This window comes from Bufo gargarizans, chromosome 2 (genome assembly GCF_014858855.1).
Source record: "Bufo gargarizans isolate SCDJY-AF-19 chromosome 2, ASM1485885v1, whole genome shotgun sequence".
Classification (NCBI taxonomy): Eukaryota; Metazoa; Chordata; class Amphibia; order Anura; family Bufonidae; genus Bufo; species Bufo gargarizans.
The window spans coordinates 527,240,066-527,384,244 of NC_058081.1; the positions used below are offsets into that span (position 1 = coordinate 527,240,066).

Below are 144,179 nucleotides of genomic sequence, written 5' to 3' on the forward strand. Positions count from 1 at the left end.
CATGTGCGCTGCACATAATGACTGCACTCAGTGCTAATGTGTCCCCAAGTGCCATGTGGCAGTTATAGCAGTTATATGCCGCTTGGGAACACGTCACCGTGCCATAGGCCAGGCATTGTCTGCAGCGGTGCATGTGACATCATATGTACAGGAAGTTGACAGACACGGACTGGAGGTCCTGTGAAGACAGCATGGGAGCAGGAACTGACCGTCAGGGACCAGGTGAGTATGGATTTCGCCACAGGCTGGGGGCCAGATTTAAAAAGAAAAAACCTGGACAACCCCTTTAATCAGGGGCGTAGCTAAAGGATCATGGGCCCTGGTGCAAGAGTTCAGCTTGGGTCCCGTCCCTCACTGCTTTATGGCCAGGGGCAGGGAAGCACATTGCCTTCGTGCTGCCTGAGGCAAACATTGAAACGCACCTCCCTGTGCAAATTCTTGACATTACCCCCTTCCCTCCAGCCAGAGGTATAACTTGACCAGGATGCACTTTCTATAATACCGGTGTCTTCCTATGTGGCACAAGGGTCTTTGGGTCCCCTCAGGCTCCTGGGCCCGGTAGCAACTGCTACCTCTGCACCCCCTACAGCTATGCCCCTGCCTTTAAAGGGGTTGTCCGGGTTCAGAGCTGAACCCGGACATACCCCTATTTTCACCCAGGCAGCCCTCCTGAGCCTGGCATCGGAGCATCTCATGCTCCGATGCGCTCCTGTGCCCTGCGCTAGATCGCGCAGGGCACAGGCTCTTGTGTTTACAATAACACACTGCCGGGCGGTAACTTCCGCCCAGCAGTGTGTTCGGTGACGTCACCGGCTCTGAGGGGCGGGCTTTAGCTCTGCCCTAGCCGTTTTACTGGCTAGGGCAGAGCCAAATCCCGCCCATCAGTGCCGGTGACGTCACCGGGGTTCCTGTCAGCCCCATAGAGAGCCCCGGTACGTCACCGGAACTCAGAAAAATGCCTTTGCCCTGCGCGATTTAGCGCAGGGCAAAGGAGAGCATCGGAGCATGAACTGCTCCGATGCTCATGTCAGGGGGGCTGCCGGGGGGGAAATGGAGGGCTGTCCAGGTTCAGCTCTGAACCTGGACAACCCCTTTAATGCATGATAAATGATAACTGGTTAACACCTTTTTGGAAATCATCATTAGTAATTATGGCTGTATAGATTTATTAGGTAAACTATGCTCTCATATGTAGAGATGCAAAGAGCCATAGGCTGCATGCACATGCAAACAGCGGATCTGCAAATTACGGACACCGGCCGCGTGTATCCGCATTAACCTAATAGAACTGCCTATTCTTGTTTGCCAAACGGACAAGAATAGCACATGAGCGGCTGCATGGGTGCGGACAGCACATGGACGACATCTGTGTGCGGTCCACATTATGTGCAGCCTCATGGAAATGAACGGGTCCGCTACAGACGCTATAGTTATACATGGACAGAGGCGAAAACTATTTTCCCAGGCACAATCTGAGGTAAAAGCACAAAGCTGGAAATGAGCATAATACCTGAATGATTACATTACTGTATTCCCACAGGACTCTTTACTCCTTATCACAACTCATCAGTGTCGGTTATGGGAACGTGTTGTGGCTCCGCAAGGATTTTCTAAAGGTTTATTCACTGTCACTGTCTATAATTTGCCTATGGGGAGTAAATAATAAGCATTTACCATGTGAATTACATATACTGAATTATTAATGATATACATGTTATTATATATTAGATTCACAGCGCTGTAATCCTCAGGAACAGATAGGTAGACACTCCTCAGCTGGACTGGAACTATAAGCCGCAGCATACCCTATTAGCAGCTACCACAGTGCGCACCGACTTTGTGTTGCTTGCCTTCTGGAGCACAAACATTGTGTTGCTTGCCTTCTGGAGCACAAACATTGTGTTGCTTGTCTTCTGGAGCACAAACATTGTGTTGCTTGCCTTCTGGAGCACAAACATTGTGTTGCTGTGCCTTTAAAAACTTTTTCCAAACAGTGAAGCATTGATCATTGGTCACAGTAGCACAGAGAAGGCACAAACAAGGAAAGCCAGTTTGCGCCTCCTGTATGATAATGACAGTGTGAGTTTCATTGTTAGCTGTCAGACTTTTAAAGACATATACCCAACTCTCTACTAGAAGGACTTGCTTGTCTTGCCCCCCAGGGGAATGAGCAGCGTGATTCCTGCATTCCTCCTGTGTCCAGCAGGTGGCCACAATGAGTCACTCTTATGACTTTTTGCAGCCATCTTTCCCTCTGCAAAGCAGAGCAAGCAGTGCAAGAGAAAGCAGGGGAGAGGGAGAGAGCTAGTGCTGGAGCTGCTTCGTCTGACTTGGAACTGTCTAAGTCTGGATGTCCCCCACTTTAAAGAGAACCCCACAAGACTCCAACCCTGCAGATTAGAAGCCCCAGCAGCTACCATGGATGAAGCTATCCACAGTTTGCAGGAGAGACAGTTACTGGAGCACAGAGATTTCCTGGGGTAAGGCTATTTCTTAGACTTGGAGCTCTTGGTGCCGACTGAGAAGTGAAAGTCTAACCCCAGCTCTTACTAACCTGACACTTCTTTGTAGAATGGACTACCCCTCCTTATACCTGTGCAAGCCCAAGAGGGGAATCAAGAGAGATGACAGCAAGGTAGGAAGTTTTATTTTATTTCTTATAACAGGGGAAGGGGGAGGGGGTCGTTGTGATCCCAGACAGTAGATCTGACTTGCACGGAATCCTAAGTGTCTGTCTCGCTGGATACAGTGTGACACTGGAATTTTATTCTCATGTACCTTTTTCTCCTTAGGAGACATATAAACTGCCTCACCGACTCATTGAGAAAAAGAGGAGAGACCGAATAAATGAATGTATCGCGCAGCTGAAAGACCTTCTGCCTGAACATCTCAAACTCACGGTAAGATCCCCACTTGGCGTCTTGTAGTCATATATAATTAATAGCCATGAATATTTTACAAAGTCAATTGATCTGCTGAGGGGGTCAATTGTGCGTGTGCCACGTTGAGCGGTGGGGATCCTTACCCTGCACATGTCTGTTGTCTTATCAGTGGTGTGAGTTCCTGGTATTCCTGGTCTGCTGGCTTGACTGTGGAAAGCTGGCGTTGGTACTGACATATTTTTTTTTCCTCTGATGTTTTTGTATTACAGACATTGGGGCACTTGGAGAAAGCAGTGGTGCTGGAGTTAACTTTGAAGCACTTGAAAGGTTTAACGTCCCTGACGGAGCAGCAGCATCAGAAGATCATCTCATTACAGAACGGTGAGTGCAGGTTACTCTTGCTCTGGGTTCTTGCTGGTTTGTTAGTCCTTTTTTGGAGGCATTACAGTTGCACTACTTCTTTAAGATATTCCAGACAATAAAGTCTGGCCAGTGCAGTGTTCATGTTTTGTAGGTGGTGGGGGAAGGGGGTGTCTTTATAAGCCATGTATGTAAATGTATTTAACAAATTGTGATAATTTTCAAAGGTTGTCCTAACAATCCTGAAAATAACTGGGATTGTCATAGGGAAAAAATAGTCACCTTGTCATCATGAGGGCTCACTGTAAAGTTATTGTGTCCACTGTAAAAGTTCTCAAGAAGTAGTTGACGGTGCTTTGATTCGAGTGGCGGGTCTGGAAAGAGAGAGCTTAGACAGTGGGTGACTTCTTTGTCTGGAAATCTTTTGTAATTGCCATACCTTGACACTGAGTCACTGATCCGAGACATTTGTACAAGAGGTGGTGTTACTGGGAAAGCTGAGAGCTGAGTCTTAAGGTGGAAGTTGGGTTTCTTCTTAATCTTAGGTAAATTCTGGGTTGGAGATTTCATGCAGGATGCTGATAAGCAGATGTTGGTTCTTGAGTTTACTCTTTGTCTGTGTTTGCCATGAACAGGAGAACATTCAATGAAAAATCCCATCCAGTCAGATCTGGACGCTTTCCATTCCGGTTTTCAGACTTGTGCCAAAGAAGTTCTGCAGTACCTCTACCGGTTTGAGAGCTGGTCAGCCCGGGACCAGAGGTGTACCCAGCTCATCAACCATCTCCATTCTGTGTCCAGCCAGATCCTGCCCAGCTCTCCGCTCCTGTTACAGCAGATTCCTGGTGGGAAAGCACCTTCGCCATCTCCGTCTCGAGGGGTTCAAAAAGTAGAGAACCAAGCTAACTGTGTTCCGGTCATTCAAAGGACACAAAACCTGGAATTGAGTGAAAATGACACTGATACCGACAGTGGGTATGGGGGTGAGGGGGAGAAGATGGAGACTAAAAATGAGGGACAAAGTGGTGGCAAGGGCCAAGAAGCCAACAGTGTGAATGTCAAACAGGAGCCACTGGATGAACCGTCACCTAAAAGGTTTAAGGCAGAATGCTCAGGATTGGGAGGGCCAGCCATTGGCTCTGACCCTATTCTCAGACCTGATGCCAATCTTCTCAACACTTTGATGGGATTTGGAAGTGGTTCCTTTGGTCAACAAGCACCTTTCTGTTTACCCTTTTACTTAATCTCGCCCTCGGCAGCAGCTGCAGCAGCGGCATATATGCCTTTTTTAGACAAAGGTGGTTTGGAAAAATACTTGTACCCAGCGGCTGCCCCAATCCCTTTCATCTATCCAGGAATCTCAGCCCAGGCAGGAAGCACTTTCCCATGCCTCTCCTCTGTTTTGTCCCCCGAAAAGATGCCAGGCTGTTTCTCAGCCCTATTGTCAGAGCTCCCGGCATCACCTTTCCAAGCTGGTGGTCCTACCTCACTGGCCACTGAGGACCTTCGGGAGCCTTTACAAGACCTCTTGCAGCCTCCTAAGGAGAACTGATTAGAAGACACTGGGAATTTAAGCAAAATCTATATACTTATAAATATGTATGTATAGGGAGCCTCTCATTTTTGTAGCAAGTATTGAAGTATCTTACTGGATCAACATTAGGGTTGTATATTGATGGGACGGATGATGGCTGCTTTAATTTAACTCACAAAGTGCTAGTTTAGTCAAGTGGAGGTTATAAGTGGAAGGCATGTAAGTCTGAATATACTTTTTGTTTAACGCCCAATCCCCCCTCCCAGCGCCTGGTTAAAAAAACATAAAGATGTAGGGCAAAATTAAGAAAATTACACAAAGTGTACAAAAAAAGCTGGTGACTTTTATCAGGTGAACTATTTTTTGTCAGGCAGGCATAAGCAGTCATCCTATATAGACTATATAATTTCAGGTTCTAAAGATGACTCCCTTTAAGCTAGACAAGTGGTCCGTCCAAACGTCTAAAAATAGCAGATTCTCAGCAGAATACAGAATGAAAAAAAAAAAAAAATTATATACATATATATATATATATATATATATATATATTATAATGTGTATGTAGATGGTCCACCAACTTTTCTAAAGTATAGGTGGAGAAATTGGAATAAAGAAATAAAAATTTTATTGCAATTGTCTAATAGTCACAAAAAAATTATAAAATTTTTATACGCTACATATTTTTCAGCTATCAAACTCTCGCATAAAGTTTTTAAAAAATCCCCAAATTTCGTGAAAAATCTTCACTTTTTTTGTTAATACAATTTATTGTAATAATCAACTTAAATCATGAGCTGAGATTTCATTTTCAAAAAGACAAAAATTCAAAGCAACAGTCCAAGCTAATAGAATTCTACAGTAGACAATCAGAGTAGATGTGGTGCTTGGGTCTTTCCTCTGCCATGTACAAAAGACACCTGCCAAGCAGCGTGAGAATAATGGGTAATTATTCCAGTAGATTTTATGCCGTAACCTGTTATATAAGAGAGGTGTAATTATACCTTGTTTGGCAGATAAAGAATATTGTGTTCTCAGCTCTTTCACCGAAATGGGCTCAGCCAATACATTATGTAATCAACCTCTTACGTAGATTATTTAATTGGGCAAAAGCATGCCTCGGCCCATGTGACTTGCTAGTATGTTTATAGACTGTAGGTTTGTTGTACTACGTCTCCGCCCTGTGACCACACAATATGATCCTGTGTCCCAGCCAGAGCCATCTCCATTTAGTGTTAATGTTGGTCTTGTATCCATGGGTTTGGGGGCAATGAAATTTTGCTTTTTTTTTTTTTCATTTGTTTTGCTGTAAAAACAAAGCCTGAATTGTGTTTAAAAAAAAAATCTAAATTCAGAATCCTTCCATTTAGAGGAGAAAAATTGAAGAAAATTTTTCACAACTTTTTTTTTTTTTTGCTGGAGCAAGTTAAAAAAAAAATTTTTTTTAAATCACAAAAATTCTTTGTGATATTTCAGTATTTTTTTTTTTTTTTCTATATGTTGGGCTTTGAAGTGGTTATAACTGTAGATTCTGAACTCTCGTTTCTAGTTGCACTTTAATTTTACCAGTTTCTTAAGTTCCACTTGATAAACTTGCACTTGACGTCTTGACGAGATTCTTCTTTCTTCTTGATACTTGAAAGTGGAGTTTAGTGAGAAAAAATATCCATGTAAATTGTCAAAAACAGCGGTAGCACTTTATCGGTTGACTGGCCGTGAATGGGGTGATGTTCGTCTGATGTCTCTTTGAATGGTAGTAAAAGTGTGAATCCCCAGTTCAAATTTTTTTATTATATAGTTGCTCAAAAGAAAAAAAAGTGCACTGAAATAAAAAAAATATATTTATTTGTAGCTTATAAAAGTTATTACTGAATTGATAAACTGGAAGATGGACTCCACCAGTTGTAGATGTTAGAACTACAAGTCCCAGCATACTTTGCAAACCAGCCAACTGGGGTTTGTGGCAATGTTGAGACTTCTTGTCTGTTAACCTCTTGTGCACTGGAGACAATTGTGTTTACTGTTCTGACAGCAGAAGGATAGAAACCATTCCACCAAGTAGTGATTTGTTTTATATGTTGCAGGGAAGGGTCTAATCCTGTTCAAATGAATGCCCTTTAAGGGGCACGTTGAATGTCTGTGTGGTGCTGAGCACCTGTTTACTGGACTTTGTCTCTTTAACAAAAGTTTTGGTTTTTATATTAAATGTATATACATATTTTTGATGTCTTGGGCTACAAGCCCATCACCCAGTATGTGGCTAAAACCATTGCAGCTGAGGTGACTTGGCGCCGTCCCTTGGTGTGAGTCCCTTGATGGTGAGGAGGTGTTTAACCAATCAGACCCTGACCTTGTCTCTCTACCTGTCAGTGTTACCATGTTTTGGACTAATTTATAATGACTCCTTTTATGCTTACTCTAGATGAATAGCATGATGGTCTCCAGCTGTTGTACTAATACTACAACCTACAACCTGCCATGCCAACCGCCGGAGACCAAAAGGTTACTTATCTCAGATCTAGATGAAAGGGCAGTTCCAGTCATGGTGGAAAATTATCCTACCTACCCAGTTCCACCATCTTGCTCATAGGGGGCAGTATGATAGTAGTTTTTGCACATAGGGACAGTATTATGGTAGTCATATACATGTCCAAAGAGGGCAGTATTACATTATAGTTTTGTTCATAGGAGCAAAAACTGCATTACTCAGCAGGGGGCGACAATGAGCACTGGAGAAAGCTCCTTCCAGTGTAGACTGTGAAATCTGTGCTATCTACTAAAACAATGGGATTGAATTTTTGAATTCAAAGAAAAAGGGTATCTAGCAAACCTTTTCAAGATGTCTTTGAGAATACTTACTTTTCCATGGATAGTAATATCAGCAGTGATTGGAATTGCTCTTTAGTCTTCAGGCCCTTGATATCCTTTTTGTGACCCACCACCCCTTTTACATGAAACCTCTTAATGTCTAACTTGGACTGTGCATTTCTTTAGATACTATATGGAGGTGCTAAGGTACTGATTGCCTTAAAAATTCTATCGCATGCCAAACTTTTTGTAATTTTGTCAGCCTGTAGCTCTTTTGGGACCAGAGATCCCAGCAGACTTTGTAGTTCAAGCTACAACTTAACCCCCACCCTCCACCACACACACATGAGCTGATAGATGGACTACTCCATAGACAGACCTTTCACCCTACTCCTTTTTAATGTTTTATTATTTTTTCAAAAACATTTTTCATTATTTTTAGGGACTTTAGAGAATCTGCTGTAATTCAGAATTTGACAAGTCTAAAGTTGTAAAATCTTGTCCTGGAGGCCACCAGACAGCGGAGATAATGATGGAGGAAGCTTCCTTCTTTTTTTAATAGGACTTAATAAGACCTTGTCTAGATATTTATAGGTTGTTGCTAAGGTAGCACTGTGAGATATCGCACTTCATTGTTATGTAAGAGGTGAGATGCGACAGAGAATGACTAAGGGTGAATAATCCCTGTTTTTTTTATTTTATTTTTTGTAATTTTTCGCTGCTGTTTGCCTCAAACGCTGTGTTTAAACAACGTTCTACAAACTTTACGAGCCAACGCTGTGGCCGGTTTTGTATATAGATGTGAAATACATCTGAAACGAATGATGTCTGATGAGCTATTTTTGTAAAGGGGGTCAATTTTTTTTGCGATTTAATATATGTTATTTGGAAGGATTTGCAGTAACAGAAGTTGTACTTTTGTTGCAATGCTTTTTGCTTGGTATATACTGTGTGCTACCATAAATTATTGAAATAAAATACAAAAAAGTGAGGAAAAAATGTGGGTTTGTGTATCCTTTCTTGATTTGTCTTTATTGTTACTGTAGGTAAAAGGAGCAATCTAGAATACTTTGGGAATTCTGGTGTTCTGTAATGATAATGCCCTCTTACAGGGATCCTTAAGTTATTGCTGTGATATGTCAGCAAAGCAGCGCAGGAACTACTACCGTAGTAGTGGTTACTATGGGATCTGCAGTGGGCCTGGGGCTGTTAGACCCAATTACTGTGTGCCCAGGCCAGAATTGATGACAGACACAGCAACCGGACTTAAGCCCTAATTTCTGCTGTGTCTGTCATTCATAACAGGCCTCATTCCCTGGCCTGTGCTGTCCCCAGCAGCCACCACAATGCAGTGATGTCATTCCACCTGCTGAGCTGAGTGGTACAGAGCACAAGCAGCGGAATCCTCCGGCTTGTGTGTTGTCCTGCTCAGCTCAGCAGACACATTGGCGCCACTGCAACTGCTGCTGGAGAGGGCATGATGTGCTCTATTCATCTGGGAACAGGGCTAGGTGAGTATTGCTTTTTTATTTCATTTATACTACAGAGGCTCAACCTCTGTAAGGGGGCACTAATCAGGCAGCACTACTGTAAGGGGGTGCTAAGGGGCCAGCACTACTGGAAAGGGGACATAACTACTGTGTGTGTGGGCATTCTTTGAAGGGGGCACTAAGGTGACATCACTACTGTGTGGGGCACTAAGGGAGATTTCTACTGTGGATGGGCATGAAAGGGGGAATACATAATTTGTGGGGCACTGAGAGAGCATACAGGGCAAAGACGCATACTATAAGCGCTTGAATCCTCCCGTTCAGCACTAGTAAGCATTTTATTTTCATATTTTTACCTGACTGAGTGGGTGGGGGTTGATATGGTGAGAATGCCCCGTCTTGACTTGCTGCAGGAAGGGGGGGTTTGCTCCAGGTCGGAGGCCCAGCTTTTCATTGTTACGCCCCTGAGCCAAGGACATCAGAGTTTATATGATTGCATGGGTATTCCAGTCTCTGATTCCATCTGCATGCCTGCAACTAGAAAAGCTGTGTTGCCCTAGTTTGTATCTTAATAGCCAAGGCAGAATTGATTTTGGCCATCTGAGGCACATACCCTGCCAGCCCCTGCCTACACCCTAATCTAAACAGAGCTTGTACTGTTAAAGGGGCTCTCCAGTTTTCTGTAAATGAAGCTTAAAAGGGAACCTGTTACCATCAAAATGTAGTGTTAGGCTACTTTCACACTTACGCTTTCCCTTTCCGCTATTGAGATCCATCATAAGATCTCAATAACGAGGGAAAACGCTTTCGTTTTGTCCCCATTCATTGTCAATGGGGACAAAAACTGAACTGAATGAAACGCAGTGCACTAGAATGCATTCCATTCCGTTTGGTTGCATCCCCATCACAGACAGAATAACGCTGCAAGCAGCATTTTGCTGTCCGCGATGTGGTGCGGAGCAAGACGAACTGTCCTAATACACAATGTAAGTCAATGGGGAAGGATCAGTTTTCTCTGACACAGTATCTTTCAATGGTGTTCATGACGGATCCGTCTTGGCTATTTTAAAGAGGACCTTTCACTAGAATAAAAAAATCTAAACTAACTATACAGACATGGAGAGCGGCACCCAGGGATCTCCCTGCACTTACTGTTATACCTGGGCGCCGCTCCGTTCTCCCGGTATAGGCTCCGGTATCTTCATAGTTAGGCTCCACCCAGTTGAACCTGCCGTCCTCTCCTTCTCCCATGCTGTAGCGCTGGCCAATCGCAGCGCTCAGCTCATAGCCTGAGAGGCTTTTTTTTCTCTCAGGCTATGAGCTGAGCGCTGTGATTGGCCAGCGCTACAGCATGGGAGAATGAGACACCGGCAGGTTCCCCTGGGTGGAGCCTAACATATGAAGATACCGGAGGCTATAACAGGAGAACGGAGCGGAGCCCAGGTATAACAGTAAGTGCAGGGAGATCCCTGGGTGCCGCTCTCCATGTCTGTATAGTTAGTTTAGATTTTTTATTCTAGTGAAAGGTCTTCTTTATAGATAATACAACCGGATCCGCTCATAACGAAAGCATTTTTGCTGATCCATGACAGATCCAGCAAAAACACTGGTGTGAAAGTAGCCTAATCTGCATGCAGCATGTTATAGAGCAGAAGGGGTTGAGGAGTTTCATATATACAGGCAGCTGTGCAGCATGGGACCACAGTTTGAGTAGTTGAGTGCATCCACCGCCATGTGCTTTTTACATATCCTGCTAATCTAGTGGACTGCCCTATTGTGGATATACTTCTTAGGATGGGTTCACAACACTGCTATTTTTTTCTGTCGTTCTCCTTTGTTAGAGGAACAGAACAACGGAAAAAATGGAAATGATAGGGCACATAACTGTCCCGAACTACAATTCAGTTTCCATTCAGTATACTGATTTTTTTCTTACCGGACAAAGAAGTCGTGCATGCAAGACTTTTTGTCCAGTCTTTTTAATGGAATCTAAGAGGGAGGCCCCAAATGGAGTCTCCAATGCAGATGTGAACTTGCACTTACTTGTAATTGCGGCAATAACCATCTAACCATGGGAATTTGAACATATGTGTTGAAAACCATAATTACTCTATTTAAATATATATACAGTACAGACCAAAAGTTTTGACACACCTTCTCAATCTCAAAGAGTTTTCTTTATTTTCATGACTAAGAAAATTGTAGATTCACACTGAAGGCATCAAAACTATGAATTAACACATGTGGAATTATATACATAACAAAAAAGTGCGAAACAACTGAAAATATGTCATATTCTAGGTTCTTCAAAGTAGCCACCTTTTGCTTTGATTACTGCTTTGCACACTCTTGGCATTCTCTTGATGAGCTTCAAGAGGTAGTCACCTGAAATGGTTTTCACTTCACAGGTGTGCCCGGTTTAATAAGTGGGATTTCTTGCCTTATAAATGGGGTTGGAACCATCAGTTGCGTTGTGAAGAAGTCAGGTGGATACACAGCTGATAGTTCTACTGAATAGACTGTTAGAATTTGTATTATGGCAAGAAAAAATCAGCTAAGTAAAGAAAAACGAGTGGCCATCATTACTTTAAAAAATGAAGGTCAGTCAGTCAGTCCGAAAAATTGGGGAAACTTTGAAATTGTCCCTAAGCAGGGGCGTAGCTATAGGGGGTGCAGAGGTAGCAGTCACTACAGGGCCCAGGAGCCTGAGGGGGCCCAAAGACCCTTGTGCTGCAAAAGAAGACACACAAAGCACTAAGGGAAGGGGGGCCCAAGCGCCTAACTCTTGCACTAGGGCCCATGACCCTTTAGCTACGCCCCTGTCCCCAAGTGCAGTCACAAAACCATCAAGCGCTACAAAGAAACTGGCTCACATGCAGACCCCCTCAGGAAAGGAAGACCAAGAGTCACCTCTGCTGCGGAGGATAAGTTCATCCGAGTCACCAGCCTCAGAAATCGCAGGTTAACAGCAGCTCAGATTAGAGACCAGGTCAATGCCACACAGAGTTCTAGCAGAAGACACTTCTCTAGAACAACTATTAAGAGGAGACTGTGTGAATCAGGCCTTCATGGTAGAATATCTGCTAGGAAACCACTGCTAAGGACAGGCAACAAGCAGAAGAGACTTGTTTGGGCTAAAGAACACAAGGAATGGACATTAGACCCGTGGAAATCTGTGCTTTGGTCTGATGAATCCATATTTGAGATCTTTGGTTCCAACCACTGTGTCTTTGTGCGACACAGAAAAGGTGAACGGATGGACTCTACATGCCTGGTTCCCACCGTGAAGCATGGAGGAGGAGGTGTGATGGTGTGGGGGTGCTTTGCTGGTGACACTGTTGGGGATTTATTCAAAATTGAAGGCATACTGAACCAGCATGGCTACGACAGCATCTTGCAGCGGCATGCTATTCCATCCGGTTTGCGTTTAGTTGGACCATCATTTATTTTTCAACAGGACAATGACCCCAAACACACCTCCAGGCTGTGTAAGGGCTATTTGACCATGAAGGAGAGTGATGGGGTGCTGCGCCAGATGACCTGGCCTCCACAGTCACCGGACCTGAACCCAATTGAGATGGTTTGGGGTGAGCTGGACCGCAGAATGAAGGCAAAAGGGCCAACAAGTGCTAAGCATCTCTGGGAACTCCTTCAAGCCTGTTGGAAGACCATTTCAGGTGACTACCTCTTGAAGCTCATCAAGAGAATGCCAAGAGTGTGCAAAGCAGTAATCAAAGCAAAAGGTGGCTACTTTGAAGAACCTTGAATATAACATATTTTCAGTTGTTTGACACTATTTGTTATGTATATAATTCAACGTGTTAATTCATAGTTTTGATGCCTTCAGTGTGAATCTGCAATTTTCATAGTCCTGAAAATAAAGAAAACTCTTTGAATGAGAAGTTGTGTCCAAACTTTTGGTCTGTACTGTATATAAAGTGGTTTAATTAAAGGCAGTGTGTAGCTGGTACCAAGGTACCACTTGGAACTGAAAGGAAATGTTTTTTTCTCGATCTGCTCAGCTCCTCCTGCTCTATAATATGGTTAAAAATGTTTAATGTGACAGGTTCCCTTTAATGACTCTGCAATGAAAAGTTCAGCCAGTGTCTCATATGATTCATGTTTCAATTCCTCGATATTTTCAAGATCTGTGTGTGCTGCCAGTAAATGGGAAGATTCTTGTTTATGTCCAGAATCTGAAGACCTGTACAAACCTAATAAACTGAGAGTTTATTACAAATGTTACAAGTGTGAAGAATCCACTGATATATTTACCTGTGCTCAGAGGAGTAGTTAAGGCTCATGGGTCCTGGTGCAAAATTTCAGCTTGGGCTGCCCTTTCCCCAGTCCTTTGTGCCAAGGGCCATGGGTGCACCTAGCCTGAGGCAAAAATTTAAATCCCCCCCCCCTCCTCCATGGCAAATTCTCACCCTAATCCCTTCCTTCCAGCCCTTCTGTTAAAGACATACTTGGAAAACATTACATACAGTGCTACAAAAGATACAGGGTAATACAGTGCCACATAACTATTGCATTCAGTCTCTAATGTAGATATTTTCTTTCCTCATCTTCTCCTTTCAGACCAGACCGCCATGATAATTTCTTACAGCCATTTCTTGTCTCTGCAGAGTTTGACAGACATTTTAGTTTACTACTTTTCCATCCTCCTCCACTCCTTCTCAACAGACCATCCTTCCATCCCCAATACTGTACCCACGGTGCTTCCTAATACTATTTTGCAGAAAAAGTCCCCCTGAAATTACTAGTACCACGCAGATAGATGCCCCCATAGTGCTCCCCCCATAGTGACCCAACAGCATGGTGCCAAATAAATATACTATAAACTCAAATACTTACCTCCATCTAGCCTGTTTCCTGAGATGTACGCTACCTTGATCAGGCAAGCACAATGATGAATACATCACCATGCGGCCTGTGATAGTTCAAACGTACTAGGCCTGAAGCCTACCAGAGAGAAAGTCGGAGCAGGGAGACACCGCTGCAGCATCTAAGTGTATCGTAGTCCTAAGGACAGTGATACATCATTGGCTGTGTGTCACAGGCTGTGGGCCCCCTGGCTTAGGAGCCTGGTCCGACCATTGTGATAATTTGTAATATACTTAAGACCATTTCTACACTATCCTCATAACTTTCCCAAAAAGGGGGTATTGTGAGCGCAAGGAGGAGCGGTGCCAGTGGGCTCAGTGAATTTATCTTGCCACATTATAATTTTCACCTTTCTGGAATGTAATAGAATTTTTTCTATGTTACGTTTTGCGGTATACATTTTTATTCGCTTTACGCTGAAAAAAGCGTTAGAAAAGTCTGTGACCTGTGACAAAGCGGAAGTCGTCTGCGGCTGGTAACCTCTGTGTTCTAATTGTGGACTTTAAATGTTTTTATTGTTACAAGGATATCCTTAATCACGTCCTCAGCTCCAAGACAGATCTGACTAAATACAGCTCCTTAACCAGGCAGCAGCTACAGCACAACACTGTAATATCTGCTGCCTGAACACCAACGCCATGTCAATCAGATCAGCAGGAGCTGCCATGTATATTTCCAAGAATACTACAATGCACATTATACTGTTATACCTTTATATAGAGGACAGTATTATGGTATTCATATTCTGGCACATAGGGAGCAGTATTATAGTAGTTATATTCATGTACATAGGGGGCAGTAGTATAGTAGTTATATTCATGTACATAGTTATATTCTTATACATAGGAGGCAGTATAACAGTATATTCTTGTACATAGGAGCAGTATTATAGTAGTTATATTCTTGTACCTAGGATGCAGCATTATAGTAGTTATATTCTATACATAAGAGGCAGTACTATAGTAGTTATATGTATGTATACAGGGGACAGTATTATAGTAGTTATATTCTATACATAAGAGGCAGTACTATAGTAGTTATATGTATGTATATAGGGGACAGTATTATAGTAGTTATATTCTATACATAAGAGGCAGTACTATAGTAGTTATATGTATGTATATAGGGGACAGTATTATAGTAGTTATATTCTATACATAAGAGGCAGTATTATAGTAGTTATATTTATTTATATAGGGGACAGTATTATAGTAGTTATATTCTATACATAGGAGGCAGTACTATAGTACATAGTTATATTCTTTTAGTAATACAGAAAGTGCATAGTGGTCAAGTTACACCTCTGCCTAGAGAGAAGGAGTTAGGTCAAGAATTTGGTATTGGGGAGGGGTGCCGTTTCATTTTTTTGCCTCAGGCAGCATGAAGGCAATGTGCTATACCTTCCCCTGGCCGTAAAACATTGAGGGAACAGGGGCCTAAGCTACACTTTTGCACCAGGGCCCATGAGCCTTTAGTTATGCCCGTGTTGCCATCACCATGATTCGCCGTAGGGATGGTTCTGGGCAGGTGATGAGCAATGCCTAGTTTCCTCCAGACATTACTTTTAAGATCCCTTTACATGGAACAAAAGAACAGCAGATTGTTAGGAAAGAAGCGTTCCTTCCCGACAATCTTCTGCTCGGTGGAGGAGACCACTGCTATTACATGTAGTCATCTCCTCCAGAGTATAGGGAGGAGTGGTCGCTTATGTCATCGCTCTTCCCCATACAGACTTGTTGTTTGCCGGCAGCAGAGACTGTTTACACAGAACAATCTGCTGCCGGCCAACCACGATTTTTATGTGATCGGATTACCCAATAAACAAGCGTTTCTGAAGACTTTCCAAATGCATTTTATAGTGACAGTAACTCGAAAAATTAGAGTATCGGGCAAAGTTCATTTATTTCAGTAATGCAACTTAAAAGGTGAAACTAACATATGAGATGGACTCATTACATGCAAAGCGAGATATTTCAAGCCTTTATTTCTTATAATATGGATGATTATGGCTTACAGTTTATGAAAACCCCACAATTTTGAGGTCCCCTTTGCTCAGGGGGTACGGATCAATTAGCTGACTAGAGTGTGACACTTTGAGCCTAGAATATTGAACCTTTTCACAAAACTCTCATTTTAAGCTGCATTAATGCAATTCCTTTTAATTTGCATTACTGAAATAAATGGACTTTTGCACGATATTCTAATTTTTCGAGTTTCACCTGTAGTAGATTAATGGTGATGAATGTTGGGAAATATGAACGATTCAAATCCTTTTCTAGATGAGCAAGAGCAAGCAAGACAAATGTACCATGAAAGATGCTGAACTGATCATTAGGTTGCAGACAGCAGGTCACACAATAATCTTGTGTAGGAGGTCAGTAATGTTTCTGTGGCGTTACTGCCCATGTGAATGCTTATCACGAGATCCTGGAATATACTCCTATCCAAAAATAATCACGTATAACATACTGCCTGCTCCCCACTCCCCAGAGTGAAGCAATTAACGCCGGATTTCACACAGATCCCCAGCAGATTAGACATGCTTTGATCTGACACTTTGCTGTACAAGAGTCATGTGCAAATTACTAGAGTCATGATGGCCCTGGAAATTATAGGGTCACACCATGAATAAGTGGGGGATGGTGGTACACAAGGGAATATATAGGACATAGAGATAAGGTAGACAGGCTCATGGGGTGACATGATGGACATCTTGCCAGACAGCGGGACAATTGACAGGTGAGTTCACCTCTCAGGACAGATAGATGTGACACATTTCAGGAGCAGATTGTTACAATGAATGTACAAGTAGACACGACCGTGATGTGAAACGCAGCAGGATGTGCCAGAGATGGATAATATAAAATAAGAAACGCTGAGATTAATCAGAGGTCCTGGTGCTGCAGGCAAGTCATTATAATATGTTATATATATATATATATATATCTTATCCAGACAGATATCTCTATAGATAAACATCCTGAGTCAGATGATCAGTGATTAATGTCTGAGTCCAGGACGAAATCGAAAGATGGTTGAGGCTTGTCCTCCACTTGGACATACGGCATTATGCGCCCCTAAGTAAGAGAAAATAACTGCTGTAATATTGCCTCCTATGTCCAAGAGTTTACCTGATATAAAACTGTCCTAATATACCATAATTAATGTTGAGAGAATCAAAGTTAACAAAGTGGAATTTGATCCGAATTTTAGAAAAAAATTATATTTGCCACAAATTCCTGGCTATTCCTGGTATCGAATCAATTTTTTTCTGAAATGGCTGCTGCACATGTTACATAGTGAAAGTAAGAAGCCCGGGAACGAGGGACTAGGGAGCACCCACAATGCGATGCAGACAGCCAGCCCTGTGATGTCACAGCCCTATAAAAAGCCTCATCCTGCCTGATCTCCGACATTTTCCAGTGAACTGGGGAAACAATTTAGTCACCAAAAATTACTATTTAGCAGTTCAGGTAAAGATCATTCAAAGTGTAAGGAAAGGATAGGAATGCATTATCCACACTATAAGGAGAGAGCAGGAACCAATAGGGGAGTGTAAAGCCTGGGTAATAGGAGCGATTCTATTACATCTTGCTGCACTAATTGGGGTTAAAAAGTTAATCCCTTACTCCTTCATTCTGTAATTGGGGTGAAATTACGGCCTGATACTACAGATTTTGGGGTGTTCATGTTCTTTTATACATAAGTAAATCCGTTAATCCTTCATCCTGTAATTAGGGTGAAATTGCGTTCTATTACTACTGCTATTTTACCCTTACAGTTACTGTTACAGTACAGTATGTCCGACAGACAGGTGCCGGGGCCATCCAAGGGAACGGGCAGTGGCAAAAATGTTTCTAGAGCTAACAGAAGTAGCAGCAGAAGAAGGGGGATTGGTAGCATCAATCGCGGTGACAGGCCAGAGCTTACAGTGTTATCCAAGAGCTCATGCACATAAACATATTTTTTTCCGTGTCCGTCCCCTTTTTTTTGCGGCCCCTATGTGGAACCATTCACTTTAATCTGTCCACTAAAAAACAGAAATGACTCCGTGTGCATTCCATTTCCGTATGTCCATTACGTGAAAAAAAACACACAGTTTTGCGGACAACGATAGGAATTGTTACAATGGATTTGCTAAATAAAAAGATGCAATACGGAAGTCACATGGACGTCATCCGTATTTTATTGCGGATCCGTGTTTTGCAGGCTGCAAAATACATATGGTCATGTGCATTAGCCCTAACTTACCAGGAAAGATTAAAGGACCTTAACATGTATAGCTTGGAAGAAAGACGAGACAGAGGGGATATGATAGAAACTTTTAAATACATAAAGGGAATCAACTAGGTAAAGGAGGAGAGAATATTTAAAAGAAGAAAAACTACCACAAGAGGACACGGTTTTAAATTAGAGGGGCAAAGGTTTAAAAGTAATATCTGGAAGTATTACTTTACTGAGAGAGTAGTGGATGCATGGAATAGCCTTCCTGCAGAAGTGGTAGCTGCAAATACAGCGGAGGAGTTTAAACCAGGAACCTGTCATCTGGATTTTGGGTATAGAGATGAGGACATGGGTTGCTAGATCGCCGCTAGCACATCTGTAATATCTAGTCCCCATAGCTCTGTGTGCTTTTATTGTGTAAAAAAAAACGATTTGATACATATGCAAATTACCTGAGATGAGTCAGAGCTTGAAAATATGACTCCTCTCTGGTCACACAAGTAAGATATGACTCTTTTATGTTAATTTGCATATGTATCAAATCGTTTTTTTTTACACAATAAAAGCACACACAGCTATGGGGACTGGATATTGCGGATGTGCTACCTGCCATCTAGCAGCCCATGTCCTCAGCTCTATACCTAAAATCCCGGTGACAGGTTCCCTTTAAGCATGCATGGGATAGGCATAAGGCCATCGTTCATATAAGATAGGGCCAAGGACTATTCATAGGATTTAGTATATTGGGCAGACTAGATGGGCCAAATGGTTCTTATCTGTTTCTATGTTCTGACGCACAGTAACTGTTTCATTATAACAGCGGACTAGCTATGCATGTTTCTGTAATGCACAGTGATGTTCATCGATATACACGCTCTCTGCAGCCGAGAAATAGCTGATTTTAATGCTCTTCATGATGAATTAATTCGGATCAAATCCTAAAAATAAAAAACGATGAATTGTCCAAATCAAATTTTTTCAACTTCGCTCACCTCTAACAATATTATGATTACTATCGTATAGACCCAGAGTTGTCTAGGGTACATCTGTCTATATAAATATGTTCTAATGCTTATCTAGAAATACTCACTTTTGCCTGTGGCCAAATTAGAGAGGTAAAGAAAACATCAATTTCTTAAATCATTTATGTTTTTTTTTTTAAGACCATCTGTCAGCATGATTAACCCTATTAAACAAGGCACACTTCATGGAATTGTTGATCATGCTGATTAAAATGTCAGCTTTCTGAGGTCTGTAGGATGCACTGTTCCCCCAAAAATCAAATTTTATGAATATGCTAATTAGCTGGTTGGAGCACCGAGGGGCTGGTCATAGCCTTGGAGCACCTGCAGCCTTAACCATTCCCCCATTCTCCCTTTCCCTGAGATATCCAGCTCTGTTAAATCAGGGGAGTGGCTAAGACTGCAGGGGTCTTCACAAACTGGTGCTCCAAGGGTTCTGCCTGGCCCCTCAGTGCTCCAACTAGCTAATTAGCATATTGTAAAAAATACAATTCTCTCTGGAGCTGTGTATCCTATTGACATAAACAATGTATCATTTTAAAGTAACAATAAACAATTCAGAGAAGCTCACCAGCAACCTACTGGAGCCCAGTCTTTCAGGCACCAACTGAAAACCAAATGAATTTAAAAAACAATCAGACTGGCTCACAGTATTTTTGCATTTATTACAATTAATACAATTACAGTTGTTAAAATAACATTTATAAGAATAAATTGCCCACTAAATATTATTAGACATATCCTGATTACATGTCAACTCATTAGCATAATTATATAGGTACTTTAAAGTACGAGTATAGTGCGAACTAGTGTGAACTGGACCCAGCTAGTGGTGCGCTATTCCTGTCTCTGCTCAAAAAAGACTTTTGCACATTTTCATTTGGAACCACTCTAAAAGAGTGAACACGGTACCGGCAGTGGTCTAATACCATCAAAGTGGACTGATTTAACCACCGTTCAGCATCTCTACTGAAGGAGAATTGAACCTTACACCGGCGTAGCTCTGCTACATCGACCTCCGCTACTCCGATCGGCACAGGTGGATGACATCACCGACCAGGAAACCATCTCCAGGTCAGGTCACGTGAGACGCCGAGAAGGAGAAGCCGAGAGACTACCTCGTGGCAGGAGGTAGGAAACCAACGCCGATTCAAAAAGCACAAAGTATTCTTTGGACGCCAAGACCATGTACCGGTGACCGCAAAGTGAACATTTTCCGAACGACTTGTATGCAGATTACCGGCAAGTTAATACATAAGTATCTGAGCATTTGAAAAGCTTAAACATAACACGCTACAGACAGACACTGTGTAGCAAAATTAAGTGGTCATATTTTGGAGTACTCCTGTCATTTAGGTATATGCGTGAGCTCCGCATTTAAAGTACCTATATAATTATGCTAATGAGTTGACATGTAATCAGGATATGTCTAATAATATTTAGTGGGCAATTTATTCTTATAATTGTTATTTTAACAACTGTAATTGTATTAATTGTAATAAATGCAAAAATACTGTGAGCCAGTCTGATTGTTTTTTAAATGTATAATTTTAATCAGCATGATAAACTATACTAGGCAGTTTCTCTGGTTTAATAGGGTTGATCTTGCTGACAGATGCTCTTAAGGTTTGGGCAACAGTTTGTGTATGTTGAGCTCCTGACTCTCCCTGAATGAAAGCTGAGCTACGATTGGTTGCTGTGTCTTTTAGACAGCACATGCAGGGGAGATGAGAGGCAGCGTGGGAAGCATTGTCTCAGTAGTTACAGTTACATTAGTGTATACATACTGCTGTATCAAAGACACATTACTTTATTAGAACTTTCCTAAACCCTCTCGGCTGAACTTCTTTAGCCCCCCAGTATTTTAATTTGGTTGAGTTTGGTTGAGATACATCAAGGCACGTAGGAACCTATGAAGAACAAACAAACTAACAAATATACAATAACTATTATAGGTGCATCTCAATAAATTAGAATATCATTGAAAAGTTAAAGGGGTTATCCGAGACAAAAAAATGCCCCCCATATGCCCGGGCACCTCACACTGAATATACTTACCTTTCTCCCCACTCTCTGCGCCACTCCTGGTCCCTGCACGGCTGCTGCTGTTTCTCCCCGTGCGTGGATGAAAACATCCGGTGTCGTGGGGGAGCAGCAAATGGCAGGGGGTGACAGGGACGAGCCTCCCTAGCGTCACCCGCGACCAGGAGCGGCGCAGGGAGTGGGTAGCCAGGTAAGTATATTCAGTGTGAGGGGCCCGGGCATATGCGGTACATTTTTTAGTCTGGGATAACCCCTTTAATTTATTTCAGTAATTCAAATCAAAAAGTGAAACTCATACATCCTATAGATTCATTACACACAGAGTGATCTATATCAAGGGTTTATTTATAAAGTTGATGATTATGGCTTACAGCTACTTTCACACTCGTGTTTGGTACGAATCCGTCATGGATCTGCAGAAACGCAGCCGTTCAGATAATACAACCGCATGCATCCGTTCAGAGCGGATCCGTTTGTATTATCTTTAACATAGCCAAAACAGATCCGTCTAGAACACCATTGAAAGTCAATGGGGTATGGATCCGTTTTCTATTATGCCAGATTGTGTCATAGAAAACGGATCTGTCCCCATTGACTTAGGGCTCATGCACACGACCGTGCCGTTTTTTGCAGTCCGCAAATTGCGGATCCGCAAAAAACAGATTCTGCCTGTGTGCCTTCCGCAATTTGCGGAAAGGAACAGGAGGCCCATTATAGAAATGCTTATTCTTGTCCGCAAAACGGACAAGAATAGGACATGCCTCATAATTTTTGTGGGGCCACGGATCGGAGCAACGGATCCGTACAGCACACCGAGTGCTGTCCGCATCTTTTGTGGACCCATTGAAATGAATTGTTTCGTATACGGACCGTATACGTAATCAAAATAAGGCCCGTGTGCATGAACGTTTGTGTGCATGAGCCCTTACATTGTGTGTCAGGACGGATCCGTTGCCTCGGTTTTGTCAGACGGACACCAAAACACTGCAAGCAGCGTTTTGGTGTCAACCTCCAAAGTGGAATGGAGACGGAACGGAGCCAAACTGATGCATTCTGAGCAGATCTTTATCCATTCAGAATGCATTAAGGGCAAAACTGATCCGTTTATGACCGCTTGTGAGAGCCCTGAACAGATCTCACAAACGGAAACCAAAACGCCAGTGTGAAAGTAGCCTAATGAAAACCGAAACGCTATTATCTCAGAAAATGAACTTTTTCACAAAATTCAAAATATTGTAGATTCATGGTGTCACGCGCTAAGCAGCTAATCAACAATTAACCTACAAAGGTTCCCTAAACTTTCAAATGGTTCCACAGTAGGCTACGCAATTGCAGTGTCCCACTCAAGTAACCGTGGGCCCCGCAAACGTGCTTTTACCATGTATTAATGTCATGTGATATGCCTGTATTTTGTATTTTATCTCCTGTCATATTCTCCATGTCACTATGGGATTTTACATGCAAGTATCCTTTATACAGGCCTAGTCAGGGTGCACTACACTCGATTCTCCACAGGATGGAGCAGTGTCAGTGTGTATAAATATCTTAGCTCAGACCTAAGTTAGGCTGTGCAGTGCAGCCATGTGTCCTGTGCAGTTGTGTGCTGTGCCGAGCAGTTCAGTTCCTGATGAGCTCAGGTAAATCCAAGTGGGAGTTCAGTTGAATGCAGTTCTCTCATGAGCCTTCAAGAAAGCAACAGCCATGTAGCTGAATATCTGGAGGGAGGCCCTTTCCTAGCCTCTCTAACTCTGTCCCTGTCGGTTCCATAACCCAGGGTTAAGGCCTGCAAGTATTCTTCCTAGAGGTGAGCAATCCACTACTATAGATCGCTCTTCCAGGGTCACCGATGTCTAAACTGTATGCAGCCGAGTACATAAGGAATTATCACGTTTATGCAAGTCAAAGGATTAGCAAGATAGTCATTACCTGAGGACATATTAAGCACCTTTGTATTTGGTGTAGGAGATAGCTTGAAGCATCTACATCTCCAGTTTAAATCCTGAGGACAGTCAGGCCAACTGTCAGAACAGCATTGGAATAGAAGTTTCAGGATTCAGAAAAGCACCTTTTTATTTAAGGATTAGAATCAGGCGGGAGTTGTTACCAGTGTAAGACTTTCATTATTACCAGCCTAGTCTGAGCAGTAGTTCTCTTATGTATTACAAGAGACATTGCCACTGGCACATTAATACAGACCACCAAGGGCACCTCAAACCCACATCTGGCCAGAGTCCCTTACACCAGAGTGTGCCCCAGAGAATCCTTGTGCCATTCTCCTTTTCAGTTATGCGAGCCTGCCCAGGGACGACATAACCGCGAGTAACCAGAACTGTATTTACCTCGGCCCACCTATTGCTCACACCGTGACCTCACACATAATTCCCCTGCAAGGTCTGGCATACCGCACAATCATGGGGAAGACTGCTGACTTGACAGTTGTCCAGAATACAGTAATTGACACTAGTGATGAGCGAACAGGGTTCGGCCTGCTTTGTCTGAACACTGTTTGTTCATGCACATATCATGTCATATTGCTAACGAACCCCCTTCCGTTCCTGCACATATCATATTGCTAACGAACCCCCTTCCGTTCCTGCACATATCATATTGCTAACGAACCCCCTTGCTTCATACTTGCTTATAATGCTTGGCTTCCGATGAGGCTTTTCCAAGATGGCACCAGATAATGCAAGAGTACAGTAGTCTCGTGCATGGGCCATTACTGTAAGTAGTGGTGCATGCATTAATATTTTACATTACAAATCTGAACCTGGGTTTGTGGGGTACGCCATGCACATTAACAAACCTGGTTCGCTCATCACTAGTGTCAATGAATTTAACTACTATAATACTGCTCTTATGTACAATAATATACTATTATACTGCCCTCTATGTACAAGAATATAATTACTATACTATTGCCTCTTATGAACAGGAATATGGCTACTATAATAATGCCCCGTGTACAAGAATATAACTACTATAATACTGCCCCTTGTGTACAAGAATATAACTACTATAATACTGTCTCCTATGTACAAGAATATAACTACTATAATACTGTCTCCTATGTACAAGAATATAACTACTATAATACTGTCTCCTATGTACAAGAATATAACTACTATAATACTGTCTCCTATGTACAAGAATATAACTACTATGATACTGTCTCCTATGTACAAGAATGTAACTACTATAATACTGTCTCCTATGTACAAGAATATAACTACTATAATACTGTCTCCCATGTACAAGAATATAACTACTATAATACTGTCCCCTATATACAAGAATATAACTACTATAATACTTTTGTACAACAATATACTGTAACACTTATGTAAAGGAATGTAAAGGAATAGCTGTTATACCTACCCCCCTTTAAAAAAAAAACATATAATAGGTTGCACTAGCAAGATAGGTCTCTTTCTCTTGGAGATACCTGTTTCAATATTATTTTTCAATTTTTGCCTCAGGCAGCATGAAGGCTATGTGCTTCCCTGCCCCTGGCCACAAAGCAATGAGGAAAGGGGGACACAAGCTGAACTCTTGCACCAGGGCCCATGAGCCTTTAGCTACGCCCCTGTGTATTGGCAATGCTCCCTTTCAGCGCAGCAAAGTCTCTATCACCCTTAAACAAGCACGATACCTTGCTGACTGACTCCACAGCAAGGCCTTGCAGATTTTGGACCTTCTAGTTCTTCCTCTTCTCTCTCTGGAGTGCTTTAATATAGCAATTAGTTTCTTACGATAAATGTCTTTGAGGGTGATGTTTCTATAGGGCTCAGGCCTAGTTCTCTGAGGAGTGAGCACTTGTAGCTCCGTTCTCTTCCGCAGCTAGCACTAGACTCTCACTAGAGGCAGACCTACTGGAAGTCTATCTCCTAGCCTCTTAAAAGGGCTTGGGTCAGGATTGTTAATTCTAACCTATCCATATAGAACTATCGGGTGTGTATACAGCATATACAGCAAATCAAATAATTACATTTAAAGGGAACCTGTCATCAACTTTATGCTGACCTCACTGAGGACAGGATAAAATAGTGACAGAAATGCTGATCTCAGTGGTGGTGTCACTCATGAGCTAAAAGTAAGTGGTTGCCGAGAACCAGCATCATAATCATTGCAGCACAGGCCTGGAAAAGAGTCCTGGTTATTATAATCTCCTGCTCTGCCCACTCACCTGCTGATGGTTGGCAGTTCTCTCCCAGAGAGAAAGGGAGAAAACTAGGTAGAGGACGGTCAGTCATCAGCAGGTGGGCAGGGAGAGCAGGAATTCATGACTAACCATGACTCTTCTCAGGTGGCCATGACTCTTCTCAGGTGGCCGGGACTCTTTTCCAGGCCCAGTCTGCAATGATTGGGATGTTGGTTCTCAATTGGATCAGATCATGTTCACCAAACGGGGGCCGGGTTACTGGAAACAAGCCACCCCGCACAAACCTACCCAGAAAGCATTTCAACGGCTAATCCGTTTTTGTGGAACACAGAAAAGTGTACCAGCACACCAGGCGGTGGGAACGATCCGAGCGCCAGGAAAGGCTACCTTCACCCTTCCCCCTGGTCGGGAGACCGTGCTGACGTTACCCGTGGGAACTTTCCGTAATCTTGAAGGCATGGAGGTGTTCGTTGAACCAACAGGCCTAGGAGAGCTGGGTCAGGACGTCCTGGTAGCCCGGACACTGGGAGTGGTCCAGAATGGACGAGTACCCATAAGAGCTGTGAATGTGGGATATCTAGAAGTTCCCTTGACGCCAGGGGTGGAACTGGCTCGTGTGTACCTACATCAGGGAGAAATCCTGAGTCAGAGAGAAGTGACTCTAGCTCCGGTAGGGGATGCTGGTTGGACCCTGGCAGTTACTGCCAGTGCAGAAGAGGCGCCGACCCCAGAATGGAATGGGGGAACCATCTTGGATCAAATGGAGATAGATGTTAAGGCTCTCAGTTTAGACCAACAGCGAGCAGTTGAAGCCATGCTGTGGGAGAATCAGGCTGCGTTTGCCCGCCACGCCGATGACTTTGGCTGCACGAATGCTATCACACATGATATACCGACGGGGGACACTCCACCAATTCGGGAGAGATATCGACAGATTCCGCCCAAGTTGTACCAGGAAGTGAAGACGCTATTGAAACAGATGATAGATTCCGGAGTGCTGCGGGGAAGCCAGAGCCCTTGGGCAGCCCCAGTGGTGCTTGTCAAGAAGAAGGACGGCACTATTCGATTTTGTGTGGATTACCGGCGGTTGAATGCTTGCACTGCGCGAGACTCATATCCTCTGCCACGCATCGAGGAGTCTCTGACGGCTCTAGGACGAGCCAAATACTTCTCCACCCTGGATCTAGCAAGTGGGTACTGGCAAGTACCAGTGGCTGAGCAGGACAAGGCAAAGACAGCATTCATACTCCCCATGGGGTTATTTGAATTCAACAGGATGCCATTCGGACTGACTAATGCCCCTGGAACCTTCCAGCGGCTGATGGAGAGATGCCTGGGAGACCTGAATTTTGAAGCCACTCTGATATACCTAGACGATATCATCGTATACTCTGCTACTTTTCAAGAACACTTGAATCGGCTAGGGCAGGTACTCGAGCGACTGCGATCCCATGGCCTGAAGGTAAAGCCAAAGAAGTGTCATCTCTTCAAGAGGGAGATCGAGTACCTGGGCCATAGGGTGTCCCAAGACGGAGTGCTACCGTCCCAAGACAAAGTGGCTGCAATACGACAATGGCTAGTGCCGAGAACACTGCGTGAGTTGAAGGCCTTCCTGGGACTGACTGGGTACTACCGGCGGTTCATCAAAGACTACGCAAAAATAGCGGGCCCTCTGAATGAGTTGTTGAGAGGAACGGCTGGGCAACCCAAGGGCCAAAGTATCCCCTGGGGACAGAAACAGGAAGAGGCCTTCCAGGCCCTGAAAGAAGCCCTGACATCGGCCCCCATCTTGGCTTATGCCGATTTTGATAAACCATTCATCTTAGCTACTGATGGCAGCCTCTACGGACTTGGGGCAGTCCTGTCGCAGGTACAAGATGGACATGAGAGAGTGATCGCTTATGCCAGTAGATCCTTGCGAGATACGGAGCGAAACCCCCATAACTACAGTTCCTTCCGGCTGGAACTCCTTGCCCTGGTGTGGGCTATGACAGAGAAATTTGCAGGATATCTGACATGAGCTAAGATCTTCGTACGGACGGATAACAATCCCCTGGCCCATCTGGGTACTGCCAAGTTGGGAGCCCTGGAGCAACGCTGGGCGGCTCGCCTCGCAAAGTATGACTTCTCAATTCGCTACCGCTCCGCTACAGAGAACACTAATGCTGATGGTCTCTCGAGGGTTACTTTTGAAACTCCAGTAGGGGATATGGATGAACAAAAGGAAGAAGATGAAACTCCTGACTTCCGCAAGTTCGCTCCCCCAACAGTCGCGGCCCAGACAAGTGGGGAGGCCCGTAAGCTACCCAAAGCATTGGGGAGAACTAATGAAGAATGGGGCAGATTGCAAGATGAAGACATTGGACTGCAGCAAATGAACAGCTGGGTAACCCAGTGCAGGAAACCCAACAAAGAAGAAAGGACTGATCTGGATGCCGAGATGAAGTCCGTTCTACATCAATGGGACAGACTGGAAGTGCATGGAGCTGTTTTGTTCCGCAAGTGGCAACAGCCTGCCGACCTAGAGGCGAGGTGGCAGGTAGTGATACCCAGAAGAATGGCACGGGAGATAGCCAAAGAGGCTCATGAGTTTGGAGCTCACTTCGGGCCAGTCAAGACATACCAGTGGCTGCAGCGTTATGTGTATTGTCCGCGACTGGAGGCCACAGTTGAAGAAGTTTGCCGACAGTGTCGAGTGTGTGAACTCACGAAGAGTACAGAACAGAGAGCACCCCTACAGTCCATCCAGTCCACAGAACCGCTGGAAGTGTTGATGATAGACTATCTTCTTGTGGGACAATCGTCAAGAGGTCCACAGTATTGCCTGGTCATGATCGACCACTTCTCCAAGTTTGCAGTAGTCACCCCAACTCGGGACCAGACGGCCGAGTCCGCGGCACGAGCCATTTGTCAAGACTTCATTCGGGTCTATGGGTGTCCAAAGCGGATCCATTCAGATCAAGGGGCGTGCTTTCAAGGAAAAGTGATGGAAGAGCTACATCGACTGTACGGCATTGAAAAATCCAGGACAACTCCTTATCATCCCCAAGGAAACGGAGCCTGTGAGCGCTTTAACCGCACATTGCTGCAAATGCTGAGGACGCTAGAGGAAGACAAGAGGGCACACTGGCCTGACTACCTGCCGGAATTAGTCTGGGCTTACAATAATCGTGTCCACACCACCACCGGTTACACCCCATACATGTTACTGTTCGGTAGGGCTGGTCGAGAGATTGTGGAATTAAACCTAGAACAGCCAGAAGACCTAATAGAGCGATCAACCACCTCATGGGTGAAAGAACACCGTCGGCGTCTCCAGACCATTCGCCGGTTGGCAGGTCAGCGGTTACAGGAGAGAGCTCATACAGACCGTCCTCCAGTTCAGGAGGTTCCATTGCAGCCTGGGGATCGGGTACTGGTACGAGAGAAACGTCCCAGAGGCAAGTTGAGTGAGCGTTGGGAAGTACAGCCGTATAAAGTGATCAAGAGAGTGTACCCTAATGGTCCGGTCTACGAAGTGCAGGTTGAGAATGAGGAATTTGCTTCACGGACTCTACATAGGAATATGTTACGGCCATGCCGGTCCAAAGATCCCGCACCTGTTCAGAGGACACCTCCTCCTGCCCCATACTCAGAACTTGTTATCTCTGATGGAGATTATGGTGAAGACTGGTGGACTGCTCCCAACACTGAAGGAGCCTCCCAGGTTACAGGTGATGAAGGCACTGTCACAGAACCATTGCCAGCCCGTAATGGAGAGGGGCCCTCGGACACACCCAAACCTCCTATTGTGGTGGATGAATCCAGACTGGCAGTTCCTAGTGGAGAGAGTCAGGTCGTAACAGATAGCCAGGACCTCCGGAGATCCAGTAGGCTTACTGCAGGGGTTCCACCAAACAGGTACGCTGCTGATGAGTTCATTTGGTCCACCTGTATGTATTGTGGACAATGTTGTACTGCTGTATAAAAGTTACATTAACCATTATTTCTATGGACTATATAGCAAGGCCGAGGACGGCCACCTTTAAGTGGGGAGGCATGTAAGAGGCAGCCCTGATCATCCAGCAACATTTCCAACACATATAAATATAGCAGACTGTCATGTTTCCCTCCAGCCACCAGAGGCCACTGTGGCTGAGTAGGACAGTGTGAGGAGTTGTTTCCAGAGGACAAGGAGTTAAGTGTTTTTCCTGGGCTGAGCAGAGAGCCTGGGCTGAAGGTGTCTGAGTACACAGGAAGAAGGACGCTGTGGACTGAGAGGGAGATCCACAGGGAAGATTAGAGTGATTTCTCCCTGCCTGCTGTGATATGGTATCTGGAACATTAGAGTGTGTTTGCTCTCTGACTGAGCTGATGTGTCCTGGTGTAGAAGAGAGACTGCTGCAGTGTGAGGCACTTACCAGAGGAACTGTGAGTGAATTCCAGGCCCTGCCTGATTACACGTCCAGAGCTGCTGATTATCTCTAACCAGAGTTACAGAGACTACAAAGAGAGGCCAGAGCTGAGCCACGCTGAAGCAAGCAAGCAAGCAAGCAAGCAACCAGATCGGGACCCAGACTGTACCTGCCTGCATGTGCCGGACACCGAACTGTGAGTGCACTGATGCTAACCGGAGCTAGGACATAGTGGAATAGGATTTAGTTTAGTGCACCGTAGAGGTGCACCCCGGGTAGCGGGGACAGATAGGACTACCTAGGAGAGAGTAGCCTGCTATTGTCTGTACTTGTGTTTGTGATTCATTTGTGTTCTTTATGCAAATTTCCATTATCTTTGTTGTGAATTCTCAAGCTGTTCATATTGTAAATCTGCTTCTCCGGCAGTTAGAGTTCTCTTTTAATAAAGCCGGTTTCTACTTCAGCCTCCTTGTCTGCTGCACTGTACTTGAGTCCTGCTCTACGGTCTCTTCCTCTGCTGACCGTTACATCGGCAACCACTTACTTTTAACTTATAAATGACAGAACTACTACATTGCTGCCCAATTAGTGTATGCCTCCTGGTAGATCAGGGCAGATGGCAATAATCCTGCAGTGGTATTAGAGGCGGCTCTTATGGGCTCTTATGAGGCATTGGCCAACTTGGCATATCGGGGAGGAGTGACTTCAGTCTTGCATTACACTGAAGCGATGGCTGCGGTGGTGATGGCCTGGAAGCAGTTTGTGGTTTCGCACATTGAGAATGAGGGGCGTGATACTTGGCCCCCGTATATACCATTGTGGCGCATCAAGCAGCTGCAAGAACTGCTTCACTTACCTGACTATGAATTTTGGCCTCAAAGGGGTGTGAAGTACCTTACTCAATTGTATGTGGATAGGGTCTTCTGTTCATTTGAGAGCCTTCGCAGGGAATACCAATTGCCCCATACATGTTTCTATCGGTACCTCCAGCTGAGGCACGCCTGTGAGGCCCAATTCTAATCCTTATCCTTGTGTTTGAAATGTGGCCCCATTGAATCTGTGGCTCGATTGAAACAACCATATAAACCTATTTCATCATTCTATGTAGAAATTACGAAAATGCAGGATTCGCCGCTCTGTCGTTCCTCTGAGAGTTGGAGGGCTGATATCCCGGATCTTGAGGTGTCTCACCTGGAGGAACTGAGCTCTGTGTCTGGAAGAACCCGGTAATAAGCGCCCGTGACCAGCTCATTCAACTTAAGTGGGTACACAGGGTTTATCTTGCTCCAGTGCGTCTGCATCATATGCGTAGGCTCCCAGACCCTTCTTGTATCAGGTGTGGAGAGCCTAGAGGTTCTTTATATCATATGGTCTGGTCTTGTCCTGTAATGCGGCAGTACTGGAGTGAGATTTGTGATTTTATCTCCTCAAAGCTGGGGCTCCTGGGGATACTCTCTCCGATAGTCTGTCTGTTGGGATTGGTGACAGAAATAGTTCCTACCAAATATGGTAGGAAGTTGCTCCCATTACTTATGTTCTATGGGAGGAAAACAATCCTTTTGCATTGGAAACCACCAAAGAACCCCACCCTTGGTTCCTGGATCCAACTGATAAACGCTGACTTGCAGATGTACAAACTCACTTTTGCAGCAAGGGGGACTCCTGATTGGTTCCATCAGATTTGGGGCCTGTACTATCTGATTTTATGTGCAGGGCTCTGGGACTCCAGGATGAATGAGTGTGTGTGTGTGTGTGAATGTCTAGTCCTGTACTCGTAAATATGCCGTGATGTAATATGGGACCGCTTATTTGTTTAGTAACATAATGCCATTGATTTATTCTGATGTAGCTCCCGATTAGGAATCCTTGTATGAGTACTGGATTACGGACTTGTTGTCCCGCTGTCTTTGTTTTCTGTATCCCTTTGGGATTTGGAGAAGTTTGCAAATTTAAAAGGCTTTCTATAAATAAACACTATTAAAAAAAAATTATGACAGAACACTGAAATCAACTCACCTGTCTCCACTTTATGCTGCCGTTAGTATGGGCAGCATAAAGTTGATGACAGGTTCCCTTTAACCAAATAATATAACAACACATCCTTATAGCAAGTACCTGGTTCTGGGAGTTAACGAATGCCCACCTTAATGGGACAAGGTTCCCCTGACTTATTAATGGGTTAATCCAGTTGTTAGAAGTTATCCCCATCCTCGGCATAGGGTATAACTAATAGATCGGTGGGGGTCCCAGCAGTAGGATCACGAGAACGGGGGCATTGTATCCCCTGTAGCCCCCTGAAATGAATGGAGCAGCCGGTCACACATGTGCGTGTCCACTTTATTCTTTTCAATGGGAGTTCTAGAGATAGCCGAGTACAGCGTTTGACTATCTCCGAATTCGCATTAAAATGAATGAAGAGGCGGCCGTACTCATGGCCGGGGGGCTGGTGTGGGTACCGGGCCCCTGTTCTTTTGATCAGTGGGGGAACTGTAGGTTTGGTGGACCAAGAAAGTCCAAGGAAAACGGACAGAGTAACAGGCGCAAATCCACAACCAATGGTAGAAAATAAATTGGTTTATTCAGGACAACGCGTTTCGGGGTGCATGAACCCTTTATCAAGTCTGGTGGATCGCAGTGGAGCCACTCGTATCCCAGCACGTGGGGTGTCTGGAGTAGTTGATTCAGACACCCCACGTGCTGGGATACGAGCGGCTCCACTGCGATCCACCAGACTTGATAAAGGGGTCATGCACCCCGAAACGCGTTGTCTTATTTTCTACCATTGGTTGTGGATTTTCGCCTGTTACTCTGTCCGTTTTCCTTGGACTTTCTTGGTCCACCAAACCTACAGTTCCTATACTCACCCATTCGGCGGTTCGGCACCGACCGAAGGGTGTTTGGACAAAGCCGGCGGCACCAACCAACCCTCAAGGGCACTCAGCTCTCATTGCAGTTGCACCCAATTGGTGCAACTCTAACAGGTGAGCATATTACCTTTCGTCTGAAAGGGGAAATAATCCTCTACATATTCACCCTATGAGCGCCTTCTCTTTCTTTTTGTCTACAACCGCTTTGATCAGTGGGGGTCACAGCAGTTGGACCCCCACTGATCTAATAGTTATCCCCGATCCTGTGGATGAGGGATAACTTCTAACAACTGGAATACCCCTTTAAGCATGTCATGCAGTCCACCCTCTTTCTGGCATGAAGAGGGTGGACTATCCAATTACTAGTGGTGATAGCCATAATCAGAGGCAGAATGGATAGTTTTAGACTCAATGGCTTTAAGCGACCGCAACTCTAAATACTTTTAAAATATAGTGTGCTCTTAGGTTTTACTTGTATCACAAAGATGTATGATGTCGGGGGGTTGTGTTTTAAGACGTGGCTTCATCACTATGTATGGCAGGTCAAGACAAAACAGCTGTTTGCACTTCCTTGCCACTGCTCATATTATCTATACGATTTTAAGTGAAAAACACGCAAGAATCTTTCGACACAGGTGAGTGCGCATTGCTTCTACTTGTGCAATTTTTTTGTACCTGAACTGCACAGAGCACCACCAATACAGATCCAAAGGTGCACTCTGAATTACGTGCAGAGACTAGTAATTGCAGTGCCAATACCATTTCTACCTTCTACATAGTACATGGAGGAAAAGCCTTCAATATCTAAACACTGGCATACCCCTTTAAGTATAGCAGGTGCCTTGACTAAGTTGCATCAGGATATACTGTACATACAGAGGTCTTCAAGTTACAATGGTCTGAGTGACGCCCCAGCGCTTAGCGCAGGCGTCTTAGACTGCAGAGACTCTGTGGTGAGGTCGGTGCTTTACATACGAAACCCATCCCCTTTCACCCTTTCTGGCCCGCCCTAGGTTCTTCTGATTACGTCCCCCTCTTAGTGAGAAATCCTGGCTCTGGATTTCTGACTAAGAGAAGGACGTAATCAGACAAACCTAGGGCGGGCCAGAGGGGTGAAAGCGGAGGGGTTTCGTATGAAAAGCACTGAGGGGCCTGGGCAACGGCCGCATGAACGCCGCCCCTGGGCACCTTCAGAAGCTAATTAACATATTGAATAAAAGTGATTTTCTGAGAAAATCTGCGATGGACAGCAATATGGAAGGTAGCATTCTAATATGGGGAATTAGTGTTAGTGTTCTATAATGGTGATTTTAGGTGGTTCAGCCCGCAGGGGTGTTTTCTATCCAGTTCATTGCTGTGCTTACATGGTCTGGTCCCTCCCCTGAAGCCACTTATGAAGTTTGCTTCTGCCTCTCCCTTAGAAGTAATAAATATGAGGGCTCATCCCCCCTTCTGCCTCTTTCACCAGCACCTTCACCAGGAAGCTTTCCCTGTAGGTATGGCGGACGAAAGTGCTGTCCTGGCGGCCATTACTGCCAGGATACAAGTTGAAGGACCGGGGTTCCTGTCCCGGCTGATGGCTGGTTTGCAGGGACATCTCCTGCTTCACCAGCATCTACTGAGTTTGGTGGCCGGCGGACGGCACGGCGTACCCACCCACCCTGCCTCCTAAGCCCTAGTCTATCCTCCTCCCTATCTCTGTTACCTTGGTCCAAGAAGTGGGGGGTGAGTGAGGGTATTCAGCACGCCTGCCAGGAGCTCTTCTGCCCTTACGGCTGTGCGTTCTTCAGATCCTCATGGTGGCGGTCACCTTCCTTCTGACTTCAGTTCCTGCAGCGCCAGCTCTGGCAGGTCTCCATCATGTCATAGGCTGGAGCCTACACACTCGGCCAGAAGGTCATCCCCCTGGGCCAGTCGGGTCAGCGCTGTCCAGGGGCCAGCGCTGTTCCAGTGAAGCTTCCAGCGTCTGGTGGTAAGTTTAATTTCACAGGGGCCTTGGGTTTGGGCACCATAGGTCAGCAGTTAGTCTCAGCCCTTAAAGCTTTGTTCTCTCAATTAGATCCGGGGATATATGGTCTTTAATTACCGTTGACCTGCACAAGGTCGACAAAGAAAGCAGGCCCAACTCTGATAGATTTATTGATTGGTTGCTCATACCATGGGTAATTGGCTTCAAGCCTTCTCAGTTTTAGGTTATGTCATGTGGCAGTGTTATCCTGACCGTTGCTCGGAATTATTTCTTTATTTGGACGCAATATACAGTGCCTACAAGACTCATGGGGGATCGGCCTGGTGGTGGTATGATGAAGAATTTTGCAGATGATTGGCGCTTAACCCGGACATTGGTTGCGGGGGTAAAGGCCACGGATCTTTGGCTTCGTCTGATGATGGCCCAAAGAACCCACCCCTTTCCTGCAGCGGCCACTGCCTCCTCATCCAGTGGACAGGGGCCAGTGGCCGTTCGCAGACCGGGAGTCTGCTGGCTCTATAAAGAGGGATAGTGCAAATCCTTTGCCCTCTGTAAGTACAAGCATGAGTACTCTATATGTGGACTTCATGCTGCCATCCGCTGTTCCTGAGCCCCCCTCGTGCCCCCAAAACCCACAGGGCCTGTTGGTGGGAAAGACTCTGGTGAGTGTAGTCGTTATGTCCCAGTGGCTCGTCGTTTACCTCAATAAGGTTGCCGCTGCACAGCTCCGCGTCGGTTTTTCGTTAGATTTTTTTTATCCCCTTTTATTTTTCAAGTTCCCTCATTTATGCCTATAACCTGTCCTCAGCAAAGCGCAATCCTGATGTTTTGAGGGAAAAAATTCTAAAAGAGGTGCAGTAGGGGAGAATAGTTGGCCCATTTACATCTCCCCCCTGGGTTGCATGGTGGATGGATATTATTACTACGACACCTGTCTTCCTATGGGTTGCTCCATTTCTTGTCATATGTTTGAGTTATTTAGTTCCTGGAATGAGTTATCCGTTAAGAGACAGGTTCCCGTTACGTTATTCATTACCTCAACGATTTTCTTTTTGCTTCCCAGGCGAGTCTTCCCAGTGCCAGTTTCTTTTAAACTCTATTTGTTTTTTCGTGTCCTGTTTCGGGGTACCCCTTTCTGCAGATAAGACCTTTGGCCCGTCTACCTCCATTACTTTTCTAGGTATTGAGATTTATAGAAGGTTTTTGCTCTGTAAAATCCGCCACCCTAAGGCAGCTCCAGTCCCTCCTGGGGCTCCTGGTCTTTGCGTGCAGGGTTATGCCCATGGGCAGGGTTTTTTCTAGGCCACACGAGGAGTCTCAAAATCTGAACACCATGTTCGTTTGGTCCTGAGTTTGAAGAGCGACCTCTGCGTTTTGCGTGATTTTCCTAACTCTTACAACGGTCACACCTGCTGGCAGCTGCTTGAATCCTCTAGCCCAGACCTCTCCCTCTCCACCGACACCACGGGTTCCACCGGTTTTGGGGCTATTTTGGGTAACGAATGGTGTGCTGCCTCCTGACCTCCTCAATGGCGGACAGCTGGCCTTTGCGCCAACATTACATTGTTATTACAATTATTTCCCCACATCGTCGCCATTGAATTGTTGGGTCCCCGACTGCAAAACAGGCGTGTCTGCTTTTGGATCGATAATATGGTGGCCGTTTACTGCATTAATAAATTGACCTCTTCCTCCGCCCCCGTCTTTATTACGTCACCTTGTCCTTCGATGTCTGGAATTAAACATTTGGTTTTGGGCTTCCCATGTCCCTGGCGTGGTCAATATCGCCGCTGATTCTCTCTCCCGTTTTCATTGGCAGGAATTCCGGCAGCTTGTGACGGACGCTGCACCAGAGGGGCTTCCCTGCCCTCCTCGGCTATGGGAGTTGCCGCTGAACGTCTGATGCCTCTTGTTCGAGCCTCAGTGACACCTGGGACCTGGTCTGGTTATGGTAAGGCATGGGCTGAATGGCTGGTGTTGGCTTCCTCCCTTCCAGTACACAACTCTATTGACACCCTGCCTGCTAGGTTTGCGTGCTGCGGGGGTTTCCGCCATCGTCGCAGGGATGGCCGGACGATTTTTTTATAGTTCGTCAAGCCCTTAGGGGCTGGCGAAAAGAGCATGTCCGGTGGGAGCGCAGGTGCCCTATTCCATACCAGCTTCTTACCCAATTGGTTCAGGCCCTACACCATGTTCATCACCTACAGAAGTTTTACTTTTCAGAGCTGCTTTTTGCCTCGCCTTTTTCAGTGACCTCAGAATCGTGAACTCCTCCCCCAATCCCGGTTTCGGCTCAGCGGCCTCGGGCCAGCTGACGTTGCGCTTTCTGAAGCGTCCGTACGCATTTGCATCCGCCGATCTCAAACTGATGTTTTTTCTGGGGGTCCTGGGTCCCATTGTATTGTATTGAGGCCCCAGTTTCTCCTTATCGAGCTGTGGATTTTTAGGCTTCTCATCCAGCCAGAGACTCTGGCTTGCCTCTCACACGTTTTCAGTTTTGCTCCGTCTTTCACTGCTGCCTTGCGAGCGTGGGCCTCCCTCCATCTGAATACGGCACCCATTCCTTTCGTATCAGGGCAGCCACTGAAGTCACCAGGGCGGGGCTACCCGATTCGGAAGTGCAGCTCATTGGCCGGTGGAAATCGGCATGCTTTGCCTCTTATATTCGCCCTGAGCTGTTATTTTCTTTCAGGTTCCCCTCGCCCTACGGTTTGTTTTCTGGGGCATTCCTATATCCTATGGGCCGGGCCGAGAGCTGAGTTTAGCCTGGGTTTCCGCCACGTGGAGGCCACTTGGCGGGGCATTCTTGGCCTTCGCTGGCCGCAAGTCCTGTTGTTCTTGTTATCCACGCTGGGGGGAATGACCTCTGCATGCTTAATATGGCGGCGCTCATTACCCTCATTAGAGCCAATTTGGAATGTATTCCTTTGTTTTTCCAAGAAGTCATTGTTGTGTGGTCAGAGATGCTCTCTAGGGTTACTTGGCAGGGTACCAGAGATGCGAGCGCAGTAGAAAGAGCCAGACGTACTGTTAGCGCCAGGATCTCTCGCTTTGTTTGCTCCCGTGGGGGAGTGGTGGTACATCATCGGTAACTCGAAGGGGATAACCAGTGCTTGATGCGGCCTGATGGGGTCTTGATATTTTCCTCTCTGGCCTTCAGGACGGGGTGGAACAGGCCTTTTTTCTGTTGGGTGGGGGTCAGAGCGCCGTGTAGAGGTACACAGGCTCCTCCATGGAGGTCAGTTTAAGATTGAATAATAAGAGCGGAGGAGAAGGCGGACTTGCCCACTGTGGGGGCAGTGGTTGGAATAGCGCTTCTTAATCTGCTGGAAACAGTTTTGGAGTTTTAATAAACGTTTGGTGAATTTTGTAAGAGCAATTAAAATAATAAAGCTGTGATCGATCCTCACTCCAACAAACATGTTGCCTTGTACTTTTTATTCAGGTATGCAGGAAGACATTGGGTTGGGTTTGCCGTTTAGTTCTCGGCAACCTCAGGTTACAATGTGTTCAAGATCTAATTGTCTTTTCGTGGGCCACATGCTATGCACATCCACATGCTATGCATTGATCTATTACTTCTCTGCACAATTCACATTACTTCTCAGAATAATTAAGTCTATTCATTGTCATAATCTATAAACTGTACTCAAGGCCATTTGTATATGTTTTAACCCCTTCCTGATCAGCAGCGTACTAGTACTGCACTGTCTGGGTCTTTAAAGATGGCGCCCACTCCGCTCTAGCACAGGGGGGCATTTTACTACAGGAGGACTATAAGGGGGGAGAGCATTATATATACTACCACTATAGGGGGCATTATACTAAAAGAAGATTACGGGGGAAGGGGAGCATTATAAATATATTACCACCACAGATGGGAATTATACTACAGGGGGAGAGCATTATATATAATACTACTACTACTACTACAGGTGGACTACAGTGGGGAGAGCATTATGCAGCCCCTCTATATAGTACTGTATAGTATACTAATAGTGCTTCTCTATAGTACTGTATAGTATACTCGTAGTGCTTTTCTATAGTACTACAGTCATGTGAAAAAATTAGGACACCCTTTGAAAGCATGTGGTTTTTTGTAACATTTTTAATAAAAGGTTATTTCATCTCCGTTTCAACAATACAGAGAGATTAAAGTAATCCAACTAAACAAAGAAAACTGAAGAAAAGTCTTTTCAAGATCTTCTGTAAATGTCATTCTACAAAAATGCCTATTCTAACTGAGGAAAAAGATAGGACACCCTTGCCCCTAATAGCGAGTGTTACCTCCTTTGGCTGAAATAACTGCAGTGAGACGGTTCTTGTAGCCATCTACCAGTCTTCGACATCGGTCTGAGGAAATTTTACCCCACTCCTCAATGCAGAACTTTTTCAGCTGTGAGATGTTTGAGGGGTTTCTTGCACGTACAGCCCTTTTCAAGTCACCCCACAGCATCTCAATGGGATTCAAATCTGGACTTTGACTTGGCCATTCCAGGACTCTCCATTTCTTCTTTTTCAGCCAATCTTTGGTTGATTTACTAGTATGTTTTGGGTCATTGTCATGTTGCATGGTCCAGTTCCGCTTCAGCTTTAATTTTCTAACTGATGGTCTCACATGTTCTTCAAGCACCTTCTGATACACAGTAGAATTCATCGTGGATTCTATGATGGTGAGCTGACCAGGTCCTGCTGCAGCAAAGCAGCCCCAAACCATGACACTTCCACCTCCATGCTTCACAGTTGGTATGAGGTTCTTTTCTTGGAATGTTGTGTTTGGTTTACGCCAAACATGTCCTCTGCTGTTGTGTCCAAATAATTCAATTTTGGACTCATCTGTCCAAAGAACATTATTCCAGAGGTCCTGGTCTTTGTCAACTTTATCTCTGGCAAATGTCAGTCTGGCCTCGATGTTTCTCTTGGAAAGCAAAGGTTTCCTCCTTGCACACCTCCCATGCAAGTTAAACTTGTACAGTCTCTTTCTGATTGTAGAGGCATGTACTTCTACATCAACAGTAGCCAGAGCCTGCTGTAGTTCTCGAGATGACACTTTAGGGTTTTTGGAGACCTCTTTTAGCATCTTGCGGTCTGCTCTTGGGGTGAACTTGCTGGGGCGACCAGTCCTGGGCATGTTGGCAGTTGTTTTGAAAGCCCTCCACTTGTAGACTATCTTCCGGACAGTGGAATGGCTGATTTCAAAATCTTTTGAGATCTTTTTAAATCCCTTCCCAGACTCATAGGCTGCTACAATCTTTTTTCTGAAGTCCTCTGACAGCTCTTTTGCTCTCACCATGGTGCTCACTCTCACTTCAACAGTCAGGAGCACACCAAACTAAATGTCTGAGGTTTAAATAGGGCAAGCCTCATTCAACATGCAGAGTAACGATCTACTAATTATGTGCACCTGGTGTGATATACCTGTGTGAGATCTGAGCCAATTTAAGAGGGAATACATGTGAGGGTGTCCTATCTTTTTCCTCAGTTAGAATAGGCATTTTTGTAGAATGACATTTACAGAAGATCTTGAAAAGACTTTTCTTGAGTTTTCTTTGTTTAGTTGGATTACTTTAATCTCTCTGTATTGTTGAAACGGAGATGAAATAACCTTTTATTAAAAATGTTACAAAAAACCACATGCTTTCAAAGGGTGTCCTAATTTTTTCACATGACTGTATATAATATACTAGTAGTGCTTCTCTATAGTACTGTATAGTATACTCGTAGTGCTTTTCTATATTACTATATAATATACTAGTAGTGCTTCTCTATAGTACTGTATAGTATACTAATAGTGCTTCTCCATAGCACTGTATACTATACCATTAGCGCTTCTCTACCATTGACTACTCCCCCCGACATCAGATGTTTTCACCCGTGGACGGGGAGAAGCAGCAGCAGCAGTGCAGGGACTAGGAGTGGCATGGGGAGCCATGTAAGTATATTCAGTGTGAGGGGCCCGGCATATGGGGGACATTTTTATAGTGTTCGATAACCCCTTTAATGCAGTTATCTGCTCATTTGATTATGAATTACCGTAAAAGTTTTTTTCCCCCCCAGAATGAAGTATCAAATCACTAAGTGAAATGTAGAAACTCCCTTTAAAGGGGTTGTACAATAGCTTTATATTAATGGCCTATCCTTATAGCAAATGCATAACAACTATAATACTGCTCCCTATGTACAAGAATAGAACTACTATATTACTGCTCCTCATGCACAAGACTATAACTACCATAATACTGTCTCCTATGTGCAAGAACATAGAGCAGAATGTGAAGAATAGTTTTCATATGTGTACGGGTACGAATGTTGGATGGATTTCTGTAGTATCGTACAGTACTGTATATTACAGTAGATTACACACCCTGTATAGCCAGTATGGATCAGACATTGTTCAGGTTTTCTCTGACATCTGCAATGGAGATGAAAGGGTTAAAAGAATTCTAGAGGCTGATGCAGATGCTTGCACTGATCTGGTTATTTTTGGGAGGGTGAAATCAGGTTGCACACACCAGAGCCGTGACCCAGTCTGATTTTACGTGTCTCCTAAATGTCACCTCACATGGTGGAAAGACTGCGCGGACATAAATCAAGCATACCTTTCATTGCACCTAAACATAGACTATCCTGGCCGCACATGATGATGTGGGGAAGGGGGGGGGGGGGGGGGTAGGCATATACTCAATATTAGGATGTTTTCAGACTCACAATGTACATAGTTTATAATAGTAATGTGCATCATTATATGAAGGGCACCAGGAAGATACAAAGGGTAAACCTAGGAAAAAATCTAAGAGTGCCCACCATATTGCTGCTCGGCCGCCAGTAGTGCACAGCTTTCCCAGTCTAGCACTATAGGTGGTCACAGATATGACAGATATCTGATTCACAGTGCTGCTCCTCTGCAACTTCCTGTTATAACGGCTATATAGCGGGCACCCTTAGATTAACTCTTTATGGGTATGTTATGTCATATTATTTCTTTATTTCAGATATCTCTAAATTCAGCACTGGTTTTAAGGGGTTGTGACAAGAAACATATTCTACATTTTTCAAACTAGCACCTGGATCTGAATACTTTTGTATGTATTTGCATGTAATTCAAAATTTTATATAGTCTATGAGCTATTTAATAAAATGTATCTGTATAGCGCCACCTGCTGTATGTTATTTTCCTTATATTTTTGTCCGTGTCACTGAGCTGGTTGAACATGTCAGTTTAAATCTTCAAGCCATATATTCTGCTAGAAGCTGGGTCAATTGGACAGGGAGAGAGAACTGCAGCAGAAAGGGCACGCCCCCCGAGCTACCAGGCTGAAGATAATCTAGTGGTCCAGGGCTGGATCTAGCTTTGCTAGAAAGGTATTATGTACTATATGATGTCTGATTTTCATTTTTTACATCAATCATGATATAACATCTTTAAGGGATGGGAAAGTTGGGCTTTGTTTCACAGGAGACCCCAGCACAAACCTGACTTTACAATTTAGGCCACTTTCACACTTGCGTTCGGAGCGGATCCGTCTGGTGTCTGCACAGACGGATCCGCTCCTATAATGCAGATGATGGGATACGTTCAGAACGGATCCGTCTGCATTATATTTCAGAAAAAATTCTAAGTCTGAAAGTTAGTCAGACGGATTCGTCTAGACTTTACATTGAAAGTCAATGGGGGACGGATCCGTTTGAAATTGAGCCATATTGTGTCAATGTCAAATGGATCCGTCCCCATTGACTTACATTGTAAGTCTGGACGGATCCGTTTGCCTCCGCACGGCCAGGCGGACACCCGAACGCTGCAAGCTGCATTTGGGTGTCCGCCTGCTGAGCGGAACGGAGGCCAAACGGCGCCAGACTGATGCCTTCTGAGCGGATCCGCATCCACTCAGAATGCATTGGGGCCGTACGGATCCGTTCGGGGCCGCTTGTGAGAGCCTTCAAATGGAACTCACAAGCGGAACCCCGAACGCAAGTGTGAAAGTAGCCTTACTCCTTCACTGCTCTAGACTACCAGGGAATATAAAATGTACTCCTTTACTGCCACAGACCACAGGACATCTACAATTAACCCTTTCACTACCCTGCACTCTCTAAAAAGAGAGAACTTGGGACCCCAATTTGTTTGTTGGCCAGAGCCTCATTTTCTACAAAACTGGCCAGGTTTATTTCTTGGACCAGTATTTTAGGCTCCCTATATGCATCAATGAAATAAAAGTATATTAAAAATGTTGAACCAGAACCCCATCAGTAACTCATGTGATGGTCATGTATCATCCAACGTAATCTTATGTCTAACGTTCACATGTCCGTGGAGTGATTTACATGACTATTAGAGATGAGCGAATTTCATGTTATGAAATTCATTCACGCTTCATTTGGGGTTAAAAGCAGAATTGTGTTATGGATGCCTTTAGAGGCCTTCCTTTATTTGTTCCATCATAATAGAAGTCTATAGGCTGCAAAACGGATCCGTCCCGTTTCCGTTATGCAGGAGAGGACTCCCCTGGATAATGGAAACAGGACGGATCCATTTTGCAGCCCATAGACATCTATTATGTCTCTAAAGGAATTCCGTTAGGCATTCAGTCATAGAATTGCGTTATGGTCCGTAGTAACGGAATCCATAACGCAATTCTCCTTTTACCACCAAACGAAGCGTGAACGAATTTCAAAATATGAAATTCACTCATCTCTAATGACTATAGTGAAAAGTTGTGAGAATATTAAAAAAGTCGCATGTAATCTCAACCCAAAGACATGAACACAGCTATATAATCACCAAGGAGGAGATCGGTGCCAAAGTTTTCCCGTCAGTCCCTGGACAGCATTTATGATCACCCATCACCAAGACATGAATTTCCCTCAGAATAATACAATCTGCGTGGTTCTTGTGCCCCCTGTTGTTTTACTGGTGATATAACACTGTTTTATCAAGTTATAGTCGCCACCTTCAGGCAGTACAGTAAACTGCAGGACACTGCAATAATTGTGTTTAGCTTTTCTAACGTTCTATTAAAGCTAATTTATAACAATATATGAATATATTATATTATTAAGTTAGAGTAACATTTGATCCTTGAATCTTTCAAATAACTAAAAATTTTACATTTGTCAGTTATTTCCAGGTTACAATCAATATGGCTTGCCACAGGTGTTTTCCTAGTTTGTTCAATGGAAAATATGCCTACTTATACCCTGACACAACTCTTACTCCACTAGTATTGCATAGAAAAATTTGCCATTTAGAACTGTTATTAGACCCCTTGTATGTCGGCCATACTGGTTGCCACCTAGGTATCTCACAGAACTATCTAATGGCTGCATACTTAAAGGGGTTGGCCATAAGTGGAGCATCGGAGCATTCTGGCAAGGGATTTTTCTTGACTACCGGTGACGTACCTGGCTTCACATTATTATGCTAGGAGGAGACTTTCGCCTAGCAGTGAACCTGTGACGTCACCGGCACAAACGGGCAGTCTTTAGCCCAGGCTGTTTTACAGGCTGGGGCAGCGCTAAAGACCACCCATTAGTGCCGGTGACATCACCAGGCTCACTGCTAGGGGGAAGTCTCCTCCTAGCATACCAATGTGAAGCCTGGTACGTCACCGGCAGTAAACAAACAGCCCTTTTCCTGCGCTATGCAACGCAAGGCAAGGGGAGTATGAAGCAATAAATGCTCTGATGCTCCACTCAGACATGGTAAATGAGTGAAGGGGAGCTTATGTCCTGGTTCAGCTGTGAATCCGGACAACCCTTTTAAAGAGATTGCCTCATAAAGATAAATGGAGAAGCAGCTAAGTATGTACTTTGTTAAATATGACAATACTGGGGTCCCATTTGCAGGATTCCCCCTTCCTCTGATTTAAGGCTAAACTCTTTAAAGTGGAGTGCCCCTTTAAATGGATATTACCACTTAAAATCTCTGCATACTGTCCATGAATTTCAGCTGTCTGGAACCATTAGAATCTGAGTAGTCATCTAATGATTGTGTAATCCTCTAATGGCCTCATGATTTAGTCTTCATCTCCAGACAAGCGGTACAGTACAATGGGGGGTATTATGTAATAGTTGTTTTTTTTTTTTTTTTTGTATGTGGTCCAAATGCACTCCCATAGCTTTAAAGAAGAGTGATGATGACAACTAGGGATGAGCAAATTTCATATTTTGAATTTCGAGTTCGTGCTCTGGTTTAATCTGAATTGCGTTATGGATTCAGTTACCACGGACCATAATGCAATTCCATGACAGAATGCCTGTAGAGGCATTCCGTTATTCATTAAATCATAATAGAAGTCTATGGCCTGCATAACGGATCCGTTATGCAGGCAATATTAGGTATCGCCTCGTCCATATCGACCGGCTCACATGACCTTACCCCTCAGGTGAACACCGTCAAAAAAATGAAAATAAAACTGTGCTAAATAATCCATTTTTTTGTCACCTTACATCACTAAAAGTGCAACACCAAGCGATCAAAAAGGCGTATACCCCCTAATATAGTACCAATCTAACCGTCACCTCATCCCACAAAAAATGAGCCCCTACCTAAGACAATCTCCTAAAAAATAAAAAATAAACTCTTTCAGACTATGGAGACACTAAAACATGATTTTTTTTTTGTTTTAAAAATGCTGTTATTGTGTAAAAGTTAAATAAATTTAAAAAAGTATTGCCGCGTCTGTAAGAACCTGCTGTATATAATTATCACATGACCACCGTAAAAAAATTAAAATAAATAGCAAGCAATCAAAAAGTCATATGCATCCCAAAATAGTGCCAATCAAACGGTCACCCCCTCTCGCAACAATGATACCCTACCTAAGACAATCGCCCCGAAAATTAAAAGAACAATGGCTCTCAGACTATGGAGACACTAAAACATGATTTTTTTGTCGCCTTACATCATATTAGGTCTCGCCGAGTCCGTAACAACCTGCTGTATAAAAACACCACATGACCTAACCCCTCAGGTGAACACCGTAAAAACAATAAAAAAAGGTGTCAAGGTTGTCACCTTACATCACAAAAAGTGTAATACCAAGTGATCAAAAAGTCATATGCACCCTAAAATAGTACCAATCAAACCGTCATCTCATCCTTAAAAAAATTAGCCGCTACATAAGACAGTCACCCAAAATTTTTAAAAAAAACTATGGCTTTCAGAATATGGAAACACTAAAAATTTTTTTTTTCAAAAATCCTTTATGTAAAACACTGTAAATAACAGATAAAAATAGTGCCAAAAGAGCTTTGTTTTGTTACTTTCCCTCACAAAAAGTGTAGATGTAAATGTAGAGCAACCAAAAATATGTACCCTAAAATGGTACCAAACAAAACTGCCACCTTATAGTTTCCAAAATGGGGTAATTTTTTGGGGGAGTTTCTACTCTAGGGGCGCATCATGGGGTCTTCTAATGTGACATGGCAGCTTAAAATTACCCCAGTGAAATCTGCCTTTCAAAAACCATATGGCGTTCCTTTCATTCTGCGCCCTGCTGCGTGCCCGCACCGTAGTTTATGACCACATATGGGGTGTATCTGTAAACTGCAGAATCAGGGCAATAAATATTGAGTTTTGTTTGGCTGTTAACCCTTGCTTTGTTAGTGGAAAAAAATGGATTAAAATTGAAAATCTGCCATTAATTCTTGTGGAACATCTAAAGGGTTAACAAAGTTTATAAAATCAGTTTTGAATGCCTTGAGGGGTGTAGTTTTTGTGTGGTTTCTATTATTAAAGTCTCACAAAGTGACTTCAGACCTGAACTGGTCCTGAAAAGGTGGGTTTTGGACATTTTCAGAAAAATTTCAAGATTTGCTTCGAAACTTATAAGCCTTCTAACATCCCCAAAAAATAAAATGGCATTCACAAAATGATCCAAACATGAAGTAGTCATATGGGGAATGTAAAGTAATAACTATTTTTGGAGTTATTACTATCTATTATAAAAGATAAAAGTAGAGAAATTGAAATTTGGATATTTTTCATATTTTTTAAATAAATAAAAATGAAATTTTTTGACTCAATTTTACCACTGTCATGAAGTACAATATGTGACTAAAAACAATCTCAGAATGGCCTGGATAAGTAAAAGCGTTTTAAAGTTATCACCACATAAAGTGACACGTCAGATTAGCAAAAAATGGCCTGGGCAGGAAGTTCAAGTACGCGTGCGCGTTCAGGACATTGCGCGGCCCGGCTGGGAGAGAATCTTCAGTCTTCTGCGCAAGCGCAGCCCGGCGGGATTCGACAGGAGAGGTGGCCATAACCAGTGGAGACCAAAGACAACATCAGGTAAGAGGGGACTTATTTTAAAAAAAAAAGGGTGGGAATTGGGTAATAAAATGTATTTAGAAAAATTATCATTAACAGATTTAACAGTGATCATTAAGATAAGAATACCCCTTTAACTAGGCAATGACTGGTACGATTGAGCAACGAATAGGTCGTTTCTTGGTGTAGTGAATGTTTGAAAAATGACCCTTTTGACTTTTGATTATCGTTGACAAAAATCTTAATTTCGATCGCATATTTGTAGTGTCCCGCTAGGTAAAGGTGGGCACTGAACAGGTTAATGTGTTTCATTGCATTGAATGTCATGTGCATGTTTTTCCCTGTATTAGCTGGGTGTCAGGCCTGTCAGGGTGTAATTTAGCCTCCCAGACGTTAGAGGGAGCTAGAGAGCCCTGGATACATATAGGAAGGCCCAAACAGGAGAGAGTTAGTTCATTCCAGGGGACTAGAGGAGTTACTTCGTCCACCTGAAGCTCCTGAGGCTAGGATTAGCTCAGTAGAGACACCCCAGTTGCAGGACCCAACCTCCTGGGAGAAACCCACAGTCAATCAACAGTCAAGTGAGGAAACTCCAGGGTAAGCTAAGTAACCCCGATGGGCAGATGCAAATAGAAAGGAGAGCAAGAATCTAATACCTGAGGAAGATAGTAACCAAGGATTTAAGCCACCCTTTAGGCATCCGGGCCTTGGGAGATAAAGCCAGAGCAGGAGTTCTAGAAAGGACAGTGTACATTGAATCTGAGGAAAGGTACAACCTGCTGCTGAGTGCTTGTGAAGTTACCCTCTGCGTATCTTGCATAAATATTGCCTGCCATTTTGTGAATAAGCCTACTTGTGGAACTGTGATTGAAAGACTGTGTGACCACCTGCTGTACAAAGTTGAACTGTTCAGTAAAAGTAACGTTTGGTTCACTATTCTACTTGTGTACCTACATCATTCAACTACCAACCGGCGTGCCACCGTCCAAAGGCACTGGCGTCACGAATCCAACAGGGACCTTGCCCCAGGCACTCAAAATACCCGTAACATCCAGGGCACCTCATCCACCATCAGGCCTGGTCCCTATATACAGAGTGTGCCCCAGAGTAACCGTGTCTACCTCTCCTTCACTGCCACATGCCTGCCCAGGGTTCTCCAATACAGTGAGTAACCCTCGATTGCCCATAACCGTGACCTCACTTTGCTATACCCTGCAGGTCTGGCGTGTTGCATATTCCATAGTCAGAAGAAAGCGAAAATGAGTGGCATGCATGTAACGCTTTCCGTTTACACGTATGAAATCGTTAGCGTCCAACCATGATTTTTGTGCCCACACAAACTATCGAACCAACGAGAAATCTACTGATTGACGGTCGTCGCTCAATCATACGTACATTGCTTTTACACTGCTCAATAATCGTGCAGTTTCACTCGATTTAATGATAATTTACACGATAATCGGCTCGTGTAAAAGGTATCTTTAGCCAAAACCAGGTGTGGATCAAAAACACAGAACAAGTGCAAATCTTTCCATTATACCTTATCTCTGTGTAGGATCCATTCCTGGTTCAGGCTCACAATCTCTGATGAAAATCACTGATTAAACAATGACTTTGTGAAAGCAGCCTGCAGTGCCCCAGTGGATCACTGCTAAGAGCTAATTTGTCGCTAAGAGTTAACATTGGTATGTGATCCCTAGAGCTGTATTTGTTACTTAGTTACTGTGCCCTACTCAGTAGAAGAGAAGATGGACCGGGTTTCCGCCGGACAAATGCTGTTGTAATGTTTTTTTTTCCGTCTGACAGCCAGCCGGGTCTGGCAGCTGGATCTCCTTAAGGCCTCTTGCACACATGTGCGCCCCGTTGCCATATTGCGCATCCGCAATACACGGGTGCCGTTCCGTGGGCATTACACATCACGGATGCGGACCTATTCACTTCAAATCCGCAGATGCGGAACGGAAGCACGGAACGGAACCCTACGTAAGCACTACGGAGTGCTTCCGTGGGGTTTCGTCCCTATCTTTTTGCAGAATGGCCGGATCGCGGACCCATTAAACTGAATGGATCCGCGATCCGCTGCGACTGCCCCACGCATTTTGCGGGCTGCAGCACGACCATGGGGTGCACACGTTCATGTGCAAGAGGCCTAACAGAGATGTGAACATAGCCTTACTGCCAGGTTGTCCCACAGATTACGCATTTCAAAAATCACGGCACCCGAGATTTCAATAAAATGATGTTTATTCCATCATTAAGATGCACATATAGAAATCACAGCCAACTGTTTTGCTATATAATTTTTCTAAGCTTTCACTAACTAACCTACATAATTCAGGGGCTTACACCTTTACTATTATGTAATATATTCCCGCCAGGTCTGATCTCTTATTTTATTCTATAACTCTATATGTTTGGTTAGTGGTTTACTAATTCTTCTCATTTAGGCCTCATGCACACGACCGTTGTTGTGTCCGTTCCGTTTTCCGTGATTTTCTGCGGACCCACTGACTTTCAATGGGTCCGTGGAAAACTCAGCTAATGCACCGTTTGTCATCCACGTCCGTGATCCGTGTTTCCAGTCCGTGAAAAAAAATATGACCTGTCCTATTTTTTTCACGGACAACGGTTCGCGGACCCATTCAAGTCAATGGGTCCGTGAAAAAACACGGAGGCACACAAGATTGTCGTTCCACGTTATTTTTTACTTTCCTTCATGTGTGGTGATCCTCCAAAAATAAAAGAAGACACACGGAAACAAAAACAGACACTGATCACGGAACAACTGAACCCCTTTTTGCGGACCGCAAAAAAATACTGTCGTGTGCATGAGGCCTTACCCGTATTTTTCACTTTATAAGATGATAAGATTTAAGGTTTAAGAGGAGGAAAATAAGAAAAAAATATTTTTTATCAGACCTCATAAGAGGTCCTTAGATAAGACGCCCATAAATATCAGGACATCAGATCAGGCCACCATAAATATCAGGACATCACATCAGCCCACATTGTCAGACCCCCATCAGACCTCAGATCAGATCAAAATAAAAAAAAAGTGTGTCTTATAAAGCGTGTCTTATAAAAAAAAGTGTGTCTTATAAAGCGAAAAATATGATATATTTCTATATCTTATGTTTTCTCCATTAGCAATGACACATACAGGCTTGGACCCTTGTAGCCTCATTACATTTCGGATTCCAAGCTAAACCCTTATTACACCGCGCAACAATGATTTTGCTACTGAGAGAAAAACATATGATTTATACTAAAATGAGCTCGCTGATTCCAAATATGAACTCGGAACACTTGCCTGACACGTCTAAATTTTAACCCCTTAAGGACCCTGGGATTTTCCATTTTTGCGTTTTCGTTTTTCACTCCCCGCCTTCCCATAGTCCTAACTTTTTAATTTTTCCATTCACATAGCCTTATCAGGGCTTCTTTTTTGCGGGACAAGTTGTACTTTCTAATGGCACCATTTACAGTTGCATACCATGTAGTAGGAAGCGGGAAAAAAAAATCCAAATGGGATAGAATTGGGAAAAAACGCAATTCTGATTTTTATTATTTTTTTACACTGTACACTATGCTGTAAAATTGAGCTGGTATTTTCATTCTCCAGGTCAGTACAGTTACCATGATCCCACACTTGTATAATTTTTAATACTGAAAATAAAATGTAAACCTTTGGGGATTTTTTTTTTTTTTTTTTTTTTTTTTTTTTATAACCATATTTTGACCCCTATAACTTTTTGGTAGTTATGTGTACTGGGCTGTGTGAGGGCTAATTCTTTGCGGGACGATCAGTTCTTTTAAGTGATACCAATTTAAAGTGTGTGCGACCTTTTGCAAAAAAATTATTAGGTAGTTGAAGTGACAAAAAATGGCAAATTGGCTGTTTTTTTTTTTTCCCCGTTACACCATTTGCCGTATGCCATTAATACTGTATTAAGGCTGATATCAGCCTGTATTTGTGGGCAGGGCGTAAGTTCCCTATATATACCTGCCACTCCTATCCACCGGTGGTACGCACACATGACCGCCGGGCCTCCACAGGCATGTTCAGCCGAGCGCCGAAGAAATGACCCTCCTGCACACGTCCACCGCTCGCTCTGCCTTCCGGAGCTCCTACGGTGGCAGGAAATGGGCAGTTGGGGGTAGCTATGTTCAGTTAGGGAAAGAGTACAAATTCTAGGTTCCCCTTGAAAGGAGGCCAGGGGCGCAGCACACTCATAAATACAAGCATGTCCAGACTTTCCCTATCATGATCTTGCGCAGGTTGGCAAAGGCGTCACAGGTGGAAGCAGGGTGTGCGCTGGTTGTAATTTTGTTATTTTTTTTGCTCCATATAGTCCTGCGTGACTTTCCCTTGTATGATTTACTATATATTTTTTTAATTTTTATATCCAGCCTGTGAACAAGGTCCGTGACGGACTGAAAACGCTGGCCGTGATTTCTATATGTGCATCTTAAGGCTGGAATAAACATTTTATTGAAATCTCAAGTGCCGTGATTCTTCAAATGCTGATTCTACTGGGTTTTTACCCCATCACTGAGCACAGGGTCTTAAAGTGGAGTGCCAACCACCCCTAAGTTGTAATCTGTGAGACAAAAGATTGATGGGGGTCATTCTGTCATCAGTTCACTGTCAAGGAACGCTTCTAATAAGTGGACAACAGGTATTGTCCAACCCCTTTAAAAGGGAACCTGTCACCAGGATTTTGGGTATAGAGCTGAGGACATGGGTTGCTAGATGGCCGCTAGCACATCCGCAATACCCAGTCCATATAGCTCTGTGTGCTTTTATTGTGTAAAAAAACAGATTTGAATATATATGCAAATTAACCTAAGATGAGCCAGAGCTTGGAAATATGACTCTTCTCTGGTCACACAAGATATGACATTTTTATGTTAATTTGCATATGTATCAAATCTGTTTTTTTACACAATAAAAGCACACAGAGCTATGGGGACTGGGTATTGCAGATGTGCTAGCGGCCATCTAGCAGCCCATGTCCTCAGCTCTATACCCAAAATCCTGGCGACAGGTTCCCTTTAACCTGCTCCGGACCGCCGTACGCAGGATTGCGTCCTGCTCTTCTGGGTGGACGCATATACGCGTCCTCCCGCGAGAGCCGAGAGGTAAGCGAGTGGATCTCCAGCCTGCCAGCGGCGATCGCTCGCTGGCAGGCTGGAGATGTTTTTTTTTTAACCCCTAACAGGTATATTAGACGCTGTTTTGATAACAGCGTCTAATATACCTGCTACCTGGTCCTCTGGTGGTCCCTTTTGTTTGGATCGACCACCAGAGGACACAGGTAGCTCAGTAAAGTAACACAAAACACTACACCACCCCCCCCCCCCCTTGTCACTTATTAACCCTTTATGAACCACTGATCACCCCATACAGACTCCCTGATCACCCCCCTGTCATTGATCACCCCCCCTGTCAGGCTCCGTTTAGACGTCCGTATGATTTTTACGGATCCACTGATACATGGATCAGATCCGCAAAACACATACGGACATCTGAATGGAGCCTTACAGGGGGGTGATCACCTCATATACACTCCCTGATCACCCCCTGACATTGATCACCCCCCTGTCATGTATCCGTGGATCTGTAAAAATCATACGGACGTCTGAATGGAGCCTTACAGGGGGGTGATCAATGACAGGGGGGTGATCAGGAAGTCTATATGGGTGATCACCCCCTTGTCATTGATCACCCACCTGTAAGGCTCCATTCAGACGTCCGTATGTGTTTTGCGGATCCGATCCGTGGATCCGTAAAAATCATATGGACGTCTGAATGGAGCCTGACGGAGGGGTGATCAGTGACAGGGGGGTGATCACCCCATATACACTCCCTGATCACCCCCCTGTCATTGATCACCCCCTGTAAGGCTCCATTCAGACATTTTTTTGGCCCAAGTTAGCGGAAATATATTTTTTTTGTTTGTTTTTTTTCTTATATTCCACTAACTTGTGTCCAAAAAAATAAAATCTCACATGAACTCACCATACTCCTCACGGAATCCAAATGCGTAAACATTTTTAGACATTTATATTCCAGACTTCTTCTCACACTTTAGGGCCCCTAAAAAGCCAGGGCAGTATAAATACCCCACATGTGACCCCATTTCGGAAAGAAGACACCCCAAGGTATTCCGTGAGGGGCATATTGAGTCCATGAAAGATTAAAATTTTTGTCCCAAGTTAGCGGAAAGTGAGACTTTGTGAGAAAAAAATAAATAAAAATCAATTTCCGCTAACTTATGCAACAAAAAAAAAAATTCTATGAACTCGCCATGCCCCTCATTGAATACCTTGGGGTGTCTTCTTTCCAAAGTGGGGTCACATGTGGGGTATTTATACTGCCCTGGCTTTTTAGGGGCCCTAAAGCGTGAGAAGAAGTCTGGGATCCAAATGTCTAAAAATGCCCTCCTAAAAGGAATTTGGGACGCTTTGCGCATCTAGGCTGCAAAAAAGTGTCACACATCTGGTATCGCCGTACTCAGGAGAAGTTGGGGAATGTGTTTTGGGGTGTCATTTTACATATACCCATGCTGGGTGAGAAAAATATCTTGGTCAAATGCCAACTTTGTATAAAAAAAATTGGAAAAGTTGTCTTTTGCCAAGATATTTCTCTCACCCAGCATGGTTATATGTAAAATGACACCCCAATACACATTCCCCAACTTCTCCTGAGTACGGCGATACCCGATGTGTGACACTTTTTTGCAGCCTAGGTGGGCAAAGGGACCCACATTCCAAAGTGCACCTTTTGGATTTCACCGGTCATTTTTTACAGATTTTGATTGCAAACTACTTCACACATATGGGCCCCTAAATTGCCAGGGCAGTATAACTACGCCACAAGTGACCCCATTTTGGAAAGAAGACACCCCAAGGTATTCTGTGAGGGGCATGGTGAGTTCCTAGAATTTTTTATTTTTTGTCGCAAGTTAGTGGAATATGAGACTTTGTAAGGAAAAAAAATTAAAAAAAAATTAAAATAATCATTTTCCGCTAACTTGTGACAAAAAAAAAAAAAGTTCTATGAACTCACTATGCCCATCAGCGAATACCTTAGGGTGTCTACTTTCCGAAATGGGGTCATTTGTGGGGCTTTTCTACTGTTTGAGCATTGTAGAACCTCAGTAAACATGACAGGTGCTCAGAAAGTCAGAGCTGCTTCAAAAAGCGGAAATTCACATTTTTGTACCATAGTGTAAACTTTTACCCAAACCATTTTTTTTTTTGCCAAAACATTTTTTTTTTTATCAAAGACATGTAGAACAATAAACTTGGCGAAAAATGTATATATGGATGTCGTTTTTTTTGCAAAATTTTACAGCTGAAAGTGAAAAATGTCATTTTTTTTGCAAAAAAATCGTTACATTTTGATTAATAATAAAAAAAAGTAAAAATGTCAGCAGCAATAAAATACCACCAAATGAAAGCTCTATTAATGAGAAGAAAAGGAGGTAAAATTCATTTGGGTGGTAAGTTGCATGACCGAGCGATAAACGGTGAAAGTAGTGTAGTGCAGAAGTGTAAAAAGTGGCCTGGTCATTAAGGGGGTTTTAGCTAGCGGGGCTGAAGTGGGTAAAAAGCAGAATATTGTTTATAGTACTCGGTGGGTGGTGGGGCCTGTGTTTTGCCATTGTGTCCTAGTTTTTTTTCTGTAGCACCTTATTTAGGGATGTGCCCCAAGACACACATTTATTGGACCGCAGGAGATGGCAATCCCATAGAAAATGAATAGACCGGCAGCGTGCACTGTCATTCCATTCATTTGGGGAGCTCAGTTCATCCATTCTTGTGACTGGTGGGACACCCTGGTAGATCAGATCTTGGGACAAATCCTTTAAAAAAAAGTGTTATTCCACAAAAATTATCATCTATCCACAGATCCCTCTCTGAATGGGGCGGCAGTTTTCAGGTCAGTCCACCACTTCCAGTCACTACTAGGAGGCTGACAGAGTGCTGTCTATGTCAGGCCCATAGGAGTAAATGGATTGGTGGGCCGACATGCACACTGCTGCTCCATTCAGAGAGGGGATCCCTCGTTCTCAGGATTGTGGGGGTCCCAGTGGCCAGAGCCCCCCACAAGCCCATAGATAGGTGATAATTTTAGTGGGATAACCCCTTTAAGCAAGGATTGGTGTAATCCTGATGAAGTACATTCCAGGGAGTTGTTAAAAAAAGACAGGAGACGGGCTTCTCAAAATGTGCAGGAATATATTGTATGCAACAAATCCATCTTTTTGCTGCATTTCTTAGCAAGTAACAATGTGTGGGTAAAAATCAGAAAATAGATATCGTAACAGAAAATAGATAATTACATATAATACAGGGCTTGCATTGAAGCAAAGCAGAGTTTAAGGGGAACCTGTCATCAACTTTATACTGCCCATACTAATGACAGAATAAAGTGGAGACAGGCGAGTTGATTTCAGCGATCTGTCATTTAAAAGTTAAAAGTAAGTGGTTTCCGAGAACCAATATCACATCCATTGCAGACTGGGCCTGGAAAAGAGTCATGGCTGCCTGAGAAGAGTCCTGGTTATTCATGAATTCCTGCTCTCCTGCCCACCTGCTGATGACTGACAGTCCTCTACCTAGTTTTCTCTAGGAGAGAACTGTCAGTCATCAGCAGATGGGCAGGAGATCAGGAGATTATGTATAACCAGGACTCTTCTCAGGTAGATTTGACTCTTTTCCAGGCCTGGGCTGCAATGATTATGATGCTGGTTCTCAGCAACCACTTACTTTTAGCTCATGAATGACACATCGCTGAAATCAGCATTTCTGTCACTACTTTATGCTGCCCTCAGTGAGATCAGCATAAAGTTGATGATAGGTCCCCTTTAAGTTTCTTCACAGTTTCTGAGCATGTCCATAGTTGCAGTCACCTAATTCTATGTATACTGCATATAGCGTCATCCAATTACAATGCACGAAAGTCCATTCACAATTCATATAACAAGTACATTTCCTTCCATAAGTGCAGACACTTACATAACTACAGGTAAAACTCGAAAAATTAGAATATCGTGCAAAAGTCCATTAATTTCAGTAATGCTAATTAAAAGGAATTGCATTAATGCATCTTAAAATTAGGATTTTGTGAAAAGGTTCAGTATTCTAGGCTCAAAGTGTCACCCTCTAGTCAGCTAATTACGGTAATCCATACCCCCCGAGCAAAGGGGACCTCAAAATAGTGACTTTGGGGTTTCATAAGCTGTAAGCCATAATCATCCAAATTATACCAAATAAAGGCTTGGAATATCTCACTTTACATGTAATGAGTCTATCTCATATGTTAGTTTCACCTTTAGGCTACATTCACACGTCAGTATTTTTCTATATCCCGAATTTCGGTCAGTTTTTTTGCGTATCAGTTGTTCCTGAAAATGTTTCCGTATGTCATCCGTTTTTTGCGGATCCGCAAAAAAAAGGAAACATGTATACATTTCACAAAGCAAATAAAGTTGTTTGGATTTCTTTGAAAAAAAAATAAAAATTTATAAGTGATTTCTGTGACAGGATTTAATTTCCAGGAACGGATTCCGCATAAAACGGATGACATACGTAATGACATACGAATGTCATCAGTTTTTTGCGGAACCATTGACTTTGTATTGTACCAGGATCCGATTTTTGCGGAAAAGAATAGGACAAGTTTTATATTTAATCGGACATGCGGAACGGAACAACGGAAACGGACAGCACACATTGTGTTGTCCGATTTTTTCCAGGACCCATTGAAAATGAATGGGTCCAGAACTGGTCCTGATCTGTTCCGCAAAAAAACGGAACAGATCAGGAAAGAAACAACGGACGTGTGAATGGACCCTTAGGTTGCATTATTTAAATAAATGAACTTTGCCCGATATTCGAATTTTTCGAGTTTCACCTGTACAGTAGCAAGAGCCATTTTGTTGACTGGCCTATTCATAGACTGGGGAGTAACTAGTAATGTCAACGATGCAGTGTCTCTTTAGGCTTTGTTCACATTTGTGCCATCCACTTTCCAACTGGGAATCCAGTATGTTTGATGGCAACTTTGTCCACAATTCTTGCCAAACTGCTGCCATACTGGGATCCTGTCAAGACCCCATTATAAGTCAATTAGAACCATCACATCTCAAAATGGCTGCCACCAATTTATCTATGTGCCACCTTTTAGACTGCATTCACTTATATTGTTTTTACCAGAGATTTTTTTTTCAATTAAACACAAAATTAAAAATCATTCTCTGTGAGTGCGGCCTGACACAGCTAACTATTATTATTGGCATAAGACTCGCACATACATTTACACTCAATGCATCGAGGAGATTTATCAAAACTGGTGTAAAGTAGAACTGGCTTAGCTGCCCATAGCAACCAATCAGATTCCACCTTTCATTTTCACAGCTACTTTGGATAATGAAAAGGATCAATCTGATTGGTTGCTAGGGGCAACTAAGCCGGTTTTCCTTAGCACTAGTTTTGGAAAACCTGTATGTAACTAGCATTGGTCACATCTTCTCAGACTGGCTTACACCGTTTCACGTGTTGAGGTGGGCTCACAAAGCTTGTTGTGGCTTATACTGGAACAGTTTTTTCAATGCAGGAAGTGGATCCAGCAGGACAAAGTAGAAGTCTTTCCTTTAGATTTTTCATTCCCTTCCAACCAACTTCATTCCTTTGCTCAGAAAACTGCCACAAAGTGAACCGACCCTTATGTCTCATTCACACGACCGTATGCATTTTGTGGTTCACAAAATCCGGATCCGCCAAAAATGTGTGATGTTCGCGCTGCAGCCGTTTTTATTGCGGACCCATTGTAACAATGTCTATTCATGTCAGCAAAACGGACAAGACTAGGACATGTTCTATCTTTTTTGTGGGACTGTGGAACGGACATACGGTTGCGGACAGCACACAGTGTACGCATTTGTCGTGTCCCCATAATGAACGGGTCCTCCTCTGATCCGTGCAAAAAATGCGGAGCAAATGAGGATCAGAAATATGGTCATGTGAATTGCTGTTATTGACACTTTCTCTGAAAATTGCAACATGTGGTCATATACCTTAAAACTATTCTCATCAGGAGTAGCGAGAATATTCTGCCCCGGCAGAGTTTCATTTTGATGTGTTCTCCGCTTTCACCTGCTTCACAGCCCCTCCCCCTCCCTTCCAAACAAAACACTGAGAGCAGAGGGGCGGGGCTGTGATAAGCTCAATACAAAGAGCACATCACAGTGAAGCTCTGCCCTGGGCAGAATATTCTCACTACTCCTGATGAGAGCTCCTAGGTGGTTCAAGGGGTGGGCCTTAAATGCCCCTATATTCCCCTTTTATATGTTGGCAAGTATGTGACATTAATATAAAGTCCTGGATAATCACTTTAAATGGGTTTTCCAGACTTATGGCCATTTTAAGTAGCCCCAGCAGAGAGTTCTGGTGCCTGGTCTGTAAACTTCTGGATGAGGTCTGGCTGGCTAACGCTGTAGCCAACAATTGGACTCAATAACCTGTTACTACACAGCATGTGAACCAGCAGTGAGGTGCCGCTTGGAGAAGTGTCACCACTGAAGCCACTCATTGGCTGCAGAGGCACAAGTGACCCTGTATGGAAGTTTACAGGCCAGGGATCAGAAGGTTGGGGAATGGAGCCACTGTGCCAGAAGGGCAGGAAGCTGGTAAGTATTTGTCACTAGGTACAATATGCTGCTGGGGCTACTTCAAAATGGCCATAAAGCTGGACAAGCCCTTTAAGTTTTCTCACTGGACTGGACCTTTTAATTGGGCTAGCAGGTAAAATAAATACAAGAAAAAGTGTGCATAACCATACATACAAGTAACCTGCAGGTCCCATATATTAGTCCTGCACTGTAACATACTATCCCCATATAGGAAGCCATTTTGAATTGATCAGCACAAAATGGATGCCTGGTAATATATAAACAAAAACCAGGTGCTAGCGCAAAGCTCTAGGAATGTAGAATACAATACACCCTTGATTTCATTAGAAATGTGAAAAACGTGGTAAAAATACATATACAAAACGTGTCCACATTCTGACCTTATAAAGCTATTGTGCCTTTCTAGTGGATCACACTGTGCGTGAATACTTCTTCCATGCACTCGGACTCCTCCCCGGATACGACCACCTAGTCATCATTAGCTACATGATATGCTTCAAACCTTTGCGGGGTGTCTCCGAGCTCCGGGAAGGAGCAAGCAGATTGTCCGCTGTTTGGCAACAATACATATGAATGTATAGAACTACATTCTAGAGTGGATAGAAATAATGAGCTGGAGTGTTCATTTCATCCCATAATCCAGCATTCGATTCTCCAGACATTCTGATAACTTGGAATCTTAAAAGATCCAAAGCAGACAGAAAGGGTTCCATGGCTTCACTTATGAAATACTAACATAAAAACTTACTTCTAATTTGGGTTGGTAATTCAGAATCATTTATGATCAGTGCCAAAGGAAAAGAATCATACTGTAAATTGTTAGCATTAATGGTTCTGTGTGGTATAACAATAAAAAAAATCCCTTGGGAATAAAGGCAGACAAATTTTGGGAAGGACTCTCATGGGCCTGTCTGGGTCACATTCCCCATTGGAAAATTGGGATATTTCCAGAACCAATAGCAAGATGCCTCAAGCCCTGCCTTGGTTCCCTTGGGCCACCACTTTTTTGATCAGCCACATCAGGGGCGGAGACACATTGCAAAGGGCTCCAAAATTTTGTATGCCTCTCCCTATCGCCATTACATTTCTGACAAATTTAAAGTTGTTTTTTTTTCCTTATAAAGTGGAGAAAAAAAAAAAAAAAAAAAAAAAATACTACTTACACCAGTCAACTGCCATAAATACAAGGATAAGTCTCCCCTATACAGCTCTATGTTTCCAGCTACCCTTCAGCACATGAATATCCTGGCTGCCTGCAGCCACCACTAGGGGGGGGCCTAGTGCATATGAATTTATACAGTTGCCACTGGAATTAATGGAAGCTTTAAAAAAATCACTGTACTGAGCTTCAGCTAGTGTTGGCTACTGGTCCGATAGCAGGTACATTACTCTTGCCCACCTTATTGAAGGGGCCAATAATTAAAAATGGTCCTTACAATATGGAACAGCTTGGAAGAGTTAGCTACCCTCATAATTCCAAATAAAGAAAAATCCACTTGGAGCCACATACACTAAAAGTCCAATAATCTGGCACCCAGATGTACAGTACCAGACGGGAGTCCTGAAAGTTGGGCAATTATACTGGGGCAGAGTTTTTATTACTTTCCAACATTTAGATAATATAAATCTAGATGAGGCAGGCAGAAACGGCTCAAAATTTATCAATATGGCACATTTTGCTAGGTAAGTTAGAAACTTTTCCTTACGCCACGCTTGTGACCAAATAATTGGGTGCACGTTATAAATCTGCTTAGCCATGCCCCTTTCCTACGCCAGCTTTTTGGGAGCAATTTGGGACAGAATTCTGTAGCAATTTTACTTAGTAAATTTTCCCAAGGGTCTTCATTTTTTGGACCAGAACGCTTGACAGCCCAAAAAATAAATAAAAAATATCTGACCAGCAAGTCCCCTAAGTACTAGACTGGAATACACTACCATCATTGTGCCCATCAGGATTTAATACTGTCATCCCTACTTTAAATGAAGCTTACACTGAACAAACGCATGAAAAAGTTTCTATGTGCTTCATAGTAACACTGTTCCGGTGGATGATTGCGCAGAAAATAAAAGTACAATGAAATACTGGACATAAGATATATAACAAATACAGTATTGTCTTATCATTGGTAGGAGATACCAAATTCATGAGCTGATGGAAAAAATATATTTATATATTTATATGACTTTTAACCCTTCTGTAGACGTTTCCAGTCAGTCTTTCATTCCATATCAAATAATACTTCAAAAATAGTATTCAAAAAGGAAATAGAATAAAAGCGTCAACCTCAGGTTAACACCTCAGCAATGTCATACTGCTCGATATCGGCTTCCATCTGTGGTTTCCTCACAAAGAGTCGCACAAATAATGGCTCCAGGAGCAGAGGGGGGCAGGACATGTTTCAACACTTCTAAAGCCTGAAGTGAATGATGATGGAGAGAACGCTCTACTCTTCAAGGTAGGCGTTATAGAAATGTAAGAAATGTCCACAGCCGGCCTTTTGTAAAGTCCATCTGAAAGCAACGTGTAGTTATACGTAGATGCCCTCTGGGTTGAAGCCTGATGACAAGGCGTTCTGGAGGATCCTTAGGTTACTTGGAAGTTGTCTTGATGTCACGGGCCGTTTTAGAGACCCTGACTGGAATGCTGGCTCTGAGGAAACAAATACATTTTTTAAAATAAAACAATTCTAATTTTGCAAAAAAATAATGACACCTACTGTCCACAAGAGGCACTGCATTCATTTTACACTACCGGAAATTGAAAAAAATAAGAAACACCTGAAAAACTTGATGCAATTGAACTGAGATCGACAAAGTATAAACTGCTAGTGGTGCTCTGCTGTAAACTCTGATAAGACACTAATACCATGGCAGAACCTCTTTTCAACACTGAACATTATAGTTTTTCATTGTTGGCCACATCAGAATTTCACAGAAGAGCTGAAAAACACCTACTACCACCATGCATAGTTCAAAGACACACAGAACCATCTCCAGGTGCCATGGTGTGAGGCGCTATTCGCTACCATGGCCGTTTCAATCTGATATTCGTGGAGGGAACATGCACCAGCCTTTAGTATGTCCAGGACATTGTGGAACCAGTCCTACTGCCTTTTGTCACTCAGGAGAAGTGGTGTTCCAAGAAGATAATGTCCGCCCACACACTGAGTGCTTTGCAGAATGTGCTCTTCAGAGTAACCAGAAGCTCCCGTGTCCAGCTCGATCACCAGATCTCTCACCCATCAGGAATGCCTGGGACTGGATGGGGTGATTGATCTCTCATGTACAGCGGCCAACAACCACCTTGGCTGAACTACAGGTCCAAGTTCAAAGAGCTTGGAGTGACACATGAGGATCTGCAGATCGCAAAATAAGTGGTGCACCTCCTTGGTTGTCTGCTAATTGACCATGCACCTCTAGCAGTTTATACTTTGTCACCCTTTGCACAGCCCCTGTAATGCGATTGAACTACGTTTTTAAGTTATCCCCTATCCAAATCGCTGTACTTTGCTAACACTGGCGCTCCCATAGAGAATGAATGGAGTGGTGGTGCACATGCAAGACCTGAAGCTCCATCAGAACTGGGGAATGGAACTACCGTTCTTGTGACTATTGGGGGTTCCAGCAGCTGGACTCCTCAGCGATCAGCTAGTTATCCCCTATTCTGTGGATAGGTGATAACTTAAAAACTTGGCACAACCCCCATTTATTAATGGGGCCGTACCCTAAAGCTCAGTTCAGTAGAACCACTGGGGATGGGACTGACAGCAAAATATGGCCATACTATGTATGCCTGAAAGCAGCCTTAGGTCTTATTCACACGTCTGTGTTGAAATCCATGATAAGATGGTCAACAATTGACTTAAATTTCAGAGCATCTCCTATAAAAACAGTCCATGAAATACAGAAGAAATACTGATGGCGTCTGTGTTTCTCACAGATCTATAGACTATAATGGGTGTGAAGGCAGTTGAGTGGTAGGACCCCATGCGTGCTGAGACACCGTGACGTGGTGCATGAGGGGCTCTGATATGTTCCTGACTGGAACATATTGGCAAAGTTCTCAGCTTTTAACATTGGCCTGAGAAATTAGCTAGTATTGTCAGCTGCGTATCATTTTGGTGCATTTTTTTTCCAGTGAATTGTATCTAAAAACGAACCCAAAAAAATAAAAAATAAATAGAGCATGCTTCTGTGTTAAAACCATAGGCCGTGCCAAAACATGGATTTGTGAAAACACATTAAAATGAATAAATACGTGTGCTGGAGAACATGGACAGCACACGTCCCTGAACCACTGACGTGTAAATAATGCCTTACGCTGTGTGATCTGGTCCCACGGTCTCCACTAAGACCTTGTGCTGCTCACACCAGGCGATATGTCTGCACTACACAAAGCTGAGAAGGATCAGGATGACCTGAAGCAGCCGTACCTTTTTCTGGCTGTGTAAATTCAGTTTCGCTGGGCTCAGCGGGCAGTACCGTAACCTTGGTTCCAGTCTGCTGGATAAACTGCTGGAGATTCACTTGTCGGAGTTCTTTGGTCAACTGTTCAAGTTCCTGCTCCCGCTCCTGCAGCAAGGCAGAAATGAGAAAAGTACAATTTATTAAACATAGATTTGAAGAGTGACAACCAAATGCCCAGCACTGAACACCATTTTCTTTATTAATAGCTCCAGAATTCTGTGCTGATTATTTTTTAATTTATCTTTATAGTGACCAGAGTTTAGTTTTTCATATACATAGCCCCAAATCACCCGTCCTGACACAGTTAAACAATAAAATGGCTGAAACCCCAGTAGGTGGCGTGTACTACATATGGTCCATACACTGAACTCCTCCATGTAGTGTTACTCCTGCCCCCCAACTTCCCAATTTCAAAGTACTGTGGAGGAATGGGAGTTACTGGGGAACTTTTATCAGCATCTTTGCTCCACTATTGTGGTGTAAAACAGTTGTAGATTTTGGTGCAGGCCAAAATTGCTAATTTTTTTGGGCCAGGTTTAACTGGTAGGGGACTGGGCCACCTGCAGTCCAACAGGTTTATTATAAATTACCTCAGAAACTGGAGCAAATATGGTAAATCCAGGCCGGTACTTATAGCAGGCATAGATTTCAATTTTTGACTTGAGGAAAAGCCAAATTTATTAAGACGCATGTGACTTTCAATGACTTTGGTGCATTAACTACAATAAACATCAATTTAATTCCTCATTGACACGTCAGGGATTTCCATCAGTGATTGAGGGCCAAAACCAGGTGCGGCTCAGGAGCAGATCTTTCCCTTATACCTGAGGTCTGTGGAGGCTCCAATCCTGGTTTTGGATCACAGTCACTGATGTAAATCACTGACCAAACACTGATGTGTCAATGAGGCATACGGCTGGGGGATGAAACCCCAAACTTAAGAAATCTGTCCTGTGGAGTAGGAGAATGCAATCAGACTACATTAGGGTTGGTTTGTAGTCTGTAACATGGAGACACACAGGTCTGCATAGGAGCTGTATACACAAGATCCTGTTCTTTCACCTGCGCTCATGTGTTTCTCTTATCTACTACCTGTAGGCTGGAGGCATATCACTCTGCATAGGAGCTGTAAAAAGAAAAATCATCAGTAGTTTTTTTGTTTTGTTCACCAAGGTGAAAATGGCCTGTAACAGACACCATTACCACCCAGCTTCCCTGGACTACTGACTCAATCTACATATCTACTTACCAACAACCTTTTTGCAGACTGTCCCAGCGACCGATCTACAGCCTTGGCGCCGTTGTCCAGCCGTATACTTTCCTGCCCCTGGATCTCCAGCTCCCCTCTGATCTTCTCAATCTTGCCCCTGACAATTTCTTCATTAATTTGGGCCTCTTGTACAACCATCTGCAACCGCTCGGCCTCAATCCCACTTTCGATATTCTGGATTTGGCTCCGGTAGTCCTTCAGCTGGTTCTCACATTGAAGCATGCGCTGGGTCATCTCCTGGAGTTGTTCCTTGAGTTGTTTTTCATTTTCCACCTCAATCTGGAACTCATTCTCCCAGAACTCCTCTTCCCCGATCTCCACATCGTTCCTTTTGATCTTTTGCTCCCACTTGTCGATTTCCTCCTCCAAACCGGACTTGTACTTCTGCTCCCAATATTGCACCTCAGCGTTGCTGGAGTCCAGTTGCTTTTCGAGGGTCAAGAGCTTTTCAGACTGTAAGTGGATGAGTTTCTTTAAGTCCTCGCCTGTCGTCTTATAGTTATTAAGCAGCTTTTGCTTAAATTCAGACTCTTTGCCTTTACCGAAAATGTCTATAAGTCCTTTGGCTCCACCGGTAAAAGTTAAAGATTTCCTCTTTGGTTCACGCCTCTTTATGGATTTATCATTTTGTGGCCTCAGTTTGGCCAGAGGGGGCAGACTTTGCCTATACAAGTTCCTTTCAGGCACATGGGCAATGCTGTCTGACGTAGGACGTTCACCAAGAGACGGCCCGGTACGCCTCAGAATAAGCTGCACATCACTTGCGTACTGTCCCCACTTATTTAGAGAGATCACTGGGTTCTCATGAGGAGCCAGGTGCCTCTCTGAGTCTCTCCATTTTTCTATCAAAGTGTATCTTCCTGTGCGACCTGCAAAATAAAAAGGGTTCATTGATGAACATAATAAATGTATTTGGATTAATACGTGACCAAGGGGCCTATAGGAAGGCTTGGAATGGAGCTCCTAGTCCACAACCGAGCTTCCCTCGGTGATCTCCATTAAAGGGGTTCTCCGGGAATTAAGAAAATGAAAATATGTAAATATTACTTTATTATAAATATATTCATAAATACCTTTCATTAGTTATAATGGATTGTTTTGTCTAGGGAGCAATCATTAAGAGAAACAAAATGGCCGCTGTCCTATTAGTACTCACAAAACCTGTCCTACTCAAACAGGAGGACAAGTTACTTCAGTACACTGAGGTAAAGAGCTGCCTCATCCTTCTCTCCTACTTGTCAGGGATTATGATCCTGAATACAGATAAGAAGCTCTTCAGCTGAACCTCTGTAGGAATGGAGTTGATGAGGAGACAAAGTACAGAGAGGACGGACAGGACAGACTGTGGTAATGTGGGGCTATAGTAATGGAGACTGCATACAAGACCTGCTGCTCATTACCACATCCCCCACCTCCTCTCTGTACATCTGCTCATAAACTCCATTCCCACATAGATTCGGTTCAATATCTTATCAGCTGTATTCCGGATCATAATCCCTGACAAGCAGAGCTCTTTACCACAGTGTTGTGTAGTAACTTGTCCTCCTGTGTGATTAGGACAGGTTTTGTGTGTACTAACAGGACGGCGGCCATTTTGTTTCTCCTAATGATTGCTCTCCAGTCATGTAAGGTACAACTAATGTAAGGTATTTGGGAATATATTTATAATGACGTAATATTTATGTATTTTCATTTTCTTAATTCTCGGAGAACCCCTTTAAATTCTCAGCTGTCCCCTTCTATCATCCACAGCCTTGAGCCATTCCCCACGCTCCGGATACACCCGAAACCTATTCAAACATTCTTTTGGTTGTCCTTGGAAACAGACAGCTGTAAAGCACCACCCTGTTGTCAGACATGGGACCAAACAGCTTGGTACTCATGGCATGTTGGGATTCAGTCAAGATTCTTGTTGCCTTTGACGCCCCAGGTACAATAGGAATCTTGACAAATCCCCAGTGGAGCCCAATATAAGTGAATGGTATTAGTCAGCCACTGTATGGACTAGTCTTACAACCATTTTGGACCAGTATCATGGCTCCTGTTATAAACTGCTTTGTAGATGTGAATAGAAACTAATTGTAACAGGCATCTGAGTACCCACCACACACCGCTCCCTGGTGATCTGAAATAAACACAATTCTGATTTTAGCACTGAATGTGAACGGCGATAGAAACATCATTTAACTCAAAATCAGTACAAGAGAAAGCAAAATTTATATGGCTGTAGCAAAACTACAACTTCCAGGGATCACTGTGTCCTAGTTCTTCCCATCTACTCCAGGCCTAGTGCGATAGAGAAAAATAAAAGCAAACACTGCCAGCAGGTGGCGCTGTTTGATCACTGGTTCACACCGTACAGTCTATTAACTGGGAGTCTATGCAAATCATGACGCTTTACAATTTTGTAGATCATATGACTGCTCTACCCTTTACAACATATTTTCCAAAGCAACTATGATATGGCACCAATATGGTATTGTAATGGCATAGCCAGGACATTACCGGAAACATTTTAATTTATTAGAAAGAAATTTGATGAAATAAGGCAGTTATACAACAGTCATTTCTCTCCAGCATAATGAAGGCACAGCTCCAATAACTGCCTTTCGTTAAAAACAAATACTCTTCGCAGCCAAAACACGAGGCTCCGGCATCACATAAATTTGTGAAAACATGGCAGGCGGATGTCAGATCTCACAGACGGAGCATACTGCACGTGGGAAGTATTGGCATCTCCTATAGAAGGGTGGAGAAAGACTGTCAGGATCTGTCCGTGTAATACTGTGGACCTAAAGGGGATGTTCTCCTCTGGCTGAATGCAATTATTTGTTTCCTGGCAGTCACTTGTCTCTCCCCCCCCCCCCCCCCCCCAAAATGCATTATATATATATATGACAGGATACAAATCAACCTTAAACCTCTGGATAAAGATATAATAAGGATTAAGGGAAGTATAGGGTACAATATAGTATAGGATACCTTGGAGTAACCTTTGATTAGGTTTTGTCCTTCAAACTGCACATCCAAACTCTTTCCACCTCCAACTCAAAAATCTCTCTTGGATTTGCACATTCCTCCCATCTATGACCCTCGCACCCCTCCAAACTATCAGCAACAATGTTACCCGACTAATCCACCTCCCCATTACTCCTTTGCCAATTTCTTCATTGGCTCCCTTTTGCCTAGTGAATTCAGTTTCAAATACTAACAAATACATACAAGGCTGTCCACAACCTGTCCCCTCCCTACATCTCTGAGCTACTTTCCCGATACATCCCCACAAGTAATCTCCAATCCGTACAAGACCTACTCTCCTCTTATCTCTTCCCACAATCGCCTCCAAGATTTCTCCCGTGCATCCCCCATGCTCTGGAACTCTCTACCCAACATATATCAGACTCACCTTCAGTGGAAACCTTCAAAAGAAACCTGAAACCCCACCTCTTCAGACAAGCCTACAACCTAGAGAGAGACCTGCTGCTGCTTTACCTCTATGACCAGATTCCCCCTCACCTACTGTGTCCTTCCTCCATACCTTGTAGATTGTAAGCCCTGGCGGGCTGGGCCCTCTCTCCTTCTGTACCAGTTTGCAACTTGTCCTGTTCATGCTTATTGCAATTGTTTTGTATTATGTATACCCCTCATATGTACAGCACAATGGAATGAATGGCGATTTAATAATAAATCATACTACTCTGGTTTTCATCCTGTATGTAGCACTTCCTGTTCCTGTATCCAACCAAACCCATGATGCACTTCTCCTTCCTCTGCCACAGCTCTAGCACCGCCCCCAACAACCCCCAGCTGGTTTATAGCTCCTCCCTCCCAACTAGTTACATAGACACTCTCCTATCACTGCCCATGGACATCACAGAAAATAAGAAGGAGCTGCATGGACATGGTCATGTGACCACAGCCCAGAACCTAAAATAGTAAAAAAACGTAAGGCAGCTCTCACCTGCAATAGTAGAATCACCAGAGGTGCACGGATGCCGCTCCTGGGTGCGGTATATACAATAAGAAAGAAGAAAATCCAGCTCTCTCCAGTGAAAAAATTAGAAACTTTAATCCAGCAAGTTTAAAATCCATACAGGTGTACAAAAAACAGTCAACGCGTTTCAGACCTCAGAGAAATATGGGTCCTTCCTCATGACAAACGTGTTTATGAAATGGGAGCTCCCTCTTAAGTAGCACAAACTAACCCCAGGCTGATAGGTATCACCTGGGAGGTGGAGACCCAAGGGGGCATTCCCATACACATGACACAGAAGAAAACCCTTTTTAATCAAGGGCAAATACCAGCAAAAAGGAAAAGAAACGTTACATACAGGTAAATTAAGTCACTAAAACAGTGATCATTATATTAAATAAAAATACAAATACAAAAGAGAGCAAAGATACTGATGGCAAAGCATATGTGTAATAGAAAAGACGACACGGTCCCAAATTAATACTGTAGAATGAGATCATGACGTCTATTCAACCCACAGGGCTGGCGAGAAAATAGGAGCAATAAAAAGGTAAAAAGAAATAAAAGGAAAGAAAACAAAATTACAGCTACCTTCATAAATGATTATTTTAAAGTATGTTGCTGCAAACTGGAAAACCCCTTTAAGGCCACCTACAGAATTTCATTCTAAAAAAATATTTGTTTTATCAGTACAACTTTTGTTTTTTGCAATTTACATGATTTCCAGGCCAGTTCTGGGAAGAGTCCCAAGAAACTGAAATGTCCGATTCTTTTTTTTTTAACTCCACAAGGATGTTTATAACATGGGTTGTAGAAATAAAGTGCATATATATTCTCAGCTTTCTAGAAAAGTAGTCATGGTATGGTGTCAGATTAAAGGGGTTATCCAATCCTATAAAAAGCCCCCCCACTGCTGCTGCTTTTTCCAGTGGCTGGCATATTTGAGGGCTTTTTATAGGACTGGATAACCCCTTTAAGACACAAGGCTCTATATGTAGCACCTATTGTCTTCTATAGAAAAGAACGGGGCTAGATGATTAGCTTCTCTGACTGACAAACTTGAGAGCGACTTTGGGGCTGTCCTTAGATAGTTTTTTGGGAAATGCCCCTTTAAGAGGAAAACAACTGCATACATCTTAGCATATGCACAATCCTGTCTGAAGACTTATTTCCCAGGTGTCATTTTACTCAAGCCTAAAAACCGGGATTATGATCAGGATTTGGGGGAGGGGGGCAAATTACCAGAAGGTCACAGGTAGCCTTTTTAAAAGTTCAGTTTGTGCCCCTTCCCCCCCAGACCAAGTAATTATTTTACAAAACCAATTTCAGTCCTCCACACGGCCCCCTGAGCCGCAAATAATCCTCTGAAGCCAGGACCGTTAAATTAAGGAAAACATGCATCACAGGGAGGGAGGGCAAAGGTCACCCTGCCCTGATTATAGCCGAAAATCTTCAAGCCCACTCCCAGTATTTTTGCACTGTGTTTGGGAGGAAAAGTTTCTGAAATTATTGGGGGGAGGGAGTTGGAGTTATAATTGGGAGTAACTCGTCCAGTCAATTGGAGCCTTTTCATGCAGCGGTCCCCCACCTGTGGTTCTTCAACTCTTGCAAAACTACAAATCCCAGTCTCCGGCTATCAAGGCATGCTGGGGGTTGTAGTTTTGCAACAACCACAGACTGAGGAATACACATGTAAAAGAGACAAACCAAAATGAGGACCCCTCCCTCTATGACATCCTTGAGAAAAATCATTTTAAGCTCAACTGTCTGGTAATGTATCTCTGTTTCTGGGAAAGCTGTGTGACAATCAATATGTCCACCTTGACAGCCACTCCATGGGTTGCCACTAAGCTTCCTCCGGCTTTTTCACCCAGCAGCTACCCTATGTGCCCAAGCGGCTGTATGGAGAGAAAGCCTCAGGGCCTCCATGTGGCACTGTGTCCATGATGTTCTCAGTAATGAAGGCACAGTAGAGTCCCCCGTCGTCCCCCCCCCCCCTCCCCCCTCCCCCCTCCCCCCTCCATGCTTTGCTTCACAGCTTGTGCAAGGGTCCAAGAAATTATCTCCCACCACAGGACTGTGGCGCCCAAACCGAGCTGCTCAGCACTGTAAACATCAGGCGCACAGTGACCAGAACATTGCTAGTTTACTGGAGAATCCATTGAAGTAGCATCTTGTATCTGGAAAAGGGCGATTCATCACTGAAGATGTCAGAGTCTTTATAGGAACAGAGTATAATAATTAATAGTCAGCCCTGCTTCTAAATGGAGGCAGCTGTGTGACAGGGGATGCACCGGGGCGCTTCTATTTAAAGGACGGCCATGCATTTTTATGATTAGTAACAGGAAATTGTGGTGAGGCCGTCCGGGATAATAAAGTCCTCTGTAGACGGACCCAAAAAAAGGAGGGAATTTCCTGCATTTAAAAAGGGATACAAACAAAAGCTAGGTGACTGATCATAGAATTATTCCCATTTAAAAATGTTCCTCTTCAAAGAACACTTCCAACAAAATGTTTTCATATTTTTTGTTGATAAAAAAAATGGGTGGCTGGTTTTCTGGATATAACTTAATGAAGTCATTCTGCATACACTAGGTAACGTCCAGAGTCTTAACTTTCTCTCGGTCTGGACTTTTAGCAGAGAGTCTCACTTAACACTTGCTGTCAGACCATCAGTGACGGGGCTGTGACTCAGAGCTCCCCACTTCCTCCAGACCTCCCTAGTAGTCACATTAAGGCCCTTTCCTCCACTTCCCCAGTAGTCACAACAGGCTTAACCAGTAATCATAGCATGTATCCTAAACCTTCAGTATTCAAAATGGGCTGCCTCCAAATCCTAGCCGTCAAAAAAGGCCCTACCATCCACTTCCCCAGAAGTCACAGCAGACACCTCTTCCAGCGGTCATAGCAAGAGACTGTCCAACCAACCACCCAAATGGTCACAGCAAGCCAAGTTGTCAGAGCAAGACCCCCCCCCTTCCTCCAGGTATTCCCTCAAGGTCTCATACAATCCGCAAACATCAAAAATACCCCTAGCAGGTAAGTATGTGTTCAGACTGCATTTGCAGTGTATGCCAGAGATGGGGTATCTTTTCTGTATGCTCATGTAATCATTAGTGCAACACTAGTCCACAAGGTTGACGTATACCAGTCTGATGGAGACCAAGACGCACTGTCATTTGTTCTACGGACTTTGCAAACGCAGTGTTAATACAAACTAAGGGTCCATTCACACGTCCGCAAAATGGATCCGCATCCGTTCCGCAATTTTGCGGAACGGGTGCAGACCCATTCATTTTCAATGGGGCCGGAATGTGCTGTCCGCATCTACATTTGCGGATCCGCACTTCCGCATCCATGTTTCCATTTCCGCAAAAAAATAGAACATGTCCTATTCTTGTCCGCAATTGCAGACAAGAACAGGCATATTCTATTAGTGCCGGCAATGTGCGGTCCGCAAAATGCGGAATGCACATTGCCGCTTTCCGTGTTTTGCGGATCCGTGGCTCCGTGTAGCCGCAAAACACGTTGCGGACATGTGAATGGAGCCTAAGAAATAGTCCTTTCTCCACTGAAGTTACTATAGTGACTGGAACTGCCCTTTAAGAGATCTGCTGGATGAGACAACACTAGAAATGAGAGGTTTTAGGCCTTTTTCATCACTTATGGACATGTTACCCTCCTGCTACCCACCATGGGAGGAAACTCATCTGTCCCTGCAGTTCTCTCCCTGACCAAACACCGCGCAGGAAGATCTGTGTATTTTTTTAAATTGTGGTTGTAAAGCGGACGCTGAAAAAGCCATCTGTGAAGCATTTGACTAAGAGATGTGACATATATCAGATGACGCAATCATGGCACATTCCCCCGCACCCTTCCTTGGGCTTGATGTCTACAGCATGCTGGTAAAATAAAATGCAACTAAAAATCATTATACACAGGAAAAAAAAAAAAAAAAAAAAAAAAAAAAAACTAACTGACTTTTAGAAGACATTTAAAGGGCTTCTGTCACCCCACTAAACTTTTTTTTTTTTTTTTTGCTTACTTATAATCCCTACACTGCGATTTATGGCTACATGATCAAATTAATCATTTTGGTCCTGTAGATTTAGTTTAAAACAAGCTTTTAAAATATGCTAATTACCTTGCTACCAGCAAGTAGGGCGGCTACTTGCTGGTAGCAGCCGCATCCTCCGATCGTAAAGACGCCCCCTCCACATTGTGATTGACAGGGCCAGGGAACGGGATCGTTCTCTGCTGGCCCTGCCTGTTTGCATTTAAAATCTTGCGCCTGCGCCACGGCCGTACCTGTCTTCAATTGGCGCAGGCGCACTGAGAGGCGACCGCTCCATCCTCAATGCGCCTGCGCCGGGTGTAGATGTGACGTCATCGACGCAGGCGCATTAAGGATAGAGCGGCCGCCTCAGTGCGCCCGCGCCAATTGAAGACAGGTACGGCCACGGCGCAGGCGCAAGATTTTAACTGCAAACAGGCAGGGCCAGCAGAGAACGATCCCGTTCCCTGGCCCTGTCAATCACAATGTGGAGGGGGCGTCTTTACGATCGAAGGATGCGGCTGCTAACAGCAAGTAGCCGCCCTACTTGCTGGTAGCAAGGTAATTAGCATATTTTAAAAGCTTGTTTTAAACTAAATCTACAGGACCAAAATGATTAATTTGATCATGTAGGCATAAATCGCAGTGTAGGGATTATAAGTAAGCAAAAAAAAAAAAAAAAAAAAGGTTTAGTGGGGTGACAGAAGCCCTTTAAAGGCACACTCCAAAACTAATATACACTCACCTAAAGAATTATTAGGAACACCATACTAATACGGTGTTGGACCCCCTTTTGCCTTCAGAACTGCCTTAATTCTACATGGCATTGATTCAACAAGGTGCTGATAGCATTCTTTAGAAATGTTGGCCCATATTGATAGGATAGCATCTTGCAGTTGATGGAGATTTGAGGGATGCACATCCAGGGCACGAAGCTCCCGTTCCACCACATCCCAAAGATGCTCTATTGGGTTGAGATCTGGTGACTGTGGGGGCCATTTTAGTACAGTGAACTCATTGTCATGTTCAAGAAACCAATTTGAAATGATTCGAGCTTTGTGACATGGTGCATTTTCCCTGCTGGAAGTAGCCATCAGAGGATGGGTACATGGTGGTCATGAAGGGATGGACATGGTCAGAAACAATGCTCAGGTAGCCCATGGCATTTAAACGATGGCCAATTAGCACTAAGGGGCCTAAAGTGTGCCCAGAAAACATCCCCCACACCATTACACCACCACCACCAGCCTGCACAGTGGTAACAAGGCATGATGGATACATGTTCTCATTCTGTTTACGCCAAATTCTGACTCTACTATTTGAATGTCTCAACAGACCAGGCAACATTTTTCCAGTCATCAACAGTCCAATTTTGGTGAGCTTGTGCAAATTGTAGCCTCTTTTTCCTATTTGTAGTGGAGATGAGTGGTACCCGGTGGGGTCTTCTGCTGTTGTAGCCCATCCGCCTCAAGGTTGTGCGTGTTGTGGCTTCACAAATGCTTTGCTGCATACCTCGGTTGTAACGAGTGGTTATTTCAGTCAACGTTGCTCTTCTATCAGCTTGAATCAGTCGGCCCTATTCTCCTCTGACCTCTAGCATCAACAAGGCATTTTCGCCCACAGGACTGCCGCATGCTGGATGTTTTTCCCTTTTCACACCATTCTTTGTAAACCCTAGAAATGGTTCTGTGTGAAAATCCCAGTAACTGAGCAGATTGTGAAATACTCAGACCTTCCCGTCTGGCACCAACAACCATGCCACGCTCAAAATTGCTTAAATCACCTCTCTTTCCCATTCTGACATTCAGTTTGGAGTTCAGGAGATTGTCTTGACCAGGACCACAACCCTACATGCATTGAAGCAACTGCCATGTGATTGGTTGACTAGATAATCGCATTAATGAGAAATAGAACAGGTGTTCCTAATAATTCTTTAGGTGAGTGTATATATAACGTATTACAGGGGGTGGAGCATAATACAGTCAGTCTCATGTTCCTGAATCTGTGTCATGCTCCGTCCCCTCCAACCTTGCATTAAGCATAACAGAGGGAATGAGGTATGACAGTATAACACTGCCTCAATTCTACCTGAAGAATTCCTTTAATCATAGTTGCCCACAGGGATGAAAATGGGTGGGGCTTGTGTAAGCCCTGCCCAGAAGTGGGCGTTTCTAGGTGGGTCTGGATGTTCCTGGGGTGGGGCATAAATGCCAAGTAGGTTTAACTGCTGTAGACTGATAGATGGGACTTTTAGTTCACCACTGTAGACCGCTGCCATGCCCAGTACTTTTCCAGATGTTAGGTGTGTTTGTATGTAAGCCTAGAGACAATATGGGTGCCGTTACAAAAGGATGTCATCCATCTCTTCAGGGGTCCTGAGCGGAATCTGGCTAGCTATGGGCAGTATTGTAGCAGGCGGGTCACTGTATAAATGGGTGAATAAGCCCTTTAAATAACCTGGGTGACACTGTCTGTAGAAGGTGCAGTGAAGGAATGGAGTTTGTATTCATTTCAGAGAGGACACTAGTTATGACCCAGCTCTCCACGACTCCTGAAGGGCAAATCTACTATGACAGACATTTACAACCTAATGTTCAAATTACAGCTCACTTCACCCATCAAATCGGCCCAGTTTGGCAGTGTAGCATTTTACGATTTCATAAATCCAGGGGATTTTTTTTTTTTTTTTAAATTTTATTTAAAAGGGGTGTGATGAGTGAGGTGGGGTGCTCATTATAAATGACTTGTCACCTCTCATGATATGTCTGTTTTAGTAACTACTTGCATTCCCCATGTTATAACTATTCCAGAGCATCTTTTCATATGAAATATTCTGTGCCGTTCCTCTGTTATTCCTACTAGAGATTTCTGAATGAATTGCCAGTAGTTGGGTGTGCCCCTGCACAGTCTGACGCTATCCAATCGGAACTCTTCGTGTCAGACTGTGCAGGGAACAGAGGATGTTCTACATTTTTTCCAGAAGGGTAAAAATACTCCTCATAGCTTTTTTGAGGAGTATTTCAGCCATGGAGGAGTACACAGTAAATTACTTTCTTATTATTGTGTCGATATAGCGGTATGAGGGCTTTTTTGTGGGGTGAATTGTATTTTTAGTGCCACCATTTTGGGCTACATATAGCTTATTAACTTTTGTAATCTTTTTGGGCCGTTAACCACCTTCCACCATGTGTTACTGTTATTCTGTGGATACCAAACGTATAGTTTATGTGTTTTTCACTACTTTTGCACAATGATGGCATGTCTCGTTAGGTCTCAGCATTTCAAAACCCAGAACTCATTCGTTTTTGCACTTTTGCAGCCATATGAGGGCTTGTTTTTTTGTGGGGCGAGATGTAGTTTTCATTGGTACCATTTTTTGGGGTACATATGAATTAACATTTATTACATTTTTAGGGCAGGGTAAATAGGATGCATTTTTTACGTTGTTCACGGGCCGTTTAAATAACATGGTATCTCTATTATATGGGTTTCGGCAAATGCGGTATGACACCATATACATGTGCAGTTTTTTTTTTTTACCAGTTAGAAAAATATGAAAAAAAATTTATGAAACAAAAAGTTGTATTTTTTTTATAAACTTGATTAGCCTTTATTTTATTTTTACTCATTAGGAAAGATGGCTTTTATAATGCATTGCTATACCCTGTCTACCAATGCATTACAGTGCTGCACAGTCTAATAGACATACAGTCATGGCCGGCCTGGGGGTCTTTGTCAGGCCTCTGGTAGCCATGGCTGATTCTGGCAGAAAAAGCCCTCTTCCTCTGACTGCCCATATACTACGTTCGCTATTGACTGCAGCATCTAGGGAGTAAAGCAGCCAGCATCAGAGCTCTCTCTGATGCTGGCCGTTACAGCTTCAGTTAGTGTCGTGCGCCCGCGGTGATCTGGAGCGCGGTGCAACCTGTGAGGTCTCTTCAGTGCCTGCTGTCTGTGCCAGGATTAATGGTGAGGGAAGAAGGGAATGAACAGACCTCAAAGGCTGCGCTCCTGCGCAAAGAAAGTCTCATAAAAACCATTTGGACCTTTATTGAAAGCTGCTAGTAATTCATTCATAATCTTTATGTGGGAATAACAGAGGAACGGCAACACAAAGTCATAAGAATAGATGCGACAGAATAGTTATTACATGGGGGATGCAATTAGTTACTAAAAAAGACAGGAGTGGTGTCGGGTCCTCTTCAATATACACAACACTGCTCTCCCAGTGTGACCCGGAGTCACAAGCTTATGGAGAAGTCTCTTTTGTTGAGGTCATTCGGAAAGCTCTGCAGGTAACGTGTCCTAAGAAGGCAAAGAAACGTCCTAATAGGGATTACTGCCAAGTCTAATGTACGCAGCACCGCTCCAAACAACAAGCCTCTTACATTTAAAGCAACAGCCTGAATTATGATGCGATTCGCCAGCCATTGGGGCTAATTAGGAAAATCATCGCATTCACATTAACAGCGACTGAGATTCCGCGGATTCTGTCCACATGTAACATGCTAAATAGCAGAGATGTAGCAGAGCTCAATTCAGCATTTATCACTTTACAGCTGCTTCATTTGTAGATTGCGATAAGTCTGGAGGTAAACAAAAATGTCACCAGTCACTGCCTGCAGAGCTCTGTGTCTACGTGGATGGTGGTCACTGATAGGAAATCAAGTGGTTGCTAGGTAACCTAGAGTATACACACAACATTTGGACAGTAGTGATGAGCGAACTTCTGTTTTAAGTTCGGCGTCTAAAGTTCGGCTTCCGGTTAGCGGAGAATCCCGATATGGTTCCCGATATGGATTCCGACTTCCGTTGTGGTCTGTGGTAGCGGAATCAATAATGGCCGATTATTGATTCCGCTACCACGGACCACAACGGAAGTCGGAATCCATATCGGGATTCTCCTCTAACCGGAAGCCGAACTTTAGACGCCGAACTTAAAACAGAAGTTCGCTCATCACTATTGGACAGTCTTCAGACCCTTTCACTTTTTTCACATTTTCTTATGTTGTGGCCTTGTGCTAAAAAAAAAAAAACAAGTCCCCCCCCCCCCCCCAATCAATCTGCACTCAGTACCCTGTAATGTCAGCACAAAATCTTCACATAAATGTCCACATTTATAAAAAAAAAAAAAAAAAAAATTTTTGCCTGGACATAAGTATTCAGACCCTTTGCTAGGACACTTGAAATTTCTCTTGATCATGTTTGAGATGTTTCTACACCTTGGTTGGCCTCCATCTGTGGTAAATTCAGTCAATTGGACACGAGTCTATATAGTCTCTCACAGCTAACCATAAACGTCAGAGTAAAAACTAAGCCTTGCGGAAGAAAGAACTGCCTGTAGAGCTCAGAGACAGTATTGCTTGAGTGGTCCAGCCAAAGCCCTGACCTGAACCCAATATCTGGAGAGGCCTGAGCTGTCCACAGATGCTCCCCATCCAACCTGACAGAGCTTGAGAGGATCTACAGAGAAGAGTGACATACAGTAAAATCCTAAAATCCAGGTATCAAACCTTGTGGCACTATACCCAAGAAGTCTGGAGGCTGTAATTACTGCCAAAGGGGCTTCAACTAAGTACTGAGTAAAGGGCCTGAACACTTACGTCAGTGCAAGATTTTAGTTTTTCCTTTTCAATAAATTTGCCAAGATTTCTAACATTCTGTCTTCACTTCGTCATTATGACGTACTGAGTGTAGAATTATAGGGAAAAGGCCGCCACATGACAAAATGTGAAAAAAGTGAAAGGGTCTGAAGATTTTCCGAATGCACTGTACTTTACCAACGAGGAGCTGCAGGAAGAGGACAGATTTATTAAACGCTGATTATAAGACAGGGGTAGAAATATTAGGACTGGAGCTACAGTCTGTCGGCACAGGCCTCTTAATACATTTGGTGCATTTCCAGGCAGGCAGTGCACAAGAAGTTCTAATCTACACTAGCTATGAAGCCAGTTTCTGGCATAAAAGGATAGTAAACCTGCAGGAGGCCATCCCCTCCCGCTAAGCCGTGCGCACAGAAGTAAAAAAAAAAAAAAAAAAAAAAAAAAAAAAAAATCACAAATTATGGTGCTAAAATAAAATTTATAGTAGGTATAATACCACTTTAATTTAGAATGATCCCCATTTCTCAGCTGTATTGTTTGTATGTGTGAAGTTGTGCAGCCCTTTTGTTTTTTATCAAACAAATTGAGGTGCGTCATAATTTGCAACTTTTTTTTTTTTACACCACAATAGTGGCATGAAACATTGGATAAACGTCCCATAGCACCCGAGCGCAAGCTGTGTAATATAGTAAGATGATGTGCAGGCAGTCACGGCCAGAGAGGTCGCCTTTGATGAGCAGTCCCAGAATCCCACAGCTTTAGAGAAAACAACAACAAAGTGCTGGGCCCACAGACCATGTGACCTTCAAAACAAACATGGCCGACATTCTGATGTTCGCCTCGTTAGAAATGTTTATTTAGATGGGTTTAGCTGTTTATCTTTGAAGAATTAATGCTGAGACAGAAAAGAGACTTATGACTGGAATCCAATGGGGAAGGTGGGGGTTTCATGTTTCAGGAGAAAAAATAAAAATAAAATAAGGATTCACCATGGAATTCGCAAGTGAGATCCGCAACAAAGTTGTTGTTTTTTTTGCAGATTGCCAATATGGAAAATTTTGAAAAACCGCAGAGAAGGTTTATTTAAATTTAAAATCCGCACCGCATGGTAATTTTCTTTCCGCAGCATGCGAATTCCATTTTTGTGCAGCTGGTACTGTATTACACTGCACATTATCTGCTCATGAAATCCAGACAACGTGAACATACCCCTCAAGCCTGGAGGCCATTGCTGGGACTATCTGAAGTGTGGAAGACCGCACACCTTCAACAGATGTCACAGCTCCTTACTCCCCCCACACACAACGCTCAGCTGTGTGTTCTCACTGGGGAGAGGGGAGAAAGCTACCACCGGACTCCTGTTATCTCCCGGGAGAATAAAGGATTGGACGTTGAAATTCAGCACCAATCAGCAGCTCTCCATACGTTAGCGTGTCGATTCCAACGTAAATAGCGGGCGGCTTGATCCAGTGTGCTTGGGGACCTTGAAGGGCTTTTCTGGTAATGATTTTTTAGCAAGTGCCTGCAGCCTGCGCCCCCTTAAAACAGAAGATTCAGACTTACCTGCTCCATGTCGCTCCAGTCCTCCACGCTGCCTCTGCTGTGTCCATCTTCCAGCTCCAGCACTGTAAAGTTCTGGCGGTGCATGGGCATGGTCACATACAGCGCTCCAGCGGTGACGTGCTGCTTGTGGCCACATCACCAATGACGCCAGTGGACACAGCAGAGGCAGCATTGAGGGCTGGAGCGTCATGGAGTAGCCAAGTATGAATCTTCTATTTCAGGGGCAGGCTGCAGACACTTGCTAAAAAATCAATATTACCAGAAAACCATTTTAAGAATGGAAGACCAGATGATAGTGGGAGACTGACTGTCCTAGGGCCAGCAGAGGGAGTATTCTGGTGTGGACAGGAGGGACACTGAAGCCCAGGGGGTCCCCTCAAGGAAAAGCCAAATGACAGAGGGCAATTTTCTCCTTCTGCATAAAAATGTGTTGTACTGTAAATGGTTAACGTCCTGAGTAATATTACAATTGTACTGCTGCAGTTGCTTTTTAGAAGCTAAAGAGAGTCTGTCAGCAGTTTTGCATTAGTGCTAGGTAGCAGTACAAATCTAACTCTTGTGGAGAATTTATCAGGAATAGTGTGAATATGAACTTTTATTCTGTCAGGTTCTACTCCTGTAAGTGTACTAAAGGCGGAGCTCCTCTGCCCTGAGCTGCCTCACAGCCCCCCCCCCCCCTCTGCTCTACTGGGTAGATGCTATAGAGGTCACTCAGCAGAGGGAAGGGGCTATGAAAAAGCCCAATGCCTACCTACTAGGCACTTCAAAACATGGCAGAATAAAAGTTCATATTCTTACTCCTGATGATAAAAGCTGCACTAAAGGTATGTTTATACTGCTGTCTCCAGCCCGTACTAGTACGGTCAGCAGTTTAGTTTAGTAAAAACTGCTGACAGACTCTAAGTTCAGTCATCCATAAAGAGAGATTGTAGACCTTTCTAACGATGGCTTGGAAACAGACTGTGTTGGTCACTCTGGTGCACACCTGGTGCACACAGCATTGGACAACATACTTCACAGACATGGGACCCACAAAGCAGCATCCAACACAGGTGGTGGAAAAAGAGAACCCTCCCAGGGACCCAAAGCACCCTGGTAAGTGGACCACTCAGAATTAGTCATGCCACCGGTCCAAAAAACACTGTTCTACTACAAAGTCATTCTAGAGGGGTGCCCCCATTACAGAAGGGTGACAGCCACAGACAAAGGGGCAACTTATTGACCTCATGGACTCAATGGGGAGATGTATTAAAACTAGCGCTAAGGAAAAGTGGAGTGGATTAGTAATTACACAAGGGAATGAGCACATCTGGTGCTCCACAGCCGCGCTCTACAAAAGTGGACACCATCTGGTTTTCCTGCCATTGGGCGCATTCCACCAATAACATTTTACCAGACAAAACACAGAAATACAGGGGAATACTGAATCAAAGGTTTCGTCTATCATCCTGACGTGCTGGCATTAGAGCTAACCCCTAATATTCCAAAATTAGGATTATACATGTAAACTGATTGCTGTAGTGTGGGCCACAATCTGTAACCTTCCACTGGGTTTGGCATTCAGCTTTTCTAATGCGTCAGATATATACAAGCAGATATGTCATTCTGGGAAATCTCGTAAACTGCTGCCATGTTGAGTGCAGTGGCAGCCGATCAGGGGTCAGTTCTGCAACAATGATTTTGGTCTTGGCCTTTTACAACATCATTACCCTTTGGACTTGTGCCAGGGCGATGACTCACCTATGGCTTGTGCCAGGGCGATGACAACTTCTTGGCATGTGGTCGCCTCAGTCACCCCGCACACGATCCTCTGGACCCCATCTACCCATACTTTGAGCTCCATGGTGAGGAACAGAGTTTTGCGCTCCTTCAGACGTCACGTCATGTTCAACGGGGACGGCAAATCTGCAGAGGTAAACAAGTCAGAAAATTATCTTTTTTCCCCCCCTTTTCTCAGAAAAAAAAAAATAAAAATCTCAGACGGGTATGATGGCAGCTTTGCCCAGTAATAACAGTTTTTCATTTTTTTTTTATTATTATTATTTTTTTGGGGGGGGGAAGGGGGGGTTACACTAACCAGACAGGCAAGAGCGCAGTTGCAAACTCTTCCCTATCTACTGCTCATCCTGCTCAACCCGATTCATGACTAGCTCTGATACAATGTAACGCAGGCTGCTGCTGAACGCCGTATATTTCTGTCTGTGCAAATTTAACAAGTCCAGCGCCAATTGAAACCATCTGTAGGAAATTAAAGAGCCATGTACCTGCCAAGAGCAGCACAGCCTCGGCCGGGGTGAGGCAGTTTTCATGTGCAGGCACCCCGAGTTCACCCCCCACCCCCTAATTCACTTTGCTGACATCTTGCAATTCAATCCAGTGCTCCAGGATCCTAAAAAAACAGCCCCTGAGATCAGCGGCACAAGAAGGAACCGTTCCAGGGAGGCGGTGGGGGGAGGGGATCACACGTGAGAATAGTTTATATCTAAACGTGTTTATCCCTTCAGAGAATCCATGTATCCAAAGAGTGCACATAAAATATTCATCCTGCACCAGGCGCCCGAGGGAGGACTACAGCCCTCATCATCACTTGTCAGAAAAAAGGGAGAAAAACAACAAGCACACAGCATTTCCCTCATAGATCCATTATTTTTACGGTCTCTGTTCCCCACATACACAGCATTTCCAGGTGTCCCCCAGATTACCCTGGCATGTGAAGGATGCTAGCAGCAGCGCAGAGTATTTCAGGGAGCAGTGACCTGACCATGCATGTGATTATGTCAGTGAGCACGGGCTACATGTGACGAAGGCCAGTGTCTTGTGAGAAGGGGAAGAGGGAGAAGTAGAATGTCACTGACAGCAGCACAGAGCATGTCAGGAGACAAGGGTGCCAATACTGTTCAAGTCAAGTAGCCATGGGAGGACTAGACTCACATTATGATGTGAGGATTGGAGCAAGGACCAAAGCAGCACAAAGTATTTAATGATGGTAGTGTATTGATCCTGTAGGTGGCAGTTCCCTATTGACACGTAGGAGGATAAGGCAGGAGCAGTGCACAGATACTGAGATATTGGGAGAGATCACCAACTGAGACACGCAGTGAAAGCAGCAAGGTCCTTGGCAGCACAGAGTATTTAAGGATCACGAGAAGAAAGTGATCTGTCCACTTGATAGCGAGGACTGGGCTGCATGTGACAGGCGTGAAGTGAGGAGGTGGTAATGGGAGGCCCAGCTAGTTACCCACTGGAAGGAGCAGAATCCTGGGTGGGTGCACAGAGGATTTCAGCATGTCGAACCGTATATCCTAAGCAGCCATGGATGCACACATGAAAACCTCTGTGTATGACATTCTCCCCCGACACTACCTCCCCGAAATGTTTATTCCTTAGATTAGAAGAGATTGGATGATTAGCGCTGGAATTAGGAGTTGTCAGATAAAACGCTACATTCCTCAGCCTCCAGAGAGGGGGCCCTGCGAAAATATGCCGCAGGATACGCTGCAAGTTTACTTTAACAGCGCAAAGGGACATACATCCCACATATCCAGGGGTGCGGCCCCTCAACAACTAGGGCCCCCACCATGCCACACCTGTCCATGGCTTGGAGCGAGTCTGGTACTGCAGCACAGCTCTATGGAAATGGGCTGCAATACCACAGACAACCTGCAGGTAGGTGTGGAGCCATTTTTAACACCTGCCTATAAAGTTGGGTAAAAACCAATTATGACAGCCACCTAGCTTTCCTAGTACACTGAATGGCACATCTTTACCCCTGTATGACTAGCCCCTATACAACACAGGGGGAGATTTCTCAAAAGCGGTGTATAGGAAAAATGGCTTAGGTGCCCATAGCAACCAATCAGATTCCATCTTTTATTTTCCAATGGAGCTCTGAAAAATGAAAGGTGCAATCTGGTTGTTACGGACACCTGAGCCAGTTTTCCTTTACACCAGTGTGTATCAGCAACTACATGAGCGGCCGGCTCCTCTCCCACGGTAGAGGGTCAGAGAAGATTTGGCGATTGCCCCTTTCTCTTCCTCTCCTGGTCATTCAATTACCGCTCGCTCAGTTTTCAGCTGGTTGTCATAGAAACCAGAGTTCTGCCTATTTTCTCGCTTTCTCAGAATGATCCAAATACAGGGTTGATGTGGAATCTCTCCAAAAACCCATTCACTATAATCTAGCATCACGATAAAACATCGCTTTCCTGAAATATTCTGTGCTGCTGTGACTTACTGCTTTCATGTCTGTCTGCTCTCAATTTCCCTCTATGTAGTTTTGAGGACAAATTTTTAGAGAGAACAGGTCACTGGCCCCCAATGAGATCTGCACGTCCACTCCATAAATACTCTGTGCTGCCTGGTACCCTACCTTCTGTGACCTTGGGCCCCTGCCCGCTTCAGTCTGACCTTTCACTTGCCTTCATATGTCACTTCAGGTGGACATGTCACAAGATCCTAGCCTTCTCTAAAAACACTCTGTGCTGCTGGAGATACTGTTCAGCGCTAATTGTCTACTCCAGTCGTCCATGTTGTAATTTAAGGAATAAACATTTCAGGGTGAGAGTCGATATTGTACTATGCAGATTTATGTGTACTGTACAAATCTGATAGGCAATAAGGTTTACAATGCACAGTTTTTTGATATGCTAAAATACTCTGTGCTGCTTAATTCAATGGGTAAGATGGTGTGACCTCCCATTACAACCATGTCTCATCATGCCACTGTCCATCACATGCAGCACTGTCCCCATCATGGTCACACAAGTGGACAGGTCACTGCCTCCACAAGATCAGCACCTCCTTTTTCTGAAATACTCTGTGCTGCTGGGCAACCTACTCCTTCCCCTTAGTCTAATCTCTCATTTGTCTCCATTCCTCTATACACCACATGCAGCCCAGTCTTCACTGAGAATCACATACAGAAATTGGACAAAGTCACTATGCCCCCCGAGATACGCTCCTTAAATACTCTGTACTGCGATGGACCCTGCTCCTTCCACTACGTAAAACTGTTGGTGATCCCACACTTCACTATATTCTGCTCCCAACATCAGTACACTGTTATGGCCTTTTCCTCCTAACATGAATGGATCAGCACACTACACTCCTGAAATACTCTGTACTGCAGGAGAGCCTGTTCCTTCAGCTCTCAGCCCAATTGCTCATTTTCTCCATTCCACAGGCTTGTTCTCATATGCGTGAACATGTTACTACTCCCCTTAACCCAAGGGCCTGAAATCCTCTGTGCTGCGATCATTCCCCTGAACTGGCTGCAATCCAAGATGAATATATAACTGTTATTTAAACAGAGTCCATCAAACAATACCCTGAAGCAGTCCAGAACACAGAACTTGGCCCCGTGCTCAGATATTCTCATCAATATTCTCTTCAGTGAATTATATATAGTTTCGCTTGCCAACGAGAGCTCTGTGTCGAAATGGGAGAAAACACGGCTTGTGCCCGCACAGCGATGCTCAAATGGTCTGTGTACAATTTTCCACAACCAGGAGCTGGGATGAAAGCGCCTGAACAGCAGGAACCGACTGATCATAATTCCAGAGAATCCTTCTGGCTGAGAGTGCCACGTAGTGGCGCCCAAGTGTGCCCTGCCTGCCATATCAGTTACAGACCTTTTTTTCATTTTAATACATCAAGTATCTGAGGTTGGCTCATGAATCAACATCATTTATCCAGAGGATAGCACAACTCGGGGCACACAGAGACCTTGCCATCCGTGTAAAAAAAACTGCACCGCATTACCTGAACCAGTCCTGGGATTCCTAAAAAAAAAGCGCTACTTTTAACAAGGTAAAACTTTTGAAAACTTTCAGATATACAATATATTTCTTTATTATACTCCACAGCTGCATTCATAATTCTGCTAGCTGGCCTTTGAAACAAACAAACAATAGGCTCCACCTTAATACTGGACACGTGATCTAGTGGACATGGTTTAACTTGCCCTTCAGGGGTCTGGGAAAGCTGGGTGACAACCACTGTGGAAGCTGTAACCATGGGGAGCACACCAGCTCAATGATCCCTCCGCCACATGGATGGGGAAGAGAGACTGTGGAAACTTTGCATTAGGGCGGAGGAGCCTGAAGCTGCACCTCTCTAGACTGTTCTGCTACGTTTCTCATACTCCCAAAGCCCAGCAGGGTGGAAAGAGGAAAGGAATCTGATAACGGCAGAGGCTAGTCTGGTCATACCCTGCGGGCCATGCTGTGACAACGTCTCAGGACTTACACGAGAGATGGACACTCGTTAGGACTGTGAATGTTGCCATTAGACACAGCATTCCTTGCGTCGGGAAAGAAAAAACGGCTTAGTTATGCAACTAAACATCTCAAGGTCCCATAACGCTGTACGGCAAGTAGTCATCGCCAATCTTAGGTCTAAGAAAGCTGGAGAAAGACGTCAAAACTGCAATCAGTGCTTTCTGGAAAAGCTGGGTGACCATTAAAGCTGAAACTTCAGCTCCCACTATGGCTGCTTTCCCTGGCCTGATTTAGCAAGAGATTGTCAGGGGAGGAAACGTTCCTCCGATAATTGCCTGCTCGTCAGTGGAGAAGACCGTTGCTATTACATGCACAGTATGGGGAGGAGTGATCAGTAATGTCATCGCTCGTCCCCATACAGAATCATTGTGTGCCGGCAGCAGACTCGACTGTATAATCTGCTGCCGGCGAACAATGATTAAAGTGACTGCACCAACAATCATGTTACCTGATTGGGTAATCGGCGGCATCTTATCGCTGATGAGCGTTTGTAAGCGATTGCCTGACCGAAAATCAAGCAATTTGAAGGGCCCTTTACAAGGACCAATTTACATCTTGGTGGATCTACATCAGTAGTTTCTATCCAGTCTTCCACCACAAATGACCACAGACACCCAGCCTGGGCTACAAAGAAGCTGCCGCAGCACTTCTGGTGGTGTCCAGTGTACGGGGAATGGAAGGGAAGTGGGCAGTTTGTGAACTGGTCCGGAGCTGCTGTGGGGCCCCTGACTGGCTGATCAGCCCCCCTCTCAGTCCTAACTAGCCACAAGGGCAAAAAGGAAGAATTTCAGTGGCTGTGCCCGATAATAGTCATAGCCTGACATGGCTGATAACAGAGAGCAATGCTTCATATGATATAAGGGTAGGAGGCACGCTGTAGGTTTTGTCCCTGCCTTTGTCAGCAAGTCTCATCATCCTCACAACCCCAATAATTAATATGGTTTACGATCAAAGCAAATGTGGGGGTGATCACAAGTGTGCGTAGATAGTGATGCCCCGAAATAGAAGCCTGGAGTGAGGAGGGCGTCGTATTCATACTCTGACTTTCTCCTCATCTCCTCTGTTCTTAGACAAGTTTATAAGAAAGTTCCACTGATATCTTCTCCAGATGGAGCTTCCTGCCGAAATCTGCACGCCCGGTGAGTCACCCATTGTGTGCCGGAGCTAAAATTTTGTTCCTGCTACCAGTTATATCAGCTTAATACGCAGCAAAGTGTGAAGGCGGATATAGACGGGAACGAACATTCCTACAAACGCTTGTTCCCAACAATCTATCTGTGTAAAGGTGCCGCTGATCACCCGATTGAAACAGACACCTAAATGATCATTTCTGGGCATCAGATCGTGCTGTCTGAATGGCGATCTGCGGCCCAGAAACAATGCAGCTGTACGAGGACGAATGATCCCAATAGCGACCGCTCTTGCTCATACTGTGGAGGTGATCACTGCATGAAACTGCCGCTCTTCACCTCCACCGAGCGAGCAGTCGACCGCCCAGATAATCTGCCGCTGCTCGGCACGTGTACATGTGCCTTAAAGACAGCAAATGGCACCTACAGGTCTAAAAAACACTGGTCACATTGTTCTTTACCCGATGTGACACAGGGCTTGGAAAACTGGAAAAGAACCAATATGGCTGTCATTACAGCTATCTCATGGGTTGTCACCCAGTTTCCGAGACTCCTGAATGCAATCGTAGTCTGGTAAACTAAGCCCCCACCAATATAACTCCATTGCCCAAAGATCTTGAATCTGCCTAGTTAAAGGGGTTGTCCCACAAAAAATATTCTACAGTTTTCAAACCAGCACCTGATTCTGAATACTTTTGTAATTGCATCTAATTAAAAAATTTGTATAGCCACTGAGTTATTCAATAAAATTTATCTGTATAGAGCCACCTGCTGTTTTTTTCTTATTTCTTTGTCCTGCTCACTAAGATGGCTGCACATGCTCAGTTTCATCCTTCAAATGCCTCCTGAGCTGTGATAGGGAGAGCATGGACACGCCCCCTGAGCTGTGATAGGGAGAGCTGAGAGACACCCCGTGAGCGGTGATAGGGAGAGCATGGACACGCCCCCTTAGCTGCAGTAGAAAAGACACTCCCCTTGAGCTGACAGCTGGATATAGATCTAGCAGAGCAATGACTGGGGAGATCTCTGGATCCATGTCAGGTACAGGACTGCTTCTAGGTTTGTTAGAAAGAGGTTGCCATGTCCTATATGATGCCCGATTTTCATGTTTTACATTAGTCACAGGATAACCCCTTTAAGCAATGATAACCTCCTCGACTTAATGATCTGCCACTCAGGATGATGGGACAGCATGCCAGAGGGAGCTTCATGGTGGCCATGATAGTCGTGACCCAGACTTCTAAAACAACAAAAAACACTGGCATTGGAAAAGTCACGCCAAAAACTGTGACATGACTGATGTGTGAACATACCATTAGTTAATAGCTGCATGACTTTGTAGTCTCACCTTTTGGGGCCCCTGTTAATGGCTCCAGATCCCAGGGCCGATTCCTAGAACACATCACAAGTCACTTGTGGAGGTCAGTCAGCTGATGACCCCTTGGACATTTTTTTTTGTCACCTTGAATGGTCACATGACATCAACACAATTTAAAGGGCCAGCATCTTATAATGGAACAGCGGTGTTATACAAGTTCTACCTATAGATATAAGCGTTGTAGGCAATGATGGGAATACGACAGCCCCCCCAGCCTGAAATGGTTGACAGCAGGGCACAATAGACCGCGCGCGTGCCTTCTTTTTAACGAGGCAACACTGCACGCCATTGATTTTAAAGGACCCAATGTACCGCCATAAGACAGTGCACCCCTCTCTGGATATCTGGTGCAATCCTGATCTATTTTAAGTCCTAATTTTATCATGGATTGTTAATAACTCTTCGCCGCCGGTAAAGAATGAACCTGGTGGCTGTCAGGACAGGTGATTTGTCATGACAGTGAGAGGCGAATAATTGCTCTGCACCCTCCCTGCACTGGGTGGAACATGTGTTTTGGGTCTTTCTGGTAAAACCTCATTCAGAGGGTTTGAATCCTAAAAATAGAGAGAGCTGCGGCGTGCGGGAAGTGGAAATGTCTGACAGATGTTGCTGCATAGGACGTGGAGAACAAAAAAGACCGCCACGCTGATGGAAAAATCTCCCCGCTGCAGCCTGGCTTCAATAATTTCCCCCCATATTATCCTGGGGTACGGGAACAACGAAGCAGATGACAGTTTCCAATCTTTTTATGCGAGATGGCCACATGTCTGTAAATGAAGCTTTTTAATGTCTCTGCTTGCTGTCAGTGAATAGGAACATTTTCCTTTATATTCTGAGGCTGATCAATGTCCAGATCTAATACTTCTCACTGCTGAGGGTTCGTTACAATTGGATCTGGTATGGGCACTTATTTGACATTGTAATTACTGTGAGATAAATTACTGAAGCCTCAAAGGGCTATTCCCATGCACTGGTGGGGGTCTAACCTCCGGGACCCCTATCTGTGCTGCAGTTCCTTCCAGGCAGCTCAGTGTGTGGGACTGGGTTTTACTACCACTGCTGATCCTTCATTCTCAAGATCACGGGGTCCCCAGCAGTCATTACCTTCTACAATTTAGAAGGCCACTTTAAAGCCTGCTTACATTGGGCACCGTTACAATCCAGTCAGTATCGGTGAAGGTACATGCCGCATGTAGCCATTTTCTTTCATTTATACAATTCTCTAGCATGCTGCTCTCCCATGTTACCATTCACTGACAGCAACTAGAGGTACTGAAAAAAAGCTTATTAAAAAGTTATGGAAGTTCCCATTCTATATACAGTAGTTCAAGATTAATTTACACAAACCCCTTTAAGAGGTCTTCACCTTGAATATTACTGTATATCATATACAGCAAAAACAATTAAAATAGGTTCCTGGTTATAAGCCTCCTATTGTAGCCAGGGCAGAGTGCCGCCACATAGACAATCTCTTTTGCCATCCATCCACTGGTTGTGTATAGTATTGCTGATCAGCCCCATTCACTGCTTTTTACAACAACAACTATGGACACCTTTGAGGACCTTTTTTATCTTTTATAAATTGCACTCTACTTAGGGCTCATTCAGACAAACGTAAGGGCTCCATGAGACAGAGTGCAAATAGCCACTGACTTGAATGGGTCCGCAATACGCAAGAGGTCCTATCTTTTGCGGTGCGGGGGCACGGACCAGAAAGCCCAATGAAGTTCTTCATAGGGCTTCCGTCCCGCGAAAGATACATGTCCTATCTTTGTCGGTATCCTGTGGATAGCGGACCCATTCACGTCAATGGGTCTGCATCCGCACCAGGAGTGCACACAGCCAGTGCCCGTATATTGTGGACCTGTTTTTTTGTGGTCGTGTGAATGGGCTAAAAATGATTTGGTTCGATTGCTCTTTATTAAAAATGTAACAGCTTTTCCTCTACAGTGTCCGTGCGTCTGACTGTTACTTCTCCTATGGGAATCCGTCAGGGTGCTGCTCCGTCATCTCAATCGGTAGCTCTTATATTTACCAACAGCTCATAAAGGCTGTATTACACTGGACGATATTCGCATGAACGATCGTTAGCAATCATCTTCCAGTGTAATACTGTCGCCAGTTGCCCTATGACTGCTTGTTCATCGGGCAATTCTGATTTTGGAAGAGTAACTAAGCCTTTATCTAAACTTTTAATACGTTGCAGTTCTCTTAGCGGAGCAGGCAGAAGCAGGAGCCCGCTCAGTTCAGCTAATCCTGGCATAGTACATGGGTACCCATGTGATATGCCAAGAGTTAGTAATAGTCCAGGGAGCACGGGCAGGAGCAGCAGTGTGCGCTCCTGCCCATTGAGAAAGTGTACTCCGTACACCGCTGAGCAGTGTAGAGAACAGAGTTTTAAGAGCACCAGGTGTGCTTTAGGCCTCATGCACACGACAGTTTTTTTTCACGGTCCGCAAAAACGGGGTCCGTGATCCGTGACAGTTTTTTCGTCCGTGGGTCTTCCTTGATTTTTGGAGGATCCACGGACATGAAAAAAAAGTCGTTTTGGCGTCCGCCTGGCCGTGCGGAGCCAAACGGATCCGTCCTGAATTACAACGCAAGTCAATGGGGACGGATCCGTTTGACGTTGACACAATATGGTGCAATTGCAAACGGATCCGTCCCCATTGACTTTCAATGTAAAGTCAGGAGTCCCTTTACTTTCACACTTGTGTTCATAATGCAGACGGTGGCTCCGTTCAGAGCGGATCCGTCTGCAAAATTATATTGTTAAAACATTTCTAAGTGTGAAAATAGCCTCAGACGGATCCGTCCAGACTTTACATTGAAAGTCAATGGGGGACGGATCCGTTTGAAAATTGAGCCATAGTGTGTCATCTTCAAACGAATCCGTCCCCATTGACTTACATTATAAGTCTGGACGGATCCGCTTGCCTCCGCACGGCCAGGTGGACACCCGAACATAACTTGAAGCGTCCCCATCACCATGGGAACGCCTCTACGTTAGAATATACTGTCGGATATGAGCTACATCGTGAAACTCATTTCCGACAGTATATTCTAACACAGAGGCGTTCCCATGGTGATGGGGACGCTTCAGGTTAGAATATACTGAAAAACTGTGTACATGACTGCCCCCTGCTGCCTGGCAGCACCCGATCTCTTACAGGGGGCCGTGATCAGCACAATTAACTCCTCAGGTGCCGCACCTGAAGGGGTTAATTGTACTATCATATCCCCCTGTAAGAGATCAGGGCTGCCAGGCAGCAGGGGGCAGACCCCCCCCCCCTCCCCAGTTTTAATATAGTTGGTGGCACAGTGTGCACCCACCATCGCCCCCCCCCCCTCCCTCCCTTTATTGTAATAAATCGTTGGTGGCACAGTGTGCACCCACCATCGGCCCCCCTCTCTCTATAGTAGTAACAACCATTGGTGGCAGTGTGCGGCCTCCCATCCCCCCCCCCCCCCCCCAATCATTGGTGGCAGCGGAGTTCCGATCGGAGTCCCAGTTTGATCGCTGGGGCTCCGATCGGTAACCATGGCAACCAGGAAGCAACTGCAGCCCTGGTTGCCATGGTTACTTAGCACTAGTACAACAGTAGAAGATTCATACTTACCTGCTTGCTGCTGCGATGTCTGTGACCGGCCGGGAGCTCCTCCTACTGGTAAGTGACAGTTCTTTAGCAATGCGCCGCACAGACCTTTCACTTACCAGTAGGTGGAGCTCCCGGCCGGTCACAGACATCGCAGCAGCAAGCAGGTAAGTATGAATCTTCTACAATTGTACTATTGCTAAGTAACCATGGCAACCAGGGATGCAGTAGCTTCCTGGTTGCCATGGTTACCGATCGGAGCCCCAGCGATTAAACTGGGACTCCGATCGGAACTCCGCTGCCACCAATGATGGGGGGGGGAATGGGAGGCTGCACACTGCCACCAATGGTTGTTACTACTATAGAGAGAGGGGGGGGGGCGATGGTGGGCGCACACTGTGCCACCAACGATTTTTAACTATAGAGGGAGGAAGGGGGGGGGCGATGGTGGGCGCACACTGTGCCACCAACGATATTCAAACTGGGGAGGGGGGGGGGGGTCTGCCCCCTGCTGCCTGGCAGCCCTGATCTCTTACAGGGGAATATGATAGTACAATTAACCCCTTTAGGTGCCGCACCTGAAGGGGTTAATTGTGCTATCATATCCCCCTGTAAGAGATCGGGTGGTGCCAGGCAGCAGGGGGCAGTCTTGTACAAAGTTTGCAGTGTATTCTAACTAGAAGCGTCCCCATCACCATGGGAACGCTTCTGTGTTAGAATATACTGTCGGAAATGAGTTTTCACGAAGTGAAAACTTAGATCAGAAAAAGCTTTTATGCAGACGGATCTTCGGATCCGTCTGTATGAAAGCAACCTACGGCCACGGATCACGGACACGGATGCCAATCTTGTGTGCATCCGTGTTCTTTCACGGACCCATTGACTTGAATGGGTCCGTGAACCGTTGTCAGTCAAAAAAAATAGGACAGGTTTTTTGACGGACAGGATACACGGATCACGGCCTCGGCTGCAAAACGGTGCATTTTCCGATTTTTCCACGGACCCATTGAAAGTCAATGGGTCCGCGAAAAAAAAAACGGAAAACGGCACAACGGCCACGGATGCACACAACGGTCGTGTGCATGAGGCCTTAGGTAGAAGAAAAAAAAAAAAGATGAGTAAAAATAAATTTAAAAAATCATTAATAAAGTATATTAGAGATAGTTTTATTAGGGCATTAGGGAGAACATATTAAAAAGTTTAGATAACGGTTTAGTTACTCGTTAAGCATGTCGGCAGCAGATCATAATTAGACAGCACAATCTGCCGCGGGCATATTACTAGAAAGTATGGGGACGATCGATGGTATTAGCGATCGCTCCTCCCCATGCTGCGGAGGAAATCGCTGTATGTCATAGTAGCGGTCTCCTCCACTACTGAGGAGACGATTGCCGGGAGGAAACGTTTCCCTCTCGACAATCGCTTGCTGATCTGCATAATACAGACCTAAGAATTTACCTTAAATAAGCATTTATGAGCTGTCAGGAAACTGGAGTTAAGGATTACAGATCAAGCCACGCAGCACCAATGGATTCACTCAGAAGAATCTATACTTTGCAGATGCTGTAAAACTAAAAGCTGTAGAGGAAAAACTATTGAAAAACTGATTGTTAGCCCAAAATAAGTAGAATGACATAATAACAAAAAAGTCCCCAAATCTGATGAACTGGGAGTAAACTCCACCCCAGCGATTACACGACGTGTGGCACCTTGTTTACACTGCAGATACGCATGTGAATGGATTTCCTGATCTCTCGGCTCCAGATTTCCGCCTTTACCTCTGAGCCGCTGTGTGGAGCTGACATGATGCTGACTCAGTCTTTCCTGCCCTATGTTATCTGCAGTGCCCTCCATGCAGCTCGTATCTTACACTGCAGATGCTGGGCGCTTCCAGTCAAAAAGACCCCCCCTTTAAATTGTGCACATTGTGGTCAAACTCAACATCCAAGCGACAAAGCCTCACGAAAAAAAAAAAAATCTGTCATTATCGCACACCATTAGATCATTTCCACCGACAGCTGACACCAAGCTTTCCCAGAATCCTGAATTGCTACTGTCTAGTCAATAGCATAAAGTCAGTGGGGCAGATGGCAGAAACCTTAATAGGAAGGGATTCTGTTCTAGCCCAGTTACTACCAGAACTGCTCAGGAAACTGGAAGATGAGAAACAAGCAAAGAACGGTCAATGAAGACACCAGTCATTCCTGAGCTGTGAGCTCACTTGTTGTGGGATTGGATCCCGTGTCTCAGCACAGGGCAATGTGGCTCCAAATATGAACACAAACATAAAACTGTTAATTTAGGAATATTCCATAAAAAGAAATTAATAAGAATTATCCTGTACTGATCCTGAGTTACATACTGTATTATACTGCAGAGCTGCACTCACTATTCTGCTGGTGGAATCACTGTGTACATACATTACTTATCCTGTACGGATCATGAGTTACATCCTGTATTATACCCCAGAGCTGCACTCACTATTCTGCTGGTGGAATCACTGTGTACATACATTACTTATCCTGTACTGATCCTGAGTTACATCCTGTATTATACCCCAGAGCTGCACTCACTATTCTGCTGGTGGAGTCACTGTGTACATACATTACATTTCTCATCATGTACTGATCCTGAGTTACATCCTGTATTATACTGCAGAGCTGCACTCACTATTCTGCTGGTGGAATCACTGTGTACATACATTACTTATCCTGTACTGATCCTGAGTTACATCCTGTATTTCTTTTATTAAAATTTTAAAAACGTAAATAAATACAGAAAGGAAACCAAAACATAACACAAAAGCCAAACCAAAAATACAGGACATAATGTAGCTCAGCACGGTCCAGCCCAACACTCACTTCCCCATAGAACACCCACTATATACAGTCTTTACAATGTACTAACCTTTCTGATCCGGTTGCACCCTACCTACACACAGCAAAATACTGAACACTTACAAAAAAAAACACCCTAACACCCCAATTAAACACACACGTTTACGCATCCCATGCCCCCAGTACATGATAACAGATGTCCATGAACCAGCCCAGAATTTCTCATATACCCCAAAAGTCCCCAATGTCCCATGGAACCCTAGAACCTTTCCCCATTTACCCACCACCCAACCTAACACTACAACCAGCAACTCAAATTATACAAAATAAACATCACTAGACAAAATATACAACATATATATACACACACACACACACACACACACACACACACACACACACACACACACCAATATATACATACAGACCTATAAACTAAAATACATGGCAGACCACTCATACCACCCACAGTGAGGCTTTTCAGCCACACACAACCATTAAAGCCCAAGTTCGGCGCCTGCAAGCCCTATGTCCTCATACAGCCACCAAAAAACAACTCTACAGTGTCAGCATCAGCCTACCACCAGGAAGGGAGACAACAGGCTAGGGTACCCTAAAGGCAAAACCCCTCCAGAGGAACGAGGCTCTACCCGCCCCCAACCTCTCATAGTCCAGAGAGTCTCCAAGAATGTTTCTAACCACCTAATCCACGGGAGGATTTTGCGCTGCGTCGAGACTAAACCATGCGTGTCATGTGCAGTACCTGACCACTGAGCTGACTAGGAATAAAGTGCAGCGGTCCCTACCACCCAGGTGTCTAAATGCTCCATAGGCCCATTTGCATAGGCAAGAGTGACCAGCCTAGGCCAGCCGATTGAGGTCCCCACCCTGGTGTAAACCTCTGTGTTAAAGGGACAATAAAGCAGGAAGTGGTCCATGCTCTCCAGCACACCACCACACTCCTCTCGGGGACACCCCCTGTCCTCACGGCTCCTAAACTTCAGATTGTCCCTCACACACAGTTTCCCATGGAAGCAGCGCCAAGTCAAGTCTAAAAACGTCAAAGGGATCCTAATGGAATTCAAAAGCCGTAACCCGATCCCCAGATCCCGACTTGGGCAGGTCCCTGAGGGCCAGAGGTTTCTGGAAATGGGTCAACAGAACCCTCTGGTCAAGGAGTTTCCTTGACCGAGTCCTGATTTTCCAAATCCCCAGACCCCACCGACGTAATACCTTCAGAACCAAGGCACCATAAGCCGGGAGATGCCCATGTGGTGTGCGGAGATCCTTCACTTGCCCCCGTCTCTCATTCCTGGAAGAAAGGCCGAAACCATCCCCGACAGGAGACTACTCACAGAGAAGCCCTCGCTTTCCAGAGGCTTGCGAGATTAATTTTAATAAAAAGGTGTTCACCAGGAACACCACAGGGTTGTCCATACCCAACCCTCCTAGTCTCCTCGTACGATAAGTAACCTCAATCTAGACAAGGTTCAGTCTATTTCCCCATAACATCTGGAAGAACAGACTGTAAACCCGAGTCCAGAAAGGTTCTGGCAAGACGCACACACTGCCCAGATATAAAAGCAAAGGGATCAGGTAGGTTTTGACAATGTTCACCCTTCCATTGATCCACCCTCTGAGCGGCAATCTTAAGTCTGCTATCCCAATTTTGGTGGGGGTAATCCCCCTGGCCATTCAATGCCATTCTGCATTACACTCCAGAGCTGTATTCCCTATTCTGATGGTGGAGTCATTGTGTACATACATTACATTACTTATCCCGAGTCACATCCTGTATTATACTCCAGAGCTGCACTCACTATTCTGCTGGTGGAGCATTGTGTACATATATTACTTAGGCTACTTTCACTCAAGCGTTAATATTTTCCGGTATTGATGTCATAGGGTCTCCATATCGGAAAAAAAGCGCTTCTGTTTTGTCCCCATTCATTGTCAATGGGGACAAAACGTAACTGAAGAGAACTGAATGCTCCAAAATACATTTCGTTCTCATACTGGAGTGTAAACCGCAGCATGCTGAGGTTTGCTTTCCATCCTGGGATGCAGAGCAAGACTGATCAGTCAATGCAAGTCAATGGGGATGGATCCGTTTTCTCTGCCACAATAGAAAACTGATCCGTCCCCCATTGACTTTCAATGGAGTTCATGACGGATCCGTCTTGGGTATGTTAAAGATAATACAACCGGATCTATTCATAACGGATGCAGACGGTTGTATTATCAGTAACGGAAGCGTTTTGCTAAACCCTGCCGGATCCAGTAAAAACGCAAGTGTGAAAGTAGCCTTATCCTGTACTGATCCTGAGTTTCATAATGTATTATACTCCAGAGCTGCACTCACTGTTCTGCTGGTGGAGTCACTGTGTACATACATTACTTACCCTGTACTCATCCTAAGTTAAGCCTCATTCACACGTCAGTGTTCGGTCAGTAATTTCCATCAGTTATTTTGAGCCAAAACCAGGCGTGGCTTTAAAACACAGAACAGGTGCAGATCTCTCCGTTATACTTTATGTTTGTGGAGGCTCCAATCCTGGTTTTGGCTCACAATCACTGATGGAAAAACACTGACGTGTGAATGAGGCTTTATATCCAGTATTATACTCCAGAGCTGCACTCACTATTCTGCTGGTGGGATCACTGTGTACAGTATTATAACAGGATGTAGTAGTGCAGCCGCTGAAATGAATGAGGTACAGTGCTGGATTACTTGCGATTCTGGAGTTGTGTGGCGACCCCATTCAGTTCAATGGCTGCACTACTACACTGATCTTGGGTTGTGAGATTGTCTCACAAAAGTCACGCAACCAAAACCATCTGTGCGACTTCTCTGTAACCTGCTGTACGCGCGACTATTTTACAGCTGCACAGCCTAATCTGAGAAAAGTCACAGTTGCTTGGAACTCGCACTGTGATCAAGCTGTGCGCGACTTACTGTGTTGGGTATTTAGCATCCGTCGCGTGCACCACGACCCCACTGACAATTAGATGCAATGGGTGTACACAGCGGTGTTGGCCGTGACCACCTGCCGTAGGTGTGAACGTGGCCTTAGTTCTTCAGCCTCGGCTCACGGATGTAGAAAGTCTCTCTCTTGTCGGTGTAAATGGCATAAAGATTAGAGGAAAATGTCTGATGAATCGCTCCGACACGGAGCTAGCAGAGGCGCAGCGCACCCGGTCATGGGGAACATGCTGTACCATCAGCCATTTCATTCATAATTTAAGATCTGACAAGGAGACGGAGCGTCTCCAGACACGTGCGGCTGCTGAGGAAGGAATACCGCTGGTAGTCTTACAATAGTGTCTCTGTGGTTACTGCACCACATCATAAGAACAATTCTCATCATGTCATTGCCCAATACAGGAGGCTCCAGCACGGAGCTGCTCATTATTCCTGCCTGGGGCACTGCAGGTTCCAGCATGACCACCCAGTCACACTCTCTCCATATACTTTGGACAATTATTTTACTGAGCAGGACGACAGGCGCAGACTGCCCAAGATACTGTAGTCGTGGGCACAAGAACAGGCCGATAGCAACCAAACCAGGCTAGAAAATGAAAGACACAATCTGATTGGTGGTGTCTCCTGTCTCCACAGAAAGCTGGTCACTTATTGGTTAGTATGGAAAAAGAGGTCGCCTTTTCTGTACCAATCAGATTGTATCTTTCACCTCAGTGGTTTCTATGGGCAACATGATCAAGCAGCTCCTCGTGCTCTGTTCACAAAACTTTATTTAACCCTGGAGGACAACAATGTATTCTTAGAGGATGATGAGGGGGTGACGGACTTCTTGTCTTACTTTATCACATTTACAGCTGCTGACTTTTTACTGACCTTGGACAACCCCTTTAACTGTGTGTGGGATGCTAGGTCATCAGACTACGCCCCAGAACCCAAGGCACACAATGAGGGGGTAGGCTGCAGCATGTAAAAGGGGCATGGTCCCATTCTACAGGGGGTGTGGTTTGCAATCCTCGTGAGGCAAATACTTCTACGGGCTACCCGTGCTGTCCAAACCACAGGCCACATAATGTAGCCTGCCGAGGCTACCCACCGAGAAGACATGGACCAGATTTAATCAAAAAGGTCCAAAAGAAAAGCTCTTTGTTGCCCATAGAAACTAAATCACAGCTTTAATTTTTCAAGAGCAGTATATGACAAAAAATAATACCGCACCCAGATAGAAATGTCAGATTGCTTCAAAACTCAGCATGCCGTTCTGTAAATGACTACCGGTGTGGTCTGATTAGACACTGGGTCCTGCTATAAGAGGGCATAAATGTGCTTCCCCCGGTGCCCTATAAAAAGGCTCTCAGAGGCTACTTTTGGATAATGTACCTCTTGGTGACAGACATGCCTCTATGACAGAGTTAGGGTTGTCACGATACCAACATTTTGATTCAATTTCGATACCATACAAAAGTATTGTGATACTCGATGCCATGCGAAAAAAAAAAAAATAAGCAGTGTGTATTTCGCATTTTATGGAACGTCCGGCCCATAATCGAACAGTCCTATCCTATTTTTTGGGGGGACAAGGTGACTAAAAAATGGCGAATCGCACAGTTTTTATTTATTCATTCTTTCTGTTATGGCGTTCTCCGCATAGGGGATTTAAAAAAAAATATTTGTATATTTTGGACTTTTCAGACGTGGCACCTGAGTGGTTAACTGCCACTGATCGCAGCTCCCTGTCAGAGGCCGGGTGCCGCTATGCGATTCTGCCGCTGGCACCCGCCTCCTGTATCTGCATTAAACGGTTATCATGGCCACAGCCCCTCCCCCCTGTGCTGCTACTGCCACCAATGAGAGGAGGGAGAGACTGCTTCCTTCTTCCCTGTGCTGCTGAGGTAACATGGCACATGCTGAGAGCAGCGCGTGCCATGTTCTGTGATACTAGGCTGCGCAGTAGTGCAGCCTAGTATCGGTATTGAATCAATACCAGTACAAAAGTATCGATTGGGTATCGATAATTCGATACCTGGTGCAACCCCAGACAGAGAAAGACATTTTGCCCAGTTGACTAGGTCACCTCTAGGAGTGATACGAGGGACTCCAACAGGTCAGTGATATGTGAAGGACATCCTTCGGCAACATGTGCTGCCTCTCATGGCAGGGCTTCAGTAGGATAATCCTTACCCACATACAGCAGGGGTCTCCTTCAGATTGCCATACTTCCTTGGCCTGCCCAGTCACCAGATTTATCACCAATTCAGCATTTATGGGACCAGCTGGGACACCAGCTTCGGCAACCTGCGAGTGTACAGGGTCTACAGGTCCAGCTCCAACATCTGTGGGCAAATGTGCCGCAGGATACCACACAGAACCTGTATGTCCAACTGGTTCTCATCCCGTATCCAGGCTAGAGGCGTATCAGAGACGTATTCTTTCACTCTAATATTGTAATCTCGCGTATCATCATTACAATCAGACACAGAAAGTGTTATTCCAGTCTGACAACTCCTTGGTGTGGCAATGAGTGTATTAAGCGGAGCGCCGATTCCTCGCTATAGGCAATAAAGACACGTCATAAATCTGCCCAATAGTTTACAAGCCAAGAATAGGGAGAAGAGACATGGGATGTATCTCAGTGGGCTTCTACCCACCCGGCTCTGTTAGACTGACAGGTCTCAAAGAGAGAGGTACAGCTACATTAGCTTTCAGAAAACTTGTGACAACCAATAGGACAATCACGTGGGTTGTCAGCATCTTTCGTGCTGTTTTGTAGGAGGGAACTGGCATCGCTAGAGAGCACCCCTCTGTGCCGGTTATGTCACCGGGCACAAAGGGGCGTTGTTCTGGGCTGAAGGACGTGGATTTGGAGGCAGGGAACGCTGCTGTTTAGCATAGTGCGCGCCTCTCATCTGAATTTACACTCAATGGGGCCGCATGGATTATGCATATTCAAGTGCTGTAGGCACACCTCCCATGTTCTTACAGACGAGGGGGATGAATGGCAGGAAAAGGAATATTGATTAGAGAAGTGGTTGGGATTGAGACGTCAAAGAGGGAGCGCTGCAATGTAAACAATACCGAGCGCAGTTTCGGGGACCCATAGGAGCCCCGGAGGAGGAAAAAATAAATAAATAACTGGGAACCTTCAGGGGGACCTTACAGATGTATTTAACGGTGAATACTAATGTTAGTTAAAAAGACTGTGATCCCAGACAACCCCTTTAAGACCAGAAGGTATAACTGTGTTAAGAGCATAAATCTCCACCCCTAATGGATTGTTTAATTGTCTCAATCATGGAGAACCGTAGTGTTTTTATATTACCTCCATGACGGAGCAAAACCTGAGAGCGGTCTGTCACGTTTATTGCGAAAATTCTCTTCTTGAACATTCTGCAGGTCTTACCCACATATTTACATCCACAGTCACATTGAGCAAGATACACAACCCCCACAGTATTACAGTTTGCAAACGAGCGAGTTCTAAAGGTCCATCCTTGGGCACCATGCTTTACACTTGGCGCATCTGAAGGTTCCCGGTTTCCTATTGGCCAACCAGGTGCTTCTTAATGGGACTTCAAAGTGGCTATGCACCAATGAGTCCTCTTTACTGCGTCCTCGTCTAAACCTTTTTTGCTGGATAGTCTGGAAGGACTTTTCCAGGTCCGGGTCCGTTTTAAGAACTGACCAGTAACGTCCAAGGATCTCCCGGACTTGTTGGGATGCGGTATCGTATGTGCCAACAATCCAGATCACTTCTTTTGGATCTTTTTTTCTTGGATTGAAGTAAGGTGGACCTATCTATAGAGTCAGCATTACCCCAGGCCTCAGAGGCAGGAATCTGTTTAAAAAACGGTGTCAGAATCAGGAAAAGTTACCACCTATTGACCTACGCCTGTACCAAAATCGCCCTATGGAGTCATTTACTTTTTTTTTTTTATATTGTGGGTTACTTTTAATGATATATTGATTAAAGGCTATGTTTTAAATAGGGTGGTATTCTGCGAGTTGCTAATTTGATGCATGCTACCTTTAGTAACTCTACCCTCTGATGGGTTTATTGTCTTAGCTGTGATACTCCATCTCCTGAATGGTTAATCAGCCTAGCTAGGACTTCATTAGGACTTTAGGGCGAAAGGTTTCTTTGTCCATTTATTCCCCCACTTGAGCTGGGCGAGTCATACTCTGTGCCGGGTGCACAGTCGAGGTGTGTCAGAATATTTTATCATACATAATTCCATGTCATTTGCACAACTGGCACTGTGCGGCACTTCGTATTTTGACAGCTGGAGACGGGAAGACACGTGACAGCTCTGCAGAACATGCACGGCGGGGGGGAAGACCACCAAGACAACAGAAGAGCAGACAAGTCGCCATCAAGAAAGGGGCTCAAATGGCTGCATTGTTTTTTGGGGTGCTCTCTAGTATTCTATTGCAATGCTGAGAGTTGTAGTCGAATAACAGCTGCAGGGTCAGAGGTGGTGTCATCAGCTGAATGATTTCCAGGCATTGTCAATGTTCTTCAGTACTGTACATCAAGCTCCTCGTTCTTCACAGTTCAGGTCTAATACCTCTAGGAGACCCATCTGCCACGAGAACCCACAGACTGCAGCCCCGACGCTGCTTACTGACAAGAGAAAAAATTAAATAAAAAAGTTCAGGGTTCAGCATGGTCCTCACACAAGATCCTGTAGTATTGAATATCATGCCAAATACCAGTGAAGACTGACACTATCCCAAGAAAAGTGGTATTAAGGAGAGGGGACTGTATAGCTACATATTAATGAAGTTTTATGGTCCTTATATACTGATGGCCCATCCTCAGGGTATCTAATAAAAATCAGATTATCACCTCGCACCTCCCGTGCTATAACTATAGCCATGTCCATTTTGTGTAGTGGACGGAGCTGGTTACTGCAGCGCTGCTACCGGTGAAGAGGACGCGAGTAGCACGGCAAAATCCAGCACCATGGCTGGTGCCAGGACTACTACAGTAGGTGAGGGTGCAGACACCTATCGATTAGATAACGATGGCCAATCCTGAGCATCGGCCATCTAGATGGCAAAGCGGGTGATCATGGGCACATCAAGCTGGCCAATAGCTATTCTCACCCAACTCAGCTAAGTGGAGATGAAAATAAGCTGCTGTCTGATCCATGTGGAATAAAAAACCGGGCATCTTGAAATCCAACATGTCCGACCCCTCTGCTGTCACTTAAGGACTAACATTTCTGAAGTGCTTGGTTAGTTTTAAAGAATTGACTGCGCTATTCTCCTATGTTGTTTGACAGTCACAGTGTGCGTTTTACTCCAGTCACACCCAGAGCTGCAGTCACAAATTGGCTGTTGCCCTTAGATACAGAAGGATACATCCACACTGTTGTCAAACATGTCCGCTGACAGCTATGAGGGTCTCATCTGAGCTCCCGCGAGGCTCCGTAAACTAGCTGGAGAAGAACAGAGTCATAAACTGAAACTAAAATGCATTGAAAATGTCAAAGTGGTCTTGTCCTTTAAGTGGCCACCGTTGTGACAAAAGCTTTTTATTCCCCATAGAAGGCTGGACGGGGGCGGTTTACTGTGAAAACACTGCAAGGGGAAGAATCTGGGCTTTTATGATCAGTCCAGGCTCGGCTTGAGGGGGTCTGCTTAGGAAAACAAACCAGAATAATGGAGATAAAATGGAGATAGTCTGCAGGACATTGCGGAGTGGTCACCTGGCTACAGCACAAACAATGGCTGATAGTGGAAGCAGCGGATCTAGAGACACTGTCCTAATCTGACTACAATTCAGCTACCTGTCACGGGAGAGAAGAAACAGCAGGAAACACTTAAGACTCCTTCAGTAGATTAATCCCTGGCCCCCCTGGTACCAGATCTTTAACCCCCCCCGGACTGGGCACTTACTCTGCACCATCCAACACAGTGCACCTAACAGCCTGGAGGGTCCAAACACCAGGCACTGGGAAATGTCTGGGAAAGTCTGTAAAACAGGACACTTGGGATGGGTCTCGTGTATCCAAACACATTCAGGAGCAAAGTAGCTTAATTTCATACGTACAGCAACTGACTCCGCCACCATTTAACAAGTACAACTATAACATAGCCCGGCGCCATTACATATATACTACCAGTGAGACCGGCGCCATTACATATATACTACCAGTGAGACCGGCGCCATTACATATATACTACCAGCGAGACCGGCGCCATTACATATATACTACCAGCGAGACCGGCGCCATTACATATATACTACCAGCGAGACCGGCGCCATTACATATATACTACCAGCGAGACCGGCGCCATTACATATATACTACCAGCGAGACCGGCGCCATTACATATATACTACCAGCGAGACCGGCGCCATTACATATATACTACCAGCGAGACCGGCGCCATTACATATATACTACCAGCGAGACCGGCGCCATTACATATATACTACCAGCGAGACCGGCGCCATTACATATATACTACCAGCGAGACCGGCGCCATTACATATATACTACCAGCGAGACCGGCGCCATTACATATATACTACCAGTGAGACCGGCACCATTACATATATACTACCAGTGAGACCGGCGCCATTACATATATACTACCAGCGAGACCGGCGCCATTACATATATACTACCAGCGAGACCGGCGCCATTACATATATACTACCATGGCTTTCACGAGCTGCCCAAAACTGATCAGTTCAGCCCCAATGCATTCTGAATGGATAAGGATCCATTCAGAATGCATCAATTTGGCTGCGTTGGGTCTCCGTTGCGTTTTTTAGATGGTAACTAAAACGCAGCTTGCAGCGTTTTGGTGGTCGTCTGACTATGGTGCAATTGAAAACTGATCCATCCCCCATTGACTTTTTATGAATAATGCAAACAGATCCGTTATTAACGGATACAAGCGTTTGCATTATCGGTGCGGATACGTCTGTGCAGATACAAGACGGATCCGCACCAAACGCGAGTGTGAAATTTGCCTAATTTGTGGAGCGGCAACACAGCCGCAAGAAATATGGATGTATGCATGGCCCTATAAAAATGAATGAGTGAACGTACTAGCCGTAAAAAATGCAGATAGCACACAGATAAAAAAATTGGTTGTGAGCATGAGACCTTAAAGGGGTTGTCCAGGTTCAGAGCTGAACCTGGACATCCCTCCATTTTCCCCCTGGCAGCCCCCCTGACATGAGCATCGGAGCAGTTCATGCTCCGATGCTCTCCTTTGCCCTGCGCTAAATCGCGCAGGGCAAAGGCATTTTCTGAGTTCCGGTGACGTACCGGGGCTCTCTATGGGGCTGACAGGAACCCTGGTGACGTCACCGGCACTGATGGGCGGGATTTGGCTCTGCCCTAGCCAGTAAAACGGCTAGGGCAGAGCTAAAGCCCGCCCCTCAGAGCCGGTGACGTCACCGAACACACTGCTGGGCGGAAGTTACCGCCCGGCAGTGTGTTATTGTAAACACAAGAGCCTGTGCCCTGCGCGATCTAGCAGCAGGGCACGGGAGCGCATCGGAGCATGAGATGCTCCGATGCCAGGCTCAGGAGGGCTGCCGGGGTGAAAATAAGGGTATGTCCGGGTTCAGCTCTGAACCCGGACAACCCCTTTAAGGCTGGTTTCACACGGGCGTTGCGGGAACATGCACCATATTTCCGCACGAGTGCAAAACATTGTAATGCATTTTGCAGGCGGGTGAGAAAAATTGGCATGTTTGGTACCCAAACCCGAACTTCTTCACAGAAGTTCAGGTTTGTGTAGATTGTACTATTTTTCCTTATAACATGGTTATAATACAGAATGCATAGTACAATAGCGCTGGAGGTGAAGAAGACAAGCCGGGCTGCGCGAGCAAGTGGATTAAGGCGAGTTAAATTATTATTATTTTTTTAACCTCTCCAGCCCTATTGTACTATGCATTCTGTATTAAGAATGCTATTTTCCCTTATAACCATGTTATATAACCATCTCCTAGCAAGTGTGCGTGAAAAATCGCACCGCATCCGCACTTGCTTGCGGATGCTTGCGATTTCCACGCAGCCCCATTCACTTCTATGGGGCCTGCGTGTTAAATGCACAATATAGAGCATGCTGCGATTTTCATGCAACGCATAAGTGATGCGTGAAAATCACCGCTCATGTGCAAAGCCCCATAGAAATTAATGGGTCTGGATTCAGTGCGGGTGCAATGCGTTCACCTCACGCATCGCACCCATGCGGAAATCTCGCCCGTGTGAAAGGGGCCTAAGTCAACCTGGTCCAATAGGGCACATAGGAGGCGGCTCCTGCGGTATAAAGATTTCTAGACAGGGATGACAGAACGTGTGTTTCAAGTTCGGTGTACAAGGTTCGGGTTATCTAAGAATACAGTTATGGATTCTGCTAAGTTATGGTCCGTGATAACGACCCAAACCTTGTATGCCGAACTTGAAACAAGTTCACTCAACACCATTATTGTCAAAATCGTGGCAAAAACCACAACTTGGTGAATAAGCCCCGACCACATACTGGTTAATATATGATGATTACTACATCATCCACTGCCTATTCAAATGGAAACTCATCCCAGGTTCCCAATTATGCGAGCATTCAGCCTGGCGCTCCCCCTCTTCTGCCTGAAGATTGCATGGGAGGGTGGGAGAGGCCGCGTATGGAATTTACAGCAACAGACACTTGCAGCTAAGTGGAAACTATTCACTTCAGACAAGGAGAGACCTGGCACCGACCCGGGCGCTCGTATTATACAACCCTGTGTAATAAAAACATCTACACGCTAGCCCTAGAGGGCTCCCTATCTGCTCAGATATGAAGGAACATTCTTTTAATCAACTAGCGTGTTTATGGCAAACATTCTAATCTTAAAGGAGACATACCAAAACGATTTATAAAAGCCCCTTTAATGCAAATTTAAAATGTGAAAACCATTTTCTAATATCCTATGTCTAGGCTGAGAAATGACAATATGAAGTTACAGGCCCAAAGCCTGAGGCTGCACCACTGCGAGAGTCTATTAACAGGTGCGATTTCCCGACAGGTGCACTGTCGCCATGGAAACCTTCAAACGACACCAGCAACCTGCGGCTGTCCTGAAACTACGACTCCCAGAATCCTTTCCCTTTTATGGGTGTTACAAAAGTAGCCAAGTAAGTTTATATGCTGGGAGTTGTAGTTTTACGTCAGCTGGAGTGCAATAGGGTGTTGATCCCTGATCTACATCAATGTTCCCACGTAACTACCACCAGACAAGCCAGGCAGGGTGTAGACATGGTGACTGGGATCTACGCAGATCCACCTCTCCCCTCAATCTCTGAGGCGTTAAATCGGAGTTTAGTGTTGAACTTTAAACAGAGCCAGAAAACAGCAAAGAATTACAAAGTATTCAGCAGGAGCCAAAGAGCGAAGACAGGAAGATCTGGTCCGACCTGATCTTGAGGATGAACTGGGTGCACATGGGGTGTACCTCTGAGGCCACCCTCTCTTAAAGTGTACCTAAACTTTCACTTTGTTAAAACCTAAAAATACATGCGATAGAAAGCATATTTGTAATATACTTAATTTTTTTCACTTTTCCTGGCGAAATAGGCACCAGATTTCAGGTGCCTAAAGTACAGGGGTACGGATTGCAAAGCACACCCCATTGTGTATAGGAGTATGGATTCCCTGAGCGCTAACAGGCCGGAGCATCGCTACTCCTGTACAGGCGCTGTTCTCCTAAAGCCCGGCACAGATTGGCTATGTTGGAGCGAGCACAGCCTGCCTACCACATCAGCACAGGCCATCATGAAGTATATAAAGTATACTACAAATGGGTTTTTATCACTTGTACTTTAGGTTTTAATAAAGTGAAAGTAAAAGTTTAGGTACACTTTAAAGAGGTTTTACGACACTGGGACCTTCTGACGTCATATGGGTTCAAGCAGCGGCGGGAAGTACCAGAAGGGTAATTTCTACAGCCCATGCGCTGTGGTTATAAAAATTAGTAACATAATACTAAAATAACAATACATAAGGGCTCATGCCCACGAACATAAGGACAAATCGCAGTCCGCAATGCATGGGCACCGACCGTGGGGCAGCCTCATGCGGATCGTGGACCCATTCACTCCGCATCCTACAGTCCGCACCGCAAAAAGGTAGTGCATGCGCTACTTTTTTGAGGTGCAGAGGCACAGCCAGAAACACCACGGAAGCACTCCGTAGTGCTTCCGTGGGGTTCCAATCCGTGCTTCTGCACCGCATCTCCAGATTTGCAGACCAATTCAAGTGAATTGGTCCGCATCGGTGATGCGGAATGCACACAGCTGGTGACCCGTGTATTGCGGAACCGCCATATGCGGTCCGCAGCATGCACACTGAGCCCTTACGTTCGTGGTCATGAGCCCTAATAAAGGTGTTTAGGGTGCGGCGCATGGTCAATTTGAAATTGAGGGTTTGAATGTACCGTGACACTATGACATCAGTTTAGACACCATGTCAAAAAATATGTCTCCTTTCAGAAACAGCACCACTCCTCTCCATAGGTTGCGTGCGGTATTGCAGATCAGCTCCATTGAAGTAAATGGGGGCCAAGTTGTGATACCACACATGTGGACACAGCTGGCGTTTTTTTGGGAACAAGCCCAGAAGGGGGTGACGCCTGGGTGCTTTTGCACGTGGTGGCCCTCACTCCTATACATTTAGGGGTGGCATTGTTCAAATTCTAAACAATGCCCACGAAAAAGCCATGACGGCAACAGAAGAGTAATCCGGGATTGTACTGAACCAAGAACTGTTCTGCTGGCGTCAGCACTGGACGAGGTAAACAAACGGCACAGCCCTGCCACCACAGCAATACCCAGCAGATGCACAAGGACTGGCACTCACTGCTACAGCACTAACACTCCCACTATGCTCAGTCTGTACGTAGATACAAAACTAGATGCATGACAACATGGTGGATGACATGGTAAAAAAAAAAAGCCAAGTTTACCCTGTGGAACCAAGGTGGAACTACAACTTGAATTTCAGCCTCTCTTGGTAGTAGCATTGTGCCTGCATCCAACTGGAAAGGACTTGAAGGAGGTGCCTTATAAAGAAGCCCTGTCACTCAGCTGACCTCGGCCAGTTAGCATCACTGGGAAAATAAACACTCCCAGTGATGCTGATTGGATGTGAGCAGCTCTCCTCACAGTGCTCTCTCTCATGTCCTTTTCAGTAGGAGGCATGCACAGTATAAGGTTTCTCTATACAGCGGTATTACAAACCACGGTCATTCCCCTCTCCCCATTGAAAACACACACTCAGCTGAGCCCAGTGTGCATGTGTATTGGTGGTATGAGAAATAGCTGGATGCCAAAACACAATATGCGGGCTTATGCACAGTTTTTTTGTCGGCATCCGTTCTACATTTTTTGCAAATCGGATGCAGACCCATTCACTTCAAGGGAGCCGCAAAAGATGAGGACAGCACACTGTGTGCTCTCCGCATCCGTTTGTCCATTCTGTGGCCCCGCAGGAAAAATAAAAATAAAAAATAGAACATATCCTATTCTGGGCCATTTTTTGGACAAGGATAGGACTGTTCTACAGAGGACAGGACATTCCATTCCTCAAAATGCTAAACGCACACGGGCAGTATCCGCGTTTGGTGAATCCGCAATTTGCAGACCGCATAAATGGCTACGTCCGTGTGTATAAGGCCTGAAACTGCCTTAAATTAAAGGGCAACATGACTAAATATATATAACTCCCAAGTCAGTGGTGCTCCTGAAATTACCCGATATAAACAGCTGTTGGAGGCGACTGCCATAATAGGGCCCAAAAGAGCCATCACCTACCTTTCTCAAACATCATAAATGACAAAAAAAATAAAAAATATACTATGCAAATCTTCCTGCTCCTACTCAGTGTGTCAGTGTTTACTGCAATTACAGCTTTATATTCATGAACCATGAAGATCAGGGTGACCAGAGCTATAATTTATGCCTAGATGAAGCAGGATACATTTTTTTTATTATTACATAAAATATGGGATTACCAACATTAAGCAATGCTGCACCTGTGGGCGCAATCGGCGGGGTTTCCTGAGGGTCATTTTCTAGCGGGAGCTTTGTGCGCGGTCTATGCTGCTCTTTTGTAGCCATGATGAATTTGTTTTCGTGTTCTGCCCAGTGTTTGCAGTCGTCTCCACGGTGCGGCTCGGCAGGAAAACGTTCAGGATGAAATTATAAAGTAATCTCAGCCTCTGGAGAAGACGTCTAGACAATATGTGTGCAGCTGCCATGTCAGCAGGACACACGGCTCCGCTCTGTGGCCAAGGATAACCCAACATCACTTTCCCAGACTGCTCCTTTGGTTTAGGATCCCGAAATGGGTCAGGTGAACACCTTACAGTACGGTGCAATCTATTGTTCCCCGTTATCAGCAGCTTCAGGTCTATAGGAAAAGGGACAGCGAGTACAGAAATCTCCCTGCCTCAATGATCACCACTATATGCCATATATCCAGACCCAAAAACCACAGACATATGCGTGACTGATATGAGCCCCCGCTGCAGGACTATTATATAAGCCCTTATTCTGGTTAGTGGCCTTTTAAAATCAGAGATCGGGTCTGAAAGGCAGTGGACAATGTCCAGCTAACTTCAAGTGAGCAGGCCTTCTGTGACTCCAGAGAGTGGGAAGTTTAGGGTAGGTTCACATATGGGGTAATTTATCAAACTGGTGTAAAGTAGAACTGGCTTAGTTGCCCATAGCAACCAATCCGATTCCACCTTTTATTTTTCACAGCTGCTTTGGAAAATGAAAGGTGGAATCTTATTGGTTGCTACTCTGCTGTACTGCCCTCTGTCTGCCCGCTACTCAGCGGCTCCATTTTAGTTGTCTAGTACAATGTGTGCTATACAGGACCCTGAGGAAACTCCTGTCCTCATAGAAAGCTATTCACAGCTTCTAGTATCTACTACTGACTGTTAGATGTAAGGACTTGGTTGAACTTTATGTCCTTCTTTTTTCAACCATATTAACTACATAACTATGACTAGCTTTATCTGTCTTCATTATGAGCTTATTGTTCTTAAATCTTCATTTTCTCTTCTCTTGGCATAACATAACGAGTTTCCCATAGGGTTACGGACTGAAGTTACAGTGGTTGCCCAATTAATACTGTATCTTGAGGGATTACTTGTGGTTATATTCTTGTACATAGGGAGTAATATCCCCGTATGGCTCTTATGATCTGCAGGACACCTCCACACACACACACAAACACTTTCCACCTGTCTGAAAGTTCAAGCCAAACAATGGCAGAAGTCTGTGGAGGATAACCCCCTGTGGTCTCTCGCTTCCCGTAGATCACATGGCACTTTGACGTTTGACTAATGGTAATCTCAGAATTCCTTTTCCGGCCAAGAACAATGGGACTTGGAATTAGCGCATAGCTGGCAACAAGACACCAATCACCTTGTGAAACAGATTACACTGTACCAAGTACACAGAACGCTGGGCTGCCATGGAAACGAAAAGTACAAAAACAAAATGGCCGCTTGTCAGATATATACACTGTATATTGTCCTCATTCAAATTACCAGCATGAGAAATCGGCATTGAATGGGCAGAGCGTTAACGGATCCATCACCATTGACTTACATTGTTTTCGGTGCCGGATCCGTTTTTTATGATCCGCCACAAACCTGCAGCTGTGTTGTGTCCGGTCAGAAAATGGATTGCTGCCGGAACGGAAAACATCCTGAATGGATTTCTTTCGATTTAGACTACATGAAGACCAAATGTTTTTTTTTCCCCCTGTATTGAGATCCTCTGCCGGATCTCAATACTGGAAAACAACAGCGAAGTGTGAAAGTAGCCGAACGCTCAACTGGGGGCATAAATGGCCTCACCTAACTGCACCCAGTCACATGATCACACACACACGTATTTACTCCCATAATTTAAGCTGGCCATATAATATATGCACCCATAGTGGACACGAAAAGGAGAGTGATTAAGTCACTCAGGGTACGGCTACACAGCGATTTCGGGCGCAACAGCTGACGCGTTCCCAAGTATCGCAGTGTAGCTGGGCAGCCATAGAAACAAATGGAGTTGTAGCGCAACTCTCACAATAGCTGCGAATGCAAACCCAGGATTGTAAAATAAATTCAGCAGTGTTGGATTTTTTGCGATTCTGGGGACGAGGACCCCATTCATTTCTATGGCTGCCCTGCTACACTGTGATACTTGGGCATGTGACAGGCGTCATGCTCAAAATTGCCGTGTAGCTGTACTCTTATTGGCGTCCATACAGTGATCATCTTATCCTATGTATAGCCTGCCTCAATGGCAGAACTGGACATTCTTCCGAAATTATTAGCATATGGGCGACTACCCCTTGGTGCATTGTCTTTACTGCTATCATAAGTGGTCACTCAATCTGAACACAGAATATGACAAGTCAGGGATCTGATAAAGGAATGTTCTGGAATAATCGTAATCCCAGCTTCTGCCAAGACTATTATGCAGTGACAGACATTAATGCCAATCTGACCCTCTAAGGCCACGGCTGGTGTGTACATGGAGCTCCTAGGAAAGCTGGATGACAAGCACCATGGCTGCCATTACAGATCTCACTAGGGTTGTCTCCGAACTTTGAAAGAGCCTTGATAGGTATATGTAGGATAAGTGTATGAGCGTAACTCGGTACTCTAGGAAAGACAGATTTCCTTACAGTCATCCTATTGATATAACTGCACAAGTATGTGGCTATGGTCAGGAATCTGGAAAAGGAGTCAGAATAGCATCCCTAATTCTCAGCCGTTGCTCACACATTTGATTATATAGTGGTAAATCTCCTGACCCAATTTTGTCATTCAGGATTCTAGAAAAATGTTGGACTTTTTTTTTTGTATTACTGCAAAGTTTTCACTCAGAAGCTTCTTAAAGCTAAAAGAACATTCACAAACGTGATAAATCTCAGGCCGTCATCCATCTTTAATTAGACCATCTAGTCCCACCCGAATTATTGAGGTCACAAGCTTGTACTCAACATGTAGGCCTCAAATGACGCATGAGGAAACAGAAAGGAAAGTTATATATCAAGTAATCAAGAAACTTATTAAAGGGGTTTTCCGCTCCTCCTTAATTGATCGGCATGGATCCAACACCCCATACCCCTGCCGATAAGCTGTTCTGCAGTGCATCCGGCGTCCCCTCAAGTGAAGGGGACAGTGCTGCGGCAACCAGCTCCATGCAGTACACACAATGGGTGAAATACTGCAGAACAGGTGTCACACCCTGCCTGAGATATTGATGGCCTACCCTCAGCATGGACCATCAATATAAAAGGACCCGAAAATCAGAAAGTAAGGGAAACTCCAGAAAAAAAAAAAAAAAAAAAAAGTCTCTACAAGTCCTGAGGTGAACATAAGATCAGGCTGGCTGCCTAGCAATAGTACCACCAAGCACAGGTAACCACTCAGGAATTTCACGTGGGTCCAGTGTAGTCACCTTGATACATGTGACACAACTTCCTCAAAAAGGGGTCGTCAGGTTACCCATATTTATGACCTATGCTTTATATCACATTGGCGGAGGTTTGACTCTCGACACTCCCGCCGATCAGCAGTGCTCTTCACTGTTTATCTGCACGTCGTTGCCATTGCAGTGGGTGTGCAGTGTAATTACAGAGCCTCTGGAAGATCGCTACCACCTAGGCTGAGAAGAACCAGACTTGAATCACGATGATCTAAGTCTGGTTCAGAAGAACCATCGTGGGAGGTTTGGGTGCTGCAGCTGTAGAATGGGCGTTATAACACATCTATATTACGGTCATGTGAATGTGGCCCTAGTCTGCGCAGTATTGCAGTGGTTTGAGTTCCAGAAGAGAACCGTTTCGGAGTCTCTGGAGTGCTGGATTTGGTCACCCAGCCATGCCTGCTTACAGGTATCCTTGTCTTCAATAGCTGTATTTATACTATATACATACACTCTCCTCAACATTAGGATTGCAACACCAAGAAGAAAAAGGTCACGGAGTTTTGGAAATCAAAGGATCAGAGGACACGTTAATGATATGCAAATGATGAAAAAATGGAAACAAAATATAAAAATTCTCAATTTATTCAGAATAGAGTAGGAGCGCCACACGCAGAAATACACACTCTTAGACGCTCTAGCATGCTACCAATGAGGTTATTGATGGTTGTCTGTGGAATGTTCTGCTATGCTGAAGGCACTTGGGCACACAAATCATCAAGATCCACTGCCCATGACTTCCCAGATTTGCTTGAAAGGACGCAAGTCTGGAGATGCTGGCACAACCAACATGCAGCCTGGGACACTTTGGAGAAATGGCTGCACCACTGGTTCCACAACCAAATCAATGTAACGTCAAGCCATTAGTGTACCTCAAATGAAGACCAGAGGGGTCTGGCTACTGTACATTATGCTACCCCACACCATAATCTCAGGAGTAGGACAAGTGTGACCTTTCTTTTTGAAGGCCTCTTCATGGTGTTCCATATGTTGTCTCCAGACCATCTCCAAGTATCATTGCATCTGACACAAAAGTGGGAGTTAAAGGGGTTGTCTCACTTCAGCAAGTGGCATTTATTATATTAGAGAAAAGTTAATACAAGGCACTGACTAAGATATTGGGATTATCCATATTGCTTCCCTTGCTGGCTAGATCCATTTTTCCATCACATTATACACTGCTCATTTTCATGGTTACGACCACCCTGCAATCCATTAGCAGTGGCCGAACTTTCACACTATAGAAAAAGCACCAGCCTATGTGAGCTCCCACGGTCCCGGCCACCAGAGAGGTCGGGACTTCTTCCTATAGTGTGCAAGCACGACCACCGCTGATGGATTGCAGGGTTGTCGCAACCATGGAAATGAGCAGCGTATGTGATGGAAAAATGAATCCAGCCAGCATAGGAAGCAAAATGGATAATAAAAAATACATTAGCAAGTGCCTTGTATCAACTTTCTCTACATGATGGATGCCACTTGCGGAAGGAAGACAACCCCTTTAATGCTAAAGAGGACAGACCTCCATTGTTGTCTTGCTGTGCACCACAGTAGCCTTTAAGAGTGGTAGCTGGGCGTATGGCTAGTAGCCCACTGGCATGCAGATGCGTTCTGATCGTTTGTGTAGAGACTGTTTGCCGCCCTAGGCTTGGGATGTAACTTCCACTATCACTTGCAATACAGAATGGATGACTACGCAAGATTCTTCTAATTAGACGATCCGTCCACGCAGAGGTTCTCCTCTATGCACCTCCTCCTATCATTCCAGCTCATCGCTGTTCTCCCAAACACTGGGACACACAATGCTGACATCTCGGCCTAGACACGTAGCGATCTGCTGGAGTGATAAACCAAGGTCTCTCAGTTCAAGGTTTCTGTCCTTCCCAGTTTGTGACAAGTTGCCATCAATGGCACGTCAATAATAGGGATGAGCGGACTTGAGTTTTCAAGTTCATCGCACAAGGTTCGGGTTATCTAAGGATCCCACTATGGATTCCGCTACCACAGACCATAACGGAATTCTATGACGGTATGCACCATGGAAGCCTATAAGAGGCATTCCATCATAATAGAATCTATGGGCAGATTGGAGCTAGGTGCTTGAAAATGTGATCATTTGCAGATCAAAGCCAAACCTGCTACTTCCTCAATTTCCATAACCTTATGGCTTGTCCTTCTTGGATAGATATAGAGATATATATTTTAATTTTTTTTTTATTTTTTTTATGTGCATTACTCCCACCAGCATCCTGGAATTTAGATGCGAAAAAATCCAGTTATGATTTCCCTTAAAACCTAGCATCGAAAATCAGAGAGAAGGGGTACAGGAAGGCGCATATATACCCCAGGCACCAACAAGTTACACTGCTCTGACCAGGGCACAGGGCTAGGAGCAAAATGAATCTTTGCCCCAGGTGAAGAAAAGAGCCATCTTCCAGAGCAACCAACCAGACTCTAGCTTTCATTTGCTCCAAATAGGTTAAAAAAAATAAAAGGTGTGATCCGATTGGTTGCTATGGGCAAAGGCTAGTAACGTATGTCTGCTTTGGGCTTCAGCATGCTATGGGTCTTGCTGTCTACAGCAACCAGAGGCTGCGTTTCATTTTCCCAGTGCAGCTTCCAGAATGAGAGCAGAGCTCTGATTGGTTGCTGTGGACAGCCATTTAAAATATGAGGCACGTTCTACCCATTAGTCACTGTTACAAGAGTTCGCCAAAAACATGGAGTATAGCGAAACTCCTTATTAAAAGTGGTCTTCTGTTTCACGTCTTCAGAGCAGACAGAGTTCTAGGAAATCACACCACCACCACCGAAAACACGGAAATGCAGTATAACCCGCGACTAGTTGCCCAGGGATCATCAATATTCTGGATTATGGGACAGCCCAAGGTTAATATGGCCTCCAGAAAGGCAACCGTCTCACGCAGATTAACAGAGCTGAATTGCCGAACATAGCAGAGCTGTGCGTGTCATGTAAACAGTCAGCTCTGCTACATCTGAAGACTTGTGGTTCTCTCTGCTCATGGTCTAGTGAGATTACAGATCAGTTTGTAGATCTGGATTAGACGTCAAATGAAAGAAACTGTTCCGCAACTTTCTAATATACTTGTGTCTTAACTCTTCACCTTTTTCAAGATCACTGCTTGCCATCGGTGAATTAGAACATTTACTTCCAGAGGACAAAAACCTCACAGCTGAAGGTCTGTTACACTAGTAGGCAGACCAAGCAATCCTAGGCTATGCATCATATGCCCCCATAAGTAACAGTCACAAGAGGAGGTTACAACCCCCCCCCAGTCATGTTCTGCATCAAAGTGAAGGCCGCAGTCCCCAGCACTGACCACCCGGCATGGGAAAGAAAATCCGTGTTGTTGTGAAGATTACAGGCAATAGTCTGCTGCCCCTGTGATTAGAGTGTGGCCTGGCAGAAACTGCAGTGCCCTCTACCATGCAGCACAACATGTTATGTGCCAGGACGGCAGCGCGCACTCCTCACAACTCACAAACCCCTGACAGATTATGGGGGCACTATAAAGAGTACGGGAGCTCAACACACTAAGGGAGTACATACTAAGGAACCGCATTAAGGGAGCACACATGCAGGGGCACATATGTGCAAATTAGGTACATATACACAAAGAGGCAGGCATAAAAACAAGCAGAGTTACATACGCACATAAAAACAGGGGGCACAGACACGGGCACACGCCACTGGAGGCACATACGTACATACACACACACACACATGGGCACGCCATCAGAAGCACATGCACATATGGCCACACACAGGTGAGCTGCGGTAACAGGTCCAATGAGCACTGCGGTCGACCACGCTCTTGGCACAGTTCTGGCACTGAAGGGGTGCTACAGCAGCTGATCTCTCATCCAGGATTATGCGCCCGTCTGGCCTCCAGATTAGTCGTGAAGGATGTTGTGCGGTGAAGTCCCCCGGCCTGTGCTCCACACAACACAACAATTGTTTTCTGGCCGTTGTGTAACAAAGTTGCAGTGCGGGCAGGATGACAATCGGGGGCTGAGACCCCTCCACACCATACGAGGGAATTACCCGACAAGCACTACCCGGTCCGAATATATATCCTGTGAGCAAATCTCTCACCTGGAAGACGAGCTCATCCACAGGGAACACTGGATCAGAACGCCCCCGACCCACAGAGGGGGCGCAACAAGAACACTGTACTGGGCAACTGCTCAAAAGGCAATTCCATAAATCAGAGCGTCACTGCCTAACGTCGCAGACCAGAACACATCAAAATTTAGGGGTGAATTTCTACCGATGGTCGTTGGTAGCCTTTGGCCAACCTCAAACGGCGAGTTAGTGGCATGCAACGCCGCAGATATGGCAAGCACACCGACAGCGGGCAAAGGAACGTCAGCTGCAGATGGCGAATGGGGTTTGGGGTGCAAATACAGGTCAGGTATAAGATCTAGATATTGTGGGGGAGGGGTGACTTGTAAAAAGGTAATAACGGCACAAAGGGGGGCACACAAATGTGGGGAGCAACCTGATGAAATTGCCTCATATAAAGGGGGGCTATGGCCCCCACTATCTAATGCTGGAAACCTATTTCAATGGTCCGATATAACAGTAGCTAATTTATTTATTTATTTATTTATTTTTTGGGGGGGGGGGGGTCACAATTCACCCCATACATCTGACAGCCCAGCAAGGTGTGACGGTCAAGTCAAAAGAGGGTACACTTAGGTCCATAGGGGCACTAAAAGGTCAAGGTTCATGAAGTGTGGGCACAAGGGGTGCAGCAGGTACGGGGGCACTGGAGGGTACACTCAGGAAAAGCAGATACAGGCAAGGACAGCTTCATATTGGGGTACAGTAATGCCAGCGGGGTGCACTGACGAATTGATGGCGTATACAGTGTCCTGCCTGCGAAAGCGGGGGGTACATCTCAGGGAGTACGATTTTAGGTTAAAAGTTGGCACAAGGGGCGGGTATGTACCGAGCTCCTCACCGCAGTACTCACCCTCTCCGCGGTAATCCCGGGCCCCGGGGGCCACAGCTCCGGATAAAGTTGGCGGCGGCGCAGGAAAGTTCGGAGGCGGCAGCCGCGGTGCGCCAGGCGGGGGGCAGGAGCTCCTCTGCTGCCCGGGCTGTGAGTGTCAATGCGGTGCAGCAGCGCTCCTCCTCCCCTGTCACTACTCGGAGCCTCCTCCCTCCTCCTCCTCCCCCATCCCCTGCTGGATGAAATGTAACGGAGCTGCATTGTGGGAAGTGGCCTCAGCCTGGCACTGCCTGGGCACCTCTTCCATCTCAAGCTGGTAAAAAGTCTATGCAGTTCTATCGGTATCAGGGAAAGCTGGGTGACACCTATATGGCGGCCATGGTAGCGTCCCCTGAACTGCACCCTATGCCCAGGAGTGGTGAGATGCCCCCTAAATGACTCAGCTTTCCCAGAAACAGATATATACAGGCCAACTTGTGTGTCAGTGCCTCACCATTTTCATGTCAGTGAATGAAACCTCCTTTTTTCATCCAGAGACTGAAGACAAGCCTAAAACTTCTCACATCTGAGGGTTTGTTGCTCTGTTATAGCGGTCTGGACAACACATTGGACTATACCTTTTAGGCTTGGTTCACATTTGCATGGTTACAGGCCCGGACCCATCACACATACTTGGGCCTCGGTCATGGACAGCATGCCCCGATTGACTTTAATGTGTTTTCTGACACGTCAGCGGAAAAATCATGGAGACATGCACTACCTGGGTCTGTGAGGTGGACCAAACATGCCCATTGGAGTCTATGGGTCCGTGAACAAACCACTAATACAACACGGGTGGCATCCATGTACCTCAGTATGTCATACACCACTGGTAGGAGATGCTCAGGATATTAAAGGGGTTCTCCAACCCCTACAATGACCCCCCTAATGCCCAGGTTATACTTACCCACCCCTGATGCTCGTCCCCATCGAGGCCGACCTGAGCATAGGACATTACTATTGTACTCCCAAAAAATGTATACCATTGTAACAACCCCTCAGCTGTAGAACTTATGACGGAGCCTTAGGCCTCAAGCACACGAACATATTTTCTTTCTGTGTCCGTTCAGTTTGTTTTTTTTGCGAACCGTATGCGGAACCATTCATTTTTAATGGGTCCGCAAAAAAAAACGGAAGTTACTCCATGTGCACAAAGCGCGCGGCGTCATAGCAACCAATGATGCTGTGCACTCAGCAGGACGGGTTTTCACGGACCGTGGTCCACGTATTTGTGAATGAGGTCTAAGGCCTTTTTCACATGAGAGTGACGGATTAGATCCGGATGCGTTCAGGGTGCGCTCAGTGAAACTCACACCATTTTGCAAGCAAGTTCAGTCAGTTTTGTCTGCGATTGCGTTCAGTTTTTTTCTGCGCGAGTGAAATGTGTTTTTTCACCGAAGCCCCATTCACTTCTATGGGGCCAGGGCTGCGTGAAAAACACAGAATATGGCTACATGCAGACAACCATATGTGTTTTGCGGTCCACAAAAAAAAACGCATGCCATCCGTATTTTTTTTTGCGGATCCATTGTAACAATGCCTAAAATGGACATGAATAGGACCTGTTCTATTTTTTTGGGCGGAGCTACGGAACGGACATACGGATGCGGATAGCACATGGTGTGCTGTCCGCATTTTTTGCGGACCCATTTAACTGAATGGGTCCGCATCCTATCTGCAAAAAAAACCCGCAACTGACACGGAAACAAACAACGTTCATGTGCATGTAGCCTATAGAGCATGCTGCATTTTTCACGCAATGCAGAACTGATGAGTGAAAAAAAAATGCACACAGACCCATTGAAATAAATGGGTGAGGGTGTTAAGCGTTCACGTCACGCATCGCACCCGCACGGAAAACTTGTGTGAAAGGGGCCTAACACTGCCGCTTCATAGGGCATGCTACAAGATCACGATTTGCCAGCAGCTGTCTAATCCCAACCTGCTTCCGGCAAACAACTAGACAGCATAGGGACGAGCGGCATAACGACCCCTCCTTCCTGTACTGTGGAGGAGATCGCTGCATGTAATAGGGAGCAGGCGATTGTTGGGAAGGAGCGCTTCCCTCCCGACATTCGGCTGTCTGATCGCCAGGCTTCAGCTGTGAGGTTTTCTCAGGTCTCGGATGTCTGGGTGGGTCTTCTGCCTGAGGCTCGGAGTCCTCCACCACAGATTCCCACATCTGTGCCTTTGAATGGTCTGTAAAGCTAAGGGCTCATTCGGACGACCGTAGTGTTTTGTGGATCCGCAAAACCCGGATGCCGGCCTGCGTGCGTTCCATAATTTGTGGACCGCATATAGCCAGCACTATCATAGAAAATGACTATTTTAGGACATGTTCTATTATTTTTTTCGGGGCCGCGCAACTAAACTATGGATGTGGACAGCACACGGTGTGCTGTCCGCATCTTTTATGACCTCATTGAAATGAATGGCTCTGCACCCGTTCCGCAAAATTGATGATCGTTCCCGAAAATCTGCCGATGTAAACGCTCGTGCATTCGGTGATCCCTTTGTTCGTGCAGGCGTCACCATTCATTGTTTCTGGGCAGCAGACCGTGCCTTAAAGCGGTATTCCCATCTTAGACCATGGGGACATATCGCTAGGATATGCCCCCGTTGTCTGATAGGTGCGGGTCGCACCTATATCTAGAACGGAGCGGTGTAGCGCTGTGGCTGGCGGACCCCAGATTTCCCGGGGTCCGTCCACCACCAAGCGCTAATCCCCGCCTCTGCCGTAAAACATCACAAACTGCGCAAAACCAAATTGGACAGGTGGGTGTGGTTTACTGGAGGGGGAGTGGCTGAAAACGTTTAAGTTATATTAATACTAAAGCCAGAAAATGGCTGGTGCAAATCTACCGCTGCTTATAGAGATGCTGAATTCATTTTGCATACACACAACTGTTGCCTGTTTTGCGGTCCGCAGATTGCAGATCCGCAAAATACGGATACCTGCCGTGTGTGTTCTGCATTTTGAGGAATGGATGGCCCCTAATAGAACAGTCCTATACTTGTCCATAATGCGAACAATAATAGGACCATTGAAGTGAATGGGTTCGCATACGACCCTCAAAAAACGGCGGCTCGGATGCGGACAAAAAATATGTTCGTGTGCATGAGCCCTTAGGCCTCATGCACACGACCGCTGTTTTGGTCCGCATCCGAGCCGCCGTTTTTGCGGCTCGGATGCGGACTCATTCACTTCAATGGGGCCGCAAAAGATGCAGACAGCACTCCGTGTGCTGTCCGCATCCGTTGCACTGTTCCGTGGCCCTGCAAAAAAAATATAGCATGTCCTATTCTTGTCCGTTTTGCAGACAAGAATAGGCATGTCTACAATGGGCCGCCTGTTCCGTTCGGCAAATTGCTGAAGGCACACGGTTTGCGGACCGCAAAAAACAGCACGGTCGTGTGCATGTAGCCTAATTCAGATGTCAGTGTTTGGTCAGTGATTTGCATCAGTAAGGGTCCATTCACACGTCCGCAATTTCGTTCCGCATTTTGCATTAATTTCTATGGGGCAGCACGATGTGCTGTCCGGATCCGGAATTGCGGATCCGCACTTCCGGGTCTGCAAATCCCGAAAAAAGTAGAACATGTCCTATTAAGTGCCGGCGATGTGTGGTCTGCAAAATGCGTAACGCACATCACCGATGTCTGTGTTTTGCGGATCCACGGATCTGTGGATCCGCAAAACGCACACGGATGTGTGAATGGACCCTGATTGTTAGCCAAAACCAGGATTGGAGCCTCCACAGACATCAGGTATAATGGAAAGATCTGCACCTGGTCTGTTTTTAAAGCCGCACCTGGTTTGGGCTCAAAATTACTGATGGAAATCACTGACTAAGGGCTTGTTCACACGACCGCGCCGGATCCGCAAAACTCGCATGGTGCCCGTGTGCCTTCCACAATTTGCGGAACGGAACAGAATGGCTATTATAGAAATGCAAAACGGACAAGAATAGGACAGGACTCATAATTTTTGCTGGGCCACGGAACGGAGCAATGGATGCGGACAGCACACTGAGTGATGTCCGCATCTTTTACGGACCCTTTGAAATGAATGGTTCCTTATACGGACCGTATGCGGAACGCAGAAAACGGCCCGTATATGGAACGCTAAATACGTTTGTGTGAACGAGCCCTAAAACACTGATGTGGGAATGAGGCATTCTAAGGCCTCATTCACACGTCAGTGTTCGGTCAGTGATTTCTATCAGTTACTGTGAGCCAAAACCAGGTGCGGCTCTAAACACAGAACAGGTGCTGATCTTTCCCTTATACCTGATGTCTGTGGAGGCTCCAATTCTGGTTTTGGCTCACAGTCAGGCCTCTTGCACACGCACGTATTTTCTTTCCATGTCTGTTTTTTTTTTTTTTTTGTGGACTGTATATGGAACCATTCATTTCAATGGGTCTGCAAAAAGAAAAAACGGAAGGTACTTCATGTGCATTCCATTTCCGTTCCGCAAAAAAATAGAACATGTCCTATTATTGTCCGCATTTCGGACATGGATAGTACTGTTCTATTAGGGGCAGCTGTTCCGTTCCACAAAATACGGAATGCACACAGATGTCATCCGTATTTTTTGCAGACCACAAAATACATACGGTCGTGTGCATGAGCCCTCACTGATGGAAATCATTGACCAAAACACTGACGTGTGAAGGAGGCTTAAATGTGCCAAATTTATTAAGAGGCGTGCACCTTTCTATACATTTTATAAATGCCGAAAATTTAATTTTCATTTTTTTTTTTAACACCAGAATCCCGGCTTAACTCCTTAAAGAGGACCTTTAACCTGGCAAAACATTGTGAACTAAGTATCATGACATATACAGCGGCACCCGGGGATCTCACTGCACTTACTATTATCCCCGGGCGCCGCTCTGTTCTCCTGCTATGCCCTCCGGTATCTTCAGTCACTTGGTTATAGTAGGAGGAGTCTGCCCTTGTTCTCCGGGGCGTCTCCTCCTCCTAGGCTGCAGCGCTGGCCAATCGCATCGCAGAGCTCACAGCCTGGGAGAAAAAAACTCCCAGGCTGTGAGCTCTGCTCTGCGATTGGCCAGCGCTATAGCCTAGGAGGAGGAGACGCCCAGGAGAAGAAGGGCAGACTCCGCCTACTATAACCAAGTCCCATAAGTCTCCGCCTACTATAACCAAGTGACTGAAGATACCGGAGGGCATAGCGGGAGAACGGAGCGGCGCCCAGGGATAATAGTAAGTGCAGTCAGATCCCCGGGCGCCACTGTATATGTCATGATACTTAGTTCACAATTTTAGATGAAAGGTCCTCTTTAAAGGGAACCTGTCACCCAAAAATCGCCTATTAAGCTGTTTACAGTACCTTATAGTGCTGTATACTCGTTTCTTGATGCACTTTTTGTTCGTTTTCCCGCATGTCTGCTCATTCAGAAATCGATGTTATATTCAGCTGCTGCCCCGTGCTTCAAGTCAGGCTTGAAGTCACGGGGGCAGCGGCCTCGGCGTCTTACATGGCCCTCTCCCCGCCCCCTGCCTCTGTTACTGACAGCCGAACTCCGAATCCGGGACCGCGCTCAACGGCCGCATGCGCAGTAAAGGGCGGCAGGAGCGCGGTCCCGGCTGCCGCGCGTACTACGCGCCGTCTTACTTTCGCCGCACTGCGCATGCGCCCGACATCCTGTATCAAACGCGCCCGCGCCCGGCATCTGGGCGCGGGCGCGTTTGATACAGGATGTCGGGCGCATGCGCAGTGCGGCGAAAGTAAGACGGCGCGTAGTACGCGCGGCAGCCGGGACCGCGCTCCTGCCGCCCTTTACTGCGCATGCGGCCGTTGAGCGCGGTCCCGGATTCGGAGTTCGGCTGTCAGTAACAGAGGCAGGGGGCGGGGAGAGGGCCATGTAAGACGCCGAGGCCGCTGCCCCCGTGACTTCAAGCCTGACTTGAAGCACGGGGCAGCAGCTGAATATAACATCGATTTCTGAATGAGCAGACATGCGGGAAAACGAACAAAAAGTGCATCAAGAAACGAGTATACAGCACTATAAGGTACTGTAAACAGCTTAATAGGCGATTTTTGGGTGACAGGTTCCCTTTAAGGACACAGACATATTTCACCTTAAGGACCAGGCCATTTTTTGCAAATCTGACCAGTGTCACTTTATGTGGTGATAACTTTAAAACGCTTTTACTTATCCAGGCCATTCTGAGATTGTTTTTTCGTCACATATTGTACTTCATGACAGTGGTAAAATTGAGTCAAAATATTTCATTTTTATTTATAAAAAATAAATAAAAAATTGACCAAAATTTGGGAAAAATTAGCAACTTTTCAAGTTTTAATTTCTTTTTTTCTATAATACATAGTAATACCTACAAAAATAAGTTATTATTTTACATTCCCCATATGTCTACTTCATGTTTGGATCATTTTGGGAATGACATTTTAGTTTTTGGGGACGTTACAAGGCTTAGAAGTTTAGAAGCAAATCTTGAAATTTTTCTGAACTTTTCAAAAACCACATTTTTAGGGACCAGTTCAGGTCTGAAGTCACTTTGTGAGGCTTACATAATAGAAACCACCCAAAAATAACCCCATTCTAGAAACTACACCCCTCAAGGTTAATCCATTTTTTCCAGTCATAAAAGTGACTACATCCCTCAAGGTATTCAAAACTGATTTTACAAACTTTGTTAACCCTTTAGGTGTTGCACAAGAGTTATTGGCAAATGGAGATGAAATGTGAGAATTTACATTTTTTGGCAAATTTTCCATTTTAATCCATTTTTTACAGTAACAAAGCAAGGGTTAACAGCCAAACAAAATGCTATATTTATTGCCCCGATTCTGTAGTTTGCAGAAACACCTCATATGTGGCCGTAAACTACTGTACGGGCACACATTAGGGCGTAGAGGGAAAGGAGTGCCGTATGGTTTTTGGAAGGCAGATTTTGCTGGACTGGTTTATTTACACCATGTCCCATTTGAAGCCCCCCTGATGCACCCCTAGAGTAGAAACTCCATAAAAGTGACCCCATTTTGGAAACTACGGGATAAGGTGTCAGTTTTTTTGGGACTATTTTTAGGGTACATATGATTTTTGGTTTATCTTTTTGTGACGCAAGGTTACCAAAAATAGAAATTCAGAAATTTCACCTCCATTTGCCATAAACTGTTGAGGAACACCTAAAGGGTTAATAAAGTTTGTAAAATCAGGTTTGAATACCTTGAGGGGTGTAGTTTCTTAGATCGGGTCGCTTTTATGGAGTTTTTACTGTAGGGGTGCATCAGGGGGGCTTTAAATGGGACATGGTGCCAAAAAAATAGGCCATCAAAATCTGCCTTCCAGAAACCATACGGCGTTCCTTTCCTTCTGCGCCCTGCCGTTTGGTCATACAGTAGTTTACGACCACATATGGGGTGTTTCTGTAAACTGCAGAATCAGGGTAATAAATATTAAGTTTTGTTTGGCTGTTAACCCTTCATTTTTACTGGAAAAAAACGGATTAAAATGGAAAATTTGCCCAAAAATTGCTGTTTTGGCACCATTTTTATTACTTTCTTTTGACCGTGTTCATCTGAGGGGTAAGGTCATGGGGTATTTTCATAGAGCAGATTCTTATGGACGCAGTGATACCAAATATGTTTACTTTTTTTAATTTATATTTTACACTATATTATCTTTTTATAAACAAAAATAAATATTTTTGTATCTCCATAGTCTAAGAGTCAGTTCTTTTTAATTTTTTTAGCTGATTATCATAGGTAGGGGCTCCTTTTTTGTGGGATGAGAGGACAGTTTTATTGGCACATTTTGAGGGGCATATTACTTTTTGATCGCTTGCTATTACAATTTTTGTGATGTAAGGTAACAAAAAAATACCTTTTTTTGCGCCGTTTTTATTTTATTTTTTTGACCGTGTTCTTCTGAGGGGTTAGGTCATGGGGTATTTTTATAGAGCAGATTCTTACGGACGTGGCGATACCTAATATGTCAACTTTTTTTATTTATTTTAGTTTTACTAAATAATATTTTAGAAAAAAATATTTTTTTGTTTTAGTGTCTCAAGTCTGAGAACCATAATTTTTATCCGATTGTCAGTGGCTAAATTGGGGAAGGGGAATATAAATTTAGTACCCCATGGAGGTGTGGTACTCGCTGAAGCAACCGTCAATGCAGAGGCCCGGATGATCGGGTCACTTGTCACACCAAGTGGTGGTTTCCTTCCGTATCCCCCTCCTGTGACACACTCTGCACTTTTTTGGGGTCCGTCCCTTCTTTCCAGTATGGGGGACCACACCTGGAAAGTGTTGGCCAGGGACGATCCGGGCGCCTCCAGTTCCCGAGGTACTCCGGCCTGCTCTTTCCCGGTCAGAAAAGATCATGGCCTTGAGGACTGCCTCAGAACTGAAGGAATGTCCCTGTGCTGCCAGCGCTCCGGGACAGCACAAAAGAGTTGTACAAGGCAACCTGTACGAAGTAAACCGCAACTTTTTTGTACCATGCCCGGGTTTTGCGCATGGCATTATATGGCTTGAGGACTTGATCAGATAGCTCAACTCCTCCCATATACCGATTGTAGTCAACAATACAAATCGGGCTTGATGACCGTTGCAGGGACAGGGGTGATGCAGTTACCGTGAATTGTGGACAGTACAAGGACATCCCTCTTGTCTTTATATCTGACCAGCAACAGGTTTCCACTGGTAAGGGCACGGGTCTCACCCCTGGGGATAGGTACCTGGAGGGGGTAGGTAGGGAGGCCGCGTTGATTTTTCCGCACGGTCCCACAAGCGGACGTGGATCTGGCGGCGAGGGACTGGAACAAGGGGATACTAGTATAAAAGTTATCCACGTACAGGTGGTAACCCTTATCTAGCAGTGGGTGCATAAGGTCCCACACAAGTTTCCTGCTAACACCCAGAGTGGGGGGACATTCTGGGGGTTGAATACGGGAATCTCACCCCTCATACACACAAAACTTGTAAGTGTACCCTGAGGTACTCTCACAAACTTTGTACAGCTTCACGCCATACCTCGCCCGCTTAGCGGGAACATACTGGCGGAAAATGAGTCTCCCCTTGAAAGCAATGAGAGACTTATCAACAGCGACCTCCCTTCCAGGTACATAGGCCTGCACAAATTTGGCCCCAAAGTGATCGATGACTGGCCTGATTTTGTACAGGCGGTCATAGGCAGGATCACCTTGGGGGGACATGCTGCATTATCTGCATAATGCAGGCATTTCCGGATAGCCTCAAACCGGGTACGTGTCATGGCCATACTGTAAAGTCGGGTCTGGTAGAGGACATATCCACTCCAGTAATGCCTGACACTAGGTTTTTTGACTAGGCCCATGTGCAGCACAAGGCCCCAAAACGTCCTCATCTCGGCTGCACTGACCGGGGTCCAGCCACCAGGCCTAGCCAAAATGGAGCCCAGGTGTTGAGCAATGAACTGTTGGGCGTACAGGTTCGTTTGCTCCACCATCAGATTTACAAAGTGGTCACTGAAAAAAAGACTAAAGTAGTCGTATTCAGTGAAACCCACTGTAGAAATCTGGATTCCTGATTGACCAACAAAATCAGGAATCGCGGGCTCAAAATGCTCTAGGGTACACCATGCAAGTTCACCGGTAGGGGGCTCTGGTGGAATTAACTGGTGGGCCTGAAACCTAGTACGAGCCCCAGAGCGTCTCATACTAGTGTGGGCCACAGGGTCCCTAGCATGGCGGTCCCCTTGCTCCGTCTGGCAGCGTCTCCGCCGCCTTGGGGGCTCATCATCATCGCTAGATGATGAAGAGGATGCGGATGACAAAAGGAAAGTGGGGTCATCCTCGTCCTCACTGGGGTTCTCGGACTCGGAGTCATAATTTGAATTAACAAATGCAACCAATCAGAGCCGAGCCTGAGAGGTAATGTCACCATCACCTCTCAGAATCGCAGGATGGTGATTGGGGGTGTATTATCACACCACCAATCACCATCCTGTTCCGGGTTATAGGGTCCCCAGAGACTCGGAAACGCAGCAAACCGCAGGTCTGAATTGACCTGCGGTTTGCTGTGATCGCCAACACGGGGTGAAGGGGTGTCACAGGACCCCCTGGCGCATTGTCCCAGGGTGCCTGCTCAATGGTAATCGGAACTACACAGGACGTACAGGTACGCCCTGTGTCCTTAAGTACCAGGACATCAGGGCGTACCTGTACATCCTATGTGCCTAACAGGTTAAAGAGCATCTGTCAGCAGATTTGTATCTATGAAACTGGCTAACCTGTTAAATGTGCACTTATCAGTTGAAGACGTCTGTGTTGGTCCCATGTTCATATGTGTCCGCATTGCTGAGAAAAAGGATGTTTTAATATATGCAATTACACCTACAGGCTCTGCTCTGCTGTTCCCTCTGCACTTTCATTCATAGGGCCAGGCAGTGAAAACATCATCATGCCTGGCCCTGTCAATCAAAGTGCAGAGGGTGCGTTGGTTGCAGAGAGAGCAGAGCTTCTAGGTGTAATGGCAACGCCCCCATTGCTCCTAGAGGCTCATTTGCATATAATAATACATCACTTTTCTCAGCAATGCAGGCACATATGAACATGAGGCCAACATAGATGCCTTTAGCTGCCAAGTGCACATGTAACAGATCAGCCAGTGTCATAGGTACAAACCTGCTGACAGATGCCCTTTAACCACTTAGCGCTACGCTAACGCCGAAAGGCGTCATCGCGGCGGCTCTCCCAGGCTACGCTAACGCCAATAGGCGTCATCTCGCGTGAGCCGAGATTTCCTGTGAACGCGCGTTCACAGGAACGGGAGGTAAGCGAGTGGATCTCCAGCCTGCCAGCGGCGATCGCTCGCTGGCAGGCTGGAGATGTGATTTTTTTTAACCCCTAACAGGCATATTAGACGCTGTTTTGATAACAGCGTCTAATATACCTGCTACCTGGTCCTCTGGTGGTCCCTTTTGTTAGGATCGACCACCAGAGGACTCAGGCAGCTCACTAAAGTAGCACCAAACACCACTACACTACACTACACCCCCCCCCTGTCACTTATTAACCCTTTATAAACCACTGATCAGCCCATATAGACTCCCTGATCACCCCCCCTGTCATTGATCACCCCCCTGTAAGGCTCCATTCAGAGGTCCGTATGATTTTTACGGATCCACGGATACATGGATCGGATCCGCAAAACGCATACGGACGTCTGAATGGAGCCTTACAGGGGGGTGATCAATGACAAGGGGGTGATACGCATATAGACTTCCTGATCACTTCCCTGTCATTGATCACCCCCCTGTAAGGCTCCATTCAGACGTCCGTATGATTTTTACGGATCCACTGATACATGGATCGGATCCGCAAAACACATGCGGACGTCTGAATGGAGCCTTACAGGGGGGTGATCAATGACAGAGGGTTGATCACCCATATAGACTTCCTGATCACCCCCTGTCATTGATCACCCCCCTGTCATTGATCACCCCCCTGTAAGGCTCCATTCAGACGTCCGTATGATTTTTACGGATCCACGGATACATGGATCGGATCCGCAAAACACATACGGACGTCTGAATGGAGCCTTACAGGGGGGTGATCAGTGACAGGGGGGTGATCACCCCATATACACTCCCTGATCACCCCCTGTCATTGATCACCCCCCTGTAAGGCTCCATTCAGACGTCCGTATGATTTTTTACGGATCCACGGATACATGGATCGGATCCGCAAAACACATGCGGACAACTGAATGGAGCCTTACAGGGGGGTGATCAATGACGAAGGTGATCAGGGAGTCTATATGGGTGATCACCCCTCTGTCATTGATCACCCCCCTGTAAGGCTCCATTCAGACGTCCGCATGTGTTTTGCGGATCCGATCCATGTATCCGTGGATCCGTAAAAAATCATACGGACGTCTGAATGGAGCCTTACAGGGGGGTGATCAATGACGAAGGTGATCAGGGAGTCTATATGGGTGATCACCCCTCTGTCATTGATCACCCCCCTGTAAGGCTCCATCCAGACGTCCGCATGTGTTTTGCGGATCCGATCCATGTATCCGTGGATCCGTAAAAAATCATACGGATGTCTGAATGGAGCCTTACAGGGGGGTGATCAATGACAGGGGTGTGATCAATGACAGGGGGATGATCACCCCATATAGATTCCCTGATCACCCCCCTGTCATTGATCACCCCCTGTAAGGCTCCATGTAGACATTTTTTTGGGCACAAGTTAGCGGAAATTTTTTGTTTGTTTTTGTTTTTTCTTACAAAGTCTCATATTCCACTAACTTGTGTCAAAAAATAAAATCTCACATGAACTCACCATACCCCTCACGGAATCCAAATGCGTAAATTTTTTTAGACATTTATATTCCAGACTTCTTCTGACGCTGTAGGGCCCCTAAAATGCCAGGGCAGTATAAGTACCCCACATGTGACCCCATTTTGGAAAGAAGACACCCCAAGGTATTCCGTGAGGGGCATATTGAGTCCATGAAAGATTGAAATTTTTGTCCCAAGTTAGCAGAAAGGGAGACTTTGTGAGAAAATACAAAAAAAAACAATTTCCGCTAACTTGTGCCCAAAAAAAAAATTCTAGGAACTCTCCATGCCCCTCACGGAATACCTTAGGGTGTCTTCTTTCCAAAATGGGGTCACATGTGGGGTATTTATACTGCCCTGGCATGTTAGGGGCCCGAAAGCGTGAGAAGAAGTCTGGGATCCAAATGTCTAAAAATGCCCTCCTAAAAGGAATTTGGGCCGCTTTGCGCATCTAGGCTGCAAAAAAGTGTCACACATGTGGTATCGCCGTACTCAGGAGAAGTTGGGCAATGTGTTTTGGGGTGTCATTTTACATATACCCATGCTGGGTGAGAAAAATATCTTGGTCAAATGCCAACTTTGTATAAAAAAAATGGGAAAAGTTGTCTTTTGCCGAGATATTTCTCTCACCCAGCATGGGTATATGTAAAATGACACCCCAAAACACATTCCCCAACTTCTCCTGAGTACGGCGATACCAGATGTGTGACACTTTTTTGCCGCCTAGGTGGGCAAAGGGGCACACATTCCAAAGAGCACCTTTCAGATTTCACAGGTCCTTTTTTACACATTTTGATTTAAAACTACTTACCACACATTTGGGCCCCTAAATTGCCAGGGCAGTATAACTACCCCACAAGTGACCCCATTTTGGAAAGAAGACACCCCAAGGTATTCCGTGAGGGGCATGGCGAGTTCCTAGAATTTTTTATTTTTTGTCACAAGTTAGCGGAAAATGATGATTTATTTTTATTTATTTTTTTCCCTTACAAAGTCTCATATTCCACTAACTTGTGACAAAAAAAAAAAAATTCCAGGAACTCGCCATGCCCCTCACGGAATATCTTGAGGTGTCTTCTTTCCAAAATGGGGTCACTTGTGGGGTAGTTATACTGCCCTGGCAATTTAGGGGCCCTAATGTGTGCAAAGTAGTTTGAAATCAAAATCTGTAAAAAATGGCCGGTGAAATCCTAAAGGTGTTCTTTGGAATGTGGGCCCCTTTGCCCACCTAGGCTGCAAAAAAGTGTCACACATCTGGTATCGCCGTACTCAGGAGAAGTTGGGCAATGTGTTTTGGGGTGTCATTTTACATATACCCATGCTGGGTGATATAAATATCTTGGTCAAATGCCAACTGTGTATAAAAAAAATTGAAAAAGTTGTCTTTTGCCAAGATATTTCTCTCACCCAGCATGGGTATATGTAAAATGACACCCCAAAACACATTCCCCAACTTCTCCTGAGTACGGCGATACCAGATGTGTGACACTTTTTTGCAGCCTAGGTGGGCAAAGGGGCACCTTTCAGATTTCACCGGTCATTTTTTACACATTTCGATTGCAAAGTTCTTCTCACACATTTGGGCCCCTAAATTGCCAGGGCAGTATAACTACCCCACAAGTGACCCCATTTTGGAAAGAAGACACCCCAAGGTATTTCGTGATGGGCATAGTGAGTTCATGGAAGTTTTTATTTTTTGTCACAAGTTAGTGGAATATGAGACTTTGTAAGAAAAGAAAAAAAATAATAATAAATCATCATTTTCCGCTAACTTGTGACAAAAAACAAAAAGTTCTATGAACTCACTATGCCCATCAGCGAATACCTTAGGGTGTCTACTTTCCGAAATGGGGTCATTTGTGGGTTTTTTCTACTGTTTGGGCATTGTAGAACCTCAGGAAACATGACAGGTGCTCAGAAAGTCAGAGCTGCTTCAAAAAGCGGAAATTCACATTTTTGTACCATAGTTTGTAAACGCTATAACTTTTACCCAAACCATTTTTTTTTACCCAAACATTTTTTCTTAATCAAAGACATGTAGAACAATAAATTTAGCGAAAAATTTATATATGGATGTCGTTTTTTTTGCAAAATTTTACAACTGAAAGTGAAAAATGACATTGTTTTGCAAAAAAATTGTTAAATTTTGATTAATAACAAAAAAAGTAAAAATGTCAGCAGCAATGAAATACCACCAAATGAAATCTCTATTAGTGAGAAGAAAAGGAGGTAAAATTCATTTGGGTGGTAAGTTGCATGACCGAGCAATTAACCGCTAAAGTTGTGGAGTGCCGATTTGTAAAAAAGGGCCTGGTCACTAGGGGGGTATAAACCTGTGGTCCTTAAGTGGTTAAGGCCTTTGTAAGTGACCCCCAATGATTTCAATCCAAAAGCAGCAGTCAGCAGTTATCTCTCCCGTCCAGGACATACCATGGAACTATCATCAGCCTTGACTTTCCCCACGAACATGAAGCTGGCTGTGCACATCCCTACACACATACTGTACCTCCTGCCTCTCTCCGTCACCCACCAGTGACTCGCACTTATTTCCTACTCCCTTGTTTTCACCTGAAGACAAAAGGTATCTTGACTGCAGAGCGGCGCTGCCCGGGGTCATTGTCAGGTTGGGAAGTTTATGGAGTCGGAATTCGTGTGAATGTAGCCTTACTCGTAGTTCTGTCCGCAATGTTAAGGAGCTCCAGCATGACCGACCTCCTGGCGCACAGACGTGAACAATGACTCCAGCTTAGTTGCATCGTCTGTTGGAGTCTCTGGTTGTCTCGTCAGAGGTTTAGGAAACTTTTTCATCCATGCTCTATACTTCAGCTTTGCTTATTCAGATTGGCTGCTATGTATAATCACAATTTTATATTGGTACTTGGATGTCATCTCCGTTATATTTCACTGGTTCATGACACATTGCAGATTTCTTTTTTTTATAAGATATCATAATACCCATAAAGGGTATTTTTGGAGGGAGTAGAATATTGATGACCTATCATCAGGATCGGTCGGGGGTTCAACTCCTGTCACAAAAATAATTAAGATCTACAGAACAAAAAAGCCAGACCCAGAGCAAACTGTAATTTTAAAAAAACACACACCCCAAGGATAAAAAAAGCCTCTGCATCTGGTGGTTTTTGTCAAAATGCTGCAAAAAAACGCCAGCCCAAAAACAATGCATCCATGTGACGTCAGCGCTGCATCCATTATTTTTTTTTTGCGGATCCATTGTAACAATGCCTGTCCTTGTCCTCAAAACGGATAAGAATAGAACATTTTCTATTTTTTTGCAGAACGGACTTGCGGACATACGTGGAGTCATTTCATTTTTTTTTGGTTTGTTTTTTGCAGCCCCATTGAAGTGAATGATTCTGCATACAAACTGCAAAAAAAAAAAAAAAACGTAACAGACATGAAAAGAAAGTACGGTCGTGTGCATGAGCCATAAGGGTACGACCACATGGTCAGGTTTCCTGCTGCAAAAAAACAAAACCAGGCGTGAATTCAAAAAAGAGGAGAAGTCGTCTCTGACCTTTATACTTTCTCTCCTTTTCTGATTGTCTCCTGATTTTGGCTTACAATACTGCATCAGGAAACCTGACCGCGTGGTCGTACCCTAAGGCCACGTTGCAGAAAACCGCAGTGTAGTGCAGTACCAGCAAGGTGTATGAGATTACAGACATCTCATGGACACTTTGCGGGTTTTTTCTATGCAGAAATTGACCTGCCGTGTGGATTTCCAATTCCGCAGCGAGTCAAATATTTTTTGCTGCTTTTAGCTGCAGATTTCACCGTTTTGCAAAACTGCGTCTAATCCTCTATTAGAAATTGCGGATTTTGGTGCGGATATAGAAATGTACATAAACCCGCATCGCGTGCAGACGGCCTAAGGCTTCCCTCACACTCAAATTTGTTCTGACTTTTTTTTACAGCTAAAACATAAAAGCAACAAGCATTTTTTTCATACCAAATGCTTTTTTTTATGACTTTTTTTGTGTCATTCTTCAAAACAAATGTGTGGATGGCAAGTTTTTTTTAGGATTTTAATTTTTATTTTAAAAAGCCAGATAAATAAAAAAGGAGAAAACAGCATTAGCCCCCCCAAAAAAATCATATTTAAAGGGATTCTGTCATGAGATTTTACCCCTATAACTTTAAACATATGCCTATGTCCGTACTAATAACATGAATCCTAAGCTGGCCTTATTAAACCTGCTTGTGGCTCTATTAGCCCAAAAAACTGTTTTTTATAACCTGTCAATCACCTACCTAAGGTGCTCAAGGGGACGTCCGTTAATACAGGGTGCCCGGCCGCACCCATCGCCGTCTGGTGCCCAGCGCCGCCTTCCCTGTCATCAGGCCGGCGCATGCGCACTTCGCTCAACGAAGCCGCTGCCAGGAGTCCGCACTGGCGCATCAGGCTGAGCCTAGTGCGCACTCGCGGGACCTGGCAGAGGGACGGGAGGATTGTGGAGGCGGCGCTGAGGTGAGGAAGGCGGCACTGTAGACAGTGGTGGCAATTAAGACTGGGAAGGCAGCGCTGGGCACCAGACGGCGATGGGTGCGCCCAGGCACCCTGTATTAACGGACGTCCCATTGGGCACCTTAGGTAGGCGATTGACAGGTTTGCCTTCAATTTTGAATAAATCCCCAACAGTGTCACCAGCAAAGCACCCCCACACCATCACACCTCCTCCATGCTTCACGGTGGGAACCAGGCATGTAGAGTCCATCTGTTCACCTTTTCTGCGTTGCACAAAGACACTTTGGTTGGAACCAAAGATCTCAAATTTGGACTCATCAGACCAAAGCACAGATTTCCACTGGTCTAATGTCCATTCCTTGTGTTCTTTAGCCCAAACAAGTCTCTTCTGCTTGTTTCCTGTCCTTAGCAGTGGTTTCCTAGCAGATATTCTACCATGAAGGCCTGATTCACACAGTCTCCTCTTAACAGTTGTTCTAGAGATGTGTCTGCTGCTAGAACTCTGTGTGGCATTGACCTGGTCTCTAATCTGAGCTGCTGTTAACCTGCGATTTCTGAGGCTGGTGACTCGGATGAACGTATCCTCCGCAGCAGAGGTGACTCTTGGTCTTCCTTTCCTGGGGCGGTCCGCATGTGAGCCAGTTTCTTTGTAGCGCTTGATGGTTTTTGTGACTGCACTTGGGGACACTTTCAAAGTTTTCCCAATTTTTCGGACTGACTGACCTTCATTTCTTAAAGTAATGATGGCCACTCGTTTTTCTTTACTTAGCTGCTTTTTTCTTGCCATAATACAAATTCTAACAGTCTATTCAGTAGGACTATCAGCTGTGTATCCACCTGACTTCTCCACAACGCAACTGATGGTCCCAACCCCATTTATAAGGCAAGACATCCCACTTATTAAACCTGACAGGGCACACCTGTGAAGTGAAGACCATTTCAGGTGACTACCTCTTGAAGATCATCAAGAGAATGCCAAGAGTGTGCAAAGCAGTAATCAAAGCAAAAGGTGGCTACTTTGAAGAACCTAGAATATGACATTTTCAGTTGTTTCACACTTTTTTGTTATGTATATAATTCCACATGTGTTAATTCATAGTTTTGATGTCTTCAGTGTGAATCTACAATTTTCACAGTCATGAAAATAAAGAAAACTCTTTGAATGAGTAAGAATATGTCCAAACTTTTGGTCTGTACTGTATCTGTGAATCCAGGTGCAGGATACTGATCCCACACTGCTGCTACAACTGCATGCAGGTAGACAAACAGACTGAAGTGATATTGATGGTCTCTCCTGAGGATAGGCCAACAGTATTCTGAAGCCGGAATACCCCTTTAGGCAGGGCTGGTTTTTAGGGGATGGCAAACAGGATAATTGTCTAGGTAACCCACAGACCAAGGTGTTCCCAAGGCAAACTTAAAGTGCATCTGTCAGCAGGTTTGTACCTATGACACTGACTGACCTGTTACATGTGCACTTGGCAGCTGAAGACATCTGTGCTGTGCCCGCATTGCTGAGAAAAGTGATGTTTTAATGCATGCAGATGAGCCTCTAGGAGGATTGACTTTAGAAGGTCAGGATCAGGTGTGATGACATTTTCACTGCCTGACCCTGTCAAAGTGCAGAGGATGCAGCAGTTGCAGAGAGAGCAGAGCCTCTAAGTGTAGGGGCAACGCCCCCATTGCTTCCAGGGTCTCATTTGCATATATTAAAACATCACTTTTCTCAGCAATGCGGGCACATATGAACAAGGGACCAACACAGACGTCTTCAGCTGCCAAGTGCACATGTAACAGTCAGTGTCATAGGTACAAACCTGCTGACAGATGCCCTTGAAACCACTTAGCCATTTATGGTGGTATTATTTGGAAAATAAATTGCAGTATCATGTGGGAACTATATGGCAATATTTGGATGCTGTATATTAACTAGCTATTATATGGTTCTATTTTGTTGATAGTATATGGCACTATTATACTTGTGAAGAGATCTATACTTACACCTCCACACTGCTTGGTTCTGGCTCAGTGGCTTCCGGGCTGCCTTCAGTTCTTTACTAGACTTCTGGTCCCAGCCTGTCAGCTTCTGCACAGATATGGTCACATGCACTGCAGCAGCCAATGACTGGCTTCAGAGGTGAAGTGTTGCTGTCCTTGTTTGCAGCGGCGCTCGTAAGCCTGTCAGTATGGAAATTGACAGATAGATACTGGGAGACCAGTGAAGATAACCCAGGAAGAGCCATAGAGCCGGAATGGAGCTGAGGGGTACCAAAGACAGACAGATATAGATAGATTGATAGATACTGAGATAATTTCATTGGTACAAATTTCACTGAGGTGAAATTTCTCCTGTATGCGGATGACCTGGGGGCAAATGACACACTCTAATACTACCTTAGCCACTAAATAAATAATTGACACCAAAACATAGTGGAGGAAATGGCCGCTGTGCTTTATTAACCACTTCAGCCCCGCTAGGTGAAACCCCCTTCATGACCAGGCCACTTTTTACACTTCGGCACTACACTCCTTTCACCGTTTATCGCTCGGTCATGCAACTTACCACCCAAATGAATTTTACCTCCTTTTCTTCTCACTAATGGAGCTTTCATTTGGTGGTATTTTATTGCTGCTGACATTTTTACTTTTTTTGTTATTAATCAAAATGTAACGATTTTTTTGCAAAAAAATGACATTTTTCACTTTCAGCTGTGAAATTTTGCAAAAAAAACGACATCCATATATAAATTTTTCGCTAAATTTATAGTTCTACATGTCTTTGATAAAAAAAAAATGTTTGGGCAAAAAAAAAAATGGTTTGGGTAAAAGTTATAGCATTTACAAACTATGGTACAAAAATGTGAATTTCCGCTTTTTGAAACAGCTCTGATTTTCTGAGCACCTGTCATGTTTCCTGAGGTTCTACAATGCCCAAACAGTAGAAAAACCCCACAAATGACCCCATTTCGGAAAGTAGACACCCTAAGGTATTCGCTGATGGGCATAGTGAGTTCATAGAACTTTTTATTTTTTGTCACAAGTTAGCGGAAAATGATGATGATTTTTTCTTTTTTTTTTCTTTCTTACAAAGTCTCATATTCCACTAACTTGCGACAAAAAATAAAAAATTCTAGGAACTCACCATGCCCCTCACAGAATACCTTGGGGTGTCTTCTTTCCAAAATGGGGTCACTTGTGGGGTAGTTATACTGCCCTGGCAATTTAGGGGCCCAAATGTGTGAGAAGAACTTTGCAATCAAAATGTGTAAGAAATGACCGGTGAAATCCGAAAGGTGCACTTTGGAATATGCGCCCCTTTGCCCACCTTGGCAGCAAAAAAGTGTCACACATGTGGTATCGCCGTACTCAGGAGAAGTTGGGGAATGTGTTTTGGGGTGTCATTTTACATATACCCATGCTGGGTGAGAGAAATATCTTGGCAAAAGACAACTTTTCCCATTTTTTTATACAAAGTTGGCATTTGACCAAGATATTTTTCTCACCCAGCATGGGTATATGTAAAATGACACCCCAAAACACATTGCCCAACTTCTCCTGAGTACGGCGATACCAGATGTGTCACACTTTTTTGCTGCCAAGGTGGGCAAAGGGGCACATATTCCAAAGTGCACCTTTCGGATTTTGCAGGGCATTTTTTACACATTTTGATTGCAAAGTTCTTCTCACACATTTGGGCCCCTAAATTGCCAGGGCAGTATAACTACGCCACAAGTGACCCCATTTTGGAAAGAAGACACCCTAAGGTATTCCGTGAGGGGCACTGCGAGTTCCTAGAATTTTTTATTTTTTGTCACAAGTTAGCGGAAAATGATGATTTTTTTTTTTCTCTTTTTTCCTTACAAAGTCTCATATTCCACTAACTTGCGACAAAAAATAAAAAATTCTAGGAACTCGCCATGCCCCTCACGGAATACCTTGGGGTGTCTTCTTTCCAAAATGGGGTCACTTGTGGCGTAGTTATACTGCCCTGGCAATTTAGGGGCCCAAATGTGTGAGAAGTACTTTGCAATCAAAATCTGTAAAAAATGACCGGTGAAATCCGAAAGGTGCACTTTGGAATATGTGCCCCTTTGCCCACCTTGGCATCAAAAAAGTGTCACACATCTGGTATCGCCGTACTCAGGAGAAGTTGGGGAATGTGTTTTGGGCTGTCATTTTACATATACCCATGCTGGGTGAGAGAAATATCTTGGCAAAAGACAACTTTTCCAATTTTTTTATACAAAGTTGGCATTTGACCAAGATATTTTTCTCACCCAGCATGGGTATATGTAAAATGACACCCCAAAACACATTGCCCAACTTCTCCTGAGTACGGCGATACCAGATGTGTCACACTTTTTTGCTGCCAAGGTGGGCAAAGGGGCACATATTCCAAAGTGCACCTTTCGGATTTTGCAGGGCATTTTTTACACATTTTGATTGCAAAGTTCTTCTCACACATTTGGGCCCCTAAATTGCCAGGGCAGTATAACTACCCCACAAGTGACCCCATTTTGGAAAGAAGACACCCCAAGGTATTCCGTGAGGGGCATGGCGAGTTCCTAGAGTTTTTTATTTTTTGTCGCAAGTTAGTGGAATATGAGACTTTGTAAGGAAAAAAGAAAAAAAAAGAAAAATCATCATTTTCCGCTAAATTGTGACAAAAAATAAAAAATTCTAGGAACTCGCCGTGCCCCCCACGGAATACCTTGGGGTGTCTTCTTTCCAAAATGGGGTCACTTGTGGCGTAGTTATACTGCCCTGGCAATTTAGGGGCCCAAATGTGTAAGAAGTACCTTGAAATCAAAATGTGTAAAAAATGGCCTGCGAAATCCGAAAGGTGCCCCTTTGCCCACCTTGGCTGCAAAAAAGTGTCACACATCTGGTATCGCCGTACTCAGGAGAAGTTGGGCAATGTGTTTTGGGGGGTCATTTTACATATACCCATGCTGGGTGAGAGAAATATCTTGGCAAAAGACAACTTTTCCCATTTTTTTATACAAAGTTGGCATTTGACCAAGATATTTTTCTCACCCAGCATGGGTATATGTAAAATGACACCCCAAAACACATTCCCCAACTTCTCCTGAGTACGGCGATACCACATGTGTGACACTTTTTTGCAGCCTAGATGCGCAAAGGGGCCCAAATTCCTTTTAGGAGGGCATTTTTAGACATTTGGATCCCAGACTTCTTCTCACACTTTCGGGCCCCTAAAAAGCCAGGGCAGTATAAATACCCCACATGTGACCCCACTTTGGAAAGAAGACACCCCGAGGTATTCAATGAGGGGCATGGCGAGTTCCTAGAATTTTTTTTTTTTTTTGCATAAGTTAGCGGATATTGATTTTTTTTGTTTTTTTTCTCACAAAGTCTCACTTTCCGCTAACTTAGGACAAAAATTTCAATCTTTCATGGACTCAATATGCCCCTCACGGAATACCTTGGGGTGTCTTCTTTCCGAAATGGGGTCACATGTGGGGTATTTATACTGCCCTGGCTTTTTAGGGGCCCTAAAGCGTGAGAAGTCTGGAATATAAATGTCTAAAAATGTTTACGCATTTGGATTCCGTGAGGGGTATGGTGCGTCCATGTGAGATTTTATTTTTTGACACAAGTTAGTGGAATATGAGACTTTGTAAGAAAAAACAAAAACAAACAAAAAATGTCCGCTAACTTGTGCCAAAAAAAATGGCTGAATGGAGCCTTACCAGGGGGGGAGTGATCAATGACAGGGGGGTGATCAATGACAGGGGGGTGATCACCCATATAGACTCCCTGATCACCCCCCTGTCATTGATCACCCCCCCTGTAAGGCTCCATTCAGACGTCCGCATGATTTTTACGGATCCATGGATACATGGATCGGATCCACAGAACGCATGCGGACGTCTGAATGGAGCCTTACAGGGGGGTTATCAATGACAGGGGGTGATCAGGGTAATCAGGGTGATCACCCCCCTGTCACTGATCACCCCCCCTGTAAGGCTCCATTCAGACGTCCGCATGATTTTTACGGATCCATGGATACATGGATCGGATCCACAGAACGCATGCGGACGTCTGAATGGAGCCTTACAGGGGGGTTATCAATGACAGGGGGTGATCAGGGTAATCAGGGTGATCACCCCCCTGTCACTGATCACCCCCCCTGTAAGGCTCCATTCAGACATCCGCATGATTTTTTACGGATACATGGATCGGATCCACAGAACGCATGCGGACGTCTGAATGGAGCCTTACAGGGGGGTTATCAATGACAGGGGGTGATCAGGGTAATCAGGGTGATCACCCCCCTGTCACTGATCACCCCCCCTGTAAGGCTCCATTCAGACATCCGCATGATTTTTTACGGATCCATGGATACATGGATCGGATCCACAGAACGCATGCGGACGTCTGAATGGAGCCTTACAGGGGGGGTTATCAATGACAGGGGGTGATCAGGGTAATCAGGGTGATCACCCCCCTGTCACTGATCACCCCCCCTGTAAGGCTCCATTCAGACGTCCGCATGATTTTTTACGGATCCATGGATACATGGATCGGATCCACAGAACGCATGCGGACGTCTGAATGGAGCCTTACAGGGGGGTTATCAATGACAGGGGGTGATCAGGGTAATCAGGGTGATCACCCCCCTGTCACTGATCACCCCCCCTGTAAGGTTCCATTCAGACGTCCGCATGATTTTTACGGATCCATGGATACATGGATCGGATCCGTAAAAATCATGCGGACGTCTGAATGGAGCCTGACAGGGGGGTGATCAATGACAGGGGGGTGATCAATGACAGGGGGGTGATCAATGACAGGGGGTGATCAGGGAGTGTATATGGGTGATCACCCGCCTGTCATTGATCACCCCCCTGTAAGGCTCCATTCAGACGTCCGCATGATTTTTACGGATCCATGGATACATGGATCGGATCCGTAAAAATCATGCGGACGTCTGAATGGAGCCTGACAGGGCGGTGATCAATAACAGGGGGTGATCAGGGAGTGTATATGGGTGATCACCCGCCTGTCATTGATCACCCCCCTGTAAGGCTCCATTCAGACGTCCGCATGATTTTTACGGATCCATGGATACATGGATCGGATCCGTAAAAATCATGCGGACGTCTGAACGGAGCCTGACAGGGGGGTGATCAATGACAGGGCGGTGATCAATGACAGGGGGGTGATCAGGGAGTTTATATGGGGTGATCAGGGGTTTATAAGGGGTTAATAAGTGACGGGGGGGGTGTAGTGTAGTGTGGTGTGGTGTTTGGTGGGACTGTACTGACCTACCTGAGTCCTCTGGTGGTCGATCCTAACAAAAGGGACCACCAGAGGACCAGGTAGGAGGTATATTAGACGCTGTTATGAAAACAGCGTCTAATATACCTGTTAGGGGTTAAAAAATTCGGATCTCCAGCCTGCCAGCGAGCGATCGCCGCTGGCAGGCTGGAGATCCACTCGCTTACCTTCTGTTCCTGTGAGCGCGCGCGCCTGTGCGCGCGCGTTCACAGGAAATCTCGCGTCTCGCGAGAAGACGCGTATATGCGTCCAGGAGGAGTAAAGCAACCACCTCCCGGACGCATATACGCGTACGCCGGTCGGGAGGTGGTTAAGGGTCACTTAAAATAATTTACAACAATAAATTAAATAAATTAATTGATAAAAAAAACACTATAACGATACCAAAAGACCAATAATAAATTAACCATAAAAAGACCAAGATTCACTCAGCATGAGCTGAGCGACACTACCCTCTAATAAAGCCCAGCGACAGGTGACTTAGTGAAAAAAGTAAGGGAAGGGGGGGGTGGGACCCTGCTCAAGTCTTCGGGCACGTCTGAGCCAGCTCCGCCGAACCTGCAAATATAAAGGGGAACAGGTTCCCGCCGCCAGAACAGCAACAAATCAGGGAGCTGGAAATCTCCCCCAGCAACAGGCAGCGACCAATCAGCTGCACTCTTGACTCGCAGAAACCGGAATCATCTAGAATGCAGATAAACAGCTTTCTGAGGTAATTTTACCTGAAATAGAAAAAAGGCGGGAAAAGAGAGACAGGGAAGGGAAAAAGAACACCCTAAACAACCCCTAACTTAAATCTATCTAAGGTGTCATTGCCCCCATGCTTCCCCCAAAGGTAAACGCTCTGGTGGGGTTAATTCATTCTCCTACTATCACCAATTGAGAAAGGTCTCCAAGACCAGCTAGTCATTCTGGAGAAATTCAGCACTACATGGTCCCTTCCCATCAATTTAGAGGAGAAGGAAAACAAAGTTAGCCAGGCCCTTCACGCTACACAAACGCCCTCTAACAGCCACCAACAGGAACACCTACCTGGGCCTGATAATTAAGCAAACCGGGAGCTTCAAATCATCCATTGAGGAGCTGAAAGACAACACATGCAAGACCTTCTACAACATCAGAAGACGACTGTACCACCTCAAAGCACCCTTGAGGGTCTGGCTTAAAATCTTTGACTCCGTCATTGTATGGCAGTGAAGTCTGGGGCCCTCACACGTACCCCGACTGGTCAAGATGGGATTCCAGCCCAACAGAAATATTCCACCTGGAATTCTGTAAGCATCTCCTCCAGGTCCATCGGAGCACATCTAACAGTGCCTGTCAAGGGGAGCTGGGCAGATTCCTTCTACACTTTACAATCCAGAAGAGGGCGCTATCATTCTGGGCCATCTACATGGCAGTAGTGAAGGCTCCCATCACCATAAAGCCTTGCTACACCAAGGAATACCAGGCAAGGCAAAGCCCCAAAATCAACTGTAACCCAGCCCGACCAGAAAATCACCCCTCACCACCTCACAAAAGCCGGTATCAGGAACCCCATAAACAATAGACAAGAGGAATACGTCAGTAAATGGAGGAAGGAGGTGAGAGCATCCCAGAAGCTCATAGTGTACCAGAGCCTGCAGAGAGGCTACAAACTGGCCCCATACCTGGAGAAACTAGGGAACCCCAGAGACCAGAAAATCCTAAGCCGCTATAGACTGAGCCCCCACAGCCTGGCCATAGCATCCGGACAGCATCAACAGAGCTACATGCCTAGAGAAAGCAGAATGTGCCAGCAGTGCCACCTGGAG

At 44.9% G+C, this 144,179-nt stretch overlaps 2 protein-coding genes and 1 long non-coding RNA gene across 4 annotated transcripts in view; 1 reads left to right on the plus strand and 2 right to left on the minus strand.

Annotated features, from left to right (window-relative positions):
- LOC122928535 overlaps positions 1-1,648 on the minus strand; it is a 5,997-nt gene extending 4,349 nt beyond the window's left edge. The window contains exon 1 of the long non-coding RNA XR_006387890.1: positions 1,511-1,648. This is a non-coding gene — a long non-coding RNA (uncharacterized LOC122928535). The remainder of the gene's footprint in view (positions 1-1,510) is intronic.
- Positions 1,649-2,252: 604 nt separating this feature from the next.
- Positions 2,253-8,580, plus strand: BHLHE41 (basic helix-loop-helix family member e41). Its single transcript, XM_044281464.1, has 5 exons — positions 2,253-2,480; positions 2,572-2,635; positions 2,793-2,900; positions 3,152-3,263; positions 3,878-8,580. Exons 1-5 carry the CDS (start codon positions 2,419-2,421, stop codon positions 4,792-4,794), a joined length of 1,263 nt encoding a protein of 420 aa, XP_044137399.1. The 5' UTR covers positions 2,253-2,418; the 3' UTR covers positions 4,795-8,580.
- Positions 8,581-57,819: 49,239 nt separating this feature from the next.
- RASSF8 (Ras association domain family member 8) lies at positions 57,820-118,390 on the minus strand. 2 transcript variants are annotated; one of them, XM_044281466.1, is made up of 5 exons: positions 118,257-118,390; positions 81,283-81,447; positions 64,329-65,218; positions 63,046-63,184; positions 57,820-61,262 (listed from the first exon to the last, which is right to left on the minus strand). In XM_044281466.1, exons 2-5 carry the CDS (start codon positions 81,383-81,385, stop codon positions 61,141-61,143), a joined length of 1,254 nt encoding a protein of 417 aa, XP_044137401.1. In that variant the 5' UTR covers positions 81,386-81,447; positions 118,257-118,390; the 3' UTR covers positions 57,820-61,140. The 2 variants fall into 2 exon arrangements, with proteins under 2 accessions (XP_044137401.1, XP_044137402.1); XM_044281467.1 differs by lacking the exon at positions 57,820-61,262 and having other exon boundaries at positions 63,052-64,205.
- Positions 118,391-144,179: the final 25,789 nt, after the last annotated feature.

Bases quoted from the DNA above. Each gene is read 5' to 3' on its own strand.
- RASSF8 (XM_044281466.1), bottom strand. From the start codon at position 81,385: ATGGAGCTCAAAGTATGGGTAGATGGGGTCCAGAGGATCGTGTGCGGG. The intron at 65,219-81,282 runs GTGAGTCATCGC...TTTATTTTGCAG, and splicing joins CGCCCTGGCACAAGCCATAG to GTCGCACAGGAAGATACACT. The intron at 61,263-63,045 runs GTACGGCTGCTT...TTGTTTCCTCAG, and splicing joins ATTTACACAGCCAGAAAAAG to AGCCAGCATTCCAGTCAGGG.
- BHLHE41 (XM_044281464.1), top strand. From the start codon at position 2,419: ATGGATGAAGCTATCCACAGTTTGCAGGAGAGACAGTTACTGGAGCAC. The intron at 2,481-2,571 runs GTAAGGCTATTT...ACTTCTTTGTAG, and splicing joins GAGCACAGAGATTTCCTGGG to AATGGACTACCCCTCCTTAT. The intron at 2,636-2,792 runs GTAGGAAGTTTT...TTTTCTCCTTAG, and splicing joins TCAAGAGAGATGACAGCAAG to GAGACATATAAACTGCCTCA.